The following is a 144,179-nucleotide window of genomic DNA, read 5'->3' as shown; positions in this document are numbered from 1 at the left end:
CCATGCATGCCAGGACAGGGACCGGGGGAGCCATGCATGCCAGGACAGGGACCGGGGGAGCCATGCATGCCAGGACAGGGACCGGGGGAGCCATGCATGCCAGGACAGGGACCGGGGGAGCCATGCATGCCAGGACAGGGACCGGGGGAGCCATGCATGCCAGGACAGGGACCGGGGGAGCCATGCATGCCAGGACAGGGACCGGGGGAGCCATGCATGCCAGGACAGGGACCGGGGGAGCCATGCATGCCAGGACAGGGACCGGGGGAGCCATGCATGCCAGGACAGGGACCGGGGGAGCCATGCATGCCAGGACAGGGACCGGGGGAGCCATGCATGCCAGGACAGGGACCGGGGGAGCCATGCATGCCAGGACAGGGACCGGGGGAGCCATGCATGCCAGGACAGGGACCGGGGGAGCCATGCATGCCAGGACAGGGACCGGGGGAGCCATGCATGCCAGGACAGGGACCGGGGGAGCCATGCATGCCAGGACAGGGACCGGGGGAGCCATGCATGCCAGGACAGGGACCGGGGGAGCCATGCATGCCAGGACAGGGACCGGGGGAGCCATGCATGCCAGGACAGGGACCGGGGGAGCCATGCATGCCAGGACAGGGACCGGGGGAGCCATGCATGCCAGGACAGGGACCGGGGGAGCCATGCATGCCAGGACAGGGACCGGGGGAGCCATGCATGCCAGGACAGGGACCGGGGGAGCCATGCATGCCAGGACAGGGACCGGGGGAGCCATGCATGCCAGGACAGGGACCGGGGGAGCCATGCATGCCAGGACAGGGACCGGGGGAGCCATGCATGCCAGGACAGGGACCGGGGGAGCCATGCATGCCAGGACAGGGACCGGGGGAGCCATGCATGCCAGGACAGGGACCGGGGGAGCCATGCATGCCAGGACAGGGACCGGGGGAGCCATGCATGCCAGGACAGGGACCGGGGGAGCCATGCATGCCAGGACAGGGACCGGGGGAGCCATGCATGCCAGGACAGGGACCGGGGGAGCCATGCATGCCAGGACAGGGACCGGGGGAGCCATGCATGCCAGGACAGGGACCGGGGGAGCCATGCATGCCAGGACAGGGACCGGGGGAGCCATGCATGCCAGGACAGGGACCGGGGGAGCCATGCATGCCAGGACAGGGACCGGGGGAGCCATGCATGCCAGGACAGGGACCGGGGGAGCCATGCATGCCAGGACAGGGACCGGGGGAGCCATGCATGCCAGGACAGGGACCGGGGGAGCCATGCATGCCAGGACAGGGACCGGGGGAGCCATGCATGCCAGGACAGGGACCGGGGGAGCCATGCATGCCAGGACAGGGACCGGGGGAGCCATGCATGCCAGGACAGGGACCGGGGGAGCCATGCATGCCAGGACAGGGACCGGGGGAGCCATGCATGCCAGGACAGGGACCGGGGGAGCCATGCATGCCAGGACAGGGACCGGGGGAGCCATGCATGCCAGGACAGGGACCGGGGGAGCCATGCATGCCAGGACAGGGACCGGGGGAGCCATGCATGCCAGGACAGGGACCGGGGGAGCCATGCATGCCAGGACAGGGACCGGGGGAGCCATGCATGCCAGGACAGGGACCGGGGGAGCCATGCATGCCAGGACAGGGACCGGGGGAGCCATGCATGCCAGGACAGGGACCGGGGAGCCATGCATGCCAGGATAAGGGATGAGAGGACAATGCATACCTGGCTTATACTCGAGTCAATAAGCTTACCCAGTTTTTCGTTTCAAAATTAGGTGTCTCGACTTATACTGGGGTCGGCTTATACTCGAGTACAGTATATACCTTCCTCCTCAATGCCCAAAATGGTCCAGTCCTGAAGATGTTAAGCGCCATGCTTCTATTGATTTATTGTGTGCAATTCTTGCGGATGATTCAATACAATGTGATTGGTGCAGAATACAAAAATTTGAATTTAAAAAAGAGAAAATAAATTGACCACCTGTCTCATTGGGTCAGTAATTCTTCCAAGTCTTTGCTTTATCTTAGGCTTTTCATTGAAAAACTTCCTAAACATCGAGATTACAAAACCGCTAGCGCGCCAGAGAAGAAGGAGACGCTGAAGGTAAGCTGTATAGGTTGCACGCACAGATCTTGAAAGAAGTCTTGTCTGACATCTCGCATTGAAGGATATCCATTTTTCTAGACAATGAAGGAAGTGGCCTTTCCAAAAGCGGAAGATTTGAAGAAAGAACTGCACAGACGCTACAGTAAGGAGTTTGCGGAGTACCTGGACAGGAGGGTAAGTCAGTGCTGGTCCTGTATGAGGGACAGGGTTTTGTGATTGACCCCTGACAGTGTTTGCTTCTGTTCCTTCAGCGATGCGAGGAAGAAGAGTGCGCCCGCCGCCTGGCCGTGCTGCAGCAGCTCGACGCAGAGAAGCAACGCGTGGCTCTCATGAAGCAGCAGCAAGAACAGCAGGAGCAGTTTCAGGTCTTTGAAGATATGATCCGTAGGAAGGAACTGGAGAACGAGCGGCTACGGATCCTCCACCAGTTCTCTACCGACAAATCTAACACACAGATATCTGATGGACCTCTCATCCCAGGGGTCAACGAGCCACCTATTACCCCACAGCTACCCACCAATGATGCCGTCCTACCCCGACCGCCTGCGGTTGATAGGACTCTGAAGCCAACAACGATCAGTCCCAATGAAGGCTGTGAGTAGGTCATGCTGAAGTCACTTGTGTATAGCGCTGCTATATAATGTGCTTTATATAAGGAATTTATCATACTGAAACATACACTAATTGCATAGAGCTCCATAGTGGCTTCATCAAAGATCTGAGTGTCTCCTCATCAAGTCAATCAATGAGAAAGATGACTGGATCGCGTCCAGAAGAAATGGGCTTATTTTTATGTAGATGGACTTCATTTTTTCCTGTTAGATGTATATTAGCTCTGTATTGGATTCATTTTTTCATGTTTGCAAATAGTCTTAGATATGAAGCAAGATACAAACCTCTAGTGCCCTAAGCGACTGGATGCTAATACAGGGCCAAAACGGAGATTTCTCCAGATCCATATCATACAGCCTCTGTTGACTTCTGTGGGAAATTCTGGGCTGCGGATCAGTGTATGACGATGCACGCTGCCTATTTATTTTTACAGAATGCTAAAAAAAAAAAAAAAAAAAAAAAAAAAAATTTTAGTCGCATCATCACTTATTATAGGGTCTATGTGTAGACTGCATTGCGCTCATTTTAAGAAACAGCACAGATATGAAACTGTTACATCAATTAGTCCTTCAAAGCGTTGTCCCACTAAGTACCTTTACAGGATACATGTATGATCGGGGGGGCCTTACCACTTCACCCCCACTGATTACGAAAGTTCGGATCCTCTGTTCCCCATGTCACGCAAGCACTAGCGCACGTATGTGACCACTCCTCCATTCACTTTTTGTGTGAGCGGTGGTCTCTTGTGCCAACTAAAACTCACAGATATGAAGTGGAATCACTATTCACGTGGGATTCTCATGATTTGTAGGGGTCCAACTGCTGGGACACTAGCCAATCGTAGGATAATTGATAGAAAAAAATATTTTAGGGGGTGTCAAGCGGGCCACAGAAATCGAGATTAATATGCTGCCACCTGGAGGCTGACACTAAGAATACATAGAGAAAGAGGTGGCTCTTCCTGAACAGGCTACACCTTACCTGCTGCCACCCTAGTATCCTGTTTGGTTTAGTGTCACGTAGGTGGCAGACACAGATCGCCAGGGCGTGGATCACTCGGGTGTGTCTGCCTCCTACTTGACACTAAGCCAAATGAAAGGGTAGTGTGGCAGCAGGCCAGGTGTAGCTTGATGGGAAGGAGCTGACTTTTTTTGTTTCTAAAATGTATCCTTAGCATCATCCTCCAGTTAGTAGCATATTATCCGTGGTTTCTGTCCCCCCAATAAAGGCGACAAGAAAGATGTTTTACAGTTTAAAGAAAACAAATTTGCGGGAACAATATAGATGTGATTGACGCTGCAGTGTTTTTATTGCTATGTGAGCCACCCCACAACTAGGAAAGGGACGGGCTGGTAAGTTTACAATCACCTCTCGCCATGAAATATGTATACATACCTGCGTTTTCTTTAATACTGGAATGAATTTTTCCTTTCTTTGCTCTTGGTTATCTTTGTTGCTTTCAGTTGTTGTGTCCACGGATGGGCTTCGCCATGTGAGGATTCCCCAGGATGTGTGCGTGAAGTTTCTGAGACTTGCAGAGGGTAACACGCAGAGAGGAGTGGAGACCTGCGGGATCTTGTGTGGGAGGCTGGTAAGGGTGATCACATAGAGCCAAATGTTTTCATCTATTGGCAAGTGTCGTGAAATTGCATGTCTAGAGGCGTCCAACTTTTTAATCGGTGGGGACAGGGTGCTGAGATCCCCAGCAGTAGCTGGAATCTTGGCATTCAGACCCCCATTAATCAAAACTTCTGTCTCTCTGATCTTTTGTGTAAATCTGCAGTTACACTTTAACATCTGTGTTGTTCTGAGATGTTCATTGTATGTACTGTCATTTTTTGGTATAATTCTTGCCACTTGTTTATCTACTTCTTCTCTGATTACCATTTTCTAGATGCAGAATGAGTTTACTATCACCCACGTCATTGTGCCCAAGCAGTGTGGTGGCCCCGATTACTGTAACACTGAGAACGAGGAGGACCTGTTTGTGATCCAGGACCAGCATGGGCTGATCACACTGGGCTGGATACACGTATGTATGAACAATAAAGCTTAGACTGCTTTTATTGCACAATAACTTCTCCTAGCTGCTATATACCTAGATGATCGCTTCTAGATCAATGGAAGGCAGACTGCTGGGACCACCACCGATCAGCAGATTGTAGCACTTTTTTCTCTCTTAGACAGTGTGAATGCTGATCAGCCGCTCCATTAATTTACTGGGTGTGCTGAGCGCCTTTTCTGGCAGCCCTGTAGAGAGTGAATGGAGCTCTCACCTAACTCTAACTGGGATAAAAATGCCACATTCTGGCAATCAACAGGGGTCCCACGGGGTATTCTTCCAACTGGAATGCCACTTTATTCCTTTCTTATATAGTGATGACAGGTCACTAGGGAAGTCTTTCACTTGAATGAGGCCTCCATGCACGGGATAAAATTAGTTAAGGGTATTACCAGTAATACACCAATAGGCGTCACTCATTTTCAGGATCAGTGGGGGCTTTACGTCTTTGTAATAAAATATTCCAGCAGTAACACACCACTTTCACATATGAATAGCCCTTGAAACAGAATCTGTCAGCAGGTTTTTTGTTATTTAATCTGAGAGCAGCATAATGTAGACCCTGATGCTATGGATGAGTCACTTACTCAGCAGTTTGCTGTAGTTTTAATACTCTGATGTGTTTGATCAGCAGGATATTATCACTGCAGGACTAGATGTCATGTGCTAGGTAGTCCAGCTAATCTGCGTAACCTCGCCCTCAGCGCTGATTGGCAGCTTGCTGGCAGTGTACACAGGAAGCTGCCAATCAGGGGTGTGGGCGGGGTTATACACAGCACAGCATTCTAAGCACTGCTAGATCTACAGCAGAAAAACTGTGATTCTATCAAAACTACAGCAAGCAGTCTAGTAAGTTATACATAGCTGGTATCAGGGTATCTGTCCTTACATTATTCAGCTCTCAGATTACATAACAAAAACCTGTTGACAGATTCCCTTTAATACATGTGTTTTTTTAGTGTGTGGAAAGCTGCTTTGTTTTATATCCAACTGCAAAAGATGCCTTAGATAAGTAACCAAACACATAATCACCTGACACTTAATGTCTGCCTTTAGGGCAAATAAGGATTGGTTTAGCTTGATTTTAGCCAACTGTTTCCCTTGGATATTAGGTTCTTTACCTATGGCAACATGCATGCTCTACTCGATCGAACATGCATGCAACTGAGGGAAACGGGAGACGTAGATATGTGTAGCCATTTTTCAGCAGTTCCGTATAATGGATGTTGCCTTAATCGTTTTCACACAATATTTAGCTGGATTGACCAACATTACCCATTTTTTTTCTAATCTTCCAGTCAATATTCGGTGACAATGAAAAAGGGATGAAACATAAAGAGCTGCTAGTAGGCAGGATGTCGGCCCCTCTTCTGGCATGCTGCTGTGATCTGATATATGGGGGCATCTTACAGTGGGCAGAGTGTAGGAGTAGTAGTCAGACATGATGGGGAATGACAGTCATAAGACATTGCTGTATATTTTTTTTCTTACAGACACATCCCACTCAGACCGCCTTTCTCTCGAGCGTGGACTTACACACTCACTGCTCATACCAGATGATGCTCCCGGAATCTATCGCCATTGTCTGCTCCCCCAAATTCCAGGAGTAAGTACCCCTGTGTCTCCGGACCCCTGTGTCTCCGGACCCCTGTGTCTCCGGACCCCTGTGTCTCCGGACCCCTGTGTCTCCGTTCATGTCCTTTTAGAATTGATAGGTGCTTGTACGCTGGTAACAAGAAAAAAAAACTTCACCACTTAGCGTAAAGTATAGATCATCCATCCAGGAGGTTCTTTGGTGGCCATAGGGGCATTGCCTGTTGTGTAAATGGTTGTTATAACCCCGAGGCGTACAGAAATGATAGCTCAGAAGCGGTGCAATCTCTGAAGCCTAGAGTACAGCCGCTCTCGCTCTATAAGGCTGTGTGCACACATTCAGGATTTGCAGCAAATCCTGATTTGCTGGCAGGAAAAGACACGGCCTAGGTTAGGCTTGTTTTTACCATGTATTGTGTTGTATTTTTTTCTCCACTCATTAGAATGTGTGAAATCTGCAAGGAAAAAAATGAGCAACACGTGCATGAGATCCCATTCACTTTGCTGGTACGGTAAAATTCTGTGTATTTTCCACAACAACTCCATCCTGAAAAAAATGCACCGTGTGCACGTAGCCTAACAGTTGGGATCAGACCAGCTGCTGACCCTACCCATTTAATCTCTTAGACCTTATTCAGACATCCATGATTTTCCTTGTGCAGAAAAACACGTTCTGCATGTCATAAGTGTTTGGTCAGCGGTTCATTAGTGATTTCATATATGAAAAAATAAATAAATTGCAGATTTCCTTATCCATTACCATGTCAATAACGGACGGCACACACACCCTTAGACTTGTAGAGATAATTTTGATCCATGACTCAAAGATGATTTATTTATTTTTTTTTGTTGACACATGGTACGCAAAAAACCATGGACATGGGAATAGCTCCATAGACTATAATGGGTACATGTTCTATCAAGAATAGATGGAGTACATGACTCACGGACATCTGAATGAGGCCTTAGATGTGATTGTGACGGCAGCATGCAAGGTGTTTGACATTTCAGCAGTGGATGGAGGGCCTTTCTAAGATCTACCTACAAGGATATGTGTAATACTGATGGGCAATACAAAAAAGTGTTCTGTATCAAGGAATTACTGGTTCAAGGGAGACGAAAGAGAAAATTTAAAATTTTAAGTGTCCTGCAAAAGAAAGACCTCCTTACTGAGCACAACAGTCATATATGCTATGTATTAAATTACTTGTACGGGATTTACATATTGATGACCTACCTTTAGGATTAGTTCTCAATATTAGCCGAGTAGTGGAGATGCGCTCCTGCTGCATGTGCTGGCACCGGATCTAGCTCCGAGTCCTAGGACTAACCCTTCACATGCCGCTTTCGTTAGTGACATGTTAGGGCTTTGATAGGAAGATCGCTCCCGCTGTCAGTCCATCTGCATTGATGCGGCGCAATCGAATATTCCCGATGGTTTGCTGTGGCAAAGCGGAGGCATAACATGACCTTTGTGTCATATACATGCCACCTGTCAGTCAGACCTGTGCATGGACAGTGTGATCAAAGGATCATATATCCAAGCTCCCTTTATAGTCCCCTAAGTATTGTGTAAAAAAAAAAAAATATATATATATATATATATATATATATATATATATATATATATATATATATATATATATATATATTGTGTGTGTGTGTGTAAAAAGTCATTAGCAATAAAAAAAAAAAGCTGGTTGTGATGCAAGGAGCTAATAAATAGTGAGTGGAAGTGAATTATGGAAACATAATATCTTAAATATCATAATCATAATTCTTGTCTCCTTATTTTTATTTCTTTTATCCCAGAACAGGAATTTTTAGATTGACGGACTATGGCATGAAAGAAATTGGTGACTGTCGAGAGAAAGGCTTTCACCCCCACTGCAGAGACCCTCCCCTGTTCTGTGTAAGTGTAATATTGGGTGGAGCATTGCAGCTTAAAAGTCTTCTCATCTGGGCATGTCAGGCTTGACATGTCATTCTCCACAAGGAGAAATGTTACCCTTTGTATCCCGGACTGACGCTTCTCACACAGCCATACCAGATCTCACACTTTGCACTGACGAGGGGCAGTAGGGTGAAACAGTGTCTGCAAATTGAGATTCTGGGTTTGACTTTTATCCTAAGTCATGTGACAGGGTTCATTAGAGAGTCGATATTGATATCCTATAGGTGGCGCTAGAGTTCTAGTCCCCTTCCTCTCTGAAGAGACAATTTACTATAAAGATTGAAACGCTAGAGGCTTGTAATGTTCTTTATACCCTCCGGGTGGCAGCGTTCTAGCAGCGTCCTGTCTGTTTGAGTTGGCCCCTTTCTTCCTGCCTGGAATTGCTTGTGCTGCCATCTCTGTACTTCTGACCACAAAGGTCACTTATGTCCCAGAGCTGTGACAGTGCACTGTTAGCAACTAGCCCCCTAACAGTCCCGATATGTGAGACCCCCCCGGAGAGGTACCATCCTGATGACATGGGCTGAGCACTATCTGCACAAAAATACCTCTACGGGACAATAATCCTTTTGCAAAACTTGGGCAATCCTGAAAACAAATTGTTTTCTAGAAAAAACATGACGATTACCCTGAGAAAATTGGGTGTTGTGCATTGTAACATACGCAAAATTTGTAAATTTGATTGACGGCCACGTGCAACTCCCCAGGGTCTTGTGTGCACAAGTTTTGGGTAACTGGACAGGTGGGAATTTGTTTCTTTGATGAATAGGATGTCTCCAGAAGAGGTGTCCATATTCCTGTATAAACTTATGTCAGACATCTCTGGTGGCGGCTTATCTCTGGATCTAAGGAATTATCAAAGGAAAAAGGATCAGGCAGGCTAAAATTCAGTATCGCCAGTCCTGAAGTTATGGGACATGAAGAACGTATAGTGTTATATGGGAATTAACTTATTAAAATACTGTGGGTGGGCACCCCTCCTAGAACTAAACTGTGTGCTTACCTAACGATACTGCGAAAATTAAGCCCTAAAAAATCCTGCACTGACGGTCGCAGTGCCTTAGGGGCCCCTATTCACCCCCTATTATTTAGACTAAAGGTGGTTAAATTCACTACCGCCTAATGTGTATGGGGGTCTCCACACTCTCCCCCATCAGATGTCAGGGTAGAGAAGGATCCAGCTCTTAAAGTGTCTTGTTCTCCAGGAGATAAGCCGCTGTCTGGTTTCATAGAGATCACAGGAGTGTTCATCTGAGCCGGGTGGTCCGGGGTAGGTGGCTGTCGGCCGAACAATCATATCTAAGGCTCTGTTGGGACCTACGTCTGAAGCCCTGGAAAACGGGCAGACTGTTCTGTGATTTTAGGCCGTATCCACATATTTGAGACAGACACCAAAACGCAGTCAACCACATTTTGATGCCCATCTCAAATACGGGGGTTCAGTCGAAAATGATGTCCTGAAGAGCACACGGCGACCGTCTGCATCATTACAGCCAATAGCCCCCCTGAGCACATATGCCTGAATAATGTTTTCCAGCCCTTTGGATGTAAACCCGACACGTGATCAAATAATCTGTGAACCCAGCCTAATGTGTATGGGGGCCTTTACTGTTGTCCTTCTGTGGCCTTTTGCCCCCTTTATGACACCGCTCTCCTTTTCTCCCCCTATAGGCCAGCAACAACACTACAATCTGTCAGAAGGACGTCACTGTCATGGACCTACGATAACTTCTCCAGTGTCTGCCAATTCCCAGGCTCTACGTTTTCACCCCCCCTAGTTGCCAATGAGCTGCCTATAAAGAGCTGTCTGCAGACGAGGACTCTACAGCGACAGAGCGGAGATTTTCTGATCTATCAGGGTTGTGCCATGTCGCCTGCGGTTATCGCCTGGTATTGGCTAGACAACGACACGGAGCAGTGTTCCTGGCTCTACCCGGCTTTCTGACACCATAGGCATCTAATTGGTTGATGCTTTCCTCTCTACAAAATTAACCTCTTGTAATACATTTGGTGCTTCCTGTTATAGGTATTGGTACTGCACATATTCCAAAAATGTTTTTTTTTTTTTTTTTACTTTTTTTCTTAAATACAGCCGAGCGTTAGGTAACCCCTTTTAGCAGCATTTCTGCACATAAGCATGCTTTCTTCATTCAGATGTTATTTTAGTAATGGAAAATTTGTACATAAATTAATTTATTTGATTTTTTTTTTTCCCTAACCAAAAGCTAGAAAAAAAGACTGATATCTCACTGTTTGATAAAAGAGGATAATACTGTATAATGTTTATTTTCTAGCAGCATTAAATATTTTCAGTGCTTCCTGAAGGTGATCAGAGGTGTGGGGCTGTGATTACTCCCAGTATCATCATACTCAAAGGACTGACTGACGCTGGAAGACATTTAAAGGGAAAACCTTAAAAGGGGTGCCCTGTGCCACTCACTTCTGCTTTGGAGATGGATGTTGCTGATCACGTTACGCGCAGACACGTGCATGACTGGCAGGTATTCTGCACAGGATTTGGGCACTACACCTGTCATTCGTGCCCCTGTCTCTGTTTGTGGGGCCATAACATGATTGGAATTGAGTGACGGAGGACAAGCCCTTTAACTTCTTCCTACATAAGTGTTCTCCAGATTGACAGCCAAATTCCACATTAATGGCTAGGATTGCAGAATGCTCTGATCCCAGCGAAACATGATCAGTACTGATTAATAAACTGTGCAAATCAGCTTTGCCTTAGTGATTATGGGGTTAACATTTTGTAAGTCGCAGCACTAGATCTAAGTATGGACTCTAGGGTTGTGTAGTATTAGTGCCTGTTAGAACCTGCCTTTAAAGGGTTGTATCTTTTTCTTCTGTAGATGTGCACTGCTCACCTGGCTTCCTGTTGCTGGGCAGCAGTGAGCTCCCGCTGCAGTGACAATTTTGTCGAGCGCCATTGTTGCGATGCTGACCCGACCTGTGTGCGCTTCCATGCTGCAAGCAGAGGCAGCTTTGCATCTGCAGCATTGGAGGAGCGCAGGGACGCTGAACTGAAGCTAATGAGACACGCTCCAGGCGTCTGGCCAGCTGCAGAGCAGTGATTACAAGCTCAATTGGAAAGAGGTTGTAAGCACCTGACGTGTTCTGCTAGACTGATTGAGGCATTCCATCAGAGGGGACTGACCCTAGACGTCCTGTACCACATGGCTACCGTGCTACATCAGATTATGGACTACTAATAGCTAAATACTCTTTTATCAACATTTCACTCCTGATGAAGCTCGGAAGTGAGGGAAACGCATCGAGTGTATTCCATGAGCGTTATGAGGTTATAGAGTTTTTTTTTTTTGTGGGCTTGTGATTTGTACCTTGTTATGATATCAGTACACATTACCACATGGACCGTGAATAACTGGTTCTGGTACTGCTCCTACTGTACCAAGTGGGTTTATTAACTCTTTATGCTTTTTTTGTTTATATAACTGTTTGAACCTTACAATAGCAATATATATCACTACATGAACTGCTATCAATAAGTGAGTGGCATTTTTCCACTCGACTTGGTTCTCTGCACCACATCCACTGTACCAAGTGGGCTTATTAACTCTTTGTGTATTTGTGCATAACCAATCCTCCTCATCTCTCTAACTGCCTGACTCTTATGTCTTTGGATCTCCATACTGGAGTCCTTCTTTATGTATTATTACATCTTGATTTTTTTCTTTACTGAACCGCACCACAATGGGGGTGTCGGCAGCACTTTCTTATCCCTCTTTTCCCACTCTCCACTACTTGTTTCTCATATTTTATTATTTGTTATACATTTTCTAATAATGCCAAGAAAGTCTTTAAATCATCCAGACAATTTCTATTATGTGTGTGGTGAACTGACGTTCAAGAGTCAAAGACGAAAATTTACGCCACTTGTAAAAAATGCTTTATTTCGGGTGTAAAGTTGGAGATCTCAGAAGTTACTGGGCACCACATATTTGCTGTTTTTCTTCTGTTAGGCTTTTTTACTGGCTGGAAAAATGGTTCACTTCTTATGTCATTTGCTTTTCCAATGGTTTGGAGGGAACCCAAGGACCATTTAACAGACTATTTCTGCTCAATGTACAGTAAAGTAGTTACATCTAATACAAAATATACAGTTTATTACCCCAATCTGCCATCTGCAATGAGGCTTGCCTTACATAGCAAAGCGCTTCCTGTACCCAAGTGTCCAGCTTTTGTGACCGTAAAGGACAGTCTGACTCTGACCTTACACTTAAGAGGAAGCATACAGTGATGCTACTTTCGAAGTAAGTTGCTCCTCAGAACCTCACTTCTTATCTCAAGAAGATCTGCGCGACCTTATCTGTGATTTAGACTTGTCTAAATCGCAATCAGAGTTTCTACGGATCGAATCTACTCCACGACTACATGAAAATATTCAGGTATTGTAGCCGAGAGTGATTTAAAAAAACTATTTCTCTGAAGAAAATGGCATTGTTTTTTTGTAGTAATGTTTGTTCTGTGATGGAGACCCTTGGACATCTACAGCAGGCAGATGAGTGACGATTGTTCGTACACTCATCAAAAGTTAGTTTGAAGGCCGTTCTTTTGCATAATGGTAATAATGAAGATATGAAACTGCTGTTAGGAGAAAGTATGAAAAATGTGACTGGAATATCTGTAGAGATTTGAAGGTGATTGCTTCATTGCCACAAATAAGATCGGTGATGGACGATGAACAACTTCAGGAACTATTAAATCCATTCCTAAAAACAGCCTGGATGTCCTTCATAAATGTCTCCCCCACTTCTGTTCTCGGAAATCGAAAAGCAGAAAACTACCATGGTTATAATGAGTGATATTGTGAAATCATACCAAACTATGGGATGCAACATGCCCTTAAAACTTAATTTCTTGGACTCCCACCTGAACTTCTTCCAAGAAAATCTTGTGACCAACACGAACGGAGGTACCAGTGCAAGTGGAGCCCCCAGCATGGACCATGAAGAGAGACCATCTGGAAGCTAAATACTGTATATCTGTAAATCATAATCAAAAGTGTCTAAGTGTATTTAATAAAATATTGACTACATAAGTATTACACGGGTTTACGATTTTTTTTTTCAGTTGACAAGGTTTTGGTTTTTTTTTTTAACTACTTTAGGGTATTTTGAGGGTCCTGAATTAAAAAAAAAAAACATTACTTTTGCTGTATTGGTTCTAGTTTTTGAAATTAATCCATGAAAATAGTGCATTCCCCAATGCGACTTGTGTGTGATAACAAAGTCAATAGCTTTTGGTTTGTCTTTTAACTCCTTAACAGTGTCTCAGGCAATGAAATATCCCATATAATTATCTTTTTACTCTTCGCCACGACAGCACCCACTTGGAGAGAGAGGGATCCGCCCATAGGAACAGGAAACCTACAGAGATAAAAGAGGACGGTCCGCCTCTCCTCCTCAGTTGGTTTCCTGTTCCTATCGGAACCACAGGATCTCTACAGAAGACATACCTGGGCCAAGGAACCGCCTGTGCAGTGTCCGTGCGAACGGCAGGGGTTCCGGTCCAGAAGCAGCGTCGGGGGAGTGCTGGAATCCGGCTCCCCCCTCGTCTGAGACGGTGGCAGCGCAAAAGAAACACCGGTACCGGGTGGAGCTGACCGGGGGTTTTCTTATATGGATACACATCACCGGGATCTTGGAGGCAACCATCCCGGTCCGTGTGGGAGTGCGAAGCTGAGATAGAGAGGCTATCTCTGGCGTTCTGAAACACAGGTACAGCGAGGACGCAGGTACAGCGCTGGGAAGAGGTAAGGAGGAACTTCCGGGTTACCGGAGGTTCCTCAGCGTACAGCGCATGCGCGGTCTTTCACAGCCGCGTGATAACAGCAGAGGAGCACTCCCCGCCCCCTCCGAAAAAAAAAAAAAGGGAACGTGATTTAATATAGCGGCGCCGGACGGTGTTTCCAGGCCGGGCGCAAGCTAAATGAATGCACCGGAAGCAGGCGCACCTGGGAGGGGGAGGTACCAGGTACTGAAGGGTGGCATAAAAAACCGAGGGGGATAGTGATAGAGAGTGCAGACATGTCTTCCCCAAGACAGGACACGCATCCCCAGGCAGGTGATGCAGCGGAACAGCGAGGCTCCTCGGATAGGAGCCACAGAAGTCATGCCAAAAGAACCCCTCAGCCTCCTGAACCGGTACCTACAGCTTCTCTGGGTGAGTGGACGACTCTCTGCCTATCAAGCTGTTAAAGAACCTCTCTCTCTCGCTCTCCCTCTCTCTCTCTGCTATGTCCACCATAGGCTAAAAGGAAGGAAAAATCAAAAAACAAGGAATGTGCCCTCTGTACACGTCCTTTACCGGACTCTTATACAAAGAGGCTGTGCAAAAAATGCATTTCTGAAAATACAAAACAGACTTCAACATCAGCCACAGATATTAGGGCTATAATAAGGGAGGAACTACAGGCCCTAACCCAGTCTAGCGGCATATCTAAGAAATCTAAGGCTAACAAACCAACGGCAGTTAGCTTAGATACAGATGAAGACGAAGCAGTAGTCTCTGACAGCTCCAATACGTCTACATCATCCTCTTCCTCTGATATGGAGGGTCGTTCATGTTTTCCGTTAGAGAACATGGACAACTTGGTGAAATCTGTAAGAAACACCATGGGTTGCACAGACACTAAGGAGCCGCAAACGACCCAAGAGATTATGTTTGCGGGATTGACAGATAGGAGGAAGAGGGTTTTTCCCGTTATACCGGCAATAAAGGCCTTAGTCAAAAAGGAATGGGAGAAGCAGGATCAGAGAGGTTATCTTCCCTCGGCTTCAAAAAGAAGGTATCCCTTTAGCGACGAGGAATTGTTAACGTGGTCTAAGGTCCCGAAGGTCGACGCGGCAGTTGCCTCAGCCTCAAAGCAGTCGGCCTTACCAGTAGAAGACGCAGGGATTCTAAAAGACCCACTGGACCGGAAAGCGGAGGCCTCACTAAAGAGAGCATGGGAGGCAGCCACGGGCACGTTTAAGCCGGCAATAGCCAGTACGTGCACAGCTCGCTCAATGCTGGTCTGGATTGATCAGCTAGACCAACAAGTGGAACAAAAAGTCTCCAGAGACAAGCTACGAGCAGCCATACCACTGATTCGTGGCGCAGCGGCATACATAGCAGACGCATCAGCCGATTCACTACGCATGGCAGCCAGAACAGCAGGCTTGCTTAATAACGCCAGACGAAGCCTATGGCTTAAAAGCTGGAGAAGTGACACCCAATCCAAGGCAAAGCTCTGTGCCATACCTTGTGAGGGTGAGTTTTTGTTTGGAAAAGCGTTGGACGAAATCCTTGCTAAAGCAAAAGAAAGGAAAAAAGGGTTCCCTAACCCCTCTCTCCCATTTTATAGGAGAGCATTCAGGAGACGACCATTTGGTAGGGGAAGAACAGCAGAAAATCAGAACCGCTGGGCCACGAAAGAAGGAAAAGGTGCTATGTTTAGGGGATCCTCCTTCCGCAGAGATCGGACCTAAAGAACCAGTCCCTCCAGTAGGAGGGAGACTAAAAATTTTCCTTCAGGAATGGGAGAAAATCACGACCAGCCTTGGGTCCTGGGCATTATTAGAGAAGGACTAAAATTAAAGTTCCATCATGTGCTCCGTAACTCAGTCATTGTAACATCCCTTAACGCCCCAGTCCAACAGCGGGCCTTAGAGACTGAAATTTTCAGTCTTCTGGACAAAAAAGTCTTGGTCCAGGTGCCAAAAGGACAGGAAGGGAGAGGATTTTACTCCCCTCTCTTTCTGATACCTAAACCCGATGGCTCCTTCAGGACGATAATTAACCTGAAGAAACTGAATACTTTTATAACAAATCATAAATTTAAGATGGAGTCTATTAGATCCGCAATTAAGGTCCTTTTTCCCAATTGTATGATGGCAGGCCTGGATCTGAAAGATGCCTATTATCTTCCCATCCATTACAGATTTCAGAAATACCTCAGAGTGGCGGTCTTCCTCGAGGGCACCATAAAACACCTTCAGTTCACAGCCATGCCATTCGGCCTTTCCATCGCTCCAAGAGTCTTTACAAAGGTGATGCTGGAAGTGATGGCTTTCTTACGCCAAAAGGACACGCTGATAGTACCCTATTTGGATGATTTTTTGATAATAGGTAACTCAACTAAACAATGTAATGAACGAGTGGCTGATGCAATCTTATCCCTACAGGCTCTTGGTTGGGTAATAAATTTCAAGAAATCCAGAATCGAACCACAATCAGTTCAGTCCTTCCTGGGTCTTCAGCTAGACTCCATAAGCCAAAAATGTCTGCTACCACAGGTAAAGATTACAACAATTAAAACGAAGGTCAGATTAGCGATAAACGAACCACACATGTCGTTAAGGGATGCAATGTCCCTCCTGGGGTCCCTTACTTCCTGCATCCCGGCGGTTCGGTGGGCCCAATTCCATACAAGAGATTTACAGCATCAAATCCTCTTGGAGGAGATTCAGGACCAGGGGAATTTAAGTAAAAAAATCACTTTATCTCAGATAGTCCTAACCTCCCTAACATGGTGGCTAGACGATAATAACTTATCGGGAGGAGTACCATGGGTAGTAACACCCTCCTGTATAATTACTACTGACGCCAGCCCCACAGGATGGGGAGCCCACATGGGAAGCACCTTCACCCAAGGCTTATGGGATATAAGAGAAGAGCACGATTCATCAAACTTGAAAGAATTAAAAGCAGTGGGTCATGCATTATATCATTTTCTCCCACAGTTACAAGGAGAGAACGTAAGAATCCTGTCAGACAACACCACAGTGGTCGCATATCTGAACAGGCAAGGCGGGACTCGATCAGTCGCATTAATGTCTTCCGCAAGGAAGATCTTGTCCTTAGCCGAAAAACATTTTTCATCTCTCTCAGCCCTCCACATAAGAGGAGAAGACAATGCAGAAGCGGATTTTCTAAGCCGCCACACACTGCGGCAAGGAGAGTGGTGCCTGAGCCGGCAAATATTCACAAACATCGTGTCACTATGGGGCCTTCCCCAGATAGATCTCTTCGCCACCAGGAAAAACAAACAAGTGCGAAGATTCGCCTCTCTGAATGTAACAGACAGCCCAGAAATCCTGGATGCCCTCCAGGCCCCATGGCGGTTCAAACTGGCATATGCCTTCCCCCCAATCATACTACTACCGCAGGTGATCAGGAAGATCAGGGCATAGAAGGCACGAATAATCTTAATAGCACCATTCTGGCCCAGGAGACCGTGGTTTTCATGCCTGCGGGCAATGTCAGTGACTGACCCTTGGGTGCTTCCTTCAACCCCCAGGCTACTCTCGCAGGGGCCATTCTTCCATCCTCATGTGGACAATCTCCACTTTACGGCTTGGAACTTGAAAGGGAAATGTTGAGGGCAAGAGGTTTTTCGGAAGGGCTAGTCAACACTCCTACAAAGTCGGAAATTGTCTACAACAAAAATTTACACCAGGGTGTGGAGAAAATTCCTAGAGTTTCACACAGCCCCTGATTCCAGAGAAATTCCAATAACAGCAATCCTAGAATTTCTACAAAAGGGAAAAAATGTAGGACTATCTGTTAACACTCTAAAAGTCCAGGTGTCGGCTCTAGGGGCCCTCTATAGTTATAATGTGGCAGGGAATAGATGGATTACCAGATTTATCTCGGCCTGTGAGCGGAGCGAACCGGTACACATACCTAGGGTCCCTCCTTGGGACTTGAATTTGGTGCTGGAGGCCCTTACACGTGCTCCGTTTGAACCATTAGACTCAATATCCCTTAAACACCTATCTCTCAAAACAGTACTGCTAGTTGCACTAACCTCAGCCAGAAGGGTTAGCGACATACAAGCACTATCGATAGAACCCCCTTTCCTATTAACATTTCAGGATCAGCTAATATTAAAACCAGACCCCTCATACTTACCAAAGGTAGCAGGGAAGTTCCATAGATCACAAGAAATCCACCTCCCCTCATTTTTTAGTAACCCTTCTACTCCAGAGGAAGAGAAATTTCATACGCTAGATGTTATAAGAGCAGTATTACAATACATCGAGAGATCTAGCAGCTGGAGGAAGAGTAGGGCTCTATTTATTTCCTTCCAGGGCCAAAAGAAGGGATATGAGGTCACAAGGGGTACCCTGTCACGATGGATCAGAGATGCGATCAGCCTGGCATACTCCGCAAGCAGTGAAGATCCCCCGGAAGGTATCAAGGCACACTCCACCAGAGCAATGGCTTCTTCTTGGGCAGAGAGGGGAGATGTCGCAATTGAGTCTATATGTAAGGCTGCTACTTGGTCAACACCCTCTACCTTTTATAACCACTATAGACTGGAGTTATCATGCTCATCCGACCTAACCTTTGGTAGAGCGGTCCTCAGCACGGTGGTCCCTCCCAGGTGAAGGTCTCTGAAAGTCTCTCCAAGTGGGTGCTGTCGTGGCGAAGAGTAAAAAGCCGGATTACTTACCGGTAATGCTCTTTTAATGAGTCCACGACAGCACCCGTTCACTAACCCTCCCTAGAAGTTAACAATATATATATATATACACCATCTTAGTTATAGAAATACAATGAGCATATAGAATAATATAATGGCCTAATAATTGGCGGTCCTCCGGGTACTCTGAAATCCAACTGAGGAGGAGAGGCGGACCGCCCTCTTTTATCTCTGTAGGTTTCCTGTTCCTATGGGCGGATCCCTCTCTCTCCAAGTGGGTGTTGTCGTGGACTCATTAAAAGAGCATTACCGGTAAGTAATCCGGCTTATTTTCCTAGCACCCATGACGGCACCCAAGCGAGAGGGGATCTGCCCCACAAGGACAGGGAACCTTTAAGATATAAAGGGCGGCTCCTCTCTGCATCAGTGGTTTCCTGTCATTGTAGGGTGGAACCTGTTACCTGGATGGCGGTAGGTGCTGCAGAAGACAGAAGGATGGATCCCTGGGCCGGTCGGCAGCGGCAAGGCGCCAACTCTGCTTTGCCCGGAGCCGGTGTCCTGCAAGCGCCGCAGGGGGGCCCAATAGGGTTCCCGCCGCAAGCGGGCAGGTAACCCAGCGCCAGCACCGCCTGGTGTCTAGCGTCCCGGTGCTTGGGGAGAACGCGGCCAGAAACCGGAAGTCGCGCGTTGACGCAGCCGGGACATCCTTTGCACCCAGAAGTCGGGGTGCGTGGTACTGGAAGTGTGGGGGACGCCGGCCGGTGAATTCCCCGTGGCTGGAATATTTAAACGGGGATCACCTGGCTGGCAGGGGCAATCGCGCAACATAGAAGCGCAAGAGCTCTCTCTACAGCAGCGACAGTGAAGCCCCCAGCAGCAGAGTGTGCATCAGCACCATGGAGGTCCTTCAAGGGAGCAGTCACAGCGTCATACGGAGAAGTCCGACGGCACACCGAAGTCCAAGGATTCCAAGCGGTGCAGCTCCTCCAGGATGAAAAGTTCCAGGGCCCCTAAAGGAGAACCTTTCCCATAAGTGAACCACTCCAGAGTTTAATTACCAAGAAATGGGAAAAACCAGACAAGAGGCCCCCTGCCATCCTCCTTCAAGAGGAAATATCCTTTTGAGGAGGAAGTGTCCTCTTCCTAGAGCAAGGAACCCATGTTAGATGTGGCCATATCAAAAGCCTCGAAGGGTTCTTCTCTTCCTTTTGAGGACTCGAGATTGTTAAAAGACCCGGTTGATAGAAAGGTGGACAGCTTCCTCAAAGCTACGTGGGAGTCATCACCAGGCGCATTGAGACTGGCCATCACGGCAACTTACACGTTCAGGTCCCTTATGATGTGACTAAGCACGTTAGAAGACCAGCTGGAGGAAGATCCATATGCGGAGGCTGTTAAAACCGCACTGTCAGCAGCTTTTCTGGCAGATGCGTCTGCCGATTCAGCCAGGCTGGCCGCAAGATCAGCGGCACTTTCTAACGCGGGCCGTAGAGCAGTTTGGTTAAAAAGCTCAGGCGAGAGGGAGATTATGTTCCCTTCCCTGCGAAGGACAGTATTTGTTTGGACCAGCTCTAGGCGACCTTTTGGAGAAGGCGGCTGACAAAAAGAAGGGATTCCCTAAACCTCCCGTCTCTTCCTTTGAACAGTCCTTTCGGAGGAGAAAATATGACTAAAAAAGTGGGTTCATGGATCAAAGGAAAAAGGAGGATAGTCGCAAAAGATCCAAGGGGTTCCTGTTTTGGCTTTTCCTCCCGAAAAGATTGGAAGTCCTTCAAATGACTCAATCTCCCAGGTGGGAGGAAGGCTCTCCCGCTTCCTTCCAGCCTGGGAAAGAATATTATCGAGCCCCTGGATTCTCAATCGAGCAGGGGCAGGGTTGAAGCTGGATTTCAAGAGGTATCCCCTGGACAAGTTCATTGTCATGGCACCACGGGCATTCGTCTCAGAACAGAGATCCCTAGAAACGGAAGTTCTAGGCCTCTTGGAGAAAAAGGTCCTCCAGTACGTACCAGCAGAAGAACAGGGGAAAGGCTTCTACTCTGTTCCTTATAAAAAAGCCGGATGGCTCTTACAGGACCATCTTCAACTTGAGAGGCCTGAACAGATACTTAAAGGTTCCAAAATTCACATTATGACAAAAGTGCAAAAATACTCTGTTGTAAAAAATATATAACAGTAGGCAGCAGGTGCTAGTAAAAAGATAACAAAAACAGGGTATTTAGTTGATACGTTTTTGCAAAAAAACTGCCTACTGTTATATATTTTTTTTACAACAGAGTATTTTTGCACGTTTGTCATAATGTGTTTTTTCTTTGTGTTTCAGTCCTTGGGTGGCGTGAACACTGTCCAACCGACCTGTTCACTTTTGTGCATGTCACATGTGTTTATAATCTATTAGTTTCTTGCTTATGCAAGGTTTGGGAGATCCCCGCCCCTCTCTTGTGTGACATGCACATAAAGAGCCATCTTACACAGCGTGCCCACATCAGGAAGCGTCTTTCTGAATCCTGCTCATATAGGTACTGTTCACATGACCAGGTTTTAACGTATCAACTAAATACCCTGTTTTTGTTATCTTTTTACTAGCACTTGCTGCCTACTGTTATATATTTTTTAGAACAGAGTATTTTTGCACGTTTGTCATAATGTGTTTTTTCTTTGTGTTTCAGTCTTTGGGTGGTATGAACACTGTGCAACCGACCTGTTCACTTTTGTGCATGTCACATGTGTTTTTAATGGGCACAAAAATTGCGGAATGCATTTTAATAATGGGATGCTTAATGTATGCGTTTTTTAAGCGTTTTTGCAGGGGAAGAACACTAAAAAAGCGAAAAATCCTGAACGTGGGCACACAGCCTAAGGATGGTGTTTAAACCTGGAAAAATCAAGGTTGCAGCCACAGACGACTCAAATCTTTTTGGGGCTCATGCTCGACTCCCGCAGGCAGGAATGTCGTCTCCCGGAGGAGAAAAAAGAGAAGCGGTTTGGTCTCCTCTCCAGGACAATAAAAAATCCAGTGTTGACTCTCAGAAGCGCTATGTCGCACCTGAGCTCCCTAATCTCATGTATTCCGGCAGTAAAATGGGCCCAGATCCATTCGAGGGACTTGCAGGAATTCGTCCTGGAGAGTCAGCGTCGTTTGCAGGGGCAGCTAGACTATACACTAATTCTGCCACAATTTGTCGTGTATTCTCTCCGTTGGTGGTTGAGGATAAAAACCATTCAGGAGGGAGTCCCTTGGGTTCCTCATATCTCCAGAGTAGTCACCATGGATGCCAGCCCCAGGGGGTGGGGGCTCATCTGGGAAGCCACCTGGTTCAGGCGACATGGACGCGGTTAAAAAAGGGAACCTCTTCGAATATGTTGGAGCTGCTGGCAGTAGAAAACGCGCTAGAGACTCTCTTACCGTTCCTGCAAGGCCATCATGTAAAGGTACTGTCAGACAATCAGGAAACTGTAGCATATCTGAACCATCAAGGGGGTACACGATCCCAGACCCTACTGCAGATAGCCAGATGGATTTTCGAATTGGCAGAGGCAAACATTCTATCGATATCAGCCCTACATATCAAAGGGAAGGATAGGCTTCTGCAGGGAGAATGGTCCCTCAAGCCGACAGTCTTCAAGCAGTTGGTAAAGAGGTGGGGGGTGTTATGAATGAGTCACCGAGGAGGAAAAAACAAAAACAAGCTAAGCCACAGAAAACCAGAGAGGTTGGTAACTACGCGGATTGCTGATCCTAGCCACACAACTAGCAGTAGCCGTGGAGCGTGCCTACGATGATCCTAGACGCCTCGTCACAGCCGGAGAACTAAATAAGCCTAAAGCAAGAAAAGGGGAAATCTAAACTGCCCCAGAGCAGACCCCAAAGCAAAAGACAGCCCCCAAACATGTATTGTCGGTGAGACAAGATGAAAACACAAACACAGATAGAAAAATAGGCTGAGCAAACGATGGGGCTCACACTAACTAGAAAGGACAGGAAAGATACTGTCTGCAATCACGCATAAAACCCTGCCAAAAAAATGTCCAACACTTTCTGATAACAAAAACCCTGAAGTCGCTAGACTTCAATTCCCTATATCAGCACTCTGGTATATTCTGAAGACAGAGCAAAAAGAGACCAATCTGATCAGGGACAAAAAGCAAACTGGCATAAACAGAGACATAAGAATGGAAATTCAGCACAGCCCCAGCAGAGGCTGGCTGACCACAAAAACTGAGCAAACAGACCAAATCTCATGAGCGAAAATAGCAGAGCACACTTAGCTTGAGAAGGCAGGAACAGAACTGGAAACCAGAACCACAGGGCAGGAAATCACCAGCACAAAATTAGGGAGTCGGCTGTCTTAAATCCAGTTAGAGACTCCTGATGTCTAATCACAGTCCTCCTCCTCAGGTGGCAGGTCTCTGCCATTTAGATCAGCTTCATTACCTACTGTCACCACCAGAGGGAGCCCGGATGGAGAACTCACGACTCCTCTGTCAACACAGCCAGCTCTAGCACCCTCACTAGAAGCCAGAGGTAAACCAGAAAATGAGTTCACAACAGGGGGGAACCAGAGATCGACCTGTTTGCCATCCGACAAAATACCAAGGTGGAAAAATTCTGCTCCCTGAACCCGAGAGAGATCCCCTACGTAGTAGACTCCTTCCGGATCAGGTGGAAGTTTCCCCTAGCATATGCCTTTCCCCCAATCTGCCTGATACCAGCAGTTCTCGAGAAGATCAGGCAGGATGGGGCAAGAGTAATTCTCGTAGCCCCATTTTGGCCCAAGAGGCCCTGGTTTTTCTGGCTCAGGAGTTTGTCAGTTACCGATCCCTGGGTCCTTCCGGAGATCCCAGATCTTCTAGCTCAAGGGCCGATACTTCATCCTCAGGTGTCTGGGTTGCACTTGACAGCCTAGAACTTAAGAGGTCGGTGTTAGGAGGTAAGAGATTCTTGGATAATCTAATTTCTACCTTGCTTGTAAAAAACCAGTCACTACGAGAATTTCCGGTAGAACGTGGAAAAGATTTTATCTTCCACAGGATGTTCTCCAGAAGGGAAGGTGCCCCTGAAGGAGATTCTGGAGTTCCTTCAGAGAAGACGAGATCAGGGCCTAGCATTGAGTACATTGAAGGTTCAAGTGTCGGCATTGGGGGCACACTATAACTACAACTTAGCAGGTAACCAGTGGGTAGTTAGATTCATCAAGGCCTGCACTAGATCTAGACCAGCCCCAATAGCCAGAGTCCCTCCATGGGACTTGAATCTAGTACTAAATGCTCTGACCGAACCTCCGTTCGAGCCACTAGAGGAGGCATCCATAAAGCTAGTAACATTTAAGACCATACTCCTGGAGGCCCTTACGTCAGCACGTAGGATTGGAGACATACAGGCCCTCTAAGCAGATCCTCCCTTTACAGTCATAATGGATGTCTGGATAGTCTTAGAGCCCGACCCAGCCTATTTGCCCAAAGTAGTTTTGAGGTTCCATAGATCGCAGGACACATCCCTACCTTGCTTCTGCCCTGACCCTGAAAATGATAGGAAAAATAAATTTCATACCCTAGATGTCAGGAGGTGCCTTCTTCACTATTTACAGGCAACAGAATCTTGTAGGAAGGATAGGGCTCTGTTTATCTCCTTCCAGGGTTCCAGAAAGAAGATGGGAGCCTCGAAGAGTACCCTGTCCAGGTGGATAAGGGAAGCGATCATGTTGGCCTATGTGTATGCGGGAAGATCGATCCTGGATGATTTGACGGCCCACTCTCCTGGGCAGAGAGGGCAGACGTGTCTATCGAACAAATCTGTAAGGCGGCTACGTGGTCATCTCCGTCCACCTTCTATAGTCACTATAGACTAGATCTGTCTGCCTCTTCTGATTTGACATTTGGAAGAAGGGTTCCACAAGCTGTGGTCCCTCCCTGATAGAGTAGTTCTCTGTAATTCTCTTGTTTGGGTGCAGTCATGGGTGCTAGGAAAACACATGTATTACTTACCGGTAATGTGTTTTTACGAAGCCCATGACAGCACCTGTATATTCCCTCCCGTTGCTAATCTTTTCACCCTTTGGTTGGTGGATTATTGTATATAGCTTCACTTAAAGTGAGTTTAATAATAATGGATGATTAAGTTTAAATTGATATAGTTAGCAAAATGTATATACTGTATGTGTGTGTACACTAACCAGAGGTCCTCTTAAGCTCTGTAAACCATTGATGCAGAGAGAGGAGACGCCCTTTTTGTCTTAAATATGGGTAGCACGGTGGCTCAGTGGTTAGCCTGGGTCCTGGGTTCGAATCCCACCAAGGACAACATCTGCAAGGAGTTTGTATGTTCTCCCCGTGTTTGCGTGGGTTTCCTCCGGTTTCCTCCCACACTCCAAAGACATACTGATAGGGAATTTAGATTGTGAGCCCCGTCGGGGACAGTGATGAAAATGTGTGCAAATTGTAAAGCGCTGCGGAATATGTTAGCGCTATATAAAAATAAAGATTATTATTATTAAAGGTTCCCTGTCCTTGTGGGGCGGATCCCATCTCTCGTTTGGGTGCTGTCATGGGTTTTGTAAAAAACACATTACCGGTAAGTAATACCAATGTTTTAGGGCTTTGAGACAAGCACTTTTTCCCCCCAAATTTGGGAGTAAAATGGGGGGGCGTCTTATAGTCCAAACGTAGCTTACCAGGGGGAGCAAGGGCAATGCTGTAGGAAGTCGGCGGTGGCAGGAATGGGGCGATGCTGCGGGCCCTGGGCTAAGAGGACGGCGTGTCCCGGTGGTGCGAGGAAGGAGTGGAGTGCCTGCTTTTCATGTTGACCTCGCGATGGGATTCAGGAAAATGGCGCTGATTGGCGGCACATGCGCAGATTGAGATCTCGGCTGAACGACGAGCCAATATCTCAATCTGTACATTCGCTGACAACTGGCTCCATTTTCCTGAAACCCACTGTGAAGTCTATGTGTGCAGCACAGACTCTGCTCCTGCCTCGCACCGTCAGGCACCGCTTCTTCCTAGCCCAGGACCCACAGTATTGCCCCTCCTGCTCTCATATGATGTAAATGTAACCCTGCCACTGCCTCCTGGGTTCCCGATCTATTGCCGCCGATCCACCAGAAAGCTACTGTACATTCGGACTGTATGACGCATCTGCGACCCCTGACATGCCTGATCATGATGACAAGCTAACATTTTTTTTTCCTATTTTCCTCCTCTAAACTTGGGGTGCGTCTTATGGTCTGCAGCTTCTTAAAGTCCGAAAAATACGGTATTTTGTATTTCAGTTTGTAGGCTTACAATGCTATAAAAGCGACATTTGGAAGCCAGAATTCAACTATTAATTAATTAATGATTAAATATCTCAGAAACTAGAGCCAGTCTGGCAAAACCGAAGTCATATTCTTAATCAGTACCATAAACTTAATATAAAACTGTTCATACATCCCTTCCACCAAAATGACTGAAAATTAGTGTTATTTTTTAATATTTCCATAAAACTTGAAATGTGTTTCACAAAAAAACACAAAAACCCTGCCTGATGGAAAAAATCTGAAATCATATTTGAATGTGGCATTTTTTTTACTATGTATTTTCACTGTAAGCTGCAATACTTCCGTAACAATTAAGCACAGGTTCAAGTTCCCTAGGGGGCGCAAAAAGAATATATGGTATGTATGAAGCAGTTACGAGGGAAATAAAATAAAAAAAATTGCACAATTTTAAATCAGCATTATTTTCAAATCTGAAAATAATTAAATTGAAAAAATAGAGCTGACATCCCTTCTCCTCCAGGGATTATGTTCTTAGTGCAGTTGATGGATACATAATGTGCCCTTTCCCTCATCCACCCCTGCTCTCACATGAGTTACCTTGAATGTTTAAGAATAAAATATACACAGACTTCTAGTATACGCTTCTAGTATACGCACTGTGGAATAGCGCAGAATAATACGAGTAGTGGTAAGAGGATGGGTGCTTACCTATGATTGCTGCTACTAATCCCACTGTGCATCATAGCCTGCATCAGCAATAGCAATATGGAAGAGAAGAAAATCCACATGGTCACCTGCAACACATGCTACATGTTTACTGATCTTCCGGCCCAAAAACTCAACTTTACCTGTCAGAAGTGCAAACTTGTTGCCCTCTTAGAGGAAAAGGTGCAGGGACTGGAAGAAAGAATAGCAACATTGAAGGTAATTAAAGAACATGAGGACTTCTTGGATGAAGCAGAAACAACCATTCAGGATACGGAAAGTGAGAAAAGCATCAGAGCACATACAGAGGCTGAAAAGTGGAGCCATGTGACGAAAAGAAGCAAATGGATCAAGTGGTCATCACCACCCACACAGCTTAGCAACCAATATGAAGCCCTCATGCTGGATAACGAAAATGGCACAGCTCAGGATGATACCGTATCTACAAGAGAAGACACACTATCAACAAAAGTTACTCTGTCAATAAAAGCGGAAACAAATGACCCTCAAAAACACTCACGAGCAACAAGCAGTGCGTCCAGAAAGAAAAGAAGAGTGGTAGTTGTGGGCGACTCACTACTAAGAGGCACGGAGACAACTATCTGCAGGCCGGACATAACGGCACGAGAAGTATGCTGCCTCCCAGGAGCAAAAATCAAGGATGTGGCCAACAGGATACCAACTATCCTCAAATCCAAGGACGACTACCCTTTCCTACTGATACATGTAGGCACAAACGACACGGCAAGAAATGACCTACCAACTATCTGCGAAGACTTTGAAATTCTGGGGAAGAAAATAAAGGAACGGAACGTACAGGTTATTTTCTCATCAATCCTCCCAGTTGATGGTCATGGCATCAGAAGATGGAATAGGATACTAGAGGTGAACAACTGGCTACGACGGTGGTGCAGGCAGCAAGGATTTGGATTCTTGGACCATGGCGTGAATTACCTCTACGATGGACTTCTCGCAAGAGATGGGATACACCTCACAAAACCTGGGAAACACACATTCGCCAGAAGACTTGCCACACTCATCAGGAGGGCTTTAAACTAGAAGAAGAGGGGATGGGAGGAAAAACAGCAGAAAAGAACATGCAGCAGAAGGACAAACTAATCAAGGATACTAGATGTGGTAAAGAGGACCCAAGACAGGGTACTCAGAAGGAAGCTAAGAAAAAGGAAGCAAAACCTCTTTCCTGCATGCTGACCAACGCAAGGAGCCTGACCAATAAGATTGAAGGTCTGGAGTTGGTAATGTATGAGGAAAAATACGACATAGTAGGAATAACTGAGACATGGTTAGACGACAGCTATGACTGGGCGGCTAACTTGCAAGGATATGATTTGTTTAGGAGGGATCGTAAAAAAAGGAAAGGGGGTGGAGTCTGTCTATATATAAAGTCCACTTTAAAGCCCACACTAAGAGAATATATACAAGAGGGAAATGAAGAGGTGGAGTCTCTATGGGTGGAGATACAAGGAGGGAAAAGTAATAAAATCCTCATAGGGGTTTGTTATAAGCCACCAAATATAACAGAAGCCACTGAAAATGTATTATTGAAACAAATAGACAAAGCAGCAAATCACAATGAGGTGATTATTATGGGGGACTTCAACTACCCCGACATAGACTGGGAAACTGAAACCTGCGTATCTCAGAAAGGAAACCAATTTCTGTCAGTGACCAAGGATAATTATCTGTCACAACTTGTGCAGGGCCCAACTAGAGGGACAGCCCTTCTGGACTTAATTTTAAGCAACAGGCCAGATAGAATAACAGAAGTACGAGTCGATGGGCACCTAGGGAACAGTGACCACAATATAATACAATTCCACTTGTCCTTCAGTAAGGTGCCCTGGAAGGGGGTTACGAAAACGCTGAATTTCAGGATTGCAAAGTTTGATCAGCTTAGAGAGGACCTTCGCCGAATTGATTGGGACAATGTCCTCAAAAATAGGAGCACAGAAAATAAATGGGAAATATTTAAATCGGTTTTACACACCCACTGCGAGCTAGCCATACCGTACAGAAATAAAAGGGCTAGGAACAGGAGAACACCAAAGTGGCTAAATATGGATGTAAAAAGGGCAATAAATAACAACAAGGCATTTAAGAAGCTAAAACAAGAAGGCAATGAAGAAGCATTAAAAAGTTATAGAGAAAAAAATAAAATGTGTAAAAAAAACAAATACATTTAGCAAAAGTGAAAACTGAGAGACTCATTGCTAAGGAAAGTAAAACAAACCCCAAACTATTCTTTAATTATATAAACAGCAAAATAATTAAAATTGATGGTGTCGGCCCTTTAAGGAACAATGAGGGTGAAATCATAGAGAGCGATGTGGGAAAAGCAAATGTTTTAAATTCTTTTTTCTCAACAGTGTTTACACAGGAAAAGGATTTGCCAGGGGAAATGCAGAGTGATAATGTAAACTCCCCATTAAGTATTACCTGCCTAACCCAGGAAGAAGTGCAGAACCGCCTTAGTAAGATTAAAATTGACAAATCACCAGGCCCTGATGGCATTCACCCTCGGGTATTAAGAGAGTTAAGTAATGTGATAGACAGGCCTCTATTCCTTATATTTAAAGACTCTATAGAAACAGGGTCTGTTCCTATTGCTTGGCGGCAAGCAAATGTGGTACCAATATTCAAAAAGGGGTGTAAAAGGGAACCTGAAAACTATAGGCCGGTAAGCTTAACATCTGTTGTGGGTAAATTTTTGAAGGGTTTCTAAGGGATACCATTATGGAATATCTCAATGTTAATAAATGTTTAACTCCATATCAACATGGATTTATGAAGGATCGCTCCTGTCAAACTAACCTGATCAGCTTCTATGAGGATGTAAGCTCTCAAATGGACCAAGGAGAATCATTGGATGTCATTTATCTCGACTTCTCTAAAGCATTTGACACTGTCCCACATAAAAGATTGGTAAGTAAGATGAGAAAACTTGGGCTAGGGGAAAATGTGTGTAGATGGGTAGGTAGCTGGCTTAGTGATAGAAAGCAGAGTGGTTATTAATGGCGCATACTCAGATTGGGCCAGGGTTACTAGTGGGGTACCACGGGGTTCTGTATTGGGCCCCCTACTATTTAATATATTTATTAATGATCTAGTGGATGGCTTACACAGTAAAATATCAGTATTTGCAGATGATACAAAACTGTTAGGAGTCTGATTTCTTCCTTCCCTATGATGAAATCTTGACCCTTATATGCTGCAGTCTCCTGCATTTCATCTGCGGTAGAGGAGATTGCAGAGGAGAGTGCCTTGCGGCAACTCCAGAAGCTAAGTCCTCTGTTCCCTCCACTGAGCATGCTCATGGGACGAGCTCCCATTGGAGTTCGGGAGTCACATGCTCAGGTCCTGTGTCTAATCCTATTGGCTCCTCCTGGAGCCTTGGAGACTTCCGGAAGGTCCCGTTTGGTATAAAAAGCGCGCATGGCTGTTCCGCCATGCGCTAGTATTTCATACTTGCTGCTGTATGTATGGTGATGGATGCTTGGACTGGTGACTGACTTATTAAGAAACCCCTTCCCTCTGATAATACGATTGTGTGAGTGTTTGGGTTCAGCCAGTAGCAGCGCTAGCGCCAGCGAGCATATGCTCCATCTTGCTCAGCAGCTTAGCGTCTGCATTGCGCCAGCGTTATTGCAGCGTCTTGCCAGCGGCTCAGTTCTTGCCGCGCTGCAGTTAAAGCTTTCTCTGCGTCCGCGGTTGCGTTGCTTCGCACCTTATTTGACGGTAGGTCTAGACGGAGTAGTCCTGCTGTTTAAGGCTACTCCTGTGACAGCGAATACCGCGACTGTATCGCTGTGAGTCTGTGACTCTGAACAGACTCAGCGTTTAATTTGAGCTTATTTGCCTGCAGCTCTGTGAGTATAACAGAGCTTGCTTTTTTGCACTGGGTGCCGTCTAACCCTTGTGCACATTACCGCCTTGTGCTCTGCCTCTCTAGCAGCGGTTTTTCCATCCACCGCACGGTGGACCCCGGGTGGCGAAGGCACTTTTATTTAGTGTCATCCGCCACTCCTAACATAATACTAGCACCAGGGTCTGGCTAGAGATGGCAGATCAGCAGCAGCAACTGGTGCAGTGTGTGCGACAGCTTGAGGCTCGCTTGGCCACCCTTGAGAGGTCTCTCGCAGCTGCGCAGGCCACAGATGCTGCTGTTCAGGCACTCACAGATGCCGTGGGGCGTATGTCCGTGTCCTCCCTTGTGCCGACAGTTACCCGCCTCCCGTTGCCCGAAAAATTCTCTGGGGATGGCGCCTCCTGCAGGGGTTTCATCAGCCAGTGCTCTATACACCTGGAGCTGCTGGCTGCGCAATTCCCTACAGAGCGGGCTAAGGTTGCCTTCATTATCTCCCTACTGTCGGGCAAGGCTCTGGAATGGGCTACGCCTCTATGGGAACGTGGTGACCTAGAGATTCGGACTGCGGCCAACTTGCTAACAGCCATCAAGCAAGTATTTCTCGGTCCTCGGGTCACGCACGATGCGTCTCTGCAGCTGCTCACCCTTACTCAGGGGTCGCTCTCGGTTAGCCAGTATGCTGTCCATTTTCGGACACTGGCGTCCGAGTTGGAATGGTCCGACAGAGCGCTTATCCCCGTTTTTTGGCGAGGTCTACCAGAGCACGTGAAGGATGCTCTCTCCACTAGAGAGATCCCCACCAGTTTGGAAGAGCTAATTTCCGTCTCCTCATGGATCGACCTCCGTTTTTCGGAGCGCGGTATGGAGAGGGCTCACTCCAAGCGAAGAGCTGCCTCAGCTCCTACATTTTTTGTACCTCCTGAGCTGTCTGAGCCAGAGGTTATACCCCCTGAGCCCATGGAGGTGTCTCGTACCGATCTCAACACAGACTCTGATCAGGAATCCATTTGCGGTTGTCCCAATGTATGTGCGGTTTCTCCAGAAGCCAGCTCCCCGCAATGGTCAGAATCTGAACCCGTCACCGAGACTTTTGTCTCTCCTCATCTTAGGGCTCAAGTTCTCGCATGGGCGCATGCCTCCCATGCGCCTCAACATCGAGGTTACATGCAAATCTCGAAACTCTTGGCCAGAGCGTATTGGTGGCCTCAGAGCTCGGGTATATTAAAAAATTTATCCAGGCTTGCACTTCATGTGCCCAGGTTAACCTTCCTAAGAGGAGAGTGGTGACGGTCGCTGATTTGCGGCAGCGTTCAGTTGCATCGCCAGCTCCTGCCAGCTCCCAGGTGTCTCTGTTGAAACCTGGTGACTTTACTTCCACTGATGCCTTCCAGGTGTCCCGGTGTACTGTAACACCTACCAGGACATCAAGCTCGCCTTCGGGTGAGTTTGAGCCCAGGTTGATGGTTCGGAAGGCTCAGGGAGGAGGGGGCCCTAGGAGGGGGGTAATGTAAGGAGTCTGATTTCTTCCTTCCCTATGATGAAATCTAGACCCTTACATGCTGCAGTCTCCTGCGTTTCATCTGCGGTAGAGGAGATTGCAGAGGAGAGTGCCTTGCGGCAACTCTCTCCAGAGGCTAAGTCCTCTGTTCCCTCCACTGAGCATGCTCTTGGGACGAGCTCCCATTGGAGTTCGGGAGTCACATGCTCAGGTCCTGTGTCTAATCCTATTGGCTCCTCCTGGAGCCTTGGAGACTTCCGGAAGGTCCCGTTTGGTATAAAAAGCGTGCATGGCTGTTCCGCCATGTGCTAGTATTTCATACTTGCTGCTGTATGTATGGTGATGGATGCTTGAACTGGTGACTGACTTATTAAGAAACCCCTTCCCTCTGATAATACGATTGTGTGAGTGTTTGGGTTCAGCCAGTAGCAGCGCTAGCGCCAGCGAGCATATGCTCCATCTTGCTCAGCAGCTTAGCGTCTGCATTGCGCCAGCGTTACTGCAGCGCCTTGCCAGCGGCTCAGTTCTTGCCGCGCTGCAGTTGCAGCTTTCTCTGCGTCTGCGGTTGTGAAGCTTCGCACCTTATTTGACGGTAGGTCTAGACGGAGTAGTCCTGCTGTTTAAGGCTACTCCTGTGACCGTGAATACCACGACTGTATCCCTGTGTGTCTGTGACTCTGAACAGACTCAGCGTTTAATTTGAGCTTATTTGCCTGCAGCTCTGTGAGTATAACAGAGCTTGCTTTTGTGCACTGGGTGCCGTCTAACCCTTGTGCACATTACCGCCTTGTGCTCTGCCTCTCTAGCAGCGGTTTTTCCATCAACCGCACGGTGGACCCCGGGTGGCGAAGGCACTTTATTTATTTTTTATTTAGTGTCTTCCACCACTCCTAACACAAAACTTTGTAAGGTAGTTAACACAAAGGAGGACAGTTTGCAACTACAGACAGATTTGAGTAAATTGGAGAATTGGGCTGAAAAATGGCAAATGAGGTTTAACACAGATAAGTGTAAGGTTATGCACATGGGAAGGAGAAACAGATACTACAATTACTTACTAAATGGGAAACTGCTGGGGAAATCAGACATGGAAAAAGACTTAGGCATCTTAGTCAATAAGAAGCTAAATTGGAGTGCCCAGTGTCAGGCAGCTGCCACCAAAGCAAATAGGGTCAAGGGATGCATTAGAAGAGGTCTGGGGACACGAGGTGAAAACATAATTCTCCCTCTGTACAAATCACTCGTCAGACCACACTTGGAGTATTGTGTGCAATTTTGGACGCCGGTGCTCAAGAAAGACATTACTGAACTTGAAAGGGTTCAAAGGCGGGCTACAAAAATGAGAAATGGAGTTGGTTCACTACAATACCCAGAAAGGTTATCAAAATTAGGTCTATTTACTCTAGAAAAGAGAAGACTTAGGGGAGACCTAATATATATGTACAAGTATATCAGAGGACAATACAGAGATCTCTCCAATGAACTGTTTGTACCAAGGTCTGTGACAAGAACAAGGGGGCATTCTCTTCGTTTGGAGGAAAGACAATTTCTGCACCAGCATAGAAGAGGGTTCTTCACGGTAAGAGCAGTGAGGCTCTGGAATTCTCTTCTTGAGGAAGTGGTGATGGCCAACTCACTGAATGAATTTAAGAAAGGAATGGATGCTTTTCTTGTGAGTAACAGTATAGAAGGTTACGAATAACAGAATATTATAGGTAGATGGTTGACCCAGCTTAGGGGAAGGAATTTTTTTGGAGAAAATTGGCTTCTACTCTGTGGGTTTTTTGCCTTCCCCAGGATCAACAATGCAGAACAGCTGCACTAAAAATAGGCTGAACTAGATGGACATAAGGTCTTCCTTCAGCCTTCAAAACTATGTTCAAAACTATATGTTTTGACAAGAGGTCAATTCTCTGAAATAAGGGGATCTAATCCACTTATTGTCTGTCTCCAGGAAACACACACCTTATTGAGAATTCTCGATATGTGTCTAATGCAGGGGTGGGGAACTTCAGAGGTTTTATCTGGCCCCCGGGCAGAGGTGGACACTTAGAGCTTGGGGCCCCTGTGCAAAAAATACGTTTGAGTCCCCCTTCTTTTATGGTGACAAAGCGTCTGACTCACCTGAATACAGTACAGAACACTGGTACCACTGCAGAAGTCAACCCAAGACCCGTCTGATCCACTGAAATACGACATTCTCAAACTACTGTACTTAGTAGGTGGTGCGTCTGAAGCCTGGATAGCGGATACAGCACAGCTGCAATCGGCTCCCAGTATCCTGTTACTAAATCAGCATGGAGAGAACCCGGAGAAGGGTATAGGAGAGAGCCAATTCTGTGTTGCGGTCTAGGCCTGGATACCTGATGGCATTAGGCAGAATGACAGGTTCCCGCGTAGTAGGCCGCACTACGAAGTCTGGCCTGAAGTATATTCTGACCTGTCATTTTTCCTGACGGTAGTAGGCTTGGAATCAGAGGGAGACTAAACTCTACTTTGTTGTGCGCCTGGGTTCAAACCCTTGGGCCTGCGACTTGTGGCCCGATGATCCGATCACCTAAACACGCTTCGGTGTTAGGGGCTGGGGTCCTACCGACTAGACGTATGAGGATACCGGGTGGCAGTACACGCCGTACTCAGTCTCTGCGTGGGAGTACAGTAGTGACTATTCACACTGTATCCCTCCGGAAACCTGAAAAGAAACAACGCACATTGAGGTAGATATGAGTCTCCAGAGAGACCCGTGTCCACCTCCTACTGACACGAAGCTAAACTGAATATCCTAGTTCTTGTCGGTAGGGTGTACACTGCAGAGGAGGAGCTAACTTTTTTCTACATAGTGTCCGCCTCCTAGTGGCAGTAGCATACACCCATGGTTTCCTGTGTTCCCCAATGAAGGATCCAAGAAACAGATTTTATGGTAAGCAACCAAAAATCCTGTTATATAGCCACAAGCATATTTATCTTACATAATCTCCTTTACTATGTATATTGCCGTCCCTTATTACACAGTGCACTCTCTTTTACAGCGCCATGTCTTAGGCTAGTTTCACACTAGCGTTTTACTCAACGCAGCGCACGGCGCCGCTAAGCCCCGCCCCCTGCTGGCTCCCTGCCCGCCCCATCCGGTCATCACCGCCTACTATCGCACATGGACGCTTGCGATCTGCGCACCCTATCTTTAGCATAGGGTGCGCAGATCGTGCGCTGGCCGTGCGCTAGTAGGATTTTGGTGTGCGCTGCGCACTTTTGAAGGTGCGCCCGTGTGCGCCGAACGCAGCATGTTGCATTTCGGCGCACCTTCAAAAGTGCGCAGCGCACGCCAAAATCCTACTAGCGCACGGCCAGCGCACGATCTGCGCACCCTATGCTAAAGATAGGTTGCGCAGATTGCAAGCGTCCATGTGCGATAGTAGGCGGTGATGACCGGATGGGGCGGGCAGGGAGCCAGCAGGGGGCGGGGCTTAGCGGCGCCATGCGCTGCGTCGAATAAACGCTAGTGTGAAACTAGCCTTATATGTTGGATTATTTGTAGCCCATTGTCTTTATTACATATCGTCCTCTTGTGTTAGTTATGAACTGAAATGAAGCTTCTTTTCTAATGCAGGAACTGATGGTCTGGTCCTCTGGTCAGATGCTGCTCCATCAGCAGTCATTTTATATCTAACAAGAGACGACTATGTAATAAAAGATGACGCTGTAAACAACAAAAACAAGAATATGCTATGTAAGGGACAGCACTGTGCACAACAGCAGAGGAAGCTAATATAAGATAATAAGGGAAGTCACTATATATAACTAGAAAGGATGGTATGTAGTAAGGGACAGTGTTACACATAATAAAAGAGAAAACTAACAAAGGACAATGCTATACATAAGTGAGTACACTACTAAGGGATTGTGCTGTACATAATGAGTACACTATGTACTAGGGGACTGTGCTATACATAATGAGTACACTGTACTAAGGGTCTGTGCTATACATAATAAGTGAGGACACTATATACTAAGGGACTATGCTGTGCATAATAATTGAGTACACTATATACTAAGGGACTGTGCTATACATAATAAGGCTACATTCCTGTATCCGTGTGCAGTTTCGGTGTGCTGCCTGCTTTTACAGACACATTGACATATCCTATGATGATCCTCAAAATTGGATCAGAGAACAGGACATTCTCTGGCCCGTCACAGATCTCATTCTCAGAGCCGTGATTTTCACGGATGTGTGAAGAGTTTTATAGCATTATACGAGTCTGTGTGCTGTCAGATTAAAAAAAAAATATTTGACAGCACATGTACATTTCACACTGAATGTGAGAATGCAGCCTAAAGGGGGTTTTACACATAGCGATATCGCTATAACGTCACCGATTTTGTGACGTTATAGCGATATCGCTATATGTGATACTTACCTCCGACCGGCTCCCCCGCTGTCCATCGCTGATCGCGCGAGAATGTCCGGCTCCAATTCTCGTTGGGCGCTTCCTGCTGGGCTTCCTGCTGGCGCCGACGAGCGACGCGTGGAGGCGGGCGGGAGGACGTCTGGATCGCTGTGTGTGAAAGGTGAGTATCGTGTGCTGCGTCGCTGCTGCATCGCTGTGAGATCTGCCTGTGTGACAGCTCACTAGCGATCATTTAGTGATGCACCAGCGATCCTGACCGGGTCGGATAGCTGGTGCATCGCTAAATGTAAACGGCCCTTAAGTGTTTTTACAAATAACATTATCACTCTAAGGCTACTTTCACACATCCGGTGTGTGGGGTCCGGCGGCGTGCGGCGAAAAGCCGGGCCGCCGGATCCAGCCTGCAGCCGTGACACCGGATGTGTGTGCGGCGTCTGATACGGCTCGGACATGATTTAAAGGAGCCACAGGAGGAGGTGGACAGAGACAGCCGCTGAGAGAGACAGCTGCTAAAAGGGAGGTGAGGGGAGGGTAGGAGAGGAGAGGGGAGGGGAGAGGAGAGGGGAGAGGAGAGGGGGTTGGAGAGAGAGAGAGACATGTGGGGTTAACACTCAGTGTCCGGGCGAGAGAATCTCTCTCTCTTGCCGGGCACTTGTGGGGTTAACCCCACAGAGAGATCTCTCTCTCTCACCCAGACACTGTGAGTGTTAACCCCACAAGTGCCCGGCGAGAGAGATCTCTCACATGTGTCTGGGTGTCAGAGAGAGATCTCTCTCTCACCGGGCACTTGTGGGGTTAACATTCACAGAGTCCGGGCATGCGCTGTGGAAAAAGCTGGTCCGGCGCTGAGAAAAAACGTTGCAGAGAACGTTTTTTCCAGACGCCGGACCGGCTGGTTTTGCCGGATCTGGCAAAAACCGGATACGCCGCATAGGCATCAGGCGCGATGCGGCGATAATGAAACTCTATGGGGAAAAAACCGGATCCGGTGGCAACAGGCGCCGGATCCGGTTTTTACACTTTTCGCCGCATCGCGCCTGATGCACAAAAACTGATGTGTGAAAGTAGCCTAAGTCATAAAGTGCAGATACAGAATAATATTTACAGCCAGTGACCGCTGATGACTCATCTGATTAGTCATTTTCTGCTGTTTCTTCTCCATCTGGTCAGACCTTCATTTCAAACTTCATTTCCCAGCTACAACTATTACTAGGTTTAAGGAACGGGGCCCCTAAAAGGTCACTTTTCTACCATTTAATTTAGCACCTGTTTCATAGGTGAGACCCTATGGGCAATTATTGTAAGGCAATATTCATCTTTTTACTTCTTGCAGGTCTAAGTTGAACTAGAGTCTACAGTGCCTTGCGAATGTATTCGGCCCCCAGGAACTTTTCAACCTTTTCCCACGTATCATGCTTCAAACATAAAGATACCAAATGTAAATGTTTGGTGAAAAATCAACAACAAGTGGAACACAATTGTAAAGTTGAATGAAATTTATTGGTTATTTTAAATTTTTGTGGAAAGTCAAAAAGTGGAACATGCAATATTATTCGGCCCATTTACTTTCAGTGCAGCAAACTCACTCCAGAAGTTCATTCTGGATCTCTGAATGATCCAATGTTGTCCAAAATGTCTAATGATGATAAATATAATCCACCTGTGTGTAATCAAGTCTCCATATAAATGCACCTGCTCTGTGATAGTCTCAGGGTTCTGTTTGAAGCACAAAGAGCATCATGAAGACTAAGGAATACAAAAGGCAGGTCCGTGATACTGCTGTGGAGAAGTTTAAAGCCGGATTTGGATACAAAATGATTTCCAAAACTTTAAACATCCCAAGGAGCACTGTGCAAGCGATCATATTGAAATGGAAGGAGTATCATACCACTGCACATCTACCAAGACCCGGCAGTCCCTCTAAACTTTCATCTCAGACAAGGAAAAGACTGATCAGAGATGCAGCCAAGAGGCCCATGATCACTCTAGATGAACTGCAGAGATCTACAGCTGAGGTGGGACAGTCGGTCCATAGGACAACAATCAGTCGTACACTGCACAAATCTGGCCTTTATGGAAGAGTGGCAAGAAGAAAGACATTTCTCAAAGATATCCATAAAAAGTGTTATTTAAAGTTTGCAACAAGCCACCTGGGAGACACACCAAACATGTGGAAGAAGGTGCTCTGATCAGATGAAATCAAACTTTTTGTCAACAATGCCAAACGATATGTTTCAATACAAAAAATGGTGGGGGGAACAAGAGGCGCAATAGTGCCCTATCACTAGTGACACTTGAAGTATGAGCGGTATAATACAGTTCCACTCACCTATTCCAGTTGTGTAACCCACAACTGGCTTGAGAGCATATCACAGAATCAGCTGCTGCAGGACCTCCACCAACCACTCACACGTGGAAAAACCTTCAGAAAGTTGTGGGAAGCAGGGTGTGTTGCAGTCTGCGCTGCCGAGATTCACAAATCACCTGGGATACAAGATGTTGTAGCAGTGTACTCCTTTATTTCCTCCTTTGTTGTAGCAGTGTACTCCTTTATTTCCTCCTACGCGTTTCGGCGCCCTGAGGAAATAAAGGAGTACACTGCTACAACATCTTGTATCCCAGGTGATTTGTGAATCTCGGCAGCGCAGACTGCAACACACCCTGCTTCCCACAACTTTCTAAACGATATGTTTGGCGTAAAGGCAACACAGCTCATCACCCTGAACACACCATCCCCACTGTCAAACATGGTGGTGGCAGCATCATGGTTTGGGCCTGCTTTTCTTCAGCAGGGACAGGGAAGATGGTTAAAATTGATGGGAAGATGGATGGAGCCAAATACAGGACCATTCTTGAAGAAAACCTGTTGGAGTCTGCAAAAGACCTGAGACTGGGACGGAGATTTGTCTTCCAACAAGACAATGATCCCAAACATAAAGCAAAATCTACATGGAATGATTCACAAATAAACGTATCCAGGTGTTAGAATGGCCAAGTCAAAGTCCAGACCTGAATCCAATCGCTAATCTGTGGAAAGAGCTGAAAACTGCTGTTCACAAACGATCTCCATCCAACCTCACTGAGCTCGAGCTGTTTGCCAAGGAAGAATGGGCAAGAATTTCAGTCTCTCGATGTACAAAACTGATAGAGACATACCCCAAGCGACTTACAGCTGTAATCGCAGCAAAAGGTGGCACAACAAAGTATTAAGTTAAAGGGGCCGAATAACATTGCATGCCCCACTTTTCAGTTTTTGAATTGAGACAAAAATTTTAAATAACCAATAAATTTCGTTCAACTTCACAATTGTGTCCGACTTATTGTTGATTCTTCACCAAAAATTTACATTTGGCATCTATATGCTTGAAGCATGATATGTGGAAAAAGATTGAAAAGTTCCAGGGGGCCGAATACTTTCGCAAGGCACTGTACCTCCTGACATTGTTAATTAAAAGGGCTGTTACCAGTGTGAGACATGTCATGACTGACAGTCTGCTTTCCTAATCACTCACAGCTCTGCAGTGATATCAGACATTACAAAGTGTCAGCCATTACGTATCACACTGGTATCTTCCCATTTAATTTACAAAAAGATCTGGAGGCAGATTCTCAGGGAGATCTATGTCCAGCCCATAGATCTTAACTGCTTGATTCCATATTAAGAATATTGTGCATTTTTCTGGAAATAAGACATCAGATTGTAGATATCAAGCTATTACTTTATTCAACTTTCTATGCCCTGTAAGCCCAGAAGAGTTGATCCTACAGGAAGATTCCCTTTAAGGGATTAAAGGGAATGTATGATCACAAAGTGACATTCTGTAAATTATGATGCTTACTTTTTATGGGAACAAAAGGCTTCAATGTTTAAATTACAGATGCCCGATCCTTATTTCCCCGACATCCTTCCCATACACATTAGATGGTCAACTGGTAACGCCAGGAGTGGGGCTTTATAGTACCACACTTTTTTATGAGGTTGAAAGGTCTGTTTAGTTTTCGCTCACGTTTACCATTAAACCATATCATTAGCCATTCTAAAGGGTATTTGCTGACATGATTAGGAGATTTAGATAAGACTTTGGTATGCCTTTAATGCACCCTAGCTGGAAGTTTAACGCTAGTTTAAAGGTCACTTATTTTTCATGGATAATTGTCTAATGAAATAAGAATTTCCTTCAAAATAACTAAAAAGAATCATCGGTAAATGTAAAATCCACCTCCCTTGACCGTTCAAGGGGCTTTTTTTTTGCTCCCTCCCCCATAGATGTATATGCTCAGCTTTATTGGGGAGTATGGAAACTCCAAGGAAATTCTCATTCTTAGTGAAATGGACATAAAGTCAAGACTGACATATTTTTATTTTTCCTTTTCATTTAACACTTTTCAATCAAAAGACTTCAAGGTGCTTTGTCCTATAGGTTGTGTTTCATAGACATCTGCACCAGTATAATCGAGGCAACAGAGTAACTATAGATCCCCTGATGTAGTGCCTTTACAAGTGTGTAACGAAAAGTTCCGTCTTAACATGGCAATGTTTCATAGAAGACAATGAAACTATGGAGCTACATGTTTCTCTCTGTTTCCAGGGCACAAAAAACCATCAACCATCAGACAGCTAAATCTCCCAACATGAGAGGTCATAGATAAGAGCACCTTCCGGCACGGCAGCTCATTGGTGTGGCCCGTTCAAGGATTTGGCAGAAGATATTGGGGATGTCCATGACCTCTGGCTTGAACTCTTCTCGTAGTCCAGATCTGTGCCAAAATGACTCATGTACTGATTGACAGCTTGGTTCCTATTCTGTGGTTTAGAAGAGAGCTGTCAATTACTGGTTGGTGGGCAGGGTAGAATATCCCGCTCTCGGCAACGCCACAAAGTATGACTTTAGTACTGCAGCTGATAAAGTGCGATTTTATAAGAATCTGCTTCAACAAGCCCATTAAGTGCCCCAGTGCTGGAATCTGAGTGTCCATCACTTCTTTACACTTCCAGTGTAAAAGGGCAGCATTAGACCGGAATCACAGATGCGAGAAACTCGGACGAGTCTCGCGTTTTAATACCCGGCACTGAGAAGCGGAGCGCGTGGCTCCATGTATTTCTATGCAGCCGCTCCTCAGTGCCGGCGGCAGTGCCGGGAATTAAGATGCGAGACTTGTCTTAGTTTCTCGCATGTGTGATCCCGGCCTTAACCTGATTCTCTTTAAGATGCTAATTAGAGTAAGGAAAAAAAAAGTATTTAAAGGGATATGTGATTTGTATGAACTCTGCTGATAAAAGTATAGCTGATCAGAAAGGGGAGAGTTTTTAAAGGACTCATTGTGATAGTAGTGAGATGGAAGAGTTAAAAATAGTTTTCAGGATATTTGGCAGCAGCGATCAGAGTCCAGGACGGGCGGACAAATTACACAGCAGAAAAGTTAGTAAGAATATAATAAACATGCAAGATCAGGGCCGGTCTGTGTACCCGTCATTGCCAGTGTCTGTGTTGTCCAGATTAAGCAGAAAATAATTAAAATTTGGATTTTAATAAAACTATGGGCTTGGGCAAATGACTGTAATAATCGGTTGAGTTCTATCTGTCGTTTTGACGGACATCACTCTTCTCTTCTTATTCTTTAAGGCCGTGCACAGGTCCGATTTTCTTCCTTGGATAGCGACTATCGAAGGAGGAAGTCACAACGTGCCCGAGTTGGATCTGATATTCGGATCGCACTTGGCAACACAAGTCAATGAGTCCGTGTGAAAGATCGGACTGCACTCGTATGACATCTGAGTACAGTCCCCTATACCTGGCTTCAAAAGTAGGTTATCAGCTATGTACAATTTCCCTCCTACTATAAAACCTATTGATTGTCACGTTCTGGCTCTGAGGGTCAGGATTTCATCCCAAATGTAATATAGAAAAAAAAATCACCACCATCTGCTTGTCCGTCACTCACTGGCCTTTCATGGTGGATAAGCTTGATAACCCCCTTGGGAACATCTGATTTTTCTGTTTGGCACTTTTGCTTTTTCCCTCCTGTTCTTCAAAGAGCCATGCTTTTTAAAAAAAACAAACTTTCATCGTGAGGACTTATTTTTTGCAGAACAAGTTGCAGTTTTGAATTACTGCCTTCATTTTAATTTATCATGTACTGACATACAGAAAAGAAAATTCCAAGTGGGGAGAAATTGTGAAACAACAGCAATTCTGCCATAGTTTTTCAGAATAGCTTTGGTTTTTTTTATGGAGCATTTGTGCAGTAAAAATTACCTGGCGACACGATTCTTCAGGTAACTGCTATTATGGCGATACCAAATTTGGATATTTGTTTTAGCAGTGCAGAAAAAAATCTGATATTTGTAAAAAAAAAATTAATAAACAAATGTATTTGTGTTGCCATTTTTTTGAAACCCATAAATTAGAAATAGTTTTATTTATAATTTTTTTCCCTTTTGCGGTAGATTTGACATATTGATCTCTTTAAATTACACTTTGGGAACTGTGGTAAGTACAAGACCCACAAATCTGGCATTCTTGCCCTCAGTGATGTCAACTTCCGGCACGCATCAGTGTTACATGCTTCAATCCATAGCAACGTAATATCTATTAGCATTGTGACATCTCTTCTCATTAGCTCCTTGTGACTATTTAAGACCGGTGTATTATTGTGATGCTACTCCAGAAGAAGGCGCGCCAGCCGAAACGCGCGTTGGGGCGGTGGCACCGCAATATTCAGGTAATTTATTAATGTTTCTGCATTTATGTTCTCTGCAAGGCCATTATTTACCAGCTGATATGTGATACCTATCTCGAGACATCAGTGTGTGGCTGCTCCCAGGTTATATACTTACTCTTTATACAACAGTTTTGTTATAGATGGAAATATTCCAGCCATTTACTCACTTCCTGATTTATAGCTTTCTACTTATATTGTCTTGCAATTTATTACACATGTATATTACTTTACCATGCTTTGGTGTGGTGTCATCACCCTCGTTTTTATTATTATGTTCCATTTTAATCTTTGAATTAATAAATATAATTTTTTTATATTTTCACTGTTCGGTGCATTCTTTCTATATGCTCATCATGCCTTTTATGCTGAACCCTTTACTCCTATCTGTATATCAGTACAGTAATTTTTTATGTACTGTTTATACTATCTCTTTATAGGATTAATCTACTTAGATATTGTATCAAACATAAAAGCCAGACACAGAGGTCAAAAGGCGTCCAGAGTTTCAGACTTTGTAGTCTTTATCCTTGTTGTACTCAATGGCTTTCTCTAAATCCTGGTTTTCAGGACCTTAGCTGGAAGCCCCAAATGGAGTCACGAAAGGAGACTCAAACGTGGTGTGAAAGTGGCCTCCTACGGTAAATCATCATGAGCTTGTTTCCTCCTTTCTCTGCTTTGTAGTTTCCTAAATCTAAATGTCCTTGTTATTTGCCTGAATTAATATTTACCCAACTGGAGATACACCACATTGCCCAGGCCCTTTTAGCTCAGGTGGATTTGCTGGTTTCAGACTCTGCCCCATAGAGTCATCAAACACTCTCTTAAAAGGACGGGTGGGGGGTGCGACGATCACAAGTGAGCAGGAGCACTATAGGGGTAAAGACACAAGCAATGAAAATGGAGGCGGTAAAACTGGAAGACTGTTACGTCTCTGAGGAATATGGATTCATACTACAAGACCCCCTGGTGAGATAAAAGCACTTATTATTATTATGCATGGCTTATATAGCGCTATCATATTCCGCAGCACTTTACATACATTATTATTTATTATGGCACATTCTGCAGCGCCGTACACAGATTACACTCCTGATCCCACTGTAGAATCTATCTGGGCCCAATTTACTGAGTGTTTTTTTTTTTTTGTTTTTTTTTTATTCTAGTGTTTTTTATGTGGCAGAGAGATCTATGGGTCACCTTTAGGGTGGATTCATATATTGGATAACATATTAATAATTTGCGATGCATAAAAACATCATAAGCACAATTAATGTTGGGAATATTTTTAAATAATTGCTCAGAATTTGTAGTTCTATTTTCGATGTGGAACGTCGTTGTGAATTACACTTTTGTAATCTGCAACAACTATGGAAAACTCTGGAAAGTATTTCTGAATTGGAAAAACACAGTGTGGAAATTGACACTGTGTACGAGTTGTGGATTTTTTTTTCTCCATCCGTTGGGCTATGCTATGAAAACACAACATCTGTGAATTTTCTTATGCACCTGGACTTCTGCACCATCTACAGTCGCTCCTCTGGTCACTCACATTAGTCTTTGACCCCAGTGGGGTAAACAATATCCTTTTCCTACCTTCATAGCTTAGCCGGCCTACTACTATTTTTTTGTGTGCATGAGAAATCCAATTTTAAAGCAAAGGAAACAGACAAACTCCGAGCAGAAGTGACCCCGGTTGGATTGGTATTTATGCCTCCTGTGTTGTCAAGATAGAATCTAAAGCAGGGATGTCAAGCTCAAAAACACAGAAGGCCAAAATAAAAGCTTGGACAAAGTTGTGGGCCAACCTTGATATTTATAAAAAAAAAAAAAAAGTCAACAATTGAGGAAGTTTTTCCTTATCAAATAGAATGATGAACTCTTTCATATGGAAACAAACTTAAAGGGGTTGTCCCACGAACAAAGTACATTTTGATTAATAGATCTTAGAGTAAAATATTGGAATAATATGTTATGTAAGAGCCTAATTTAAAAATGTAATAAAGGAAAAAAATCTTGAATAGTACAGAAAGTATGATGCAAACAAAAGTGCCCCCCAAACACAGTAAGATACCCCCACAGTGAATTCCTCCACAGTACCCTCCATGCGTATAAAAGAATCACAGTATGGTTCTCAAAATGAAATTCCCACACAGCCCTACTTACAGAATAGTCCTCAATACAGTATAACGGGCAGCTACATTGCATTTCATACAATATAATGGCCCCACATAGTGCTCCATACAGTGTAATGGCCCCACGCAGTGCTTCATACAGTAGAATGGCCCCACATAGTGCTCAATACAGTATAATGGCCCCACTTAGTGCTCCATACAGTACAATGGACCCTAGAACGTGCTCCATACAGTATAATGGGCCCCACACAGTGCTCCATACAGTATAATGGGCCCACATGGTTCTCAATACAGGATAATGGGTACCACATAGTGCTCCATACAGTATAATGTGCCCCACATGGTGCTCCATACAGTATAATGCGCCCAAATGGTGCTTAATACAGTATAATGCACCCCACATAGTGATCCATACGGTATAATGTGCTCCATGTGGTATAATGCACCTCACATAGTGCTCTGTATGGTATAATGCGCAGCACATAGTGCTCCATACGGTATAATGTGCTCCACAAAGTGCTCCATACAGTGTAATGACCCCACATGGTCCTCCATACAGTATAATGGCCCCACATTGAGTCCATACAGAATAATGGGCACATATATTGCTCCATACAGTATAGTAGGCCCCACATTAAAAAAAATATTCACATCTGCTCATTTCCTTTCCTGCTCCGGTGTCTTCATGGTGTTCTCAGATCCTTTGAACATCGGTGTACAGTGGATGCGTTGTAATGACGTCATCGTGCCCACTGCCCTGAGACATCAGACTCAGAGGGGGAATGATGGGAAAGGAAGCCTCATATGGCGCTCTCTCCTCCATCATTGCTTTCAACTTTATCTGCATCTAGGACTCAGAAAAAGCGACATGCCTCCTCAAATAAAATCCAGTAAAATCTTTGCTCCCTTCTTCTGAACCCCACTATGCCTAAACCACAGTAAGTGGCCGCGTTTGAAATTTCTGTAGCAGGGAGAGCCCAATTAATATTTTACAGGGTGCGCACTCTGAAAATGAAAATGGTGGAGGCCCATAAAGCAGGAGAAGACAATAAGAAGATAGCATAGCGTTTTAAAGTTGCCCTTTCCTGGGCAATGTAATTAAGAAATTGCAGTTGACAGGAACAGTGGCGGTCAAGATTAGGTCTGTAAGACCAAGCAAAATTTCAGTGAAAGCTGCTTGTAGGATTGCTAGAGAGGCAAATCAGAATCCCCACTTGACTGCAAAAGACCTTCAGAAAGCTTTAGCAGACTCTGGAGTTGTGGTACTTTGTTATACCGTTCAGAAACACCTGCACAAATATGGCCTTCATGGAAGAGTCATCAGAAGAAAGCCTCTCCTGCATCTTCACAATAAAATTCAGAGTCAGAAGTATACATCTAAACAAGCTTAATGCATTTTGGAAACAAGTTCTGTAGACCAATGAGGTTAAGAAAAAGGGCACTGAATTTCAGAAAAATAACATCTTGCCAACCATTAAGTAAGGGGGTAGAGAAATCATAGACATGTGGGAAATGATGTTTATGAATTATTTTGTTCATCATGACTAACTGGTTTAAGCATTTAAAGATTGAAAGTTGTGAATTTTTCAAACTTTTTGCCAGATATTTTCATAAATAAATGAAAAACATATCTACCTATGTTCACCAGTAACATAAAGTACAATGTGTCACGAAAAAAATCTCAATCACTGGGATCCTTTTAAGGAGGGTCGGCGTTACTGGCAAGCAGACCATGCAGCTGCCTAGGGCCCCTGCTCCCCCAGGGGCCCCCAGCTAGCGGCACATCACGCAGCAGCTATGGGGCCCATCTGCCGCCAGCGCCAACTCCCTCCACCGCCGCTGCATTGAACTATACCACGTTATAGATGCCGGTACAGTTCAAAGCAATGATGGAGGAGAGAGCGTCAGCTGATGATCCCTCTCCCATCATTCCCCTCTTCCTCTGACACTGACTTTGTGTGCGTGATGACGTCATCGCGCACTCACTGTGTGCCAGGCAGTGCAGCTGCTGAGACAGGAGCCAGCCGGGAGCAGCGCGAGGAGAGGTGAGGATAATAAATACCGGTATATATATATATATACAGTGGGGCAAAAAAGTATTTAGTCAGTCAGCAATAGTGCAAGTTCCACCACTTAAAAAGATGAGAGGCGTCTGTAATTTACATCATAGGTAGACCTCAACTATGGGAGACAAACTGAGAAAAAAAAATCCAGAAAATCACATTGTCTGTTTTTTTTTTCATTTTATTTGCATATTATGGTGGAAAATAAGTATTTGGTCAGAAACAAGCAAACAAGATTTCTGGCTCTCACAGACCTGTAACTTCTTCTTTAAGAGTCTCCTCTTTCCTCCACTCATAACCTGTAGAAATGGCACCTGTTTAAACTTGTTATCAGTATAAAAAGACACCTGTGCACACCCTCAAACAGTCTGACTCCAAACTCCACTATGGTGAAGACAAAAGAGCTGTCAAAGGACACCAGAAACAAAATTGTAGCCCTGCACCAGGCTGGAAAGACTGAATCTGCAATAGCCAACCAGCTTGGAGTGAAGAAATCAACTGTGGGAGCAATAATTAGAAAATGGAAGACATACAAGACCACTGATAATCTCCCTCGATCTGGTGCTCCACGCAAAATCCCACCCCGTGGGGTCAGAATGATCACAAGAACGGTGAGCAAAAATCCCAGAACCACGCGGGGGGACCTAGTGAATGAACTGCAGAGAGCTGGGACCAATGTAACAAGGCCTACCATAAGTAACACACTACGCCACCATGGACTCAGATCCTGCAGTGCCAGACGTGTCCCACTGCTTAAGCCTGTACATGTCCTGGCCCGTCTGAAGTTTGCTAGAGAGCATTTGGATGATCCAGAGGAGTTTTGGGAGAATGTCCTATGGTCTGATGAAACCAAACTGGAACTGTTTGGTAGAAACACAACTTGTCGTGTTTGGAGGAAAAAGAATACTGAGTTGCATCCATCAAACACCATACCTACTGTAAAGAATGGTGGTGGAAACATCATGCTTTGGGGCTGTTTCTCTGCAAAGGGGCCAGGACGACTGATCCGGGTACATGAAAGAATGAATGGGGCCATGTATCGTGAGATTTTGAGTGCAAACCTCCTTCCATCAGCAAGGGCATTGAAGATGAAACGTGGCTGGGTCTTTCAACATGACAATGATCCAAAGCACACCGCCAGGGCAACGAAGCAGTGGCTTCGTAAGAAGCATTTCAAGGTCCTGGAGTGGCCTAGCCAGTCTCCAGATCTCAACCCTATAGAAAACCTTTGGAGGGAGTTGAAAGTCCGTGTTGCCAAGCGAAAAGCCAAAAACATCACTGCTCTAGAGGAGATCTGCATGGAGGAATGGGCCAACATACCAACAACAGTGTGTGGCAACCTTGTGAAGACTTACAGAAAACGTTTGACCTCTGTCATTGCCAGCAAAGGATATATCACAAAGTATTGAGATGAAATTTTGTTTCTGACCAAATACTTATTTTCCACCATAATATGCAAATAAAATGAAAAAAAAAAACAGACAATGTGATTTTCTGGATTTTTTTTTCTCAGTTTGTCTCCCATAGTTGAGGTCTACCTATGATGTAAATTACAGACGCCTCTCATCTTTTTAAGTGGTGGAACTTGCACTATTGCTGACTGACTAAATACTTTTTTGCCCCACTGTATATATATATATATATATCAGTGACTACTGGACTGTGGGGGCCATTCTCAGGGGACAGGGTTATATACTATGTGGCTGTGATATATACTATGTGGCTGTGCTATATACTATGTGGCTGTGTTATATACCATGGGGGATACATTATATTCTATGGGGGAGGCTGTGTTATATAATATGCGGGGCTACATTATATTCTAAGGGGAGGTGGGCTGTATTATATTCTATTAGGTCTTTAAATTGGCAGCTGTTGTGTGTTTTGTTCTCAGGGTTTTGCTTTTTGGTTGATGCAATGTAGCAAGCTACCGTTTGTAAGACGAGGATAACATCAGGTGGGGTTTTCGGGCATGGGTTGTCACTAACAGCAAGTAGAGTTCTTATTTCCAATTTTTCACAATCTGAGGAAAATTCATTATTGACCTTGCACTTGAAATCTGGTGTATAAAAATTGCAAATTATGTTTATGCCTCATTTGCACAAAAAATTCCAACTTTAGGTCATTTTGCTGCTTTGGTCACAGAAGTAGATGGGGTGCACATTAATAACCTATTAAGAACACATTTGTAAAAAATCGTAGACATGTCCATGGATTATCCATACAAGTCTATGGGTCTGTGACAGCACACAAATGGCACCAAAGGCAGCGGGAGGATCGTCATTGGTAAGGAATAAAATGTTCTCTGCAGACCAGAAGAAAGACTACACTGCTCTGCAGGGATAGCGGGAACCTCACTAATTTTACTGAGGTTGTTGTGGAACTTGTATGCGCTCTTTCACGGGGGAGAAAATGTCCTGTGTTTCGTTGCTGTGCACTGTACGTTATTAAATGTATTATTTATTATTGTGCCTTTTTGTATGTTTATATCAAACATGGAGGTTGCTCATGGAATTAGCGTGGGAAAATTTGGCCTCAGGCACCATGACTTGTGAGTATGCAGACCAGTAATGGACCATATTTAAGGGACTTCTCTTCCCACCATAAGCAGAAAGAAGCACGTGCTACCTGGTGTGAGGTAACGCTGTCATTTAAGTAGGGGATCACTCGCTTGGCAGCCACAAAATAATATCCGGCATAGGTTTTCCATAAACTCAGAACGGTCCATGCGGTTTATTAAACATCATAAACCATGACCAGCAATATATAAACGACATAGCGTCCATGACTGAGCTTCACTCTGTTAGCAATGTCCAATAAGCAGGCTTTTCAGCCTCACAGTTATATCTCACCCACATCAGGGTCACTCATGGTTCCTTCACCATCATGCGGCAGACATTCATTCCCTCCAGGAAAATACCAGGTACGTGCAGCCATTAACACAGCGTTCACTTGCTGTCAGAAGGCAGCCCCATCTCACTCAGACGGGACCTTCCACACTGGACCAACTAGGTCCCAGCATTCACCCCCATGTGACCTACCCTGGCCACATTATATGGTCAATAGCCACGCCCACCGGGTCACATCACTCTGACCTCATCACAGGTCCTTCAAGCCTTTACACACTCTTTACAATAGTGCCTTAAACACACCCCCTGGGTGGGTTTGTAGGTAACCAGGCCCGCCCATCTCTCTAGTTACCTGGAGACTTCTCCCTTACACATTGAAACAACACCTCAGCAGTATCACTGCTAATCAACACATAAGTCTCCATCCCAAAGCCACCCACTTTGAGATACACAACGGCCATTCAGTATTCTGCCATTCATCCTTTCTCCTGGGACATCCACACAGCGCCCACTAGCAGAGTCAGTGGTTACTACACCACATAGGTTATGTGGTGTACAGTTGTGGCCAAAAGTTTTGAGCCTGACACAAATTTTGCTTCTATGATTACTGAAGTACAATTATCAGCATTTCATAAATTCATAAATTTTACATTTTTTAATTGACAAATGCATCAGTTTTATGTAAAGACTCAATATTTGTAGTGTTTATCCATATTTTCCAAGGCTTCCTGACCTTCACCATGGCAGCTGGATATCAGCCAAATCCTGACTGATGACAGACCATTCTTGCCTAATCAGTGCTTGGGGTGGGATTTGGGACGTTTCCTGGCCATGGACCCAAAATTTCACAGTATTCTCCAATGAGCCCCTTAGTTACCACTCTGCCATGTGCCATGATCTAATTGAAAAAGCATTTTTCATTATCAAATTGCTCTGGATTGTTAGGAGAAATGGCACTCAGAGCATGGTAATGTAGGGGTGGTGGCGAGGGAAGGTAATTAGGAGGTGATGCTGGTGATGATGCTGATAGGCGGGGAAGGTGTGCTGTGCTTAGGTGGTGCTGATCCAACAGGCTGGGGGGGTGACCCACTTCTTGACGCAGACAGACTGGAGACTGAGACAGGAAAGTGCATTCAACAGGTCCATGTTTTATTCACACCCTCCTGACGACCTCCACAGTTCATGACAGGACTTTGACAATTTTCTTCTCACACAGACCCGGGTACCTGTACTTGTTCTGTGTCACCGTCGTGGTGTCCTCTGCAGTTCTCCTCACTGTGGCTGCCTTAGGCACTTCCACCACAGCGTTTCCCCGATCAGAGCACACCGGTACCTATTCTGCTCAGACTGTCTCCTCTGATGTTCTTGTGTGCCTGGGTCACCCCCCGTGACCGTCTCTGTCTGGTGCTCTCTGAGGGCTCTCTGCTGCCTCTCTCCTAACAGCAGACCCTCCTTTCTTGTGAGCTCCCCTGGCTGACTGAAGCTTCTAGAAATTTACCTCAGTCTTTATACTCTCAGCCTAGGTAGCCCCGCCCACTGTCACCTGACAATCACCTCTGACCAATGAGAGTGACCTTGACCTCTGGCAGTTAAATAACACCTCTCATGGCAGTTAAATAACTACCCTTTACAAGCTCCCCACTGCCCTCTAATGGTCACTCTCAATATGACACCCTTTTCTCTTCTTTTCAGTGCCTCTGTCAGGTCAACCTCCCCACATTCCTCCTTCCTTTAACCATTGTCATCCTCGACAATCTAGTCCTGGGGTGAAAGTGGTGTCAGAGACCTGGCACTGTCATGGTCGGCGTCTGGGTCACACAGACCCTTTGTCGCACAGACTCCTGGTCACACAGACCCTTGGTCACACAGACTCCTGGTCACGCAGACCCTCGGCCACACAGACCCCTTTGTCACACAGACTCCTGGTCACACAGACCCTTGGTCACACAGACCCCTTACACATGTACCCGGTCTGTCTGTCCCCTTCTTGTCCCGTCGTCCTTTCAACCTGGAAAAGTCATGGTCGTCATACTTCTTTGTACCCGGGACCTGCTGAATACACATTTTCTTGTTTAAAATAAATAACACTTTATCATTTCAAATTCACTACACAGTTTTCCACATTTGTTGCAATACGTTTTTATCAAAACAGAGCTCTTTTTTCCTTTCTCTTTTTTTTTTAAACACAACTACACACTAAAAACATGTCAACTAGATGAGGACAGGGGTTCCCCCTTCCTTTAAATAAAACACTCTCATTAGGCATCCCTGATGCACCAGGAGGATATGTTTCCTACGGGGACGCGGAACAGTCCCCTCATTGTGCAACGGTGCACTACAGTCCCGGCAGTTTAATGTAGTAGGTGCTCCGGGCCACCTTCTGGCGGCCGATGTCTCATCATAACAGGGGGACTCCACAGCCGTGGAGTCTCTGGGATGCCAAAAATACCTCTGGGCCTCGAGTGTCCCTGAAGCTCGAGACCCAGGAGTCCTCGTCTTTTTATGGAGGCTTATACCCCTCAGGGCAGGCGATGACGGCTACCGCGTAATAGCCGCAGGGGCAATACTCCTTGTAGTAAGAGACCCAGTCTCCTTTTTGTAAAGCCCGGCCGTGCCGGATGGACACCACATTTAGGTAAACTTTTTCTCCAGTGGCGCGGTCTCGGATAAAGCCATACCCTTTCTCCCGGTTTGCGTGCACCAGCCTCCCGATAGAACGTGGAACCACCATGCCCGCTTCTCCTTTTTCATGGAGCAGCCCCCAGATCTCCTGCTTTCTGGCCTTTTTTCCTTCAATGATCTCCGCAACCCGGGCGGAGGAGGGTCCGGTATAGGCCGCAGAGTCTGGTGGGCGGATCGCGGTCAAGGTTGAGGGCGGAACAGAAACGGCCGCAGGCTCCGATGGTGAATAGGCCGCAGCCGGCTTTGACAGCGACGTTGGCGCGGTACCAAGGCTTCCTCGGGCTCCAGCAAAGCAATCTCAGGTAGGGCCACAGATGAAGCAGCGGCCGCACTTTCCAGTAAGTCAGACACTGCAGCTGATGGCCCGATTTCAGTACAGTTGTGGCCAAAAGTATTGACACCCCTGCAATTCTGTCAGATAATACTCAGTTTCTTCCTGAAAACGATTGCAATCACAAATTCTTTGGTATTATTATCTTCATTTAATTTGTCTTAAATAAAAAAACACAAAAGAGAATGAAGCAAAACGCAAACCATTGATCATTTCACACAAAACTCCAAAAATGGGCCAGACAAAAGTATTGGCACCCTCAGCCTAATACTTGGTTGCACAACCTTTAGCCAAAATAACTGCGACCAACCGCTTCCGGTAACCATCAATGATTTTCTTACAATGCTCTGCTGGAATTTTAGACCATTCTTCTTTGGCAAACTGCTCCAGGTCCCTGATATTTGAAGGGTGCCTTCTACAAACTGCCATTTTTAGATCTCTCCACAGGTGTTCTATGGGATTCAGGTCTAGACTCTTTGCTGGCCACCTTAGAAGTCTCCAGTACTTTCTCTCAAACCATTTTCTAGTGCTTTTTGAAGTGTGTTTTGGGTCATTGTCCTGCTGGAAGACCCATGACCTCTGAGGGAAACCCAGCTTTCTCACACTGGGCCCTACATTATGCTGCAAAATTTGTTGGTAGTCTTCAGACTTCATAATGCCATGCACACGGTCAAGCAGTCCAGTGCCAGAGGCAGCAAAGCAACCCCAAAACATCAGGGAACCTCCGCCATGTTTGACTGTAGGGACCGTGTTTTTTTCTTTGAATGCCTCTTTTTTTCTCCTGTAAACTCTATGTTGATGCCTTTGCCCAAAAAGCTCCACTTTTGTCTCATCTGACCAGAGAACATTCTTCCAAAACGTTTTAGGCTTTTTCAGGTAAGTTTTGGCAAACTCCAGCCTGGCTTTTTTATGTCTCGGGGTAAGAAGTGGGTCTTCCTGGGTCTCCTACCATACAGTCCCTTTTCATTCAGACGCCGTCGGATAGTATGGGTTGACACTGTTGTACCCTCGGACTGCAGGGCAGCTTGAACTTGTTTGGATGTTAGTCGAGGTTCTTTATCCAACATCCACACAATCTTGCGTTGAAATCTCTTGTCAATTTTTCTTTTCCGTCCACATCTAGGGAGGTTAGCCACAGTGCCATGGGCTTTAAACTTCTTGATGACACTGCGCAAGGTAGACACAGGAACATTCAGGTCTTTGGAGATGGACTTGTAGCCTTGAGATTGCTCATGCTTCCTCACAATTTGATTTCTCAAGTACTCAGACAGTTCTTTGGTCTTCTTTCTTTTCTCCATGCTCAATGTGGTACACACAAGGACACAGGACAGAGGTTGAGTCAACTTTAATCCATGTCAACTGGCTGCAAGTGTGATTTAGTTATTGCCAACACCTGTTAGGTGCCACAGGTAAGTTACAGGTGTTGTTAATTACACAAATTAGAGAAGCATCACATGATTTTTCGAACAGTGCCAATACTTTTGTCCACCCTCTTTTTTATGTTTGGTGTGGAATTATATCCAATTTGGCTTTAGGACAATTCTTTTTGTGTTTTTTCATTTAAGACAAATTAAATGAAGATAATAATAACAAAGAATTTGTGTTTGCAATCATTTTTAGGAAGAAACTGAGTACGGGGGCCACGCCGTCGCTCAGAGCGGGAGGCACCACAGCGTATAGAGGTGAGCGGGGAGGCTGAGGATCGGTGTCAAGGCCCCGTGGTCTGTCTGCTGCATGGTGCGTGGGGACGGGGTTGGCCTGGGGTGTCACCGGCGGGGCCGGGGGCCCGCTCACCTGCCCAGCCGCTGCGGCTTCCAGCAGACTCTCCCACCGCTCCTTCATCGGCTGTAGATATTCACCCTGCCGTATGACAGGGCCAACCTCCAGGCCCAACAGCTCCGCGGGGAAGCTCCCTGAACCGGTCTCCCGACGTGTCTCCAATTCTTGGCGCCATCGCCATTCCTGGCGTCCGATACCCCGGCAGTTACAGCGTCTCATGCCGTCCGAGGTCCAGTAGTCGAATGGCGCCAAACAGCCACAGCAGGTCTCTCCACCCGGGCCACTCCCGTTCTTGGGGGGTGCGGTGTTGGGCCTCTCCTCCCATTTTCCAGGGTCCAACATGAAGGAACAGTTCTCTTCAGACGAACACCACTCCCCCCAGGGGCGGATTTGATAAAGCCACGGGTCATCCAGTACAATCAGCAATGTCTGTTTCTCTTTCTTTGGGCGACAAATCACCACAGCCATTTTATTGGCAGCCGCCAATCCACAGTCCAGTTTTTTTTTTTTATTTGTAATCCACAGGGTACAGCAACCAAACAGTTCTTCACCCCACACAACTTGGGGCCTTTGCTACTTGGTGGCCGGTCTGCCGCTGAAGATGTATTGGCGGCAACGATCCTGCCGACTACGCCAAATGTACGGGTGGTGGCGAGGGAAGGTAATTAGGAGGTGATGCTGGTGATGATGCTGATAGGCGGGGAAGGTGTGTTGTGCTTAGGTGGTGCTGATCCAACAGGCTGGGGGGGTGACCCACTTCTTGACGCAGACAGACTGGAGACTGAGACAGGAAAGTGCATTCAACAGGTCCATGTTTTATTCACACCCTCCTGACGACCTCCACAGTTCATGACAGGACTTTGACAATTTTCTTCTCACACAGACCCGGGTACCTGTACTTGTTCTGTGTCACCGTCGTGGTGTCCTCTGCGGTTCTCCTCACTGTGGCTGCCTTAGGCACTTCCACCACAGCGCTTCCCCGATCAGAGCACACCGGTACCTATTCTGCTCAGACTGTCTCCTCTGATGTTCTTGTGTGCCTGGGTCACCCCCCGTGACCGTCTCTGTCTGGTGCTCTCTGAGGGCTCTCTGCTGCCTCTCTCCTAACAGCAGACCCTCCTTTCTTGTGAGCTCCCCTGGCTGACTGAAGCTTCTAGAAGCTTACCTCAGTCTTTATACTCACAGCCTACCTGTACTTGTTCTGTGTCACCGTCGTGGTGTCCTCTGCGGTTCTCCTCACTGTGGCTGCCCTAGGCACTTCCACCACAGCGTTTCCCCGATCAGAGTACACCGGTACCTATTCTGCTCAGACTGTCTCTGTCTGATGTTCTTGTGTGCCTGGGTCACCCCCCGTGACTGCGTCTACTGTCTGGTGCTCTCTGAGGGCTCTCTGCTGCCTCTCTCCTAACAGCAGACCCTCCTTTCTTGTGAGCTCCCCTGGCTGACTGAAGCTTCTAGAAGCTTACCTCAGTCTTTAAACTCACAGCCTAGGTAGCCCCGCCCACTGTCAGCTGACAGTCACCTCTGAACAATGAGAGGGACCTTGACCTCTGGCACTTACATAACCTCTCTCACGGCAGTTATATAACTACCCTTTTCAAGCTCCCCACTGCCCTCTAATGGTCACTCTCAATATGACACCCTTTTCTCTTCTTTTCAGTGCCTCTGTCATGTCAACCTCCCCACAGTTAGATACCATTCTTTATTCATGGCAGTCTTATTCGGCAGTCCCCTCCTTGGGTAAGATACCAGAGGGTGGTAGTCGTGGGTAAGCTGCTGCTCCATGTCGCCTTGGCACTTCACAGGAAAATCGTGTCCCAGTCCCAATGTGCTGTCGTGTGTAGGATGCGTTACTCAATTGTAGGTCGTAGGCCTCAGTTGTGTCAAGGCCTTCAACTTCAGGAGCCGCCACACATGAATCAGGAGACACCCAGTTCGTTTCAACACACTGAAGTTTACTCGACAGTTCAAGTGCATCAGATTGTAGCATGCAGTATTCCGCACAACACTCCCAATTTCTTGTTCCCATAGTACAGTACATTTCCAGAATTTCTATCCGTTCTTCCTAGACTATATCTACGTTCACTGATGATATCAGCCCCAGGAATTCCCATTCCAGTAACGCAGTACACTTGAGATCCGTTACCTTTGCCTCACGCGATTCCACATCCATCTTGATCTGTGTGGAAGGGATTGAGGTGCGCACCACAGCACCAGTCTTGAGCCTTGAGCTCCTATCATTGCAGGAATGTCCGCAGTGAATTTTTGTAAGGTCTTGTACCCATTGCACCTTGAACTTGACCTTATCACTCTCACTAATGAACTCTAACTAACACTATCAAGGACACACAGCCTTGTCTCTATCGCTAAGACCCCCCGTGGGCTAGTCCCAATTCTTAACTATATTTGTTCCTGCAGCCTGTTGTGGGAAAGATCTCTTTTATAAACACTATACATCATATAACAGTATTCACTAAGCATAGTACCCTCACAATGCCTATCACACTCTATCTTACCCTATACTTATGCTGCACTGTACATTACCAACATTATACATTACGTATACAATATGCATAGTACCTTTACATGACAATTCACATAATTACTTTATACATTTCAAAACTGCAGGACATAGTTTACACTTCACATGACACAATATATAAAAGATGCATGGCACTAGTCACATGACGCGATTGGTGTCTTCAGGGGCAGGCCAAGCTAATGCAGATAGCTGGGAGCTGATATTTCCATTCCCTCCCCAGCCTAAAAATAGCAGCCCTCAGCCGCCCAAGAAAATCTATTAGATGTGCCAATTCTGGCACTTTACCTGGCTCTTGCCACTTGCCTTGTGGCGGTGGCAAGTGGGTTCATATTTGTGGCGTTTATTTCACCGTGAGTTAGTAATGAAGAAGCGTCTATAAGACACCCATTCATTACTAATTCTATAGCCATATGGTAATTAAACACACAGCCAGAATAAAATCCTTTAATGGAAAGAATAACATAAACTCCTTTTAACCCATACGTATGTCATCGCCGAGTCCACAGAAGCCAAATACAATAAAAATATAAAGGTGACATCAAAGGTGACATGTTCAATCTCCCACCTAAATAACTCACCGCTTCCACTCTCTGACCACAACATTCTCTCCTTCACGCTCACAAATCCTCGCCCACCCCAGCTCATTCCTACCTACCACACAGTCAGAAATCTACAAGCTATTAACCCTCAGACACTTTCAGATTCCCTACACTCATCTCTGTCCCCAATCTCCTCTCTTTCCTGTCCTAATCTGGCTGTTCATCACTACAATGACACTCTTAGAAGCACCCTTGACCAAGTAGCTCCCCTCACCCTCAGAACCTCCAAACACAGAGTAAAAGAGCCCTGGCTCACATCGCAAACTCAACTTCTCCAGCGATGCTCCAGGAGTGCTGAACGCCTATGGAGAAAAACCCGCACACCAGAAGACTTCATCCACTTCAAATTTATGTTAAGAACCTATAACGCTGCCCTTCATCTTGCCAAACAGACCTACTTCACCACCCTGATCTCCTCACTAGCCAACAACCCCAAGAAACTTTTTGACACTTTTCACTCCCTCCTCAGGCCAAAAGCACAAGCCCCTATCACAGACATTTGTGCTGATGACCTGGCCTCCCACTTTACAGAAAAAATAGATAATATCCGTCAAGAAATCTGCTCCCAACCACCAAGTGCTGTGACTCCCATCCCTTCCTACATCTCCCCTGGCTCACTCTCCACATTTGATCCCATAACAGAAGAAGAAGTCTCCAGACTCCTCTCTTCTTCTCGTCCGACTACATGCACTACCGACCCCATTCCCTCACATCTCCTCCAGTCTCTCTCTCCAGTCGTCACAACCCACCTAACTACAATCTTTAATCTCTCCCTCTCCTCGGGCATTTTCCCATCCTCCTTCAAACACGCCATCGTTACTCCACTACTAAAGAAACCTGCTCTCGACCCATCCTGCACAAACAACTACAGACCAGTCTCCAATCTCCCCTTCATCTCTAAACTTTTGGAACGCCTAGTTTACTCCCGCCTTACCCGTTACCTCTCCATTCACTCCCTTCTAGACCCTTCACAGTCCGGCTTCCGCCCCCTACATTCGACTGAAACTGCACTCATCAAAGTGACCAATGACCTTCTGACAGCAAAACGTAACGGTGACCACTCTCTGCTCATTCTTCTTGACCTATCTGCAGCTTTCGATACTGTTGACCACCATCTCCTACTCTCTAGGCTCCAGTCACTAGGCATTAAGGACACTGCACTCTCCTGGTTCTCTTCCTATCTCTCTGACCGCTCCTTCAGTGTTTTGTTCTCTGGCTCCACGTCATCTCCTCTTCCTCTTGCTGTCGGGGTACCTCAGGGCTCAGTCCTTGGCCCCCTTCTTTTCTCTCTCTACACGGCCCCAATTGGACAGACCATCAGCAGATTTGGCTTTCAGTACCATCTTTATGCTGATGACACACAACTATACACGTCTTCCCCCGACCTTACCCCCGCTGTACTACAGAACGCCAGTGACTGTCTGTCCGCAGTCTCCAATATCATGTCCGCTCTCTATCTGAAACTCAACCTCTCCAAAACTGAACTTCTTCTGCTCCCGCCGTCTACTAACCTCCCTAAATCTGACATTTCCTTCTCCGTGGGTGGTACCACAATAACACCCCGGCAGCAGGTGCGCTGTCTGGGTGTTATGTTTGACACCAATCTCTCCTTTACATCCCATATACAATCCCTTGCCTGCTCTTGCCGCTTACACCTAAAGAACATCTCTAGAATCCGCCCTTTTCTCACTATGGAAACAACAAAAACCCTCACTGTAGCATTGATCCACTCTCGCCTGGATTACTGCAACGCTCTATTAATTGACCTCCCCGTCACTCGACTATCCCCTCTCCAGTCCATACTCAATGCAGCAGCCAGGATCGTCCATCTGGGTAATCGGTACTCTGACGCGTCCGCTCTTCGCCAGTCCTTACATTGGCTGCCCATTCATTATAGGATCCAATTCAAAGTACTTGTTCTCACCCACAAAGCTCTCCACAGTGCGGCACCCCCTTACATCTCTTCTCTCATTTCTGTCTATCGGCCTAGCCGATCGCTGCGCTCTGCAAACGACTTTCGACTAACCTCTGCACTAATCCGTACCTCCCACTCCCGACTCCAAGACTTCTCCCGTGCTGCTCCTATCCTCTGGAATGCTCTACCCCAAGAAATCAGGACTATCCACAATTTGCATAGTTTTAGGCTCTCCCTCAAAACACACCTGTTCAGAGCGGCCTATCACATTCACTAATCAAAGTCATTCTCTGTGTAAGTGTGCGTGCGTAGCCCATTCACTATCTCCATCCATCCTTCACTCCTGCAAGATGGCTGGACCTTCATTGTAAATACACCATTGTAAATACACACCTGTACTCTGTATCTCCCTCACCTCATTGTAGATTGTACGCTCTCACGAGCAGGGTCGTCTTATTTCGTCTTATTTTGCTTTAATTATTGTATTGTTAGCGTTGTTACTTATGACTTGTGTTTTGAAACTGTTAAACTGTAAAGCGCTGCGGAATATGTTGGCGCTATATAAATAAAGATTATTATTATTATTATATCAACCCCCCAACTATCACCCCACTTGCCACCGCACTAGGGCAAGTGGGAAGAGCGAGGCTAAGTGCCAGATTTGGTGCATCTTATGGATCCACCATTTCTGGGGTGACTGAGAGCTGATGTTTTTAGTTTGAAAGGGGTCTATTAATATCAGTCCGCAGGTGTCTGCCTAGCCTTTGCTGGTTATTAACTATAGGGAGACCCGAAGTCATTTTTTTGGTTTTAATAACCAGGAAAGGCTAAGTACAGAGCTGTGAGCTGATATTAATGAGAACCTTTATGAATATTGTCTCATTCTCAGAATATTAACATCAGCCCCCAGCCGTCGGCTTTCCCTCTGCTGACTATGAAAATTACAGTTGACCCCAAAGCGTTTTTTTTTTTTTCCAATTACTTTTTTAGTTATCAACAAGAACAGTAAGGTCACTTGAGTTCATAGCAGCTGTTTCTCTTGCTTTGCAATTTCTGGACTGATGAACGGCCGCGAGTCCGGCACTCCGGCATTCAACAGTCCAGCGCTGGAGCTACCATAAGACCCAGTGGCTTGAACTCAGGTAAGAGTTCAGAGTGACTGGGTCTTCTGACAGCTGCGAGGCCCGGAAACCCCATAAGAACATTTGAGGAACATTTTAAGCTTGCTGAAGTTTCCAGCTGCTGGAACACCTGAAGGTTGTAAGCTAAGGTTACCTTCGGAGTATACTTTACTGTACTAGTAAATAAATAAAAAAAGGGAATGGGGTCTCCTGTAATTTTCATAAACAGCTGAGGGAAAGCCGACGACTGGGGGCTGATGTTAATATTCTGCGAAAGAGACAATATTCATGAAGGTTCCCGGGCTATTAATATCAGCTAACAGCTGTAAACTTTCCTGGTTAATTAAAAGGGGGAACCACCCCAAAAAATGACATGGGTTTCCCCTATTTGTTTGATAGCCAGGCAAAACTGTTATGTTAAGTTATGTTCTTCGAACAAGTCAGCGAACATTTACATGTTTGCCAAAATAACCGTCAAAAGGTTCGTTCACCTCTACTTCTGACACCCCTAAAGCAGAGAGGATAGAAGCCAGCATGAAGCACTAGAATGATATATGCGAGGAGCCACTGTTGTCACCTAGCCTTGTGGTTATCTTGTTTGCTTTAACATTTGAATGTATGGCTTATCTGGAAATTTGCTGTGTTTCTCCTACATGGTTGAATAATGAAGTAAAGACACTTTTGTCTTTTAGGTATGATAATAATATCAGCAAGTACCTCCAGTTAGAAATGTAGTATAGTTCTTATGATAAACTATGTTGCTTACGCCATGTGCAGGGCATTGCAGTAGCTTAGATATCCATGGTTAGGACCACTCAGATTGTGACCGTTAGTAAGCTAGTTGCTAGTGGTCATAACCACGGATACCTAAGCTACTGCAATGCCCTGCACAATGGGGTAAGCGACATAGTTTATCAGAAGAACTATACTACATTTCTAATTGAAGTTATATTTGTGAATATTATTATTATTATTATTATTATTATTATTTCTACTACATATTGGGATAGGATCTTGTAGAAGGGAATACCCCTTAAAACAACATCAATTTTCTGAGTTTATGTCTGAAAAATAATTTCCCATAAATTATGTTAGATCTTATGTTACTGTTACAATTCCAGACATTCAAATGGAAACCAAATGGACCCCGTTATAGTCCATGAGGTCCATCTGGTGAAGCAGATCTGTTTCTTGCAGGAATTTCTGTTTTTCTCTTTTTCTGTTCCTGCAACATAACAGAAAAAAGAGCTCTCAACTAAAGAGTGAACCCAACCTGAGACAAGATTCTGGGCCTGCAGGGAAGTTCATCCCTGAAATTCTTAGGCTTAATAGTGCAGATCTACAAGCTCTAACACTCTTACAATACAAAACAATTAACCGCTTCCCGACCCCCCACTGTAGATAAACGTTGGCGCTTGCTCGGCTTTGTGCAGCGCCGACGTTTATCTACTGTCGGCGGTTTTGTGCCCCCCGGGACCCCCACATACCTTATAACGCGGGGATCCCGGTGAACAATGCATGCTGGGACCCCCGACGTCATTGAGACCTGATTGGGAGCGATCGCTGGGAAAGCTGCTTGTTTCCCGGCGATCTCACTCATTGTAACGCGGCTTCTCCTCTGATCTCACACTGACAGATGATCAGAGGTGAAGCAGCGTTACTGTGTGACTAGATTGCTGCCTGGCACAGCTGATCGCTGCCTGGCACAGCTGTGCCAGGCAGCGATCTTGTCACACAGTAACGCTGCTTCTCCTCTGATCAACTGTCATTGTGAGATCAGAGGAGAAGTCACGTTATTATGTGCCAGGCAGCGATCTTGTCACATAGTAACGCTGCTTCACCTCTGATCATCTGTCAGTGTGATATCAGAGGAGAAGTGGCGTTACTATGAGTCAGATCGCAGGGCAGCAATCTTGTCACAAAAAGAAAAAAAAGCAGGTACACAGGTTAGGGCTAGGGTTAGGGTTAGGGCTGGGATTAAGGTTATGGGTGTGTTGGTGTTAGGTTTGTGGTTAGGGTTATGGTTAGGGCTGAGATTAGGGTTAGGGGTGTGTTGGGGTTAGGGTTGGAATTAGAATTGGGGGTTTCCACTGTTTAGGTACATCAGGGGCTCTGTAAACGCAACATGACGCCCGCAGACCATTCCATCAAAGTCTGCATTTCAGAACGTCACTACTTCCTTTCCGAGCCCCACCGTGTGCCCAAACAGTAGTTTTCTCCCACATATGGGGTACCAATGTACTCAGGACAAATTGGACAACAACTTTTGGGGTCCAATTTCTCCTGTTACCCTTAGGAAAATAAAAATTGGAGGCTAAAAGATCATTTTTGTGGAAAAAAAATGATTTTTTTTTTATTTTCACGGCTCTACATTATAAACTTTAGTGAAACACTTGGGGGTTCAAAGTGCTCACCACACATCTAGATAAGTCCCTTGGGGGGGTCTAATTTCCAAAATGCGGTCACTTGTGGGGGGTTTCCAATGTTTAGGTACATCAGGGGCTCTGCAAACGCGACATGACACCCGCAGACCATTCCATCAAAGTCTGCATTCCAGAACATCACTACTTCCCTTCCGAGCCCCACCGTGTGCCCAAACAGTAGTTTTCTTCCACATATGGGGTACCAGTGTACGCAGAACAAATTGGACAACAACTTTTGGGGTCCAATTTCTCCTGTTACCCTTGTGAAAATAAGAAATTGGGGGCTAAAAGATCATTTTATGGAAAAAAAATGATTTTTTATTTTCATGGCTCTACGTTATAAACTTCTGTGAAGCACTTGGGGGTTCAAAGTGTTCACAACACATCTAGATAAGTTCTTTAAGGGGTCTAGTTTCCAAAATGGGGTCAGTTGTGGGGGGTTTCCACTGTTTAGGTACATCAGGGGCTCTCCAAATGCGACATGGCATCCGATCTCAATTCCAGCCAATTCTGCATTGAAAAAGTCAAACAGCATTCCTTCCGTTCTGAGCTCTACCGTGTGCTCAAACAGTGGTTGAGCCCCACATACGGGGTATTAACGTATTCGGGAGAAATTGCACAAAAAATTTTGTGGTTCATTTTCTCTTTTTACACATGTGAAAATAAAAAAAAAAATGGTTTTGAAGTAAAATGTTTGTGAAAAAAAGTTAAATGTTTATTTTTTCCTTCCATATTCCATTCATTCATGTGAAGCACCTGAAGGGTTAATAAACTTCTTGAATGTGGTTTTGAGCACCTTGAGGGGAGCAGTTTTTAGAATGGTGTCACTTTTGGGTATTTTCTGTCATATTGACCCCCCAAACTCACTTCAAATGTGAGGTGGTCCCTAAAAAAAAATGGTGTTGCAAATTTTGTTGTAAAAATGAGAAATCGCTGGTCAACTTTTAACCCTTATAACTTACTAAAAAAAAAATTATGTTTCCAAAATTGTGCAGATGTAAAGTAGACATGTGGGAAATGTTATTTATTAACTATTTTGTGCGATATCACTCTCTGATTTAAGGGCATAAACATTAAAAGTTTGAAAATTGCAAAATTTTCTAAATTTTCGCCAAATTTTGATTTTTTTAACAAATAAGCGCAGATCATATCTAAAAATTTTTACCACCATCATGAAGTACAATATGTCATGAGAAAACAATGTCAGAATCAGTAGGATCCGTTGAAGCGTTCTAGAGTTATGACCTCATAAAGTGACACTGGTCAGAATTGAAAAAATTGGCCCGGTCACGAAGGCAAAAACAGGCTCGGGTGCGAAGGGGTTAATTGACTTTCAATGTGAACATACACTTGGTAGTATGTTCACACTGAACAGCTGGATGAGGAATAGAGCTGGAGTGACAGACGGTTCAGATCTACAAATAACTCTTCAAGATCATTTACATATCAATTCAAACTCTGATTTCTCAGTAGTGGATGAATGAACTGGGCCATGTAAATGTATTGCTGTGCTTGTCTTTGAAAGAGCTACATGCGCAAATAAACAGTTTGGGGTGTGAAATCCTGCTGACAGATTCCCTTTAAGGACTAGTCGATTTTTTTTGAAAATTTTTGTGCTTTCATTTTTTCTCTCCTCTTCTTCCAAGAGCTACATTTTTTTTAAATTTTTCTGTCAACTTATGTCCCCATATTTGAGACACTCCTATTGGCTGGGGCGAATGGATTCTAATTAAATATGTCTGCATTTTTTTAAACAAAGGTGAAACTCTCTGAATATTACAAGCCCTGGATGGACATAGCAGAATGTTTAGCTGAACTGATTGAAACAAAGAAACTCCGGGATGAAGTCAGCAAGGTGAGTGTGGTATTTCACGTTTTTTATGGATTAATGTTTAACAAATAACAACCATACTAAGTCAAGAACAAACCTAGAACAAATATAACACCCATATATACTATACAGTCATGGCTGAAAGTGTTGGCACCCTTGAAATTGTTCCAGGAACTGAAGTATTTCTTCCAGAAAATTATTGGAATTACACATGTGTTGTTATAAAGATATTTATTTCCTTTGTTTGTATTGGAACAACACAAAAAAACCCAGAGAAAAACAATTTTATTTCAAGCATTTGATGCTCGTTCAAACTCGCCTGTAGCAAGTAACAGGCGTGCGCAATATGAAAATCATACCTGAAACCAAATAAAAAGAGGAGCATTTGACTCAGTCTTTGTATTGTATGTCTCATTAAGCATGGAGAACAGAAAAAAGAGAAGATAACTGTCTGAAGACCTGGGAGCCAAATTGCTGAAAAATATCAACACTCTCAAGGTTACAAGTCCATCTTGATGTTTATTTGTCCATTGCCTAACATAATAAAGAAGTTTACAACCCATAGCACTGTAGCTAATCTCCCTGGACGTGAACAGTAGAGAAAATTGATGAATGGTTGCAGCACAGAATAGCCCAGATGGTGGATAAGCAGCCCCAATGAAATTCCAAAGAAATTCAAGTTGTTCTCCAGGCTCAGGGTGCATCAGTATCAGCACAAACTATCCGTTGACATTTGAATGAAATGAAACGCTATGGCAGGAGAACCATAAGGCCAAAATCCTTCTGAGAAGGGCCTTCTGATCTTCCTGTGGTCAGATGAGACCATGATAGAGCTTTTTGATAAAGAACAACATTCTATTGTTTTCCGAAAAATTTAATGAGGCCTACGAAGAAAAGAACCCAGCACCTACAGTCAAATATGGTGGAGATTTAAAGATATTTTGAGGTTGTTTTGCTGCTTCTGACACGGTGCCTTGAATGTGTGCAAGGCATCATGAAATCTGAAAATTACCAATGGATTTTGGGTCGCAATGTAGTGCCCAGTATTAACTGGGTTTGCGTCCTAGGACAATGACCCCAAACATACTTCAAGAAGCAAAAAATCCTAAATAAAATTCACTGCGCTTACTCTCTAAAAGTTACCATGAATATGTAGCAAGAAAAACATTGTGCCAAAAAGATGCTCTAGACAGACCATTCACTGCCACTGCCAGATAGCAATTAGTTAAATAGCAAACAGTAGCTGTGCCGCGAAAGCACTATAGAGATTAGCCTCACACCGCTAGCAGCAAAGAGTGGTAGGATGTGTCCTCCACTGATGAGGCTAGGAAATATGGTTGTTAGGTTCTGCTGATTTATCAATAAAGCGTCACAAAGGTGCTGTGTGGATTAACAACCTGCCACTGTTAGTAGACAGTGGCGGAGTGAGGCAGTTACTTGTTAAATTGTGTGGCACGATAGCCAAGTGGTCAATCAGAATGCCATATAGCGTGAGGACATAAGCTTCCAATGTGCCGCTGAGGGTTAACGTGCTGCTGGCACCTGAGGGGTGCAGGCGGGGAGCTTGGAAGAAGCAGAGGCTGACGGCGGACTCCGGCCGAAGTACCGCCGCCAACACACTGCAAAGCACAGAAGGCTGGGGGGCGTGACGTCACGTGACCAGCCGTTGTCCTGGACAGGTGGTGCTCAGGGTCAATCCGAACGACGCGTTTCGAGGGACACGGTCCCTCTTCATCAAGGTCTATCTAAAGCATCTTTTTGGCACAATGTTTTTCTTGCTACATATTCATGGTAATTTTTAGAGAGTAAGCGCAGTGAATTTTATTTTGGATTTTTTACTTGTAGTTTATTCAACAGGACTTGCACAGTGCCTGTCTTCTCCTGCAGCTTCTCCAATAGGTACATTCTTAGAACGAGCGCTAGTGTGTATAATTGTTTATACTTCAAAAAGCACCCAGAAGTGGATGGAATCAAAGCACTGGACAGTTCTGAAGTGGCCAGCAATAACTCCGGATCTAAATCCCATTGATCACCTGTGGAGAGATCTTACAATTGCTGTTGGGAGAAGACATGCTTCAAATATGAGAGACCTGGAGCAGTTTGCAAAAGAAGTGTGCTCCAAAATTCCAGCTGAGAGGAGTGAGAAACTTGTTGATGGTTATAGAAAGTTATTGATTGCTATTACCTATTCCAAAGGGTGTGCAACCAAATATTAAGTTGAGGGTGCCAACAATTTTGCCTGGACCTTTTTTAGGGTTTTTGTGTGAAATTATGTCCAATTTGCCTTTTTTTTTCTTTGTTTTTTTTGTGTTGTTCCAATGCACAGAAAGGAAATAAATGTGTATAAGAAAACATGTGGAATTGCAATAATTTTCTGGGAGAAATACTTAATTTTGTGGAATAATTTCAAGGGTGCCAACACTCTGGGCCATGACTGTATATATAAATTCCACATACGGATCTAACAAAGGTTGCCTTGACTCAGATAATTCAGCATTTTCATATCATGGCACAGACAAGGGTAATTCCACACCCATCTTGACACCGGTCAATGGCTTCTTCAGAGTTATGTTTTCTTGATGACTTTTAGTGAGATAACCTTCTTTGACAAGTTATACTTGTGTATATAAGGAATACTACGTAATCTAGACTGGAAGACACAGTTCAAAGAGGTTGACTTAGTACAACAAAACAAAAAATCTGTTCCATACTTATCAAAAATTACAACCCAAACTTTGGGACATTTAAAGGGATTGTCTGGCCTTAAAAATGTTTACCCTAAGCAATGATGACTTATAAAACAAACAAAAAACCTGAGCTATACTTACTGCTGCCATCCCTACTGTATCCAGTGGAGGTCGCGCTAATGGTCTGCACCATAATCATAAGCAATAACGCCACCTTTCCTCTTCTGTGAAAGGATTGAGACTTGTGGTTAGCTGCAGTGGTCAGATGATCAGAACAGCGAGTCATTGGATGTTCCATAGATGATATGCAGTTCGTCACGTGACTGCTGCAGCCAATCACAGGTGCAACCACTAAGGTAACTTGCGCTGGATCCACAGAGGTGAATACTTGACCACAAAGGTGACAGCAGGTCAATCCTTTTACAACCACTTTGAACCCCACCACAGGACATCAGGGAAAGGCCTAAATCAACTAGGAACAGAGCTGAAACACCCACTTTTACTAAGTCTAAAGGCCCCATCACACTAAACGATGCACCAGCGATCCCGACAAGGATACGACCTTGTCAGGATCGCTGGTGCATCACTACATGATTGCTGGTGACCTGTCAAACAGGCAGACTCACCAGCGATCAGGACCAGTGAGGACGCTGGTATCCAAGGAAAATATCGGGTAGCTAAGCAAGCGCGTCGCTGAGTTACCCACTGTGTACCTTAGATACCTGCGTGCTGGCGCTGGGAGCTGGTATCTAAGGTACACAGAGGGTAACTAAGAGCGCTTGTCACTTAGTTACCCGCTGTGTACCTTGGTTACCAGCTCCCTGCATGAGCACGCAGGTAACTAAGGTACACAGCGGGTTACTAACTGACGGCGCGCGCTTAGTTACCCCGATATTTACCTTAAATACCAGCTCCCAGCGTCTGCTTACAGCGCTGGGAGCTCCCTGATCGTTGCTCTCCCGCTGCCACACGCGATGCATGCTGGCCAGCGGGAGACCAACGATCAAAAAATGGCCCAGGACATTCGTGCACGATCAGCGATACCTGGCAGGGGGGCCGGTCGCTGATGTGTGCCACACACAGCGATATCGCTGGCGAGGTCGCTGATGCATCACAAAATCAGCGATCTCGCTAGCGATCTCGCTGTGTGTGACGGGGCCTTCAATCCCTTAGCGGAACAGTCTCCGCAAAATTGTAAGTATTGACCAGTATAGATCCAAAAGACAGGTAAGGTTGTAAAAAGTAATCACTGTAAAAAAAAAAATATTTTCTTCCATCACCAATACAGGGAAGACAAGAAACCTTTCGACCTTAAAATATACAGTGGGCACAGAAAGTATTCAGACCTGTTCCAATTTTTCACTCTTTGTTTCATTGCAGCCATTTGGTAAATTCAAGAAAGTTCATTTTTTTTCTAATTTTCTCATTTTTTTCTCATCTTGACTCAAAAAACCCCCGAAATGTAGACATTTTTGCAAATGTATTAAAAAACAAAATCTGAAATATCCCATGGTCATAAGTATTCAGACCCTTTGCTCAGTATTGAGTAGAAGCACCTTTTGAGCTAGTACAGCCATGAGTCGTCTTGGGAAAGATGCAACAAGTTTTTCACACCTGGATTTGGGGATCCTCTGCCATTCTTCCTTGCAGATCCTCTCCAGTTCCGTCAGGTTGGATGGTGAACGTTGGTGGACCGCCATTTTCAGGTCTCTCCAGAGATGCTCAATTGGGTTTAGGTCAGGGCTCTGGCTGGGCCAGTCAAGAATGATCACAGAGTTGTTCTGAAGCCACTCCTTTGTTATTTTAGCTATGTGCTTAGGGTCATTGTCTTGCTGGAAGGTGAACCTTCGGCCAAGTCTGAGGTCTAGAGCACTCTGGAAGAGGTTTTCATCCAGGATATCTCTGTACTTGGCCGCATTCATGCTTCCTTCAATTTCAACAAGTAGTCCTGTCCCTGCAGCTGAAAAACACCCCCCATAGCATGGTGCTGCCACCACCATGTTTCACTATTGGGACTGTATTGAGCAGGTGATGTTAGCGTTTCGCTAGGCAAGGCGGGCTTCCAGGAGTTGACCCTCTGGACCGTGGCACCGAGGGACCCCGGGCGAGCAACCTGGTGGGACCGACCCTTATACAGGGACCGTTAGGAGCAGGCTCAGGGTTCGAATGCCACGGCAGCCGATACCAAGAGGGGCGGCTCCGAATGGACTAGAGCAAGACAGAGGACCTGGTACCATGAGCACAGGGAAGGCGTAGGCCTCGGGTGGGGACTGGAGTAGGACAGCAAGAGACCAAGACACTGGCAGGCAGGACCGGAGTAGGACTGCAGGAATCAGGCACTGGCAGGCAGGACCGGAGTAGGACTGCAGGAATCAGGCACGGGTAGACAGGACCGGAGTAGGACTGCAGGAATCAGGCACGGGTAGACAGGACCGGAGTAGGACTGCAGGAGTCAGGCACGACTCGGGCAGGCAGGGCAGAGCAGGAACACACAGGACCGGAGTAGGACTGCAGAGGCAATACACGGGCAGGCAGGACGGAGCAGGAACACACATGACCGGAGTAGGACTGCAATAGAAGCACAGGAAGGTATGAGAACTGGCGCAGTGCACAGGGCAGGGGCACGGGGCCTAGCATGCGGGTAGCACAAACACGATCAGGCGCCTCCATTATGGGAGGGTGGCCTGAAATACCCGAGGACCGACCCCAATTGGTCCGGCGGTGCTACCGGGTCAGGGCACTGCCGGAGCATAAGAAGAGGCAGGGAGAGCCGGCCGCGTCCTATAGCACATGCACAAGGCCAGTAGTGACGTCACAGGCTGCGGGCCGGTCTGAGGAGGACGCCGATGATGACGGAGGGAGGAGAGAGGCTGCGGCGCTGGAAGGTGAGTATGAGGGCGCGCGACGGGGGCCGTGACCGGGACCGTGACAGGTGATGAGCAGTGCCTGGTTTTCTCCACACATACCGCTTAGAACTTTTTGATGAAAATTCTATCTTCGTCTAATCAGACCAGAGAATCTTGTTTCTCATAGTCTAGGAGACCTTCATGTGTTTTTTAGCAAACTTTATGCTGGCTTTCATATGTCTTAAGAGGAGAGGCTTCTGTTGGGCCACTCTGCCATAAAAGCCCGACTGGTGGAGGGCTGCAGTGATAGTTGACTTTGTGGAGCTATCTGCCATCTCCCTACTGCATCTGTGAAGCTCAGCCACAGGGATCTTGGTGTTCTTCTTTACCTCTCTCACCAAGACTCTTCTCCCACGATTGCTCAGTTTGGCTGGACAGCCAGGTCTAGGAAGACTTCTGGTGGTCCCAAACTTCTTCTATTTAAGGATTATGGAGGCCACTGTGCTCTTGGGTCGCCCCTCACACCCAGGGCAGCGGGGTACCGGGCCGGTGTCAGGGGGAATGTATCACAGCAGCAGTGACCCGGTCCGTGGCCCTGGGCGCCCAATATCAATGGCGGTGATGTTAATGGTGTTAAAGTTTATTTGAATAGTTTGTGACGCCACCCGTGGTGTTTGGCAAGGGAGATGGTAAGCCAACGCTGCATGCAGATCCGCTGGGACTGATGGTGTGGTGCAGCAAAGATGGTATAGCTCCCCACAGGTGGAGCTGTAGTCCCAGGGCAGTGTATTTGCAATGGATGAGGAGAGGCGCAGAATGGTATAGATGCTGGTACCCAGATGTAGCGGTGCTGAAGGCGTTAGCGGCGAATGAATGGAGGACCCCAGGGCTTGTAGTTTCAAAGCTTTGCTCACAGTTTGTGGTACCCACTGGTGCCTGCCTCCGTGCTGTGTACTCCGGGGTAGAGACTCAATCAACCTCCCGGGCAAGTCAGGGTTCTCCTCTCCAACACTCCGCCAACATGTGCCTTTCCTAAACGACTTCTCTATTGCGCCTTTTAGTGTGAAGAACTCCAGTACCGTAGTTCTCTGGAATTCCTCCTGTCAGATGTTCCTAGAACCTTACTTGTATGACAGACAGCTGTAGCCTCTATCGGGGACTCCCTTCTCCGAAGTCATGGGTCTCTATCCAGTTGCTGTTGTGTCCCAAGTCTTTGATGGGAGTAGTGCATTTACAGCCAACTACTCCACCGGTGTCTGCTGCAGAACCATAAGTGTCCATACAACCTCGGGGACCGGGCCCTGGCCTTACACTGAGAACCTATAGGCAGGGTTCCTCTTCCAACCCACAACTAGTCTCTGTTCTCTTACTCCTTCGTTCCACGCTGTTCCTTCTCTCTCTTATGGAAGCTTAGGTTGCAGGTCTACGTCTTTCTCCTTCTCTTCTCTTTCCCGTGCCAGCTGGATCAGATCACAGAGGCAGCTGCAGCACTCTTTCTAAACTGAACTCAAACTGAACTGAAAACTAACTTCAGAACTGAACTCCTCTCGCCTGACCTCCCGTCAGACTGACCTTCTGTCAACCTGCTCTCCTTCTCTGGGACTCACCCCAGACTGACCTGCAATTCTAAACTTTCCCTCTCTTTTATAATAACTCCACCCACCTCCCAGCACATCTCGTGTTACGAAGCAGGGTTCCACGAAGGGCGCTCTGCTACCCCCAGCCTGAAGCTGCTATGTGGACCTACTGAACTATCCTGTGTGTGGGATGCAGATGTTGGAGTGTGGAAAGGAGTTCCCAACTTACCTAGGAGGTGGGGCACTACACCGTAGGAGAAGGTGCAGTACCTCTGTGGCGACTGAGCCTCAGGGGCGACACACTCTTAGGAATCTTGAGTACTGCAGAAATTCTTCTGTAATCTTGGCCAGATCTGCGCCTTGCCACAATTCTGTCTCTGAGCTCCTTGGCCAGTTCTTTTGACCTCTTTATTCTCATTTGGTCTGACATGCACTGTGAGCTGTGAGGTCTTATATAGATAGACAGGTGTGTGCCTTTACAAATCAAGTCCTATCAGCTTAATTAAACACAGCTGGACTCCAATGAAGGAGTAGAACCATCTCAAGGAGCATCACAAGGAAATGGACAGCATGTGACTTAACCCCTTACCTACAATGGACGTAATATTCCGTCCATGTGACCCTGGACCCAATTACCATGGACGGAATATTACGTCCCAGCGATCAGCGGCGCCCACGTGGTGAGCGCCGCTGATCGCAGCCGGGTGTCAGCTGATTATCACAGCTGACACCCGGCACAATGTGTCAGGGGCGGTCACGGACCGCCCCCGACACGTTAACCCCTTGTACACCGCGATCAAACGCGATCGCGGTGTACCGGGGGTTAAAGGGAAGCATCGGCAGGGAGGGGGCTCCCTCTGTGCTTCCCTGAGCCCCTCACAGCAGCGCAATGTGCAGCGCTGCTGCGGGGGTCTCTTTCCCTACAGGCCCCCGGATCCAAGATGGCGACGGGGGCCTTCGGGGGCCTGTAGGGAGCTGACTTCCTCACTGCCTGCAAAGCGCAGGCATGAGGAAGTCTGCAGAACTGCCTGTGACAGATTGCTGATCTGTCACAGGACAGTGATGTCCCACCTGGGACAAGGTAATAAAGTAAGAAAAAAAAAAATAAGTGTTAAAAATAATTTTAAAAAAATCGCTAAATAAATTAGTAAAAAAGAAAAATATTCCCCAATAAATCCATTTAAAAAAAAAAAAAAACTATAAAAGTACACATATTTGGTATCGCCGCGTCCGTAGCGACCCGCCCTATAAAACTGTCCCATTAGTTAACCCCTTTAGCAAACCCCTTAAAAAATAAAAATAAAAAACGAAGCAAAAATAATGATTTATTATCATACCACCAAACAAAAAGTGCAATAACGCGCGATCAAAAAGACAAATATAAATATCCATGGTACCGCTGAAAACGTCATCTTGTCCCGCAAAAAACGAGCCACCATACAGCATCATCCGCAAAAAAATAAAAAAGTTATAGCTCGCAGAATAAAGCGATACAAAAATAATTATTTTTTATATAAAATTGTTTTCATGGCAAAAAACCGACAAAACATAAAAAAACGACCTAAATGAGGTATCGCTGTAACCGTACTGACCCGAAGAATAAAACCGCTTTATCAATTTTACCACACGCGGAATGGTGTAAACGCACCCCCCCAAAAGAAATTCATGAAACGCTGGTTTTTGTTCATTCTGCGTCCCAAAAATCGGAATAAAAAGCGATCAAAAAATGTCACGTGCCCGAAAATGGTACCAATGAAAACATCAACTCGTCCCGCAAAAAATAAGACCTGAGATGACTCGGTGGGTCAAAATACGGAAAAATTATAGCTCTCAATATGTGGTGATGCAAAAACTATTTTTACAATAAAAAGCGTCTTTTAGCGTGTGACAGCTGCCAAGCATAAAAACCGCCATAAATAGTAAATCAAACCCCCCGTTATCACCCCCTTAGTTAGGGAAAAATAATAAAACTAAAAGAAAATGTATTTATTTCCATTTTCCCATTAGGGTTAGGGTTAGGGCTAGGGTTAGGGCTAGGGCTAGGGTTAGGGCTCAGATTAGGGTTAGGGGTGTGTTGGGGTTAGGGTTGGAGTTATAATTGGGGCGTTTCCACTGTTTGGGCACATCAGGTCCTCTCCAAATGCAACATGGCGTCTGATCTCAATTCCAGCCAATTCTGCGTTGAAAAAGTCAAATGGTGCTCCTTCCCTTCCAAGCTCTGCCATGCGCCCAAACAGTGTTTTACCCCCACATATGGGGTATCAGCCTACTCAGGACAAATTACAAAACAACTTTTGGGGTCCAATTTCTCCTGTTACCCTTAGGAAAATAAAAAATTGGGGGCAAAAATATCATTTTTGCAGAAAAAAATGAATTTTTTTATTTTCACGCCCAGGCGTTATAAACTTCTGTGAAGCACTTGGGGGTTCAAAGTGCTCACCACACATCTAGATAAGTTCCGTGGGGGGTCTAGTTTCCAAAATGGTGTCACTTGTGGGGAGTTTCAATAGTTTAGGTACATCAGGGGCTCTCCAAACGCACATGACACCCGCAGACCAATCCATCAAACTCTGCATTCCAAAACGTCACTACTTCCTTTCCGAGCCCCGACGTGTGCCCATACAGTAGTTTTCTCCCACATATGAGGTATCAGCATACTTAGGACAAATTGGACAACAACTTTTGGGGTCCAATTTCTCCTGTTACCCTTGGGAAAATAAAAAAATGGGGACTAAAAGATGATGTTTGTTGAAAAAATACGATATTTTTATTTTCACGCCCGGTCGTTATAAACTTCTGTGAAGCACTGGGGGGTTCAAAGTGCTCACCACACATCTAGATAAGTTCATTAGGGGGTCTAGTTTCCAAAATGGGGTCATTTGTGAGGGGTTTCCAATGTTTAGGTACATCAGGGGCTCTCCAAAAGCAACATGACACCCGCAGACCATGCCATCAAAGTCTGCATTCCAAAAACGTCACTACTTCCCTTCCGAGCCCCGACGTGTGCCCATACAGTAGTTTTCTCCCACATATGAGGTATCAGCATACTCAGGACAAATTGGACAACAACTTTTGGGGTCCAATTTCTCCTGTTACCCTTGGGAAAATAAAAAAATTGGAGACTAATTGATCATGTTTGTGGAAAAAATACGATTTTTTTATTTTCATGCCTGGGCATTACAAACTTCTGTGAAGCCCTTGGGGGTTCAAAGTGCTCACCACACATCTAGATAAGTTCCTCAGGGGGTCTAGTTTCCAAAATGGGGTCATTTGTGGGGGGTTTCCACTGTTTAGGTACCTTAGGGGCTCTCCAAAGGCAACATGACACCCGCACACAATTCCATCAAAGTCTGCATTCCAAAACGTCACTACTTCCCTTCCGAGCCCCGACGTGTCCCCATACAGTAGTTTTCTCCCACATATGGGGTGTCAGCGTACTCAGGACAAATTGGACAACAACTTTTGGGGTCCAATTTCTCCTGTTACCCTTGGGAAAATAAAAAAATGGGGACTAAAAGATGATGTTTGTGAAAAAAATGCGATTTTTTTTATTTTCACGCCCGGGCGTTATAAACTTCTGTGAAGCACTGGGGGGTTCAAAGTGCTCACCACACATCTAGATAAGTTCCTTGGGGGGTCTAGTTTCCAAAATGGTGTCATTTGTGGGGGGTTTCTACTGTTTTGGTACATCAGGGGCTTTCCAAACGCGACATGGTGTCCGATCTCAATTCCAGCCAAAAACGTCAAATGGTGCTGCTTCCCTTCCGAGCTCTGCCATGCGCCCAAATAGTGGTTTACCCCCACATATGGGGTATCACCGCACTCAGGATAAATTGCACAATATCTTTTAGGGTCCTGTTACTCTTGGAAAAATAAGAATTGAGGGTGAAAAGATCATTTTTGTGGAAAAAATATGATTTTTTAATTGTACGGCTGTATGTTATAAACTTCTGTGAAGCCCTTGGGGGTTCAAAGTGCTCACCACACATCTAGATAAGTTCCTTGGGGGGTCTAGATTCCAAAATGGTGTAATTTGTGGGGGGTTTCCACTGTTTTGGTACATCAGGGTTTTTCCAATCGCGACATGGTGTTCGATCTCAATTCTAGCCAAAAACGTCAAATGGCGCTGCTTCCCTTCCGAGCTCTGCTATGCGCCCAAATAGTCATTTACACCCACAAATGGGGCATCAGCTTACTCAGGACAAATTGCACAATAACTTTTAGGGTCCTGTTACCCTTGGAAAAATAAAAATTGGGGGTGAAAAGATCATTTTTGTGGAAAAAATATGATTTTTTAATTGTACCGCTGTACGTTATAAACTTCGGTGAAGCCCTTGTGGGTTCAAAGTTCTCACCACATATCTAGATAAGTTCCTTGGGGGGTCTAGTTTCCAAAATGGGGTCACTTTGGGGGGTTTCCACTTTTCAGGTACATCAGGGGCTCTCCAAACGTGACATGGCGTCCGATCTGAATTCCAGCCAATTTTGCATTGAAAAAGTCAAACGGCGCTCCTTCCCTACTGAGGTCTCCCATGCGCCAAAACAGTGGTTCCCCCCCACATATCAGGTATCAGTGTACTCAGGACAAATTGCACATTAACTTTTGCAGTCCAATTTCTCCTGTTACCCTTGGTAAAATAAAGAAAATTGAACCTGAAGTATTTTTTTTGTGAAAAAAAGTTAAATGTTCATTTTTTTTGAAATATTCAAAAAATTCCTGTGACGAACCTAAAGGGTTAATAAACTTCTTGAATGTGGTTTTAAGCACCTTAAGGGGTGCAGTTTTTAGAATGGTGTCACTTTTGGGTATTTTCTATCATATAGACCCCTCAAAGTGGCTTCAAATGTGATGTGGTCCCTAAAAATAAAATGGTGTTGCAAAAATGAGAAATCGCTGGTCAATTTTTAACCCTTATAACTTCCTAACATAAAAAAATTTTGGTTCCAAAATTGTGCTGATGTAAAGTAAACATGTGGGAAATGTTATTTATTAAGATTTTTGTGTGCCGTATCGCTGTGATTTAAGGGCATAGAAATTCAAAGTTGGAAAATTGCGAAATTTTCAAAATTTTCGCCAAATTTCCATTTTTTTCACAAATAAACGCAAGTTATTTGAATGAAATTTTACCACTAACATGAAGTACAATATGTCACGAGAAAACAATGTCAGAATCACCGGGATCCATGGAAGCGTTTCAGAGTTATGACCTCATAAAGGGACAGTGGTCAGAATTGTAAAAATTGGCCCGGGAGTTAACGTGCAAACCACCCTTGGTAGTGAAGGGGTTAAATATTAGTGTGTACATTAGTGATAAAAAATGCACTTTTTTGAATTTACCAAATGGCTGCAATGAAATAAAGTGAAAAATTTTACTGGGTCTGAATACCTGAATACCACTGTAGATACAGTGCTGTGCAAATTAATTGGGACAAAGCACTTTTTTAAGTAAAATCGTAAGTTGGTTACCAGTCAGTGATTCAAACCAGTTTTAATGGCTTTGAACAGGTGTGAGTGCCTGTTCAAAGCAGTTAAAACTGGTTTGAATCACTGACTGGTAACCAACCTACAATTTTACTTAAAAAAATGCTTTGTCCCAATTAATTTGCACAGCACTGTAGGTCTTTTTCAGGTCAAGGCTTAAAAAGCCATTTCTATAGGGAAATTCTATGAGAAAACGTGATGCTACCTGGGAGGAAACTGAGGTCATCACTGGAGCTTCCAACATGATGATAATCCCAAGCATACCCCAATGTACATCATTCAACCCCTAATGTCCACCTGAAGAAGTCTTTAACCCCTTTCTGCCATTAGACTTAATTCCCATGGACGGAATAGTACGTCATACGCGATCAGCCATGCTCACGGGGGGAGCGCGGCTGATCGCGGCGGGGTGTCAGTTGATTCTCACAGCTCACACACGGCACTAAGTGCCAGGAGAGGTCATGGACCGCGCCTGGCACTTTAACCCCCGGAACACTGATTGCAGCGTTTCGGGAGCAGGCAGAGGGGCTGTCAGCTGTGACAGCCCCTTTGCCTTCAGATCGGAGACCCCGCGGCATGCCGCGGGGTCCCGATCGCTGACATGGAGACCCGATGTCGTCATGACGACATCCGGGTCTCCAGGCCTGAGAGACTTCCTGTCATGTGCAGTGATGACCAGGAAGTCTCTCAGGTCAGTGTATTGAAGCTGCAGCGCTGACAGCTTCTATAGCATGCAAATCTGCATGCTACACAAGCGATCAGTCTGCACAGAATAAGTGTCCCATAGTGTGACAAAGTGTACAAGCAAGAATTAAAATTTTTTTTAAATAATTGTAAAAATATTTAAAAAAAATAATAAAAAAATGAATATTTATTACAGCAATAAATAAACATTTGAATTAAAAAAAAATCTAAACAATAAAAGTACACATATTTAGTATCCCTGCATCTGTAACGACCCGACCTATAAAACTGTCCCACTAGTTAATCCCTTTAGTGAAAACCATAAAAAAAAGCCCAAAACAAAAGGCTTTATCGTCATACCACCAAACAAAAAGTGGAATAACACGCGATCAAAACAACAGATATGAATAAACGTGGTACCGCTGAAAACGTCATCTTGTCCCGCAAAAGACGAGCCGCCATACAGCTCCATCACCAGAAAAATAAAAAAGTTATAGCTCTCAGAATAAAGCGATGCAAAAATAATTATTTTTTATATAAAATAGTTTTTATTGTATAAAAGCGCCAAAACATAAAAACGATATAAATGAGGTATCGCTGTAACCGTACTGACCTAAACAATAAAACTGCTTTGTCAATTTTACTGCACGTGGAACGGTGTAAACTCCCCCCCCAAAAGAAATTCATGAATTGCTGGTTTTTGATCATTCTGCCTCCCAAAAATCGGAACAAAAAGTGATAAAAAAAAGTCTTGTGACCGAAAATGGTACCAATAAAAACGTCAACTCATCCCGCAAAAAATAAGACCTCACATGACTCGGTGGGTCAAAATATGGAAAAATTATAGCTCTCAAAATGTGGTGATACAAAAACAATGTTTTTGCAATAAAAAGTGTCTTTTAGTGTGTGACAGCCGCCAAACATAAAAACCCGCCATAAATAATAAATCAAACCCCCTGTTATCACTCCCTTAGTTAGGTAAAAAATAATTTATTTTTTTTTTAATTTATTTCCATTTTCCCATTAGGGTTAGGGGTGGGACTAAAGTTACGATTAGGCTTGGGATTAGGTTAGGGTTGGAATTAGGGTTAGGGTTGGGATTAGAGTTAGGGTTGGAGTTAGGGTTTGGATTGGGATTAGGGTTAGGGGTGTGTTGGGTTTAGGATTGGAGTTAGAATTGGAGGTTTTCACTGTTTGGGCACATCAGAGGCTCTCCAAACACGACATGTCGTCTGATCTCAATTCCAGCCAATTCTGCAGTGAAAAAGTCAAATGGTGCTCCTTCCCTTCCGAGCTCTGTCATGCGCCCAAACAGTGGTTTACCCCCACATATGGGGTATCAGCCTACTCAGGACAAATTGGACAACAACTTTTGGGGTCCATTTTCTCCTGTTACCCTTAAAAAAATAAAAAATTGTGGGCAAAATGATCATTTTTGTGAAAAAAATATGATTTTTTTTATTTTTACGGCTCTACATTATAAACTTCTGTGAAGCACTTGGGGGTTCAAAATGTTTACCACACATCTAGATAAGTTCCTTAGGGGGTATACTTTCCAAAATGGTGTCATTTGTGTTTTTTTTTTGCTGTGTAGGCACATCAGGTGCTCTCCAAAACCGACATGGCATCCGACCTCAATTCCAGCCAATTTTGCACTGAAAAGTCAAACGGCGCTCCTTCCCTTCCGATCTCTGCCATGCGCCCAAACAGTAGTTTACCTGCATATATGAGGTATCAGCGTACTCAGGACAAATTGTACAACAACTTTTGGGGTCCAATTTCTCCTGTTACCCTTGGTAAAATAAAACAAACTGGATCTGAAGTAAAAAAATTTTGTGAAAAAAAGTTAAATGTTCACTTTTTTTAAACATTCCAAAAATTCCTGTGAAGCACCTGAATGGTTAATAAAATGAGAAATCACTGGTCAACTTTTAACCCTTTTAACTTCCTAACAAAAAAAAAAAATTTGATTCCAAAATTGTGCTGATGTAAACGTGTGGGAAATGTTAAGTATTTTGTGTGCCAAATCTCTGTGATTTATAGGCATATTTCCAAATTTCACAAATAAACACAAGTCATATCAAAGAAATGTTACCACTAACATGAAGTACAATATGTCACAAGAAAACATTGTCAGAATCACCGGGATCCATGGAAGCGTTCCAGAGTTATAACCTCATAAAGGGACAGTGGTCAGAATTGTAAAAATTGGCCTGTCATTAACATGCAAACCACCCTCGGGGGTAAAGGGGTTAAAGAGTCTAGAGTGATGGTCAAATTCGCGCTTCATAGTTGTCGTCACTGTTCCCGATGCAGACCCTTTGGATAGGCAATAACCTTTAATATTTTGAGTAACAATTTAAAAAGAAATTGAAGACTCATTGGAGGTAGACTTGAAAAACTTTTTTAGTGTAGAGTTTCGAAATCCACAAATAAATAGACCAAATGTAGATGTACAGTACTTTCACCACCAGAGGGCAGGAGCACATTACAAGCTCTCACTGTTCCTCTAATTATCATGGGGATATAAGGACTGGACACATTTCACTGCTCGGTGATTACCGCGCTCTGTGTTGCTCTATCTTGTATCAGTCAGTTATTGCTGCTTTTCATTATACAAACCAACATTTTGTCTTTTTCTCTAGATGCCAGAACTTGGCATACAGCACCTCAAGGGGCACAGACACTTCCGCTTGGCCCGTGTGATCCTCAGTCATATAGTCATGGGTTATGTATGGCAGAACGGAGAGACTGGGGGAGTTAAGGTGAGAAGATCTCCCATTTAATGGCCTGAAAATTGAAGTTTTGTTGAAGCACAACGTTCTGACATTTATGGTATGACCGGTCAATGTGCCATAAATGCTCCAGATGAGAATTTCATTTCCAGGCAGACTTTGTTCTCATATATTGCCAGTCACATTGTGTTTGGTCCTGTTGTCCTTTTCTTTAAGAACTGGGTGAAACAAGCCTTTTGGGCGTTACATATTATCCCACCATTTTTTTTTTTAAATTAGATAAGCAGTTCCAGGGATACATCAGTGGCGTAACTAGCGACCAATAGGCCCCTATGCAAAATTTGGACCTTGGCCCCCCACCTGCATGTTCATCAGATGTATGGGCCCTTATAGCGTTCCAGATCCTGTGAAAACATACATGTTCGCCCCCCCATGTAACAATGCCCCCTTCCTGTAATAATGTCCCTAATCCATGCCCCTTCCTGTTATAATGTCCCCCATCCTGTGTCCTTTTCCTGTAATAATCACCCCCATCCTGTGCCCTTTTCCTGTAATAATGTCCCCCATCCTGTGCCCTTTTCCTGTAATAATGTCCCCCATCCAGGCTCCTTCCTGTAATAATGTCCCCATCCTGTGCCCTTTTTCTGTAATAATGTCCCCCATTCAGGCTCCTTTCTGTAATAATGTCCTACATCCTGTGCCCCTTCCTGTAATAATGTCCCCCATCCTGTGCCCTTTTTCTGTAATAATATCCCCCATCCAGGCTCCTTTCTGTAATAATGTCCTACATCCTGTGCCCTTTTCCTGTAATAATGTCCCCCATTCAGGCTCCTTTCTGTAATAATGTCCCCCATCCAGGCTCCTTCCTGTAATAATGTCCCCCATCCTGTGCACTTTTTCTGTAATAATGTCCCCCATCCAGGCTCCTTTCTGTAATAATGTCCTACATCCTGTGCCCCTTCCTGTAATAATGTCCCCCATCCTGTGCCCTTTTTCTGTAATAATATCCCCCATCCAGGCTCCTTTCTGTAATAATGTCCCCCATCCTGTGCCCCTTCCTGTAATAATGTCCCCCATCCTGTGCCCTTTTCCTGTATAATGTCCCCCATTCAGGCTCCTTTCTGTAATAATGTCCTATATCCTGTGCCCCTTCCTGTAATAATGTCCCCCATCCTGTGCCCTTTTTCTGTAATAACATCCCCCATCCAGGCTCCTTTCTGTAATAATGTCCTACATCCTGTGCCCCTTCCTGTAATAATGTCCCCCATCCTGTGCCCTTTTTCTGTAATAATATCCCCCATCCAGGCTCCTTTCTGTAATAATGTCCTACATCCTGTGCCCCTTCCTGTAATAATGTCCCCCATCCTGTGCCCTTTTCCTGTAATAATGTCCCCCATTCAGGCTCCTTTCTGTAATAATGTCCTACATCCTGGCCCTTCTTTGTAATAATGTCCCCCATTCTGGGACCCTTCCAGGTATAATGTCCCCCATCCTGGTACAATGTCCCCATCCAGGTATAATGTCCATTTTAATGGGCTTCCCACTGTAATAATGTCCCCCATCATGGTACCCTTCCAGGTATTATGTCCCCCATCCTGGTACAATGTCCCCATCCAGTTATAATGTTCCTCTCATAGCCTTCTTCCTGTAATAATGTCCCTGTTCTACCGCTCTTCTTCAACAAATCTAAAAAAAAAAAAATGTAAACGATTCTACTCATCTTCCTCTGCTCCCACAACACGCGGCATCCTCTTCCACAGCCAGCACAGAAGCCGACAGCTGACTTCAGCGTGTAAGTGATAGGCAGCGCATGACATCCCTACCTTGAGCGGCCTGTCACTTGCATGCCGACGTCGGCTGCCGGCTTCAGGTTGTCCGAGAGCTTGTATAGCAGTGCAACGACCCGGCGGGTCTCTGCGCCACAGTACATTTCAGCTGAATTTGCGTCCTCGGATGGCCATCCAGCTGATATCGCTGCTCGTGTCATCGGGCCCCCCTCCCACACATTACACCCCTGCCTGTCAGCTTCCTTATCAAACAACAAAGCAAGGCTTCGCTTTATCCTTGGCAAAGATTTGTTTCATTAGAAGGAATTTCAGAAAAAAACGTGCCGAATTGTCAGAGCCAAAGTGACTTGTGTTTGGTCAGGTATGGGAAAAATTGTGTATGGCTACTGTAAAGGGAGGCCGGTAGGAGAGACCAAGTGGCTGTGCAAGTACAATTACAATGTCTATATAGTCATTCCTACGGTATTAGTCACAGGCAAGTCACCTCTGTGACGCTGTACAAAACCTTTATCTCCTGGAGTTACATGAGGAGCGGCCATTATCCACACATAGATTGAGCAGGAGTAACCAATGGACTCTAGTACGAGATTGTCGTTCTGTAACTTTACTCCATAGCGAGCGCTCATATAAAAGTTATAGCCAATCTCGGATTGTTAAAGGTTATTGTTGCGTCTAGGAAACCAAATGAAAGGGAACTTGTCATCTGATTCATGCTGCTCCTACTGTGTGAACACATGCCTCTTCGTCAAGCATCAATAACACCTCTCTTGTGGAAACGGGGCCCTAGTGTGAACATACCCCAACACTGCCACAGGCCCTGCGTCTTATGGCCCTTTCACACAGGATTTTCTCTTATGTTTAGCAGCTCCGTCGGGGCTTACGTCACTATGTCGGGGTACTGTCGTACAACGTTTTCGCCCGTGTCTAGTGGAGGTAGACAGAAAGATGTAATCTACTGACTCTTGCTGTGCATCGCCAATTGGCCGAAAATGATGCACGAGAGAGCAAATGGTGACTCCATCTGAAATGTTATAGTCGATGGCCCCATACGCCCAAATTCCATTTTGCGCGGGAAAGATGGGAGGGGTTTTGGACGTAAGCCTCGATGTGGCCACAAAACGTAGGAATTAATGCAATGTGAAAGGGATCCTAAGGCCAAAAAAAGGAAAGTGTTAAAATAACATACTTGGTGGAACATAAAGATGTAGTAGAGCAAAGTTTGTCATATTGGGACTACATTGGATGATACCAGTGCTTTACTACTTGACCAGCTTGGTGTAACTGGAACAGACTATACATTAATGACATTTTACACAATATTCTACAAAACTTTTATATGACAACCTTACCAATTTTTCATGCGACTCAGGTGCTGCCTCGTAACTTGGCCGTGCCATATCATCAAGTGTCCCAGACCCTTGGGCTTCCGCTGATCATGGTCCATGCAGACTTTGTTTTGGCTAACTGGAAACGGAAGGATCCCGCGGGGTAAGTGAAACTCTGGATTTAGTGTCTATATGGACAGGACTGTTGCGGATTTCAGCTTTCAGCAGAATCATTCAATGCTTAGAGTCAGACTATGTGGGAGAATTAACTGTTTCATTTGGGATACACAGTAACCAGTATCTGCATCATCATCAGACTGCATTTTGGAGTTGGCAGACTCCCTTCAACCATCTCTATTAACACATCGCCATCTGTCTATGCAGCACAGTCCCTCAAGCATAAGTCTGCAGCTGTTGTTTACTCCAATAATAACATGGGCTCGGCATTCACGGAAGGGGTTAATAGTAATAAAATGTGTCCTGAACCCTGTGCCTGGCGCTATGAATAGAGAAGATATATTCTATTGTTATATCGCAAACAATACATTTTGGGTAGATGGAAATCTCTATACGGACTGGGATAGCCTTTGGCAACCTTCTCTCTGTACTAATTGTTTGTTTCCTTCCTTTCTCGGCTCCCGGGGATTCTTGCTCAGACCTCTGACAATAGAGTAAGTGAAACTCCATAACTTTTAGTGTTCTCTTTGATGTTAATTAGGGGGTGCCGGGCCACACACTGGGGTACGCACGGAAAGGAATGCTGATAGAAACTGTGTAATGATAAGTTGTAAGCTATGTGGATGGACTGATTATTAAGGGTGCATCGTGGGAGGAGCGCTGCTCTGCAGGACAATGCAATTATATGGGCTCAAGAGTTTGATTTGCAAAGGGCGCCGCTCATCTGAAGAGCACTTGTAGTTCTCATCGGCAATGTTAGGTGCTGGTCTCAGACAGGGCACTATGTACATGTCTCCGGTACATATACTATAGGAGTCAATATGAGCGGGACCCCTCCATAACTCACTAGACCACCTGTAATCAGTCAGTGCTTGAGAAAAACAGGGTGATAACATGTAACAAAAGCTGTCACCCTACATAATGTGAGCCCAGCGCGTGGCATGTGCGCGTCCAACTATTTTTTGAATAAAAAACAAACAGAATTGTGAATACAGCTCTGGAGTATAATATAGACTGTGACTTGGAATCAGTACAAGAAGAATTCATGTAATTCTGTATTTAATTTCTAATTTACTTAGATAAGAGGTTACACTGTATGGAGAAAAGTATTGGGACTCACAAATTAATCATAAAAGAGGAGCACTGACCCCGATGTATAACGTCCGGCCCCCTGCCATGACGTCTGCCTCTACTAACATGTGACAGAATGGGTGGTGCAGAGCTCCCCGATACCAGAATGGTCCTGTAATAGGGGGTCACCGGGGTTACAAGTTAGATCATGACATTTCTCTCTCCTAAATCATCTCATTTCCCTGCATGAGTCATCACCCTCTTCACTTTCTTACCCACCTGCTCCCTCCTCCCCACCTGCGGGGACTTTTACAGTGATTTATGACTTGTACAGGGAAAATTCACCTCCTGTTTCTACATAGAGCTTAGAAGGATTCATCTCGTCAGTTTTTAATCACGGATGTCATAGATGTAATGGAAAAGAGAACAATGAATTGGGTAGAAAGGCAAAAAAAAGCAATTGTAAGAACACAGTGATCTAATACGATGACTGCAATATATTAAGAGGATAATATACACACTCACTGATTCCAGAATTGTAGACACCTTTGATGCTAATTAGTGGACACACCTTTATTTAACATGTCCCTTTTGTCACATTATTTTCAGGGGTGCCATCATTTCTGTCCAGGCCTATTTCACGAGTTTTATTTTTTTAGAAATTCTGTGGAAGGATGGTTGAAAAGCAATGTCTGACTTTCATTTGTTCATTGTCATAGATTTTTGATTTATTATTACTTTTGTCAGATTCAAGTTATTTCTGTGACCATTGTGGGTTTTTCTGTCATTAAACGAGGGGTACCAACAATTTTGACCACGTGTGTATTTTATGGGAGGAGTGCTTTTTTTTATTAAGGGTGCCAAGTACTAGATACAGTGGAGTAAAACTGTCTCTGGACTCAGGATCAGGGAAAATGTGGTCTTGCAAGTGTTGGATCAAATATCTCTATCTGACATCTGATGGACGACTCTAGGTTTGGTGAATGCCAGGAGAACGTTACCTGTCTGTCTGCATTGTACCAGCTGAAGTTTGGCGGAGGAGGGATAATGCTATGGGTTGTTTTTCAGGGTTTGACCTAGACCTCTTGGTTCCAGAAAAGGGAAACCTTGATCCTTCAGCATGCAAGACATTTTGGACTATTGTAGTTCCAACTTTGTAGGAACAGTTTGGTGAAGGCCCTTTTCTGTTCTCTATGATTGTACCTAGTCCATAATTCAAGGTCCATAAAGACATGATTGGAGGAGTTTGGTGTGGAAGAACATGACCAACCGCACAGAGCCCGGACCTCAATCCCATCCAACACCTTTGAAGGAACTAGATTGTAGATTGTGAACCCGGCCTCTCTTCCAACATCAGTATCTGACTTGACAAATGCTCTTCTGGATGTGTGGCGCCCCTGAGGCTTCAGTCGCCACAGAGGTACTGCACCTTCTCCTAAGGTGTTGTGCTCCACCATCCAGGTAAGGTGGGAACTCCTGACCACGCTCCACACCTGCATTTCACACACAGGATAGTTCAGTGGGGCCACCTAACAGCTTCAGGCTGGGGGTTAGCAGAGCACCCCTCGTGGAACCCTGCTTCGTAACACGAGATGTGCTGGGAGGCGGGTGGAGTGAAAAGAGAGGGAAAGTGTAGGATTTCAGGTCAGTCAGAGGAGGTCAGTCTGACAGAGTCAGTCTGGGAGAGACCCAGAAGGGGTCAGTCTGGGGAGAGACCCAGAGAAGAGAGCAGGCTGATAGCAGGTCAGCCTGAGAGGAGCTCAAGGCGGAGGAAGGCAGTCAGACAGGAGAGTCTGAGGACTGGTCTTAGTGGAACGAGCTTCTCAGGGAAGGAAGAGAAGGAGAAAGAGACGTAGACTGAAGACTACAGATTCCATAAGAGAGAGAGAGAACAGATCGCAACGAAGGAGAAGGAGAACAGAGAGGAGGAGTGGGTTGGATAGGAACCCTGCCTATAGGTTCTCAGCGCAAAGGCCGGGGCCCGGTCCCCGAGGTTGATTGGATCTTTATATCCGCCAACAGACACCGGAGGAGTAGTGAGCAGCTAACGCCTTACTCCCACCATAGACTTGGGACACAACAGCAAAACGGATAGAGAGCCGGGACTCAGGAGAGGAGTCCCCGAAGCAGGCTACAGCTGTCTGTCATACAAGTAAGGACTAGGAACATCTAGAGAGAGGCATTCCAGGGTAACTAAGTACTGGAGTGCTTCGCACCTAAAGGCGCATTTGAGGAGTCGTTCAGTGAAGGTACATATTAGCGGAGTGTGGAAGGGAGAGTCTTGTCCTGCCTGGAGGTTGGCTGGAGCCCTGACCTGGAGAACACAGTACGGAGGCAGGCAGTTGTGTGAACTGCAAACAGTGAGTAAAGCTTTGGAACTGCATGCTCTGGTGTCCTCCAGTTATTCCTGCATCGCTATACCTGGGTAACCACATCTACACCATCCTGTGCCTCTCCTCATCCATTGCACCTACCCTGCCCTGGGACTACAGCTCCACCTGTTGGGAGCTATACCATCTCTGCTGCACCATACCATCAGTCCCAGAGGATCTGTATGCAGCGTTGGCTAACACCTCACTTGCCAAATACCACGGGTTCCGTCACGAACTATACCTATAAACTCTAACACCTTTAACACCACCGCCATTGATATTGGGCGCCCAGGGCCACGGACCGGGTCACCGCTGCTGTGACACATTCCTCTGACACCGGCCCGGTACCGAGTACCCCACAGCCCTGGGTGGGGTGACCCAACTTGGCATCTCGAACAGGATGACGAAGCCCGATGCCATCGGGTTCTGTGTGCCTTGGATTTACAATTTTTGAAAATGTGCAGAAGACCAAATTTAATAGACTGTAAAATGGACATTAGAAATGGCTGCTGGCGCGGAGAAGAAGGGCATGAAGAGATGGGAGGTCCTAAGAAAAGACCGCGAAGAGTCTTGGGCCGTCCCTGCCTGAATTACTATGTGACAGATGCATGGCCCACCCCCCGAGGGGTTCGTATACTGGCTTGGTATGGAGGCACGGGAAGAAGACGCCGCCCCCAGAAGGAGGGGCAGAGAAAGCCAGTGGCGAGCAGAAGGGCGGAGCAAGAAGAAGAATGCCAGAATGCCATTTTGGAGAGCAAGGGAAGGAGGCCTGCGGAGCGTGGGGAAGTGCAAACCCCCGGCGCCATGGCTGAAGGCTCCAACCCGAGATCCGACATGGACCAACAACAAATAGAGGCTGAAATAGCTGAGCTGACAACCCGTCTACGGATGAGGCGGGAATCCTTGGAAAGACTGAGCCGGCAGCGCGCCCCGTCGGGGCCTACACCAGCGGTACCCCCTCCACCGGTACCTGCCGCTGCCACACTTTTCCGTCCCCGGGCAGCGCTAACATACACGTCTACCCTGACTGTGTGGCTGGGTGCCGCTTGCCCGAAGAAATCACCGGAGGACCCGGGGATGGAAGCGGAGCCCCCACCCGGACCTGACGTGGCTGCGCAGGTCCCCACAGCGTCCCCTGTGGGCCCTGAACCACCAGCCGCTCCATTACCGCCTGCATCGGAGCCGAGGCCACACTGCCAGGAGGCCCCAGGTATGTCAGATGTCCCTCTACCTGGGGAGGCCGCAGGGTGTGCGGCAGCTGCAGCAGCTGGCCAGGTCGTGTTGTACCTGGTTTGGGATCGGGATGCTGGTGCTGAGGGTGAAAACAGGTCCCGGGAGGCGCAGAATAAGGCCCACTGCTGAGCCACCCTGAAAAAAATAGCAGAAGAGTATTGGGAGAGGGAGCAGAGGAAGAAGGCTGTGTTGGGCCCGGATCTGGCCCGGAAGGAGAGGGCCCGTACAGGTCATCATGGCCCCCGGGATGCAGCCGGTTGGGGGCAGGTCCTGAATGTGAATCGGGAGAGGGGTTTCGGCTTTATCGCAGACCCCAAACGGATCAGTGACCTGTTCTTCAACCGTCAGGACGTGGAGCCCCATCGGAGACGGGGGCACCAAGACATGGACCTGCAAACCGGAGAGTACGTGACGTTCACTCGGCATGAAGGACTCAGGGGGTGGTATGCATTGAACATCCGCCGCAGCCCCAAAGAATTTGTCCACCGATATCTGCCGAGCTCACCAGTTGCTGCCCCTTCGACCACAGCTACCAACCAGACTGCTCCTGTACCGGTTACTGAGAACCCAACTGACCCAGTACCTGCACCTATCCGGCAGCCCAAGTTAAAGTTTACAGATTTGACACCGTGGGAAGAGAAGTACCTGCGGATTGCCAATGACTACCTTGAATCCGGTAGCCGCTAAAAGTTACTAAAGTCTCGTACCCAGGAGGGTTATTGTTTGCACCAGTTGTTCCTTTTTGTTCATGATGTTGCCCAGTTTTTGAATGGCAGCGTTTTCTATTTGAACTGAAGAGATCATAGACGCTAAGTGATCCGGAACTGCATTGTAAATAGTTTGCACCTCTTTAGGTGCCCCTTTCTTGGTTTTACATATGTAGCCTCTTTGTGAAGATAATGGTTACACAAAGACTCTTTGCGAACATAATGTTGATGCATGGACACTTTTCAAAGAATGATGTCTACCTCAAGGGACACTGCAAGAAATCCCGGCTGGGAGCAGTGTTCAGCACCTTACAAGAATTTTGAATGTTTTATTGATAACGTATTTGATAATATTGTGTCTTATGAAAAGTAAATGTCTTTTATAGAATATTTTGATACAGAGACTTAGGAAATTTTGAGATAGAATGTGAGAATTGAATAAAGATTGAAGAATTGCAAGTGACAGGTGACAGGCCAAGAGTAGATGGTCAGTGTCTTGCGTCCAGCAATAGCAGTAGTAGTAGAGAAAAAGAAAAAGAGAATAATTGATAGAAAATGTAATAAAGAGAATGTGTTGAGTATAGCACTTTGAGTTGAGGATTGCACTTAAGTAAACTTTGATACTAAGATAGGAAGTTAGTCTGTTTGTAACGTTTAAGAAATGTGCCTCCTATACTAGGAAGATTAGATAAGTATTGTTAAACAGCATTTAAAAATTTTTGTGTGTTCCTGTATTGTACCTTTTGTTGTCTTACAGCCCGCGGACGTGCTGTGTTTAACGGGGAGGTATGTGGCACCCCTGAGGCTTCAGTCGCCACAGAGGTACTGCACCTTCTCCTAAGGTGTAGTGCCCCACCATCCAGGTAAGGTGGGAACTCCTGACCATGCTCCACACCTGCATTCCACACACAGGATAGTTGAGTGGGGCCACCTAACAGCTTCAGGCTGGGGGTTAGCAGAGCACCCCTCGTGGAACCCTGCTTCGTAACACGAGATGTGCTGGGAGGCGGGTGGAGTTAGATGATATAAAAGAGAGGGAAAATGTAGGATTTCAGGTCAGTCAGAGGAGGTCAGTCTGACAGTCAGTATGGGAGAGACCCAGAAGGGGTCAGTCTGGGGAGAGACCCAGAGAAGAGAGCAGGCTGACAGCAGGTCAGCCTGAGAGGAGCTCAAGGCGGAGGAAGGCAGTCAGACAGGAGAGTCTGAGGACTGGTCTTAGTGGAACGAGCTTCTCAGGGAAGGAAGAGAAGGACAAAGAGACGTAGACTGAAGACTACAGATTCCATAAGAGAGAGATAGAACAGATCGGAACGAAGGAGAAGGAGAACAGAGAGGAGGAGTGGGTTGGATAGGAACCCTGCCTATAGGTTCTTAGTGCAAAGGCCGGGGCCCGGTCCGCGAGGTTGATTGGATCTTTATATCCGGCAACAGATACCGGGGGGGAGGAGTAGTGAGCCGCTAACGCCTTACTCTCGCCATAGACTTGGGACACAACAGCGAAACGGATAGAGAGCCAGGACTCAAGAGAGGAGTCCCCGAAGCACGCTACAGCTGTCTGTCATACAAGTAAAGACTAGGAACATCTAGAGAGAGGCATTCCAGGGTAACTAAGTACTGGAGTGCTTCGCACCTAAAGGCGCATTTGAGGAGTCGTTCAGTGAAGGTATATATTGGCGGAGTGTGGAAGGGAGAGTCCTATCCTGCCTGGAGGTTGGCTGGAGCCCTGACCTGGAGAACACAGTACGGAGGCAGGCAGTTGTGTGAACTGCAAACAGTGAGTAAAGCTTTGGAACTGCATGCTCTGGTGTCCTCCAGTTATTCCCGCATCGCTATACCTGGGTAACCACATCTACACCATCCTGTGCCTCTCCTCATCCATTGCACCTACCGTGCCCTGGGACTACAGCTCCACCTGTGGGGAGCTATACCATCTCTGCTGCACCACACCATCAGTCCCAGAGGATCTGTACGCAGCGTTGGCTAACACCTCACTTGCCAAATACCACAGGTGGCGTCACGAACTATACCTATAAACTCTAACACCTTTAACACCACCGCCATTGATATTGGGCCCCCAGGGCCACGGACCGGGTCACCGCTGCTGTAACACATTCCCCTGACACCGGCCCGGTACCGAGTACCCCACAGCCCAGGGTGGGGCGACCCAGATGAATAGGCAAAAATTCTCACAGATGCCTCCAAAATATTGTAGAAACCGTTCCCAAAAGAGTGGGAGCTGTTATAGCTGCGTGAGGGAGAGCGGTGGTGGGGAACTCCATAGTAATGCCTATAGATTGAGAATGGGATGTCATAAAAGCTCCTGTAGGTGTAATGTGGAGGTGTCACAATACTTTCCACCATGTATTGTAGACTTTCTGCCTGACATGTGCTGTGTGAACCGTACCAGACTATTGAGTGTCCGATGATCATAGGGCCTGGGGCAGAAAGGGATATCTACAGCAACCTGCTAACCTCCTCTCTCCTGCCCATAGGAACCTTTCCACCATTGTGTCTGTCCCAGGAGGTGACAGTCTGCAGGGCTTTGTTCTCGTCACATTACTTGTGGAGGTGGCGGCAATTCCAGCAGTAAAAGTGAGTACAAATGTGGTATCTAATGTAAGGATGGGATTCTGCAATAAGCAGATCTTGGGAAAGTCTTGTGATGACGTGGATGAAGTGTGGGCTGCCTGGATACCATTTATCTGTGTTGTGTGTGTGTTTTTCTCAGGCTGCAGGAAGATAATCAGCGTCTATCATCTGTTATAAGGGCACAGCGCTAAACAGTGCGACAAGAGAAACCCACTGTTTGTATTACACATGAGTCTGCACGATGTGTCATCGTTTTTACCGTACTCCTCATGCTAATACCGTAGTAGTGCCGGGTATTGTACCCAAGATATGGCTGGTAGGAAATTCGTGTACTGATGGGTCTGATGCAAAACCAAGGATTGTATACATATGGCAAAAAGTACAAAAAGTGCACACTGACCTCAAAAGATGGCCCCCCATTCCTATAAATAAATACATCCACACATGTCATACTTGCCAAAAGGAGTTGTCTGGCCTTAAGGTACTGTCACACTTAGCGATGCACCAGCGATCCCGACCAGCGAGGATCGCTGGTGCATCGCTAAGTGGTCGCTAGTGAGCTGCCACACAGGCAGATCTCACCAGCGACAGACATAGCAGGGGTCGGGGGTCGCTACTTACCTGTCAGACGAGGCGATCCTGACGTCCTCCCGCCCGCGTCCACGCGTCGCTCGTCATCACAGCAGGAAGCCCAGCAGGAAGCTGACGACGAGAAACGGTCCAGGATGTTCTCGTGCGATCAGTGATAACCAGTGGGGGAGCCGTCGGAGGTAAGTATGAGACATAGCGATATCGCTAGCAATATCGCTGCTACGTCACAAAACCAGTAACGTTATAGTGATATTGCTAGCGATATCGCTTAGTGTGACAACCCCTTTAGGCTACAAGACTGCAGTCACTCTATGAATCCTCACATCACACGCACTGCACGCTGTCAGGATTCTCCGGTGCTGACGCTAGGGGTGGCGGATACGTGACCACAAGTATGTGATTTGCTTACATGTGGTCACATGCCAACTAAACGTGCATGGCTTCACTCAATGCAACTGTGTTGAGCAAGGCTAGGCTTGTCTAGTTGGAATGTGGCTGTAAGTGGGTCGCCCTCCCAGGGCTGTGGGGTACTCGGTACCGGGCCGGTGTCAGGGGGATGTGTCACAGCAGCGGTGACCCGGTCCGTGGCCCTGGGCGCCCAAGTCAATGGCGGTGATGTTTGTAATGTAGTTTAAATGGAATGGAATAGTTCGTGACGCCACCTGTGGTGTTCGGCAAGGGAGATGTTAAGCCGACGCTGCAGACAGCTCCGCTGGGACAGATGGTGTGGTGCAGCAGTGCAGGTATAGCCCTCCACAGGCAGGGCTGTAGTCCCAGGGCAGTGTAGAGGCGGTTGGCACGGTGATGTAGCAGTGCCGTAAGGGTAGGAAGCAGACAAGACACAGCAGGGGGCAATTTCTGTACCTTTACTTGATAACTGCAGTCCAGGGTCCTGATTACAGATGGTAATGGAGCAGGCTAGCCTGGAAGCAACTCAGGGATTCTCTCTCTCAGACGGGCTGTGCAGTCTCCTTCCTAGCGCCTTGTGGTGTGAAGCACTCCAGTACGAAAAAAGTAGTTCAACGAATGTTACACTGTAAAGACAACTTATCTTCAGGATTTTATACCCCAAACTAAGGACACATATGTAAAGGTGCTTTAATGCTTAGTAAATCTGTACCTTTCTGGTATAAATACAGTTTTGCTGTATTTCAAAAATCCTTAATTGAAATTGTATGCTGATTAGGTGCAAGTGCAGTGGGCGGGACAATGCACTTACAGGTCTCCTATCTCTATCCCTATTCCCCACCCAGAACTTTTGGCATCTATGACATTTCCTTTAGCGAAATTGCAGAGTGTGACACTTTTATTTAAACAAGTAATCACTTAAAATAGAGAGTAAGGGGTCCCACTAAGCGTGGGTTCACAGAATTTGAACCAGACGTGCCATACCCACCATCAAGGACTGGCACACTAACACCTGCTGGGCTTTGTCCCATGCCGATACATTTTCTGGACATTTACGCCTGGGGCACATGCCCCATCTGCCTCCTCCCGACTGCACCCCTGAGTATGGCTATCTACAGAGATCATGCCATGTAAGATAACATACGAGGTGCAAGTTCCGAAAACATGAGGTTCACTTACTAAAAGTGTTGACACGGTTTCAGAGGGGCGTGTAGAATAAAAGGGGAACTCCTCTCACACACAAACTAAATGACTTGCCTTAAAGAGGATCCGTCCGCTCTCCTGACAGGCCTGTTTTCATAAATATTAGTATACAATATGAAATAACAATTATGGAACATTACTTTTTGCTATTCCTCGTGGTGTTACCATTCATTCTTGTCAAAGGGGTGTGTCCCTGTGGAATGGTATTGTCAGCTCTGATTGGACACAGTCAGAAAATGTGGGGACACCCCCCCCAAATTGGTAAGGTCCCTTTTCTAATAAATAAAATAGTTGGTAGAACGGAGCGGCCCTGAGTACGATGCACTGACGATATTCTGTATTTTACCTTCTGGGCAGTCTATCATCAGGACAGTGAGAGCCGTACAAGAGGAAGACAATAAGACGCTTCTTCCAACACTGCAAGACCTGGAACAATCCATAATCAAGATGAGTGCAGCTCTGCAGCTCATGTACGGTCAGTGAGTAGGTGTACTTCTATTATTCCTCCCCTGATTCTCAATTATTTCCCCAGGAAGACGGTTCTAATGTGTATGAGGTCTTAAAGGGCTTGCTCAGTTTCAGATAATATTCACCCTTGGCTGCAGTTTGTTAAAAAAATAACAAATCATGCTGTATTCACCCTTCCCAGGTCCACCTGTGAGTCAACATTGGCAGCAGCGCTGATGTCACATTGACATGAGATCTGTGGCTCTTCCCCTGTAGACATAACACCCCCTTCACTGATTGGCTGCCGATCTGTTGATGTTACGTCAACGCTGCAACCAATACCAGGCAACCAGGAGAAGTAGATGAGACTCAGCGCTGGACCTGGTGAAGACGACTACAATGTAGCTTGTTATTTTTTAATAAACTGCAGCCGGGTCCAACATTATCTGAATGGTAACAAGCTTTTTAATACCATGTATGCCTATTGTTTGACCTGTTGTGTTTGCGCCAAACGTAACAATTTTCTATCCTTTAGATTACGTGGACTCCGATGTGTATTACAACACAATCCGCATATTCCTGTCCGGGTAAGTAAAAAATGTAAAATACTGCCACTCCGATAAAGAATCCATAACTCGGACATAAGTAAAACAACTAAACCCCTAGGGCCTAGACCAACAATGGTCATCATGTCTTCTTTATTTTGTATTGTGACTCTTGACCAGAACAAAGCTACTTTGACAAGAAACATTCTCCCCCCAAAAATGGAAACTTATGGAGGTGCAGGTCAAAAATGTTTTTTTTTTTCATTACATTGTGAAGGTCCAAAAATTAATTCCACCCATTCACCTGAATTTTGTATGGACTGGGGTATCCATGTACGCACACGAGCACCAACCCTAGGATGTACAACTGCAGTGCCCTTCTCCCAACACCCTATTTAAAGTACCCTGAAAGCCACAGGCTCCCTGGCATAGACACTGAGGAGCCCTATCAGGCTAGACCATCAAGTCAATGATTCCGACTCCTAATAGTTTGATTTAGGCTATTCCACCAATGATATCACCATGGAGAGCAACCCAGTTTTTTTTTATCAATGGGAATATTGTGATTTACTGTTTTTCATACCAAGACTGTTGGATGTCTGTTGGTCACTTCAATTGTATTCGAACTGCTCAGTAGTAACTTCAAACTGAGTACCAATTCCAGCCAAGTGAAGTTATTCTCCCAAAATTACTTAAAACTACTGAAACTCTTGTTTTGAGAATGGAGGATCTGGGAAAGATGTCTACTCCTAAACACCACTCCGTGATCCATAGAATCTTGATGCAATTCTCCACAATATTGTCAGATCATTAAAAATAAAAAAAAGTCGACGTTTTGGCCACTTGGGGCCTTTTTCAAGCCAAATATAATAAAAGGTGAACAACCTAATAATGTAGGTCTATGGGCAATTGCCGCCTGTCCCCTAGCTAAAACCAAAAGCCAGTGAGTGAGGGCAGATATTAATAGCCAAGAGAGGGACCATTTTTTTGTCTCTTTCCCCGGCTTAAAAAAATCTGCCTCCAGCCATCCCAGAAAAGGCGCATTTATAAGATGCGCCTTTTCTGGCACTTAGACTCTCTATTCTCATTGCCTTTAGCAGTGGCTCATGGGTTAATAATAATGGGTTAATGTCACCTTGCTATTGAAAGGTGACATTAAGCCGGGTTAATAATGGAGAGGTGTCAAAAAGACACCTATCCATTATTAATCCTATAGTAGTAAAGAGTTAAAAAAGACCACACACACATTAATTAAAAAGTCTTTTAATTAAATAATCACACAAAGTTTTTCACCAAATTTATTATTCTGCTATTCGAGCAAAAGCCCTTGTTGTCCTGTAAAAAATAAAACAAAAAATGAAAAAACAACAATATCCATACCTCAATCCAATCCATCACAAGGGCATTTCTGTAAACCACTGCAGAATGAATGAAATCATGTCTGCGCAGGCGCCCGGCTGACCGGAGATGAACTCCGCGCAACCTCACTGTCTACTGCTGACGTCACTGAGGCTGCACAGAGTCCTCAGCTGACCAGAGGTGAACTGACAGCGTAGGAAAAAGTTCAGAAACTTTCCCATGCTTATTAGTTCATCTCCGGTCAGCTGGGGCGCCTGCAGACATGATTTCATTCATTCTGCAGTGGTTTACAGAGGGGCCGGTAGCATTAGCATCGGTCCCTGTTGTAAGCTAGATAACTCCTTGTGATGGATTGCAGTGGGGGACCTGACTGAACGAAGGAGAGGTATAGATATTGTTGAGTTTTTTTTTGTTTTTTTACAGGACAACAAGGGCTTTTGCTGGAATAGCAGAATAATTAATTTGGTAAAAAACTTTGTGATTATTTCATTAAAAGACTTTTTAATTAATGTGTGTGTGGTCTTTTTTTAACCCTTTACTACTATAGGGTTAATAATGGAGAGGTGTCTTATTGACACCTCTCCATTATTAACCCGGCTTAATGTCACCTTTCAATAGCAAGGTGACATTAACCCATTATTATTAACCCATGAGCCACCGCTAAAGGCAATGGGAATACAGAGGCTAAGTGCCAGAAAAGGCGCATCTTATAGATGCGCCTTTTCTGGGGTGGCTGGGGGCAGATTTTTTTAGCCAGTGGGGGGGACAAAAACAATGGTCCCTCTCTAGGCTATTAATATCTGCCCTCACTCAATGGCTTTCCCTCTCTGGCAGAGAAATTACTGTGGGTGCCCAGGAAATTTTTTTCAACGAATTTACCTGTTAATTTAACACCTACATGTCCAAAATTTTACACACATAGCCTAATCTAATTATTAGTCAAAGACCTATAAAAAAATAAATGAAATGAAATGGTTTACTGTATGTAAACCATGTGTCATTTCATATCGGGTTTTGTAATAATTTTACAGACGCCGGCAATTGATTTAGCGGCTATTATGCTATGTAGAACTCTATGAAATATAAATCTCTCTCTCTATATATATATATATATGTATGTATTCTATGTGTCTATATCTATTCTTTCGTTTGTGTTTTAACCTGTCATTGGGATCCAATATATGTCCATTTTGCAAGCCGGTAAGAAAATCTCGGCATACGGATGTAATACGGATGTCATACGGATGCTTACATACACAAAAATCGCATACTAGCATTGCCAATGGATGACATACGGATCACTGTTCAGGGAACATTTCGGCGTGTTACGACCGTAAAATATGGACCGTATTTTTATTCGTTGTGTCTGACTCCAGACTAAGTAAGTTGCACTTCTTCACTGTAATGTTACCTTCTATAAAAGGGAACCTGACAATAGATTCATGCTGTCAAAACCGCAGAAAGCGCAAATCTGACCCAAAACATAGTTTGAAAAAATAATCAAGGTCTATAGGTAGAGACCTGACTAGTCCTGGTTCCCGACTGGCGACTGGCTTTACCCCAACCTTGCTCCAGATGATTCACAGGTCTCTCCCAATTGTGCAGCCAGACTCTGCTTGATGCTGCCTGTGGTTCGTACAGCATTAATCAAATGACATGTTGTCTTTAATCCTTTCTCCCGCTCCACTAAAATTCTCCCATAACTATTCTCATACTCCTAGCCCTCCACCCCCAACTGATTAACCCTTTCTTAATGACCAAGCATTGTCCAGGGTTGATCCATTATGACCCTCACTTTTCATTTTTCATATATATAAAATAATAGAGGGAAACATAGACTTCAGTTTTAGTTTGATCTTTTTTTTCTGTTTTTATTACTTCCTTTATCTTTTTTTTACATAGTTTTCATCTGTGAGAATATGCAAGAATGTCATCCATTGTTTCTTAGAATTTCAACTATTTACTGTCCGAGTATTGAACTCTATCCCCTCCAGTTCTATATATGGAATTTCACTACTTCCTGGTAAAATGTGGAATATTCTCCATTATAGTTACTCATAGACAAATCACTGCATGGGACAGCCAGAGATTATAGGTCAGCATCTTACATGTTTTATTTAGATATTGGGAATCCGTTCTGAAGACTTCTGGGTTTCCAAGTTACTCATCCATTATTAGCAGTTACTAAGAAAGTAATGACATCTCAGAATGCAATCTAATGTTCTGCACAGGTCCTTCTTCTTCATTCTCATGCTAAATCTGGTAAAACAATTAGTAGGGTTTTCTATCATGGGATGAGCTAATTGTAGGTTCTTACTTTTACACTATTGTATGGCCTAAGTGTAAAAAAAAATGATTTAAACTGTTTTGTAAATATCTACCAAAAGATCATCCCATTATAAATTTTTATAGTAAAAACATGTCCATAGTACTACCCTCCTCAATATTGTAATTGCAACACCACAAAGAAAAGGTCATGGAATTCTGGAAATCACAGGATGGATAGACATGATAATTATGTACAAATGGTGAAAAATGGAAACAAACATCTTGATTTATTCAGTATAGAGTATGAGAACCGCATGCAGAAATCCATGCACTTACATATCTTGGCTGCTATTAATGAGTTTATTAATGGTCGTCTGAAGAAGGTACTACCGCTCTAAATGCTCTTGTGGAAATCACCAAGATCCGCCACTGGCAGCTCCCTTTGCAATTGCCGACCAGTGACATCCCAGTTGTTATTGATGGGAGGCAAGTCCAGAGACGCTATAGGCCATGGTAGCACCTTTAGGCCATGCAAGTCGTTCATCGTAGCATGAGTGATATGCAGCCTGGCATTTTCGTATTGACTGGGAAACTTTGGAGAAATGGCAAAAACACTGGTCCCATGACCAAATCAATGTAATGTCATGCTGTTATTGTACCTGGAATGTAGAATAGTGGTTTGGCTACCATACATTATGCCACCCAACACCATAGTCCCTGGCATATGACTAGTTCGACAGTCCCTCTTTATGACATTGCCCACGTGGTCTCTAGATGGAAACTAGAGGCTGGAATGAAGGTGTATCCTCATCTGTGAAGAGTCACACTTTTATTTTGAACTTGGTGATAACCAATGTCAAAGATAACAACCGGTGGGGTGGGGGGTCGCGCAGATCCCATTGCTGTCAACAGTTTGTTAGGGGATGCAACTCCGCTGCCTTGAATCGTCAGGAAAATTATGCAATTGACTGACAAGAGACAGATGAGGCCACAGCTGCTTCCACTACTAGACCAGTTATTGGGGAACTCAAAGTGAGCGTATGGTGTATATATATCCCTGATTCTTACGCATGGAATACATACTGCATATACACCCTGGTATGGTCACTGCCAACTCCACAATAACAAAAAAGAAACCACTAGTTGCCACCACCAATTGTTTATACAGGCATATTGGACACCCATTACAGGTAGTGTATGGGTTCAGGGGTGCGGTTTACAGAGCAAAATGAACAGAGCTATTCAATTTTATATATTTAATCCTAAAAGGTAGGCAATGTTTATAAAAAATTATACAAAGGTGATACAAAATGGGAACAAAACAATACGGTATATACGATTACAGGAGATAAAAGGGATAACAAAAGAAAATTACTAAACCTGGCTCAGAGCTTAGGAAAGGAAAGGTAAGTACTCCTTAGGAAAATGCACAGAACTATAGCAAGCTGTACCTTCTAGGATTGACAATTCACCAAACCCAAATTGTGCTTATTATTAGATAAGGTTTCACCCACATACATATTCTTGTTGAGCTTATGTGGGGGCTGGTTATGGGATGTGCTGAGTCTTTCTGAATTTACTGGATCCACAACCTACAGGATATCTTAGCCCCTGGAGGTTCCATTGATGTGTGTGAATGCGTTATGTTCTCCCTATGCTATGATGCCGAAAATATATCATCCATAAATATTGTATTAATGCAAACCACAATATTCATCAATGACCACTGTCTCCAAAAGGTCTGGGAGCTGTGTTTGATCAGGGGAAGCTTATGCTGGGAAGCGTACTTCCCCGTGTCTGCGTAAATGAATTTCAGTCTTCGTGTCTTTTTCCCAGAGCATATCTCCTGTTTTAATTAGCTGGTCACTGTAGTTGGCCCTTACTTCAATGGAGGTTGACATGTCAGCTATCTCTCAATTCCCCAGTTATTAGTTTGTCTCTTACCCAGCTATAATTAATCCATATGTTCAATGTGAGTGTAATATGTCCTCTCTCCAGAGATGTTTTATGGATTTTAATTTTTGTTTGACTACCAGAGATTAGTGCTCATACTTGACATTGAATAAATGAAAATATTTCAAAAATTTGGTTTCCATTTGATCATAATTTGCATATCAAGAACATGTTTTTTACTCTTCGCCACGACAGCACCCACTGGAGGTATCGGATCCGCCCATTTGGAACAGGAAACCCTACAGGAAAGATAAAAGGGGCGGTCCGCCTTTCCTCCTCAGTTTTGGTTTCCTGTTCCAAATGGAGCAGGATCCTGCAGGATCTTACCTGGGCCATGCATCCGCCTGTGCGGTCTCCTCGGGAACGGCAGGGGCTGCGGTCCGGAAGCAGCGTCGGGGGAGATTCCGTTTGACGGCTCCCCCCTCGTCTGGTGGCATAGTGGTGATGACCGGGTCCGGGGAGGGCCGCCCGGTCTTACCAGGGAGCTGGCCAGTCCGGCATCCGGAGGCAGAATCCCCCCCCCCACCGGTGGGGATACAGCGTGGGAGGTGAGGCCATGAGCGCGCGAACCGCGCGTGTGAGTAGCGGTGGCGCAGGAGCCGGCCGGCGCCCGACGCTCCTATACCCCGGAAGTAATGGTTGAACTTCCGGGGTAGGATGGCGATGACGCGGCGCATGCGCCCTGACACAGGGCGACTTCCGGGGGCACGACAGGAGTAAAGATAAAACAGCGCTGCAGCGCTGCAACGATGGAACCATGTCGTCCCCCGCAGAGTCGCAGACCCCAGCAGGGGATTCAGCTGGGGGCAACTCCACCAGGGACCGCAGCGCCAGGACAGAGACTGCCCGCAGGAGCGAGGCAGCAGAAACCCGATCCAGACCGTCTCAGCCATCCGACCCGGTATTAAGCTTCACTGGGTGAGTGTGCAAAGTATATACTCTACCTATTAAGCTAACCTCCTCCCCCTCCCCCCCCTCTCTTTACCTTTGACCTCCCACTTCAGTCAAAGAAAAAAGAAAAAACTAAACATAAAGAATGCGCATTATGTTCAGAGCCTCTCCCTGACTCCTACCCCAAAAAACTCTGCAAACAATGCATGAAAGAGACCAGGCAGGGGTCGACGATATCTTCTAAAGATATCCGAACCATAATTAGGGAGGAAATACAAGCCATCAACCGCGCCAGCACTCCCTCAGAGTCCAGTCATAAGAAACAGGTCGTTGTTAGTTCAGAGTCAGAGGAAGAACAGGAGTTAAACTCAGGCTCCGCATTCACGTCTTCATCGTCATCCTCGGAGATGGAAGGACGCGCATGTTTTCCACTGGACAGCGTAGATAACCTAGTAAAAGCGGTTAGAAATACTATGGGGTGTGAAGAGGAAAGGGGAGCCCAAACCGCGCAGGACATTATGTTTGCGGGATTGGCAGAAAAAAAGAGGAGATCATTTCCGGTGATACCGGCAATTAAGGACCTCATCAAAAGAGAGTGGGAAAAACACGACCAGTGGGGTTTTCTCCCATCAGCCTCAAAACGGAAGTATCCGTTCACTGATGAGGACCTATTAAAATGGACTAAAATACCAAAGGTGGATGCCGTCATATCCTCCACTTCCAAACAGACCTCGATCCCGGTCGAGGACGCAGGATTGTTAGCAGACCCATTAGACCGAAAGGCAGAATCTTCGCTCAAAAGGTCCTGGGAATCCACCACCGGGGTATTCAAACCCGCAATAGCCAGCACATGTACTGCTAGATCAATGCTGGTATGGCTAGATCAATTAGACCAGCAGATTGAGCAAAGAGTGTCAAGGGAGAAACTGCGTGCAGCCATCCCGTTGATAAGAGGTGCAGCTGCCTTTATGGCAGACGCTTCAGCGGACACCCTAAGACTGGCAGCGAGGTCGGCAGCCCTGGTGAATAACACCAGACGCGCGCTGTGGATAAAAAGCTGGAAAGGGGACGCACAATCAAAATCCAAAATTAGTGCAACCCCATGCGAGGGTGAGTTCCTCTTCGGGAAAGCCTTAGACGAAATTCTCGCCAAGGCAAAAGAGAGGAAAAAGGCCTTCAGTGATTCTCCCATTCCGTTTTAAAGGAAAACCTTTAAGAGACGGCCATTCGGGAGAAGAAGACAATCGGACAGAACGAATAGATGGGCCACGAAAGACGAAAAGCAGAAGGGTACCATCTTCAGAGGGCCAACATATAGGAGAGATAAAAATTAAGAGTTTAGACCCACCAGTTGGGGGTAGATTAAAATTTTTTTTTACCAAATGGGAACAAATTACGTTAAGCCCATGGATTTTGAACATAATCAAGGAAGGAATAAAGATTGAATTCCTTCAGATCCCTTATGAGTTCTTTGTTATAACTCGCCTTAATTCCTCAGTCCAGCAAAAGGCTCTCGAAGACGAGATTCGAGTCCTACTAGCTAAAAAAGTTTTAGTTGACGTCCCTGAGGAACAACAGGGTAGAGGCTTTTACTCTCCCCTGTTTTTTGTTTCTAAACCAGATGGTACGTTTAGAACCATTATTAATTTAAAGAAGCTTAATTCATTTATAAAAAATTATAACTTCAAAATGGAATCAATTAGATCCACTATAAAGCTTCTTTTCCCAAATTGCGTAATGGCAGGGATTGATTTAAAAGATGCTTATTATCATCTCCCTATTCACAATAGATTCCAGAAATACCTAAGAGTCGCAGTGGAAGTCGAGGGCAGGATTCGTCATTTCCAATACGCGGCCATGCCCTTCGGGCTTTCCACGGCACCAAGAATATTTACCAAGGTGATGGCAGAAGTGATGGCCTACCTTCGCCAAAAGGACACACTGATCGTGCCATATTTAGACGACTTCCTAATAATTGGGAATTCAGTCAAACAATGTACTGAACGCGTGACTGACGCAATCTCCTCTTTTCAGAGCCTTGGCTGGATCATCAATATCCAAAAGTCCAGACTCGATCCACAATCTCTCCAGACATTTCTAGGATTTCAACTAGATTCCTTGACCCAGAGATGGCTACTACCTCAGGTAAAAATCACCCTCACAAAACAAAAAATACGAGCAGCTATAGATAAACCACGTGTGTCCTTGAGAGGAGCAATGTCACTATTAGGATCACTAAATTCTTGCACCCCGGCAGTCCGGTGGGCCCAGTACCATGTCCGTACGCTACAACACCAGATCCTCCAAGAGGATAAGCGACATAGTGGTCATTTACAGAACAAAATAACCCTGTCACAAGAAGTCTTGACTTCCCTAGAGTGGTGGTTAGATGATGACCATTTATGTTCAGGAGTTCCATGGGTTATAGTTCCATCCTGTATCGTAACCACCGATGCCAGTCCCCAGGGCTGGGGAGCCCACATGGAGAATGGGTTTCATCAGGGAAGGTGGAGTAGAGAGGAATGCGAGTACTCATCTAATTTAAAAGAACTGACTGCAGTGTTCTATGCTCTATACAACTTCCTTCCGCAGCTCCAACAGAAGCATGTCAGGATCCTATCGGACAACACCACCACAGTGGCCTATATAAACAGACAAGGAGGAACTCGATCAGAGACTCTGATGTCTTCAGCGGCAAGAATTTTAAACTTAGCAGAAAACTATTTTTTGTCCCTCTCGGCCCTTCATATCAGAGGCGAGAGCAATCAAAAGGCAGACTTCCTAAGCCGACACACTCTACGACAAGGAGAGTGGTGCCTCAATCAGAAGGTCTTCAGGGACATAGTAGCCTTATGGGGACAACCCGAGGTGGACCTTTTCGCCACAAAGGAGAACAGGCAGATAAAAACATTTGCCTCCCTATCTCCGTCAGATCACCCAGACATACTAGACGCCTTTCTAGCTCCATGGAATTTCAATCTGGCGTATGCGTTCCCTCCATTGATCCTCCTACCTCAAGTAATTCGGAAGATCAGAGACGACAAAGCAAGGATAATCTTAATAGCACCGTTCTGGCCAAAAAGACCGTGGTTTTCGTGGCTGCAGATTATGTCAATAACAGATCCTTGGGTCCTTCCTTCGACTCCAATCTACTCTCCCAAGGCCCCTTTTTCCACCCTCAAGTGCTCAGCTTGCACTTGACGGCGTGGAATTTGAGAGGCAGTTACTGAGGACAAGAGGATTCTCTGAGTCTTTAATTACTACACTACTACAAAGTAGAAAACAGTCCACAACCCAAATTTACACTAGAATATGGAAAAAATTTCTTCAATTCCATACAGTACCTTATACAGCAGAAGTTCCGATAATCCCAATCTTGGAATTTCTGCAGAAAGGGAAAGACTTAGGCTTAGCAGTAAATACGCTAAGAGTACAAATATCGGCATTAGGAGCACTATATGGCCATAATATAGCAGGCAACAAGTGGATAACTCGATTCATTACAGCATGTGAACGAATAGCTCCAATCCACATACCCTCCGTCCCTACATGGGATCTAAATCTGGTCTTAAACGCCCTAACGGTAGACCCCTTTGAGCCGATCGACACAATACCCTTCAAATACTTAGCACTTAAAATGGCCCTCTTAGTAGCACTGACCTCAGCTAGAAGAGTGGGTGATATCCAGGCCTTGTCAATAGATCCACCTTTTTTCCAAGAATACCAAGACAGATTGGTATTAAAACCAGACCCTGCCTACCTGCCAAAAGTGGCAACAAAATACCATAGATCTCAGGAGATACTCCTCCCAACCTTCTATAAAAATCCCTCTACTCCGGAAGAGCAGAAGTTCCATACTCTGGACGTCAAAAGAACTGTCCTAAAATGTATTGAGAAGTCCAACAGTTGGAGGCAGAGTAGGGCCCTATTTGTTTCATTTCAGGGCTGTAAGAAGGGGTATGGAGTCACGAAGAGCACCATTTCTCGGTGGATCAGAGAGGCCATTCGTTTAGCCTACTCCGCAAAAAACGAAGATCCTCCAGGGAACATCAGGGCGCATTCCACCAGGGCAATGGCAACCTCTTGGGCGGAAAAGGAAGATGTTCCGATTGAAACTATATGTAAGGCGGCAGTTTGGTCATCCCCTTCTACCTTCTATAACCACTATAGACTCGATCTTTCATCAACCTCTGACTTAAGCTTTGGCAGGACTATCCTTGGCACGGTGGTCCCACCCAGGCGATGGTCTCTGGAATCTCTCCAGTGGGTGCTGTCGTGGCGAAGAGTAAAAAGCCGGATTACTTACCGGTAATGCTCTTTTAATGAGTCCACGACAGCACCCGCTCACTTCCCCCCCTAAAGATATCAATAGTTAAAGTATATCAACCAAATAATGGATAAGAAAGATGTTAAAATAAGAGAACATTGCCTAATCCTTGGCGGTCCTTCTGGTACTCTGAAACGTAAAACTGAGGAGGAAAGGAGGACCGCCCCTTTTATCTTTCCTGTAGGGTTTCCTGTTCCAAATGGGCGGATCCGATACCTCCAGTGGGTGCTGTCGTGGACTCATTAAAAGAGCATTACCGGTAAGTAATCCGGCTTATCCGACCTGTGATTTCTATAACTTCATGACTTTCCCCTCTCAGTGCTGCATTGTCAATGTTGAGTAGTGTATAAAAGTAAACTTGGATTGGCTTCAAAGAGCGCCTCCCGCAGTGGAGAACCTGACATTGCACAGGTGCATGTTTTACTTTTGTGGGAACTGTGTCATTCATTTTCCCATCATGCGGAGTAGCCTATGGGGTCTACTGGCACTTGAGCAAACACATCGGTCCACCTTCCATTCAAGAGATTTTCTCGGTTCCACTGGATATGTGTTTGTCTTTCTTTGGTTTAACTCCAATAAACAAAAAGTAGGAATAGTCCACAACAATGTACAACGATAGCTAATGGGGATTATCCATATCCGGCACTATGTATGAGGATAGAGGAGGCTTCCAAATCCGTCCTCTCACTTGTATTCATTGGTAATAAGATGTGATAGGAGCTGCGGCTACTTTATAGAACAAACTTGGTAATTCCCACAAATTGTCTTCATTTTAATTTGAGGATTAGCTCTGCTTTATTGTTAGTTTGTAATACAATTATATTTTATTGGAAATTTCAATAGAAATCTCAAAGTTTAGGAATTTTCGCACCAAACTCCAGATTTGCAATGGGATTTCGACTTTTTTTTTTTTGGATTCTGATGTTACAATCTTTTATGCGTTCAAGTGTATTCCAGCCACATATAATGGACCAAAATAACAGTATGGAATCCTTTTGGGTGCGCATGCACAGGTTAGTCTGCAATTTTCATGTGACCATTCTTTGCGCCATTTTTATGTATACGCCACAGATTCCCCAAGCTCCTGTCCAAATACGCCTGTTCTCTCACAGTTGTCACCACGTAACACCTACCACAAATCACCCCTTAGAATGCCTGCCACCTCCCTCCATTACTCAGAGAGCCTGCTACAGATGCACCAGGGGCCCAAGAGGTAAGGGGGCCACATCTGTCTCCAGAGCAGATGGAAATATGCATTATAATGAGCTGCAAGGGGCCAACATAGTGTTCTTACACAAGGGCCCTCTTCTGTCTGTATCTGCTCTTGAGATGCCCCATAGCAGTTACAATTCCTGCAACAGGTACCCCAATGACAACCACAAATGTCCCCCACACGGCTAGTGTGTAAAGTCCCAAAAGATTGGACCCTTTCTTTTCTCATCAGCCCTACCTAAACCTCATTTTTACCTTCTCCCTCGCACCTTCAAGTCTTCAGTTTTCCACTGTTCTGCTCTACCAGGGCATAGGGGACCCCTAACACATCAATTGATTGGCCAACCCTGACAAAAGTGGAGGGTTCATCCAAATTTTATGTGTATGAGTACAATCTCTCTGGCCAACAAGGCCACCATTATCTTGGTTCCTGCTTCACCCCAAAACCTTCCTTATTCTAAGCCCCCACACTATGTGCTCCTCGGTTGGAGCATCTCTTTGGTCGTCCATACTGAGTGTGTGTGTGACTTTCCGGCACAATACTCAGTATCTTGTATAATCCCTATTATGCAGGGTAATATGATTATTCCAATCTTTTCATTCTCGTTTGACCACAAATAGATAAACACGTTGGTTAGATTTTTTTCCAGGGGTTATATATTCAGAAAGGTTAAGATTTTCATTCTATGTTAATTAGAAGTTTTTGAAGTTGTGGTTTTGGTTTACAACATGCATTTTGGTTCCCAGGAATTAGCTGTACTGACTGCATGTGGAGGCCAATGTCTGCTTTCATTCCGTCCTTTATTTAATTAGAGGTTATAAAAATGTAATAGATGCTTTTAAGGTTGCGTATTGCATAGTAAAGTCCTCAGGGCTGTGAGGCCTCAGCATTTCTTTGAGTTTGTGGTCATCTACTCCCTCCACTAAGTGTAATGTTCTCAGGATAGAGCAGTTGTTGCCTCTTTTCTACCTTATTCTGCGTTCATAAGTCTTCGAAATGCAGATTATCTTTTGTTTTTGTTTTTTACAACTGTATCTGTATTCTCATTTTCCATATGGTTTATGCTAACTTGCATTACAACAATTTTGACAGTTTTAGGTGATTACTTGAGGAACAAAGGAGCAACCTAAATTGTGTTGAGATGTAAAGAAGTTTCCTGATTTCAGAAAACCCTTTCCCCATTCGTAGTTTTTTTTTTATAACTGTGCTTTTCTCACCTTCCTTGGGTCCAGTGTTCCAGTGTCTGCTGCTGCTGCCAATGCCTCTTATTTTATGCAGCTGTATGGTGCCAGAGGGCAGTAGCCATGTGGTTAAGCTGCTGTTTCATGACTGTCACGATCCATGCTGGATTGTGACAGATAAAAGCACATGTAACCTTTTCTTTTTCCTTTAAGCTGCTTGCTTAAAGTTAGTTTTGCTCCCAGTGGCCATTAGGGTCAATACACAGTGGTGTCTTTAGTTCTAGTTTTGCCCCCGGTGGTGGCTAGTATTATTACACAGGAATCACTAGCAGGTGTGATGGCTCTGGTTCTTGCCCATAAAGGAGAGTCAGGTGGTCTCACTCACTGTTGGTGCTATTGGCCATTTCCAACCATCTTTGGTGGAGGAAGGAGCTAGAGAAGAGTTCCTTGCAGCTCAGTCAGAGTCCTGGTGTGGAAAGAGAAACAGTGAGGCATTCCTTGCAGCTCTGACAAAGCTTTGGTGAAGTAGCAGCTATTCAGGAGGAAAGCTGCACTCAGGTGCTGGACTCTGTTGCTGGGAACAATAGCAACAGAGCAAAGCTAAGTGGTTTTTCCCTATTTGTAACTTTCCTTATGTGTGTTTTAGTGCAGTGGTGAGATTAGTTTCTGCACCGTCCAATTCATTAGACAGGGATAGGTGCAGGGCAAGCTAGGGTTTTTGGGTATCCTGCTCGTCGCCAGGTGCGGAACCTGCCTCGGGACTGTCAGGAGTGTAGAGACACTGACTCAGGGGGGTGCAGGAGGTCTCCACGTACCCGTTCCCTACTGCAGGGCCCTCCATTGTATCGGTTTACCTGGTGTTTCCCTTATCTCTGTAAATTCACCCTGCTGGAGGCGGTGTATCCAAATACACGTGTAACTATTGAAATTCGCCTGCTGGAGGCGGTGTATCCGGCTGCACGTTTCATTGTTTAAATTCACCCAGCTGGAGGCGGTGTATCCAGGGTCACGGGTGTCATAGAAATTAGCCCTGCTGGAGGCGGGGTATGCAGTCACTCATGACATCACAATGACGCCCTGGCACTTTACAGGAAAATTGTGTCCTAGCCCCAGTGTTCTGTCTAATGTAGGGTGCGTTACACTTACTTGTAGGCCACGGGCCTCCACTGTCATCAGTTATCCATGTTCAGAAACATCTGAACACAGATCAAGGGACACCCGGTTCGTTCCACCACATAAAAGTTTACTAGACTGTTCAAATATATCCGATTGTAACATGCAGTATCAGGCATAGCATCCTCCATTTCTTGCTTCAGTAATACAGTACATTTTCCGCCTTACTGTCCCTTCTGCATGGACTATCCCTACGCTTAATGTTCCTGTCAGCCCCATGGGTTTCCCGCCCAGTCCCGCAGTATTGCTGAGATCCATTACGTTTCCCAAACGCGGTTCCACATCCATCTTCCTCTGTACAGAAGGGGCTGAGGTGCTCTCCATAGCTCCTGTACTGAGCCATGAGCTCTGGACGTTGCAGGAATATCCGCAGGGATTTTTGCAAGGCCTCATACCACCTAGAACAATATGTACTCCTCTTGCTATCAGCCCACTGCACCTTGAACTTGATCTTGTCTCACTACTCAACCAAGTCCCTTTCTGTCCAACTAATAAGAAGTAGTCCCTTTTACTGGCCCTTTCCCCTTCCTAGTATGGGTTAGTCCCAAATATTAACTGTATCTTGTCCTAATGTCCTACTTTACCTGCAGCTACTATCTCTCTTTATCCTAAGCACTAAACTATGTCTTACCCTTCACTCTACTGTAAGCATTACTTTTACATTTCATGTTACCATACCACAGTACATGGCAATTCACATTGTATCACTTACTACACAATATCCACCTAAAAACCGCAGGACGTAGTTTACACTTCACATAACACAATACAGGTATAAAAACACATGACACTATTCAGGTTACGTGATTTTTGTCTTCAGGGGCAGGAACACGACATAGTCCACACCCTTGCATAGTTCGAAAGTCATGTCAACAAAGCTTGAGACAATCAGTGAGCTTGACAGCTCTGCCCAAGTCGAGAGCACGAGCTCACCGATTGGCTGCAGTGCTGTCAATATGATGTCGGAGCTGCAAACAATAACAGAAACAGGAGCAGTGGCGGGGACTCAGCTCTGGATCCAGCGAGGATGAGTAAAACACAATTTTCTTTTTAAAAAACAAATTGAATTGGGGGACATAGATTTTTAAACCCAGTCTGTCAGAACAAAATGACTTCACCAAGTACCTATGCTTGGTTTGAACAAACATAGACTTGGTGTGGCCATACAGTTCAGCGCAACCTCCTACCTACTTGTTTCCCATCTCTGTCCTCTTCCTTGACTGACAGCTCTGTCTGTACAGGAGCCAAAGGAGAATGCAAAACAAGTAGGTAGGAAGGTGTACTGAAATGTTTAGTCATTCTAGGGGCAGACATACTATTGGTGCAAGCTGTGCATTTTAATGAATTATTAAACAGCAAAGGGTTAATAACAGTGAGAGCAGGCGGTGACTGATGGGAGTATTCATCAGCTGGCGCCTGTGCTCTAAATAAATCATTCAAAATAATTAGGGGACCCCAAGCTGTTTGTTTTTTTTCATTATGTAAATAAATAATTTTAAAAAATAGTTGTGGGGATCCCTCTATTCTTGATAACCAGCTTTGTTAACGCTGACAGCTTGGGTTTCAGCCCCCAGCTGTGAGCTTTGCCTGGCTGGTTATCAAAAATACAAGGAAACCCACTCTGTCATTTTTCAGCATGGGAACTGCGGCTGTCTGACCAGCAGTGATGATTTTACCGCCGCTCAGAAGCACATAACAGTGCAACAAACACCCGGTGTTCGGGGTGCCAAACCTGAACAGTAACACGGACTTCCTGGCAAAGTCCATGTTCGATGTCCGTGCCCGAAAAATAGGTGTTCGGTACGAACGCCAAACTTTACTGTTCAGGTTCGTCCATCCCTACTTATGGGCAGAAAAATTTTCTAATGTTTTCTTTACTAAATTATGCAATGGATTTGAATGAGTCGCGTTTCAGATCCAGAATAGCATTATGACTTCTCACACAAAGATTTGCCAAAGCTGATGTTTTGTATGCTGGCTCTAACGAAAAGATCATCGGAGTGAGTCACACCAATTTTACCAAGAAGTCTATGCCTTTTAATAGATTTGATGTGTCTTCGGCTGATTTTTAGGCGTTATCTATAGAAAAGATAACCCATCCTGACAGAATAAACAGTTCTTAAATTACTTTTTCCTCTGTCACTTTTCCTCTTTTTCATGTCCCTGACTTCATTTGTGTCCCACTTCTAGTGAGTGAGTCTAACAGAACATCATTATGTCTTGTGCCAACTCAAACAGAATGTCATGACTGACGTTATGTTTAGGGGCCGTTCTCATCTACAGTTGTACTCGACATGGGTACTTTTTTTTCCTAATAAATGTAAAGTAGGACAGTGCTTATTTAATCTCAATAAGATGAATAACACTTTTGGAGTTGGATAACTCCTATACTATGTGTAACTTTGAGTTACCTTTTGGACCATTTTGTATATAATAAACTTCATCTTGACCATTGCTGGTCACGTTGCCAACCACCATCTTTTTTGCCACCTCTTAAAGTTTCATTTAGATGTCAGTATATTTCACCTATGAGAAAAATGGACCCATTATTCTGATCAGACTTTGATTAAAGTGTAATCCGAGTGTCATCGTTATTTCCCATGCTTGGAGAAATAAAAGAAACGTTTCTTTATATTCTCCATTCTGACAGTCTATGAAAATTTGTCCGTACCCAGACATCATCAGAGTGCGATCCGATTTTTTTTTTTTTTACATGGACCCATTGACTTGTGGATCGCCCGCCAGGGCCGTGGGGTACTCGGTATCTCAGAGGGAAGTGTCATGGCAGCGGTGACCCGGTCCGTGGCCCTGGGCATCCATGTAAAAGGGGTAGAGTGATGGGGATAAAGTCATTGAGATCAGGGCTGCCACTAGGAATTTCGGGGCCCCATACTGGCAATTTTTCGGGGCCCCCTTGAGACTCCGCCCAGGCTCCACCCCAGCCCCGCCTCCACCCCTCAAACTCTCCACAGTCCCACTGCCCTCTCTTGGAAAAACTCTTCTCACCAATCACACATTAACAGTTCCAATCACCAGATCCCACATATAGCCAGCAGCTTTTGTTTTGGCCAAAAGATTTTTTAAGCCGCCACCATAACACAGTAGACACTTTTGGACGAGCTCTACTCTACTGTAACCTATTAAATATTTGTTAAAACATACAATACAATTTAGGTATATTTTTATTTATTTTTACATTTTTAAAATGACCAATAATATCACATACAAGGCACAAATACCATCGCACCATGACCAGACCACATATTACCACCACGGTGATCGAATAATATCACATACAAGGAACAAATACCACCGCACCATGACCAGACCACATATTACCACCACAAATTGACCAAATAGCACATACAAGGGACAAATACCGCAACACAATGTCCAGATCACATATTACCACCACAGTGACCGAATAATACCACATGCAAGGAACAAATACCGCTATACCATGTCCAGATCACATATTACCACCACAAAGTGACCAAATAATAGCGCATACAAGGGACAAATACCGCAACACCATGTCCAAACCACATATTACCACCACATAATGAATGAATATTACAATACTGATCAGTAATAAAAAAACACAATACTATCACCATAAGTGTCATTATACAGAGGATATCTCTACTCAGTATGCAGTGTGTGCACACAGGTAATACAGTGATCAATGACATTATACACAGGAGCTCTGTATATAATGTACAGGTAATACAGTGATCACTGGTTTCATTATACACAGGAGCTCTGTATATAGTGCCAGTGTACAGGTAATACAGTGATCACTGGTGACATTATGCACAGGACCTCTGTATATAGTATACAGTGTATAGTGTCAGTGTATAGGTAACACACTTACTCACCAATGACGTCTCTAGGTGAAGTCCTTCATCGTTGCTTTTCATCTTTCATCCAGAACAGACCGCCATCACGTCTTCCAGCCAGGGCTCATCTCTGCAGGAAATAACACAGTTATCTAGAGCACCGCTTGCAGAACAAATTACTTATTTTTTCCCAAATTCTACATTACACCACATAAAGAAAAAAAGGTGACATAGTGGTCCTGTTACTGTGCAGCGGGACGTCTCCCCATTTAAAACAGTATACGCAAAAACTAAAATAAATACATCACTGCAGTAAAAATATCCCTTAATTAGCCCCTATGGTAATATCCCCCATCCTAGCCCCCGTGCGTCTCATTCCTGGCTTCAGCCGTATGTTCTCCCATCCCACCCTCATGAGTATCCATTCTTCCCCATATGATCTCCCTATCCTGCCTCATCTGTCTCCATTGTATCTGACTAAAAGGATAGGAAAACAGCTAAGCTACAGGTGGAGACAGTCAACATGCTGGTACTGTTTAGCATAATCTGTGCTGCCTAAATGGAGAGGACTACGGCTGGACTGCAGGTGGAGACAGTCAACATGCTGGTTCTGGTCAGCACAGTCTATGCTGACTAAAAGGATAGGACTACGGGCAGAGCTGCAGGTGGAGACAGTCAACATGCTGGTACTGGTTAGCACAGTCTATGCTGACTAAAAGGATAGGACTACTGGCTGAGCTGCAGGTGGAGACAGTCAACATGCTGATACTGGTCAGCACAGTCTATGCTGACTAAAAGGATAGGACTACAGGCTGAGCTACAGGTGGAGACAGTCAACATGCTGGCTCACCCCATCAGCCCCCTGGCTCACTCCATTATCAGCTGGGCCTCCTAGCTCCCCCCATCATCAACCGGACCATTATGTCCCCCACGAACAGCCGGGCCCCTGGCTCCCCCACGAACAGCCGGGCCCCTGGCTCCCCCACAAGACCCCCACGAACAGCTGGGCCCCTGGGTCCCCCACGAACAGCTGGGCCCCTGGGTCCCCCACGAACAGCTGGGCCCCTGGGTCCCCCACGAACAGCCAGGCCCCTGGGTCCCCACAGAACCTCCATGAATAACCGGGCCCCTGGGTCCTCCACGAACAGCCGGACCCCTGGGTCCCCCACAAACAGCCAGGCCCCTGGGTCCCCCTGGAACAGCTGGGCCTCTGGGTCTCCAACGAACAGCTGGGCCCCTGGGTCCCCACAGGACCCCCACCAACAGCCAGGCCCCTGGGTCCCCCACCAACAGCTGGACCCCTGGATTCCCCACCAACAGCCGGGCCCCTGGGTCCCTCACCAACAGCCGGGCCCCTGGGTCCCCACAGGACCCCCATGAACAGCCGGGCTCCTGGGTCCCCACAGGACCCCCACAAACAGCCGGGCCCCTGGGTCCCCCATGAACAGCCGGGCCCCTGGGTCCCCCACCAACAGCCAGGCCCCTCGGTCCCACACCAACAGCCGGGCCCCTGGGTCCCCCACCAATAGCTGGGCCCCTGTGTCCCCACAGGAACCCCATGAACAGCCAGGCCCTGGGTCCCCCACAGGACCCCCATGAACATGCCAGCTGGGCCCCTGGCTCCCCACAGGACCCCCCCATCCCCACAGCCAGGCCCCTGGCTTCCCGACCCCCATGATCAGACCAGATGACAACCGGGCCCCGGGCCCCCAGATTCCCCATGATCAGCCGCCAGGCCCCCCGACAGACAGAGACATAAAAAGAATACTCACCTTACCTGCTCGCTCACCGGGCGCAGCCTCGCTGTCCACCGCACCGTCAGACCGACTCCACGTGCACACCGCTCTCCTTCTTGCTCAGGAATGAGGAAGTGAAGAGCAGCGTGTGATGTCACGTGAGCCCGGGGGCGGTGCTGGACCATGGTGCACTGGGGGAGAGGGAGAGAGGAGGAGGAGCCAGGCGCTATGCCGATGTCCTTCCCTGACAGTGAAGAAGAAGCCAGGGCAGGCTGAGGGGGGTCTGGGCGGGCCCGGGACGCTTAACAAATTGTAGGGGGGGCCCGGCCGGCTGGGACCCGAGCGGCGAGCGCAGACCGGGTTGCCAGCGGGGCGCGCCCAGCGTGCTCAGGTGCCGCCAGGCCCGGGCGGGCCCCCCTAATGACGGGGCCCCATACAGCTGTAATGCCTGTCATGCCCTGATGGCGGCCCTGATTGAGATGATTCGTGACTCCACCTGTGGTTTCTGGTCAGTTTGACCAGCACTGCAGGTTTGCTTCTCGGGGACAGATGGTGTGGTGCAGCTATGATGTTGTAGCCCCCCACAGGTAGGGCTGTAGTCCCAGGGCAGAGTAGATGAGATTGGCAAATGAGGAGATAGTGAGAAGAAGTATATGGTGCAGTGTTAGGCACAGAGATGTAGCAGTGCTGAGTGGGTTGGCGCAGGAAGAAGGCAATAAGACAGATGAATGCAGTTCCAGTTCTTTTACTCACGTTCTTGGCACAGACAGGTGCCCGCTTCAATGCTGCGGTCTCCAGATCAGGGGCTCAGCCAACTCCCAGGCAGATGGAATTAACCTTTCCAGCTCTCCCTTTCGTGTGCCTGTTCTGAACGTCTCCACACTAGCGCTTATTTGAGGTACTCACAGTACTGAGTTACACTGAAGTTCCTCCTCTCAGATGTTCCTTAGAACTCTACTTGTACGGCAGACAGCTGTAGCCTGCTTCGGGGACTCCTTGCTATCAAGTCCCGGCTCACTTACGTTGCTGTTGTGCCCCCAAGTCTTAGGTGGGAATAAAGTGGTGACAATTTCTATTCCTCCGGTGTCTGCTGCAGGACCATCAGTATCCATACAACCTCGGGGACCGGACCCCGGCCATGCGCTTAGAACTTGAGGAAGGGCTCCACTCCGACCCTAATCCTTAGTTCTCTTCTTCTCCTTATGTTCCGCACCAATCTTTCTTCCTTCTGGAGAATCGGGCTTTCTACTTCTCTTTCGAGTGCTAGCAGCTTCAGGTCACTGAAGTCTGCTGCAGCACCTCCTTCACTCCATCCCTCTCAGGGGATCTTCTCTCACAGACTGACCTTATCCTAATCTTCTCCTGCTGTCTTGTGCAGTCTAAGCTCCACCCACCTCCCAGCACTCTTCGTGTTCCAAGCAGGGAGCCACCAAAGGTGCTTTGCTACATTACTATGTTGTGTGGGATGCAGGTGTTGGAGGCTGATCAGGTGTTACCATCTTACCTGGAGAGTGGGATACTACACCTCAGGAGGAGGTGCAGTACCTTTGTGGTGACTGAATCCTCAGGGGCGCCACACTTGCGTTGCTGATTATAATCCTACCATCAGATCAAAATAGGACATGTCTGCACTTTTCATGGACCGAGAGGTCTGTGAAAAATAATGGACATGTGCATGACCCCCATAGACTATCAGAGGCACGAGTACTATCCATGAAAAACACTAAGCCATAACAGAGTAAAAAGTCACTAATTGTAGCTCAAATATGGCGTGTGTTCAAACCTTTTAATACCAAAATACTCCATGACCTTTTATGACACTGATGCTCAAATACTGAATAAAACCAGTGTGATGCAGGTGACGTTGTACTTTTCTGAATCATCTTTTTGTCCTGATTTCATAAATGTATATAGCTTTTCTGTAGCACGTATAGTTTCCATGGAGCAGCATCGTTATTATAAGGTATAGGAAATATACTGGCAACATTAAAGGGAATCTGTCACCCCCCGAGGCCATTTTTACATAAAAGATCCACCTTCAGCAGCACTAAGGCTGCACTCTGTGAAGGTGGCTCTTCTGTTTCTGATCCCTAGTAACACAGAAATATTGACTTTTTTAACTTGGTCCCCATACCAGTATTGAGTCCCATAGGTATGGTGTCTCCCCCTGTATTAGCCGCCTCCCAGCCGTCCATCTTCCCCCTCTTGCGTCTGTGTGCCGCCTCCTCCTGTGTTGCTGTTGGTGTTACATGCCAGTGGGCGCCTGCGCTGTGCCAACAGTTCTCGGGCATGCGCAGTGCGCGCTGCCCGGGAAATGACATCAGGCTATCGCACCTGCGTGTTGCGAAGGCCCCAGATCCCGCCCCGCAGTGTGTTATGATGTATAGACTGAAGTCAGTTCCTGGCAGTGCGCTTAGTGCTGTAGAAGGTAGCTCTTTTACTTAAAAATGGCGTAGGGGGGTGACAGGTTCCCTTTAAGAAAACATAGGCCTAGGGTGGGAAATGCAGCAGCTACTGGTAAATTTAAAAAATAAAAATAGGTTAAATGTTTTTGAATTTCCATATTGAATCAGGAGCCCCATATAATGCTCCATACAGTTCATGATGGGCCCCATAAGATGCTCCATACAAAAATATACCCCACATTATGCCGCACAAAGGTTAATAATGGCCCCATAAGGTGCTACATATTAAAATATGCCCCATATAATGCTGCACAAAGGTTAATGATGGGCCCCATAAGATGCTCCACATATAAATATGCCCCATATAATGTTGCAGAAAGGTTAATGATGGCCCCATAAGATGCTCCATATTTAAAATATGCCCCATATAATGCTGCATAAAAGGTTAATGATGCTCCATAGAATATCATGCTCCATAAAAGTTGGTGGCCCCATAAGATGCTCCACAGAATAATATGCCCCATATAATGCTCCATAAAATTTGATGGTCCCATAAGATGCTCCATAGAATAATATGCCCCATATGCTGCAGCTGCGATTTAAAAAAAAATAATGACATACTCACCTCTTGTTGCTGAGGGCCAGGTGCCGGTGTCCTGAGCAGGCAGAGACACCTGCACACTATGGGGGCCAGGTGCCGGTGTCGCCGCTGGCTCAGGCTCCCGGCACTTGCGATATTCACCTGTCCCCATTCCATCACCGCACGCTGCAGTGTCTTCCAGGTCCTCTGGCTATGACTGTTCTGTCAGAGGGCATGCACTAAGCATGTCATCGTGCCCTCTGACCTGAACGTCACAGCCAGAGGATGCGGAAGACACACCCCGGTGATGGAACGGGGACAGGTGAATATCGCATTGCTCACCCTCCCCCATCATACTCACCCTCCTGGCGCGGTCTCTGCACTTCCCTGCTTCTCCGTTATCCCAGGGTGGCAGCTTCTTCCTGTGTTGAGAGGTCACGTGGTACCGCTCATTAAAGTAATGAATATGCACGCCACGCCTATGGGAGTGGAGTCGCGTGCATATTCATTACTTTAATGAGCGGTACCATGTGACCACTCAACACAGGAAGAAGCTGCAGGCCCCGGAATGGAGATACAGGGATGGAGACCAGTGATGGCACGGAGGAGGGTGAGTATGATCTCCTCCGCGGCTGCGGCTGCTCCCCATCTCCCCCAGCTGGCTTTCTGGTGTATGACTCATGTATTAACCGAGGGGACGTTTTCAGCACAAAAAAACTGCATTTAGCAGTTCTTGAGATTTTTGTTTTCCTAAGAAGTTTTCACAGATCCACTTGAAGCTTTTCCAAGATCTTAGTTCCTTATCATTTAGAGTTCCTTCAAACACATCATCTCTCATAAGGTCTCTGATCTGAGGACCATCAAACATTCCTTCCTTCAGTTTTGCTGGTGAAATGCTGGAGAATTTCTGTGAAATGTACTGGAACCCTTGTGAATTTGTCTTTGCCTTGGCTTTCAGAAAGTTTTTAATCAATCCCAACTTTATATGTACTGGAGGAAGAAAGATTTTTGTTGGAGCAACTGATGGATTATGCTGAACATTATTTCTACCTGGAGCATAGATGTTTCTCTGTCCCCAATCATGACAAACATAATGCTCTACTGTATTTCTACTGTCCCGTAAACACAAGAAGCAACAATATTTTGTGAAATCTCCTTGCATTCCCATTAGCAGACCAATCACTTTCAAATCTCCACAGATATTCCATTGATGATACTTATATTGTATAGCATCTGAAAGAACTGACAGATTTTCATAACTTTCCTTTAGATGACCTGAGTGAGCAATAGTTGTTGATAGTTTCATATTTCCATTGTGAAGCAACACTGCTTTCAAATATCTCTGAAATGAGTCAAGAGACAATCGCCAATCTGCAACAAAATATTCTTGATTCAGTTCTTCAAAGAGACCATTCACATTGTTACAGTACACCATTGGTCCATCAACTGTGAAAAATTGTGCTAAAGTGTTACTTCCGTTTCGGTAATAACACACTTTGACATCATCATGAAGAAGATTCTTCTGTTTCAACCTAGATGCAAGAAGTTCAGCTTTATCTTTTGACAATGAAAGGTCTCTGATGAGAACATTTAATTCATATTGAGTAAAGTGTTCTGGCTGCTCCATCAGGTACATTCTCAGCTTGACTTGAGGTCTCCATGTCTTCACCAGTAGCTTCAGCTCCACAGTCTTCATATTCTACTTCATTTTCATCTAATCCAGACAACGGTGGTACAGGAACTGGCAAGGTACCATCGTGTGGAACTGGCCTAATCGCAGATTCAAGTTCACCATAATTAATCTTATGTTTGTTCTTTGTAGAAAAGCCTTTCAGTTTGACAAAACAAAAGTAGCAGTCATCACTATGATTTTTGGGTTCTCTCCAAATCATGGGAACAGCAAATGGCATAGCCACTTTCCTCATATTCAACCATTTAAAGAAAGAAGAAAGCAATGGGCCAAAAACGGGGATCACCTAAGGCAGGATTTTAGTACCAAAAATTTAACAATCTTTATTGAGACACACAGACAAGCACATAATCAGTAAAAAACATTAAAATTCATCACCCATGTGACATACAAAAATCATTGGGTTCAAAATAGAACCAAAAGCTCCTAGCTGTAACACTCCACCACAATTTATGACCTAAAGACAAAGCCTTTTAACAATATAAATGGCATACCATAATAAGGACACCTAGCAGGTTCAATTAATAATAAAACCTATTGCACATTATATACACGGTCTGAGTACAATAACTCTAGGGTTAAATTTTACTAGAGGCAAATACAGCATTTCTCATATACAAACACAAGGGCATTTATAGTATATAACCAAAATTACTTACTCCCATAAAAATACCTTGGTCCTTAACATGGTATGGCAAGTTTATGTGAGAGTTGCAAACACATGTATACAATTGCCCCTGTATGACCCTAACCGCCTATAGTGAACCTGCAGGAATAAGCAGTGAGACTGGAGAAGTTATTACAACATGTCCCTCCAGTATCCATATAAATAGCCTATATATAGGCAATGTAAGATCTAAAGGAGGAAATTCCACCTATCATCCCACCATACAATATCCACCTTTTCAATACCTCAATCATTAGGCACACAAGATCCAATGGTAATTGCTAGAATAGCCATCCATAGAAGAAATAGCATATATCTCTAGGTAGTCTATGCCTAATGGCCCTCAGTAATGTGGAGTGAAGCCTGAGACAGCTGTGACCCTCATTTTCAACCAGTCACGAAGACCATTTGAACAACTTGAGCATATCACATGAGGGGCCCAGCTTTTGTCTTGATCACCAAGTGGTGATTGAACGTATTTGGACTTTTGGTGTAAAACAACCACACACATAGCAGAATCTGTTCGGATGATTGATACTCTGTCAGGGCATTTTTCTCCTTTAAATCAGATCAAACAGTAGGGTAAGTAAAGTTCAATGGTGGTGACAAACTAAAAAAAAATGCGATGAGCCGACTCTATGTAGATAATTCCCCAGAGATGACAGAGGCAGCTTGTATTTAGAACTGAGTTTACTGGAGGTGATCTGGTAGATAACTATATACATTTGTAATATAAACGGGTCAGCCTATTCCTTACAGATGAACATTTGCAGACAGGCAGTTTCTCAGTGTGATATTGGCTGCTTTCAGGTTCTCTCTCTGTGGAGACCCTCACTGCGTTACACCTCAGTGGCTGAGCTGTTTTCTTCCCTCTTAGGCCTGTTTCACACTTCCGTTTGTCACCATCAGTCAAAATCCGCCGTTTTGCAAAAAAAACATCCGCCATTTTGTTTCCCCATTGAGTTGCATTACCGGCGGATCTTGACGGATGGCCATCTGTTGGATCAATTTTTTTGCGGATCTGCCAAATTTTTGCCGTCCGCTGAGATCATCGAACGGAGCCTGTAACGTTTTTTTGCCCTGCGGATCCGCATTTTCCCTTTTTAACCCTGAATCTTTTCTGGCTGCTGGAAGAAAACTCTCTCTCTCTCTCTCTCCTTCCCCAGGCGCGGTTTCTTTAAATTTTTACCTTCGGCGGATCCGTTCATCCGCCAATCCGCTCACCCCAGTTTCTGTCAGTCCGTTTTCCGCTATTTTGGCGGATTTTAACTGACAGAAAAAACTGAAGTGTGAAACAGGCCTTAGGCGACTTGCACTACCAGAAATGCAGTGAAAATCTTCTCAAAGTGGCGGCTGTCCACTGCTTTCCCTTCTATCTCCCTGTGGCAGGGCTCAGATCCCTGTAGAGGCTTATCCCTGTCAGAGTCTCACATACCAGTCCTTGCTGCCAGCACCAACATTTTCTGTCTGACTCAAATCTTACCACTTCATAACAGTAAGCTCCTCCCCATAACATGTGACTTTCCGAGAAGCAGTCATTGGTTGACTGCACTGTCAATACTCCTTCCCATAAAACTCACTAAAACCATTAATGTTGTTGTCCCTGTAAGAAAATTCACAATTTAAGTAAGACAAGCAAAGAAATGGAAATACCATAGGAAAAACCACATACATTGAAAATACAGAAATAAAAAAAATTCTTTTATCTCAGAAACTATATGTGATAGAGCAAAACTAAGCATATTTTTGGAATCAGCACATCAAACTCCATAAAACAGACATAGTATCTTTGCTGATGATTTTTTTTTGTTGACTAGTGCTATGCTCCATTAACCCCTTTCTGACATCAGACGTAATATTCCGTCCATGTGACCTGGGCGAATTTGACCATGGACGGAATATTACGTCATCGTGATTGGCCACGCTCGCGGGGGGTGCATGGCCGATCGCCGCTGGGTGTCAGCTGATTCTGACAAGTGACTCCCGGCGCTATGTGCCAGGAGCGGTCACAGATAGCTCCTGGCATTTTAACCCCCCAAATACTGCGATCAAACAAGATCGCAGCATTCCGGAAGCCGAAAGAGGTCTGACAGCCCCTCTGCCTTTGGATCAGAGACCCCGCAGCGTGATGCGGGGTCCCGATCATTGCCATGGAGAGCGGATGTCTCACCATTCAGTACCTGAGCTTCATGAGCTACTTAGCAACTGTCCAGGATGGATCCGATCCTCGTTCTAACATGGCTTTATGATTTTATCCCTTTATTATCCAACCCCATCCCCTTTCTGTTGCTCTATCCGGCCTCTGTGCCCTTGGCTTCAATTTAATGACTTTTGTTTGTCAAGATATTTTTAGCTAAGTCCTCTAATTCCCAAGCTCCCCAGAAAATATTATCTTTAGAAACTTCCTAAATATTCCCATGGAACTTAAAAATATGTAACCTCAGAAGAAACTCTAGTGGTATGTAGAAGGCCATAAATGAACACCAAGCCCCATTAAAGTCCACTCTGTGATTTTTAGAGCATTTGTTCACCATTGTTTCTATTTCCTAGAATAGTTCTGTTTTTTTTTTTTACTTTAGCGTGGTATATTTTGTTTTCCTAGAAGTCAGGCCCATACGATATTGCACAATGGTGAGAGATCAATATGTGTACTTATTGGGAAGTTTATCAGACACGAGTCGGACGGGCGCATTTAACATTTACAAGGAATTTAGGATGATTTTTTTTCAATGCCGTGAGCTGTAGTTAAGGAGGGTTTTCACCTAAACAAAAAAAAAAGATCGATAATGTCAGCTGAGATGGGAATGCCATGGTTTCACTCCTAAACACATTGCTAAAGCAATAATTTGCTCATTTTCAAATTTGAAGAGGGGGGGTTGTGGAAATTTAAAAACAAATTGGGGACAAAAAAAAAATTCAAAAATTCAAATATAAATACCTTAATTTCACTCCTGCTTTCTGCCCATGTCCATCCTCTTATTTTGTCCTGGTGTTTTGCCAAGAATGGCTTCAGCAGAGGTATTCTGTCCATAGCGATGTCATTTCTACGACTGTTACTGACATGAATCCGGACTATGTTCATACTAGCGTTTGAGATCCATTTGTATGGAATCCAGCTGAATATAAATATAGAAAGGAACAAATATAGATGTAAACACAAACCAACATTTCTGTATTTAAACACATTTGTTAAAAACTAAAATTTTGGTATCTGTTTTGCTATTTGTTTGCATCCAGTTTTTTTTGTCTATTATTACTGTCTCTGATGACCTCTTTTGTTCTATGTGCAGTGCTTAAAATTTGATCCATTACCCAGAAAGAATAGTGGATGATTTTTATGATCCATTTTCCCTAGATTATCAATTTAAATAAACACAAAAGTGTCCATTCTGTAGGCTAGCCATCTTTTTTTGTAGGTTGGGAAAACAACAATTGCCCAGACCAAATTTTCTTGTCCAGCGAAAATATGAATGGCAGATGGAACAGATGCGAACTGAAGACATTTTAGAAAAGGAAACTAAAAATTTAGAAAAGAAAAAGAAAAATTTTAGAAAAGAAAAATTAAAGCTAATGGGTCCTGTAACTGAACTAGAAATGAAAATGTCTAAGTATGCAAAGACCAGGGTGGTGATGTAGAGAATTCTGTAAGGTAAATATATGGAAACCTTAAAAAATTTCTTTAAAGGGGGCTTCCTATATCGAATTATTTTAAAGGGATTTTTCAAGATCAAAAAGCAACCAACTATTAGTAAAACTACAAAAAGTATGCAGGATTGTAATATTCTTGCACTTTTGATAGTTTCATTTTTCTACAATGCTTTCATCTTTCTACATTTTTTGTCCCAACAACACTATAATAGGTAAACTTGGCACAGAGCGTCTCTTGGAATTTGATTGAAGCACTTGTGTTTTTACACTTTGACTTCTTCACCTCATTTAAATTCCGTGGCAAGCACTGAAGAAGTAATGGGGGAAATTTCAGATTTCCAGTAGTATTAGAGTTAAGAATAAGGGTAAGGTGAAACAGAGAAACAATTCCCAGTTCTCCAATTATGTCAGTTTCCCATATTCTGGACGTGTAATATTTTTGAATGGGATTTTTAGTGGGAAAAACTAGAAGGACAAAAAGTGCAATGGGGTCTTATGTATATTGAGTAGGAAAAATGTGGACAATTGTGCTCATCTGATCGGGTTGTGGGCTGACAACCACTGAAAAAGCCTAGGCTGCTGCACAGTGTTGGAAACATGAAAAACTGGAATCAAATGGGTTAAAACTGAGCTGCCATCAGAAGGATCATGAGGAGACAGGAATCCAGGTATACGGTTTATTAGTCATGCATTTTGAATAATCAAACTTGTTCACCATTGTGGTTTGTCCTGATGAAGAAGTTTGAAACTTCGAAACGCGTACTTGGTTTCCTGTCTCTTCATCATTCTTCCGATGGCAGCTCAGTTTTAACTCAGTTTTTCAAATAAATGGGATTTATGACATTGGGTTTATATTTTGCATTTACTTGCAGCTGGAAGGATAACCCAAATATGCAGGAGGGTCTACTCTATGAAGGCGTTTCTGACGAACCCCTCTATTTCTCAGGGGGAAGTGCTGCTCAGAGCTCAGTGTATCATGCCTTTGATGAACTTTTTGGAATTCAGCACCAACCTCAAAGTGGTAAGTAAGGGGACAAGCATAGCATCTGTACTGGAGGTTGATGTTTTAGGATAAGACACTAGGACGGGCACTAATTGCCTTGAATGTATATTTGATTATTTTTTTCTTAATTTCATATTGGGCAAAGTGGAGGGACACTCTAAAAAAAATAAAAAATAAAAAAAAACAAAAACATTTCTTATTGTGTTGACCAATATCGTCTTGTTTTTTCTTCTCCTGCAGCTGATTTTCTCATAAAGATGCGCAGTTATATGCCTCCTGCCCATAATAATTTTATTAATTGGGTTCGAGAGGCCCCGAGGTTGTCCGAGTACATAATCAGATCTGAAGATCCAGCTCTCCTGTCAAGTTTCAATCAGTGTATCTCTGCACTCACAGAGCACCGTTCCCTGCATATCCGCATTGTCTCTAAATATGTGAATGCAGCCGGTGTCCGGGCCAGGTTGAAGAAGAACGAGAAGGATAATCAAGGGCAAGACCAGCAGGAGAGGGGTACTGGTGGGTCACAAGCTATGACCTTTTTAAAGAGTGTTCGCGACACCTGCAAGGAGGGACAGCTCAGGCACAGTACTCCAGGGGACCATTGATGTAATTCTCCTCTATGATTCTCTTCTTTCGGAGGTGCTCACATACCATGAAGGATCTGTTTTTCGAACTTCTCACAAAATCTAGAAACATTAAAGGATAACTCCACTCTAACTAGGTTGGATTATGATTAGAACTCCACCTTCAGGATGTTTACTTACTAGGAGACCAGGGTTTTACAGCCTTAATGATGCACCATGGTCTTGAGTCTCCTACCTGTTCCAAGAGGAACATCTCTTTTTTTTTTGTAACAAGTGTTCTTCATCTCTATAGATCGAGCGCTACAAACATCCATCCATATTAGTTGTCCAATGAAAAACTACCATACACAGTAACCTTTAAATTATCAGTCTTTTAGTATAATTCTTGTAATATATTAAATTGACAATTCTCTTTTCTTTCTGGATTTTGTTTGTTTCCTTTTTTGCCATTTGCATTTTTATGTGTCGAGATACATATATGTAAAGACGAACAGGCAATGAAGGCCAAATATGGAGAACCCGTAGGCTAAGAGCTTCAAAATGGTTGGAGGCTAATGATGAAGGGCAGTAAAGCTGAGTGAATCGATTTGTAGGACACTGGCCCAGCAGCCACATTAATCTTCCGTATCCGCCAGATAGGAGTCCTGCAAACCTCCTCCTACTTGCCGGCATTTACATTGGCTGTTATGATTAGTATGCCTGTCACAACATCATGTATGCATGATACTGTAATGATTACATCACGCCAGGGATACAGATCAGAAGAGCATCCCAGGGTGTCAAGGATAACAGCCAGGGGGGGTCACACATATCACACCGCTGCCACCAGTTTGTCAGGGGAATGCAACATCATTGTCTCCAATTGTAAGGGTGACTACACAATTGACGAGTGATGGATAAGGCCATGGCTGCTTCCATGACAAGACCAGTTATTGGGGAATTCATAGTGAGCGTATGATACATACACCTCCGACTTCAATGCATGGAGTATATATACAGCTCTGGGAAAAATTAAGAGACCACTGCACAGTTTTATAAAAATCAGCTTCTCTACATGTCTGACAGCCATTCCATTCCAGTGTCAGTTGAATTCCAACCAGAATACACCTCATTCTACTTAATGTGCTTATGATTAGGTGATCAGCTGAACCAAATCTTATTTAACGAAGGAAAGTATAAAAATCCCTGCTGTGGTGTTTACAATCCTCTTGCAATAGGACAAGCTGGATGGAAAAATAAGTGCTAGTGATATCCCAAAACTAATAGGAATGAAAAAATAACTTTTAACCATGCCAAAGAAGTTGAAAAGAAAGGTCTTCAGTGAAAAAAAGAAGGGCTCGATTCTAGCTGTACTAGCAGAGGGATACAGTGAGCGTCATGTTGCCTACATCCTTAAAATTTCTAAGATGGCAGTCCATTACAACAAGGTCAAGCAGCAGACATTGGAGACAACAAAGCTACAGAGGGCGAGAAACAACTCTCCACTGACCGGGATGACTGTCATCTTATTCGAATGTTACTCAGCAACCACAGGAAGACATCAAGTGACCTACAAAAGGAATGGCAAATGGCAGCTGGGGTGAAGTGCATGGCAAGAACAGTTCGTAACAGGCTCCTAAAGGCAGGGCTCAAGTCATGTAAAGGTAGAAAAAAAGCCTTTCGTCAATGAGAAGCAAAGGAGAGTCAAGTTGAAGTTTGCCAAAGACCGTAAGGATTGGACCATAGAGGACTGGAGTAAGGTAATCTTCTCTGATGAGTCTAATTTTCAGCTTTACCCAACACCTGGTCGTCTAATGGTTAGACAGAGACCTGGAGAGGCGTACAAGCCACAGTGTCTTGCACCCACTGTGAAATTTGGTGGATGATCGGTGATGATCTGGGGATGCTTCAGCAAGGCTGGAATTGGGCAGATTAATCTTTGCGAAGGATGTATGAATCAAGCCGCATACAAGGTTATCCTGGAAAAACAGTTGATTCCTTCTGCTCAGGCAATGTACCCCAACTCTGAGGACTGTTTTTTCCAGCAGGACAATGCGCCATGCCACACAGCTAGGTCAATCAATGTGTGGCTGAAGGACCACCCCATCAAATCCCTGTCATGGCCAGCCCAATCTCCAGACCTGAACCCCATTGAAAACCTCTGAAATGTAATCAAGAGGAAGATGGATAGTCACAAGCCATCAAACAAAGGAATGCTTACATTTTGTACCAGGAGTGGCATAAGGTCACCCAAAAGCAGTGTGAAAGACTAGTGGCAAGCATGCCAAGACGCATGAAAGCTGTGATTAAAAATCATGGTTATTCCAGAGAATATTGATTTCTGAACTCTTCCTGAATTAAAACATTAGTATTGTTGTTTCTAAATGATTATGAACTTGTTTTCTTAGCATTATTTGAGGTCTGCAAGCACAGCATTTTTTTGTTATTTTGACTATTTCTCATTTTCTGAAAATAAATACAAAAAATTATTGCTTGGAAATTCAAAGACATGTTGTCAGTTGTTTATAGTAACATAGTTATTAAGGTTGAAGGGAGACTTTAAGTCCATCTAGTTCAACCCATATCCTATCCTAACTTGCCCTAACATGTTGATCCAGAGGAAGGCAAAAAAAAACCCAAGTGGCAAACAGTAAGCTTCACATTTTGGAAAAAAATTCCTTCCCGACTCCACATACGGCAATCAGACTAGCTCCCTGGATAAACGCAATATTAAGGAAACTAGTGTATATACCCTGTAATATTATACTTTTCAAGAAAGGCATCCAGACCCTTCTTAAATTTTAGTAGGGAATCACTCATTACAACATCATATGGCAGAGAGTTCCATAGTCTCACTGCTCTTACAGTAAAGAATCCGCGTCTGTGAGTATGCTTAAACCTTCTTTCCTCCAGATGTAGAGGATGCCCCCTTGTCCCCGTCACAGGTCTAAGAGTAAAAAGACCATTAGAAAGGTCTTTGTATTGTCCTCGCATATATTTATACATTGTAATAAGATCACCCCTAAGCCTTCGATTTTACAAACTAAATAACCCCAAGTGTAATAACCTGTCTTGGTATTGCAGACCCCCCAGTTCCCTAATAACTTTGGTCGCTCTTCTCTGCACCCGCTCCAGTTCAGCTATGTCTTTCTTATACACCGGAGACCAGAACTGTACACAGTATTCTAAGTGTGGTCGCACTAGTGACTTATCTAGAGGTAAAATTATGTTCTCTTCATGAGCATCTATGCCTCTTTTAATGCATCCCATTATTTTATTTGCCTTTGCAGCAGCTGCCTGACACTTGCCACTAAATGTGAGTTTGTCGTCCACCCATACACCCAGGTCTTTTTCGGTGACAGTTTTGCCCAGTGTTTTACAATTAAGCACATAATTATACATCTTGTTTGCTATACCCAAGTGCATGACCTTACATTTATCCCCATTAAAGCTCATTTGCCATTTATCAGCCCAAGCTTCAAGTTTACATAAATCCTCCTGTAATATAAAATTGTCCTCCTCTGTATTGATTACCCTGCAGAGTTTCGTGTCATCGGCAAATATTGAAATTCTACTCTCTATGCCCCCTACAAGGTCATTAATAAATATGTTAAAAAGAAGCGGGCCCAAAACTGACCCCTGTGGTACCCCACTGCTAACCGTGACCCAGTCCGAGTGTGCTCCATTAATAACCACCCTTTGTTTCCTATCCCTGAGCCAGCTCTTAACCCACCTACACATATTTTCCCCTATACCCATTGTTCTCATTTTATGTATCAACCTTTTGTGTGGCACCGTATCAAACGCTTTTGAAAAGTCCATGTACACCACGTCCACTGCATTCCCTTGGTTTAGTCCAGAACTTACCTCTTCATAAAAGCTTATCAGATTAGTCTGACAGGAACTGTCCCTTGTAAACCCATGTTGACATTGGGTCATGAGGTTATTCTTCTCCAGATACTCCAGTATAGTATCTCTTAGAAAACCCTCCAGGATTTTACCCACAGTAGAGGTTAAGCTCACTGGCCTATAATTTCCAAGTTCAGTTTTGTCCCCTTTTTGAATAGTGGCACCACATTTGCTATACACCAGTCCTGTGGTACAGACCCTGTTATTATGGAATCTTTAAAGAATAAAAATAATGGTCTATCTATGACTGTGCTTAATTCCTGCAGTACTCGGGGGTGTATCCCATCCGGGCCCGGGGATTTGTCAATTTTAGTGATTTTTAGACGCCGCCGTACTTCCTGCTGGGTTAAGCAGGTGACATTTAATGGAGAATTTTTATCCCTGATCATGTTATCAGTCATGGGATTTTCTTGTGTAAATACTGTTGAAAAAAGTCTTTTAGCATATTGGCTTTTTCCTCATCCCCAACCACCATTTCACCCAGACTATTTTTAAGGGGACCAACACTATAATTTTTAGCTTCTTACTATTTATGTAGTTAAAGAATATTTTAGGATTATTTTTACTTTCTCTGGCAATGAGTCTCTCTGTCTCAAACTTTGCTATTTTGATTTGCTTTTTACAGAATTTATTTAATTTTCTGTATTTATTTAATGCCTCATCACTACCTACTTGCTTTAATTCTCTAAATGCTTTATTTCTGTCCCTTATTGCTTCTCTTACAGCTCTATTTAACCATAGTGGTTTCCTCCTATTTCTAGCATGTTTATTCCCATACGGTATATATTGTGCACAGGTCCTATTCAGGATGCTAATAAATGTCTCCCATTTACTTTGTGTATTTTTATGTCTCAGGATATCGTCCCAGTTAATTGCACCAAGATCATCTCTCATCCGTTGGAAATTTGCTTTCCTGAAGTTTAGTGTCCTTGTAACCCCTCTACTACACATCTTATTAAAGGATACATGAAAACTTTATGTAGTTTAAACACTCCTCCAACCTTCTAGCCATTTTCTCCCCAGCACAGCTGCACCCTCCCCATTGAGGTGCAGCCCGTCCCTAGCGTAGAACCTGTGGCCAACTGAGAAGTCGGCCCAGTTCTCCAGGAACCCAAACCCCTTTTTCCAATACCAATTCCTGAGCCACTTATTAACCTCCCTAATCTCCCGTTGCCTCTCTGGCGTGGCACGTGGTACAGGAAGTATTTCCGAAAATACCAACTTGGAGGTCCTTGCTTTAAGCTTACAGCCTAATTCCCTGAAATCATCTTTAAGGACCTTCCACCTACCTCTAACTTTGTCATTTGTGCCAATGTGCACCATGACCGCTGGATCCTCACCAGCCCCTCCCAGTAATCTGTCAACCCGATCAGCGATGTGTCGGACTCGAGCGCCAGGTAGGCAGCACACCTTTCGACGATCCCTGTCTTTGTGACAGATTTCCCTATCTGTTCCCCTAATAATTGAGTCTCCTACTACCAGAACCTGTCTGGCCTGCCCTGCTCTCCTATTTCCCCCCTTACTGGAGCAATAGAATAAAAGAGCAATTTACATTTTATTCAAAAATATACCTATAAAGAGAAAAATCAGCCAAACTGAAAATTTTACAGTGGTCTTTTAATTTTTGCCAGAGCTGTATATCCTGTTACGGTCACTGCCATCCACAATAACAATAAAAAAAGGAGCCACTACTAGCTGCCAGCACCAGTCGTTTATAAAGGCCGATTGGACACCCATTACACGTATTGTATGGCTTCAGGGGTGCAGTTTACAGAGCAAGAGGAACAGAACTATAAAATTTTATATATTTAATACAGAAAGGTAGGCGGCGTTTCTAAAAAAAAACAAAAAACATACAGAGATGGTACGATATATGCAATTACGTGAAATATAAAGGAATAATGAAACAAAATAATTAAACCTAATGTCATAGAAATGGCTCAGAGCTTAGTGGAGGGAAGCACTCCGATTGGGAAAATGGAGCACTCACAGTGAATGTATGTATTCCAGAATGAACAAAAACAGAGACTCAAACTATCATTTTTATTAGCTCAAGGCTATGCCCACATAACTCCCCTTGATGAGCTCATGTGGGGGCTGGTTGTGGGATGAGCTAGGCCCTTTAGTATTTTATGAGATTCCCAACCTACAGGATATATTTGCTCCTGGAGGTCCCAGGCGATAGATATTGTTGTTATATTTCTTATTGCGATTTTACCTGTCTATAGAAATGAAACATAACATGGATAGCACCATCCATACTAAGATGGAGGGGTTCTGCTGGCCTTACGGTGATGTGAGTGGATATATTATGTCCATCTCTTTGCTGCGATGCGAAAATATATCTCCCATACAGATCGGATCGATGCAAAACCCCTATATTCATCACTGACCACTGGCTCTAAAATATCTAAGAAGATGCTTTGATCAGGGGAAGCTCTATCCTTAGGATAGGTACTTCATGGCTTTGATTAAACAAATCCCAGTATTGCTGTATTTTTCTCAAAGCATTTCTCTGCTGTATTTACCTAGACACTGCAGGAGGCCCCTATTTTAATGGGGGTTGAAGTGTTGGCTCTTTTTCTCACTTCAGTAGTTACAATTAGTTTATTTTTTTCTCCAGCTATAATTAATCCCATATGTTCAATGTGAAGACCAACTTCAATAGAGGTTGAAGTGTTAGTAATTAATCACACATGTTCGATGAAAGGGTGATATGTCCTCTCTACAGAGATATCTTTAGGATTTTATTTTTCTCTATGGGGCAGGGATTCCAGCAGGTAGAAGGAAGTTCACAGGGCTTCTTTCTAGTGACCTTGGAGTACTGATACGGCTGCTGGACCAGGGTCCTGCAAATTTATTTTCTCATCTCTAGCAGCAGACCAAGAGCCATTTTTATTGTGGTCTAGTAGGCATCAGGCTAGTATACACTGACTTATTGGAGGAAAATTCACATAATGTGTACTAGAAAGTACAGTAGCCACAGGAAACAACAAATAATTCCAGCGGATTCTTCCTACTGGCAATTAAAATCCATTTTATTATTTCATCTTTAAGAAGACCTAAGAAGGTCGAAACACGTTGTCTGCACACATAAAGCAGCAGTGTGCCCTTTATTTCTGATTCCCCTGTACAGTATATAACAAGGATTTCTGCCAAATGGAATATTTTTTAAAGATGGAATTATTTGTTGTTTCCTATGGCTGTTGTTTCGTGGGTGTGCCTCTCCCATTTCAATTCCGTGCGGCTTCCTGGCAGCGAGTGGATCTCCTAAAGACAACAGACTGGGTGAGCTGGCTATAACTTTTATTGTTTGAGTAAGTACAGTTGACTTGGAAATCCAGAACTTGGTTACAACACTGTTTTCTGAATCAGAAAATTCATAAATGTCAATTCTCACAAAACTTAAGTAAGGCTGCGAGATTACTTCCCCGACTCCCAGAAGAGTTGGCAAATCTTCTGCGCATGGAACTAAGCTTCCCGGAAACTAGAGCTTTAGCACGAAACGTGGGAATTCTCTGTCATCAGATGGAGCCCTAGCATCCAAAAGCATATTCAAAAGGTGGGAAGTGGGGTGTGGAGGGGAGCGGCCTGGAAAGTGGTGCTAGGAAATAAAATTACCTCTACTCTTAAAGAGGCATTACTAAAAGCTCCCCAGTTTGAAAAAAAATATGGCTCCTGCTTTCCAAAAACAACACAGCTTGCCTACAGTTTGCTTTCGTAGGCAGCTCATGCCTACTGATTTCAATAGAGCTAGGTTGCAATAATTGGCAGGCGGGGCGCCACTTCTAGTAGAAAATAGCCATGTTTTACTTATACTGGATAGGCTGATTATTACATGCGAATGTGAGGTGATCAACTCTAGGTCTTGGCTCCATCTTTGGATTTTGACTCCCATGTTGATCATTGCAAAGGGCGACATTTGGCCTCCTTTGCCACTTTTGGCCTTTGAAGGCAGTTTTCAATCTAGTGGGGTACAATGAGTCTTTGTAGTTCTAACCTTACAAATGTAGGTCTACACCTGCTAGAAAAACAGATTTTCCATTTCTTGTAAGTATTCTAATACAAAATGAAGATAGCTCCTCGGCTCTAATACAGTATCTGTGAATGAGTGAATAAGTAAGATGATAAAGAGATTGTTGACCGCACAGTTTGTGAAGTAGGAGCATTTGGATTATAGCCTGAGGCCCTATGTAGAAAATGTTCCCAGCCTGCTCCCACGGTGTCTCACTGGTACAATTATAACAAAGAAATATCTAAGCTCCGCAAACTTTTTGCATATTCTAATAAAGAGCTGAACGTTTTGTTCCACTTCAATAACTTTGAGCATGAGGCCATATAATATCACTTGGCCCAGGATAAATATAAAATTGTGGGGTGATATTGTGTAAAAAAATAATAAGACTACCAAGGTCATGTGGCAACGATTATGACACTTGCATAGACTACAGCTCCAGCTGTGTCCTATGCATTAGTGACAATGGCTGATGAGTAATATATAGGCACAAGATCATGGGGAGCCTTGAGAAATCAGGCCCATACCAACTTGAGTGCATCTTTTACGATAACGGGTGGAAAGAATCTTTGGAGGAATTCCTTCTTTACATTATGTCGTATTGGGTACTGTTACAGATCTCAACTTTCAGCAGAATCAATCAAACATCGAGGGACAATTAATTCTTTTGCTTGAGTTTGCAACAACCATTATTTATATCATCACAACATGGAGGATTACAGAAAGACATCTGACACATACTAATTAAAGAGGTCAAACAATGCAGTATTATCAAACTTTAATAAATGACAAACTGTAATACCACTTGCTCAACAAAGTTCCCTACAGTACAAGCCTGCAGCTGTTGGATATTCCCAAACAGGGACCCCATGTTCAGTGCCTCTTTTTGTGACTGAAGTGCTGATAAGTTTCAGCCATCTGTGCTCCGGCAGATGTGAACTGTTAACAAAGTACATGGTTGGTCATTTGTTCGAATAATAATATTTCGCCGGTAGTGGTTTTTTGTGGGGAAAATGTGTAGATGGTCGCACCTTTTTCAGGTGGTCGAGGCTTTAGAAGGATTGTGATCAACTGATCGCTAGGTTGGCTCAATTTCAAAATTGGGGCAACCAAACGTACTTGAGACAAACCCTTTAATTGTATTCCTCTAATCTAGTCCCCAAGTGCCATACATCCAGCATGGGACATTATGAGGTGACATTTCACAGAATTCAATAGCTTGGACAACTTTGTATTAGGAATGGCTTTTCACGTCCCCTCCTGACAGGTTGTATATACACGTCCATAGTTTACACCTCTGTCTATTAACATCATTTCTCAAGCCTGTAGTTGATATAATGTATATACTTTGTGTAACCTGCAGCTATTTCTGTCCCATGCGATCATGAGAGATACTGTGCTTTCTTTCCACGTCAATTCCGGATTTTGGGAAACTTTTAGGTGTTTGGGCTAATAATAGTTGAGCGTTGGAATGTCTCCTTCCCATAAGCGGGGGTGTTTTAGAAGAAATAATTGCAATTTCCAATAGATCTGTGTATATAGTAGGTCACCATGGCCAGTTTATAGCGAATGTCACCATGTGGAAGTGATCATGACATGCACTGATGTTTGTGTGTCTTTCCAGAAACCATGAATGGCATGTCTCATTGACGCAACGATGTCTTGTAGCTTCAGGCTGTGCTTTGTTTCCTCATTCTGGATGTTGTGTAGAATAATTTATCCTAATTTTTCAAAGGTTCCAAGATTACTAAAGAGATTACTACAATTACACCAGACTTAATTTTATAAATTAAAAACATAGTGTACTTCTAAAACAAATTAAATCTCTAAAGCGGGTGCAGAGAAGAGCAACCAAGCTTACTAAGGGAATGGGTGGACTGCAATACCAAGACAGGTTATTAAACTTGTGGTTAAGAAAACGAAGGCTCAGGCTAGTTTCACACTTGCTTTTTTTTGCAGCGCGTTTTTCCCGCAAAAAAACGCATTGAAAAAACGCATACAAAAGCATACAACTGCTGCGTTTTTTTCAAGCATTTTTATGAGCATGCATGAAAAAAAGCAGTGTTTTTATGCGTTTGTATGCGTTTTTAGTGCGTTTTTACCACGTTTGCGTTTTTTTCCAACATTAGGTGGCCCCTCACACTAACCCAAACCATGACTTTACTAACCCTAACCCTGACCCTAACCCTAACCCTGACCCTGACCCTAACCCTAACCCTAACCCTGACCCTAACCCTTAACCAAATCATACTTAACCCTAACCCAAACCCTAAACCCTAACTAACCCTAACCCTAACCCTAACCCTGACCCTAACCCTAACCCTAACCCTGACCCTAACCCTAACCCTAACCCTAACCCTGACCCTAACCCTAACCCTAACCCTGACCCTAACCCTTAACAAAACCATACTTAACCCTAACCCTAACCCTAACCCTAACCCTGACCCTAACCCTTAACCAAACCATACTTAACCCTAATCCTGACCCTAACCCTGACCCTAACACTTAACAAAACCATACTTAACCCTAACCCTGACCCTAACCCTAACCCTAACCCTAACCCTGACCCTAACCCTAACCCTGACCCTTAACCAAACCATACTTAACCCTAATCCTGACCCTAACCCTGACCCTAACCCTTAACAAAACCATACTGTCACGTCGCAGCCAGACTCAGGGCCTGCTGTTCCGGCGTCGGCCACTAGGAGGCGCCGGACTGTCACGTCGCCGTCGGACTCAGGGCCTGCTGTTCCGGCGTCGGCCACTAGGAGGCGCCGGACGTCTCTGCCAGACTCAGGGCCTGCAGTTCCGGTCTCGGCCACTCGGGGGCGCCGGACCGTCACGTCGCCGTCGGACTCAGGGCCTGCTGTTCCGGCGTCGGCCACTAGGAGGCACCGGACGTCACTGCCAGACTCAGGGCCTGCAGTTCCGGTCTCGGCCACTCGGGGGCGCCGGACCGTCACATCGCCGTCGGACTCGGGGACGGCTATTCCTGCCTCAGCCACTGGGAGGCGCCGTGGTTTGCTCCAGGGTGAGGGTGGTGGCAGAGAGGGGTCTCCTGCACAGGCATCTGGTGGGCGCAGGCTCCGCCCCTCTGTCAGTCATGTAGGGCTTACTGCATGTCCATCTGGCCTGGTCCGGGGGCGGTCCTGGTTACATCATCGGGCCAGGAACCTGTGAGGGAGGACCTGATCCCTCAAATACCTGGGGACTGGTTTTGCAAGCCGCCGGATATATTCTTGGTTCCCCTGTGTGTTACTGTGTGAATTGCTATAGTGTATACTCTGACCTCAGCCTGGATTCTTGACCATTCTATTGCCTGCCGTTTTTGTACCTCCGCCTCTCTTCCGACTTTTTGATGCTGACCTTTGCTTGGATTCCTGACTCTCCTTCTGCCTGCTGATTCTGTACCTCGCTGCCCTCCTGGTTTTACTGACCCTGGCCTGGACTTTTGACTCTCCTTCTGTCTGCTGATTTTGTGCCTCTGCGGCGCCCTGGTCTCAGACTCCTGCATCCTGACCTTGATTACGGGTTTTAGTTTTGACCCCTTGGTGGCCGTCCTGCTCTGGTCCACTGCTAATCTAGACAGCTACCTCCTGGGCCTTGCTACAATTCCAGATCCCTGTATAGGGGTTAAGGGTCTCGGGGTTACTCGGGGTGCTGTCCCCACTGCAGCCCAGATTCGCAGACGGCCGTCACACATACTTAACCCTAACCCTGACCCTAACCCTAACCCTGACCCTAACCCTTAACCAAACCATACTTAACCCTAATCCTGACCCTAACCCTGACCCTAACCCTTAACCAAACCATACTTAACCCTAACCCTAACCCTGACCCTGACCCTAACCCTAACCCTAAACCCCCTTAACTAACCCTAACTCTAACCCAAACCCCTAAATTCCATGGTTAAAAAAAAAAACGCATATGCAAAAAAACGCATACATGAGCATGCCAGTGCGCACATATGCGCATCCATAGGCTATAATGGCCATTTTTAGCGCAAAACGTGCGCATATGTGCGCATGCGCTTTTTTGCAGGGCCAAAAAATGCAACATGCTGCGTCTGGAAAATACAAACGCACACCCCAAAAAAACGCAGCGCATGAAAATCGCATACATGCGCTTACAAGCGCGCAGGTATGCGCACCCATGTTAAATATAGGGGAAAAAACGCATGCGCACATATGCATTTTTTTCCAGCGCTAAAAAACGCAAATGTGAAACCAGCCTCAGGGGCGATCTTATTAAATGTGCAAATATATGAGAGGACATTACAGAGGTCTTTATAATGATCTTTTTACGCCTAGGCCAGAGATGGGGACAAGGGGGCACCCTCTACGTCTAGTGGAAGGAAGGTTTCATCATAAGCACAGACGCAGTGAAACTTTAACGCTTCCACATAGTGTTGTAATGGTGGATTCACTACTAAAATTCAAAGAGGGCTTGGATGCCTTTCTCGAAAGACATAATATTACAGGTTATGGGCACTAGATTCTGTAATGGGGCGTTAATCCAGGGAGCTAGTCTCATTGCCATATGTGGAGAAAGGAAGGACTTTTTCCCCTAATATGAGGCCATTAGCATCTGCTCCATGGGGTTTTTGCCTTTCCTTTGGATCAACATGTTAGGTTATAGGTTGAATTTGTTGGACTTAAGTCTACATTCAACCTTAAAAAGGATGCAACTTTGAAATATCCACAAAATCTAGAAAGTATTGGGTGGGGCAGCTTTTCCAAGTCATCAAGGAAATAATTCTGATGGTCTGGTACAGGCCTAAGTCCCATTTCATATCCCTACGCGGGTTACATGACTGCTCCTCATCCCAAAATCTATCTCTCCACAGTAAGCGACCGATCAGCAGCCATCACACGACCACAAAAAGCTCTTCTTATTCCAATGGTAATGTACACCGATCAATTTGTCTAGAAGAATGGAAGATTGTGTATGTTGTATTTATCAATCGCACTGATTACTGAGGTCTGCAAGAGTAAAATTGTTTGAAAAGTAAGACGTGATTTTTATATACTTTGAACCCTGAACAAAGTAAAAATATTGAAAAAATTCCATCACATCCAATTTTTTTCACACACTGACTCCATAGGCTTTTTCTTGCACCATACTTTGACCCCTTTGCATGACCTTCGGTGGATGATTTTGGTGTCATTAGATTGGTTAGAAATTAATGGGCGCTGTGGACGAAGAAGATTTTCTTAACAGAGGTTCCAAAGAGTGTGGTGGTGTCCATAGCATCTAATCATAGCAAATCTTTCATTTTACCTGTGCAGTATTAGAAATGAAGGCCGCTCTGTAATTGGTTGTTATGGGCAGTAAAGACAGATTTTTTCTTAGTCACAGTTCATAACAGCGTGGTGGTGTCCATAGTAACCAGTCAGAACACAGCTTTCATTTTACCTCAGTAGTATTAGAACTGAAAGCTGCACTGTGATTGGTTGCTAAGGGGAGCAAAGGCAGATTTTCTTTTAGATGGAGTTCAAAAGAGTGTGGTGGTGCGCTTACCAAGATTTCTTTCAGTATTTAGTGGTTGTGGTGGATTAAGCATTAACAATCTGATCAAAAAGGCTAAAAGTTGCTTCTGAAGAGGGGTGGCTGGGATGAAAAAGATGTTGTCTCAACAAAGGGGACATTGTGTGACGTTTTATATATGTTATGAGTGTGATAAAAGTAGTGTTATATTTTATCCCTATGGCCAGTGTTGTGTGTTTGGTTCTCCTACAGGCTAAGCCTTAGGCTGTCCTTGGGAATATGGGAGGTCTGTCCACAAGGGGAACCATACAGTAGATAGGGATACAGTTTGCCCTAAACTAGGGATTGGATGGTTGCTAGAGTTGGAATTAGCCCCCAGTATGGGAGGGGTTAAACCAGGTTTCATAGAAAAATGTTTTCCAGATTACAATCAGTCAGACATAGTCTAGTCAAAGTCCAGGACTCATTCAAGTACAAGTTCTGTGTGGAATGGAGAGCAAGGCTAAACAAAGAAGAGTTAGCAGGTTCTAGTGCAGCCAAGCCGCAGCAGAAAAGAACGGGTCCGGTCAGTATAAGTTTCTCGGAATAATGAGGCCACAGCTTTGGTCACGTCTGGATGTCATAACAGTCTTGGACCTAAGGTCTGGAAGAGGTACAGAGAGTCATTCCTCTGTCTCCCTGATGAGGAAGATGTCAGCTGGGTAGCAGAATGAGGTGAAGATGGTGGATCTTAGGACAGTATGGGGACAAGGACTGATGGGACACAAAAGCAAGGGCACATCATTAAAAAGAGAAACTTTGTCTTAATCTGTATGCTACAGCCATGTGTAAAGGAATTGCACAGTAAAGTCAAACCTCTTCACCCAGACCCAAGGTCTTCTGTCTTGTTTGCAGCCGTAACCGGTCCCATGGACAGGGAAGGTAATGACGGCTTCCGACGTAAGAGTGAGTGAAGAGCGTACTCCACCACACCACACACTCCATCCAGACATCTGTTTAGGCCGGAGTCACACTGTGGGAGAGAGGGTCCCCGCCGAGTGTCCAGGTCGGAACCAAGGGGACCATCACCTAGGTTCCGGGGAAAACAATTGCCGGGGGATAGCGTTCAGGGACGGACTGGTAAGACTGGCAGATGGGCTGGGGGAGGAGCTGGTATAAAAGGGGCAGGGAATGAGAGTCACAGTGAGTCAGCAGAACTGGACAGAAGGTGCAGGAGACCGTGGGAGCAACTGAGACCAAGAGCGACTCACCAGAGCAAGGAAGGAGGCCAGTGTCAGGAGAGACAATCCCCCTGGACATCAGTGGGACGGCGCCGAGATGACCGTCCGAGAACCGCTGCCCCACATCGACCAGCGGCTCGTGGTCACTCGCAGCCGCTGCCGCCTCGCTCCTGCCCGTGGCTGCGACCTGCCCACGTGTCCCAGCACCCACTGCTGCCTCACGTCAGCCCGCCGCCCCGCTTCTATCCGTGGCTGCGGCTAGTACAGTGCCGTCGGCGGCCACCACTGTCCCGCTCCAGTCCGTGGCAAGGGTCGGGCCATTGCTCGCCGCGGGTCCTCCGTTGCAGTCGCTGGCTGCGCAGGTGGCCTGCCAGCCGCCACCCCTCATCACCGCTGTTTGCCCCGGGGGCTGTGGCCCATCTGTCCAAGGACTCTTCCGGGGCCTGCCGTGCCCCTGCCTCACCAGAGCGTCGGAACGCTCGAAGTCTGCGACAGATCTTCAGCAGCTGGGCACAGCGGCTGCTACGCCGAAGAACCAACGTCCGGGACGCCGAGGGACGTCGAGCTGGTTAAGTGACACTATATAGTTAAGGACCCGTAGTCGGCCATACCGTGGTCCTATAGTGACCGGCTTTGCCGGACGTAGCCGTGTTCTTATATTTCCGTGTTTGCTTGTATTGAGTCCCTGCGAGGACAATTCCTGTTATCTTGTTCGGTTGCTTAGACTATCCCTGCGGATAGTTACCTATAAACCTATAAAACTTGTTACCAAAAACACAAGATCGTCTCGCGTCTCGTCAGTGCGTCCTGCGTACCTGCTAGTACTACAACACTACCATAGAATATGGGTGAGAAAACAGAATATATATGAGCAGATTAATAGATCATCATAATTTGCAATTACACCTGCTTTGGAGGTTGAAGTAGGCCCTCTCTTGGGTTCCTGTATGACTGCACAAGTTGCTCCAATGGTATATCCACCCCTGATTCTGACTCCAAAGGTGCCTCTACACATAGCGATATCGCTAAAGTGTCACCGATTTTGTGACGCAGCAGCGATATCGCTATGTGTGATACTTACCTCCGACCGGCTCCCCCGCTGTCTGTCGCTGATCGCGCGAGATTGTGCAGCTCCATTTCTCGTCGGGCGCTAACTGCTGGGCTTCCTGCTGGCGCCGACGAGCGACGTGTGGACGCGGGTGGGAGGACGTCAGGATCGCCGAGTCTGAAAGGTAAGTAACGACCGCTGCTGCCTCGCTATATCGCTGTGAGATCTGCCTATTTGGCAGCTCACTAGCGACCATTTAGTGATGCACCAGCGATCCTGACCGGGTTGTATCGTTGTCGGGATCGCTGGTGCATCGCTAAATGTAAAGGGGCCTTAAGTGTGGGGCTTCCAAGACAGTTCTATAAATGTCTGTATAAAACCAGTGCTCAAACCAAGAACTTTCAGACAGTGTAAACTCAGCCGCAGATGCGTTTACGAAAATTCCAGAAGAAATGGTCTCCAAAGTAATAGGCTCCACACTCAGCTGTTATCCTGAATTTTTGGACCATAATTTTGCCCCAATGGCACTCAGTGGAAAATTTTCTGGTACTCTGATGAGACAGACCAACCCAAAGTTTATATACTATTGACATAAAAAATTGGTATTGATCATGAATTCCAATTTCTGCTGTTGTTAGGATTCTGCTGCTGGTTGGTGTAGGCTCCTTAAGAGGACCTGTATGTCAGGTCAATGATTGCTATATCCTTCCAGAGATATGGGCCTTTTATTTAGTGCCAACATTCAAAAAAGCATTGCCCACAGAATTCTTTGGAGTGTGTCCTTAGACTGCTATGCATAATTACCCTGTAAGCCACATTCCTTTGGTAAAGACCATAAAAATTACCAGGAATTAAGAAGGTCAATATCTATGGACTTACATGGAGGATTTAAAAAAACAAAACACCAAACAAACCATATAATAAGGGGAGCAGGGGTAATAAAATAAAGTAAAATGTGCCTCTTTTCATCTTATGACAGGTCATTTTTAAGGGCCTTGATCACATTAGACTAAATTTGTTTGAGTCTGCTAATATTGGTGTGATTGGCCAAAAGTCTCAACTCCTCCTTGACTAATGGTGTCTGAGGAGATAAGGGCTGAATTTTACCACCCACCCCACTCACCCTTTTGTTATTCATAAGATAGTCTGCTATCTTTCTCGACTCCCCTAAACAACCATGTGTATGGGGGGTCAGGAGGGATGACTGACTGACAGATATTTATTGTTTATGTGAGCCTTTATTGTAGGTTCATTCATCACAACTCCATCTTTTAAAATATGTCACTGCTGATCTAGCATTCAATCTTGATGCAAATCCCAGTTTTGACAATTTATGTCTGGTGTTCCTATGTCGCCAGTGTCTACCTTTGGGCCAGGTGTGTGAGGCAGTTTTTTTTCTCCCTTACATGGAATTTCCCACTTCACTAATGAATCTGAAAGATCACCTCTACAAACAAGGAAAATCCACAAACATATCCTGTCTTTGTTGCAACATGGCTGGTACATAATCCTTAGAAGACAGACTTCAAACCTGTGATCCTTGGTTTAAAGTATGGGAAAGAGTCAGGCATCCAGACATTGCCACATATTTGTCTGTGACCCACAAAAAAGAAAAAATAATCCAACTAGAATGTAATTTGTGTGGCATTAGGAAAGACTGGGCATTTGCTTTTGCTCATTGATGTCACTTTTCTGTTTCTCCTCAGGCTACAATAGAAAGTTTATTTTTCTGTCTGATCTTTACAGTAAAGCAGGATATGAAGGCTGCGCCCAACGAATGCCAAGTATTCAGGCGATAGACAAAATGGGATCGAAACACAGAAGTTCAGTTCAAACATGGCTTCTCCTGTTCTTTATTGTTGGTGTACTAAATAAATGTAAATATCTTTACATCCAGGCACAAAACACAAATTATATGTGTTGTTCACTACTCAGACAACCCTTTCTGAATCTCTATTTTCCCTCCAGTAAAATAATAACACCCATACTCACCTCCAGTGCCAATGCTGTTCCAGCAGTGACCACACTG

The 144,179-nt window shown here is 45.2% G+C and overlaps 2 protein-coding genes across 4 annotated transcripts in view; both read left to right on the top strand.

Moving 5' to 3' along the window:
- Positions 1–10,653, top strand: part of STAMBP (STAM binding protein) — a 20,264-nt gene extending 9,611 nt beyond the window's left edge. For all 3 annotated transcript variants that reach the window (XM_073588606.1, XM_073588608.1, XM_073588607.1), the window contains exons 3-10: positions 2,025–2,100; positions 2,182–2,277; positions 2,355–2,697; positions 4,179–4,306; positions 4,610–4,747; positions 6,271–6,383; positions 8,183–8,282; positions 9,996–10,653. In XM_073588606.1, the coding sequence (XP_073444707.1) occupies positions 2,025–2,100; positions 2,182–2,277; positions 2,355–2,697; positions 4,179–4,306; positions 4,610–4,747; positions 6,271–6,383; positions 8,183–8,282; positions 9,996–10,052 (1,051 nt within the window). In that variant the 3' untranslated portion in view covers positions 10,053–10,653. The remainder of the gene's footprint in view (positions 1–2,024; positions 2,101–2,181; positions 2,278–2,354; positions 2,698–4,178; positions 4,307–4,609; positions 4,748–6,270; positions 6,384–8,182; positions 8,283–9,995) is intronic.
- A 33,430-nt stretch (positions 10,654–44,083) lies between these two features.
- Positions 44,084–126,913, top strand: IDO2 (indoleamine 2,3-dioxygenase 2). The gene is made up of 10 exons (XM_073588605.1): positions 44,084–44,208; positions 65,438–65,533; positions 81,431–81,550; positions 84,677–84,795; positions 85,289–85,303; positions 92,685–92,784; positions 95,341–95,458; positions 95,966–96,017; positions 125,778–125,926; positions 126,149–126,913. The coding sequence occupies exons 1-10, from the start codon at positions 44,134–44,136 to the stop codon at positions 126,511–126,513; spliced, it is 1,209 nt and encodes a 402-aa protein (XP_073444706.1). The 5' UTR covers positions 44,084–44,133; the 3' UTR covers positions 126,514–126,913.
- The last annotated feature ends 17,266 nt before the right edge of the window (positions 126,914–144,179 follow it).

This window comes from Dendrobates tinctorius, unplaced genomic scaffold, assembly GCF_039654945.1.
Source record: "Dendrobates tinctorius isolate UK_male_01 unplaced genomic scaffold, ASM3965494v1 ptg000104l, whole genome shotgun sequence".
In the NCBI taxonomy this organism is placed as follows: domain Eukaryota; kingdom Metazoa; phylum Chordata; class Amphibia; order Anura; family Dendrobatidae; genus Dendrobates; species Dendrobates tinctorius.
This window is presented reverse-complemented; position numbering and strand designations above follow the sequence as displayed.

Excerpts from the sequence above, each read along its gene's own strand:
- IDO2 (XM_073588605.1), top strand. The coding sequence starts at position 44,134 with ATGAAAATGGAGGCGGTAAAACTGGAAGACTGTTACGTCTCTGAGGAA. Across the intron at positions 44,209-65,437 it reads TCATACTACAAGACCCCCTG|GTGAAACTCTCTGAATATTA; the intron begins GTGAGATAAAAG and ends TTTTAAACAAAG. Across the intron at positions 92,785-95,340 it reads CGGCAATTCCAGCAGTAAAA|TCTATCATCAGGACAGTGAG; the intron begins GTGAGTACAAAT and ends CCTTCTGGGCAG.